General features: G+C 29.3%; 16 protein-coding genes, 1 non-coding gene and 1 pseudogene across 24 annotated transcripts in view; 7 read left to right on the top strand and 11 right to left on the bottom strand.

The window, feature by feature from the left end:
• LOC111680085 (rh5-interacting protein) overlaps positions 1–9,275 on the top strand; it is a 53,937-nt gene extending 44,662 nt beyond the window's left edge. For all 4 annotated transcript variants that reach the window (XM_046950180.1, XM_046950181.1, XM_046950179.1 and 1 more), the window contains 9 exons: positions 2,801–3,217; positions 3,798–4,508; positions 4,574–4,693; positions 5,859–5,978; positions 6,180–6,443; positions 6,558–6,710; positions 6,774–6,902; positions 6,990–7,136; positions 9,074–9,275. In XM_046950180.1, the coding sequence (XP_046806136.1) occupies positions 2,989–3,217; positions 3,798–4,508; positions 4,574–4,693; positions 5,859–5,978; positions 6,180–6,443; positions 6,558–6,710; positions 6,774–6,902; positions 6,990–7,136; positions 9,074–9,174 (1,974 nt within the window). In that variant the 5' untranslated portion in view covers positions 2,801–2,988 and the 3' untranslated portion in view covers positions 9,175–9,275. The remainder of the gene's footprint in view (positions 1–2,800; positions 3,218–3,797; positions 4,509–4,573; positions 4,694–5,858; positions 5,979–6,179; positions 6,444–6,557; positions 6,711–6,773; positions 6,903–6,989; positions 7,137–9,073) is intronic.
• Positions 9,276–11,721: 2,446 nt separating this feature from the next.
• Positions 11,722–14,195, bottom strand: LOC111680083. Its single transcript, XM_023441704.2, has 3 exons — positions 14,026–14,195; positions 13,663–13,969; positions 11,722–11,965 (listed from the first exon to the last, which is right to left on the bottom strand). Exons 1-3 carry the CDS (start codon positions 14,142–14,144, stop codon positions 11,795–11,797), a joined length of 597 nt encoding a protein of 198 aa, XP_023297472.1. The 5' UTR covers positions 14,145–14,195; the 3' UTR covers positions 11,722–11,794.
• Positions 14,196–21,116: 6,921 nt separating this feature from the next.
• LOC111680091 lies at positions 21,117–34,564 on the bottom strand. The gene is made up of 4 exons (XM_023441712.2): positions 34,228–34,564; positions 25,621–25,767; positions 21,388–21,564; positions 21,117–21,306 (listed from the first exon to the last, which is right to left on the bottom strand). The coding sequence occupies exons 1-4, from the start codon at positions 34,370–34,372 to the stop codon at positions 21,230–21,232; spliced, it is 546 nt and encodes a 181-aa protein (XP_023297480.1). The 5' UTR covers positions 34,373–34,564; the 3' UTR covers positions 21,117–21,229.
• On the bottom strand, positions 31,251–31,322 carry Trnap-ugg. Its single transcript has one exon. It is a non-coding gene; the product is annotated as a tRNA-Pro (tRNA).
• A 22,601-nt stretch (positions 34,565–57,165) lies between the features above and the next one.
• On the bottom strand, positions 57,166–58,656 carry LOC111680087 (protein SEC13 homolog). The gene is made up of 2 exons (XM_023441708.2): positions 58,223–58,656; positions 57,166–58,157 (listed from the first exon to the last, which is right to left on the bottom strand). The coding sequence occupies exons 1-2, from the start codon at positions 58,510–58,512 to the stop codon at positions 57,494–57,496; spliced, it is 954 nt and encodes a 317-aa protein (XP_023297476.1). The 5' UTR covers positions 58,513–58,656; the 3' UTR covers positions 57,166–57,493.
• Positions 58,657–59,180: 524 nt separating this feature from the next.
• On the top strand, positions 59,181–61,035 carry LOC111680088 (phosphatidylglycerophosphatase and protein-tyrosine phosphatase 1). The gene is made up of 4 exons (XM_023441709.2): positions 59,181–59,507; positions 59,857–60,000; positions 60,073–60,390; positions 60,671–61,035. Exons 1-4 carry the CDS (start codon positions 59,496–59,498, stop codon positions 60,794–60,796), a joined length of 600 nt encoding a protein of 199 aa, XP_023297477.2. The 5' UTR covers positions 59,181–59,495; the 3' UTR covers positions 60,797–61,035.
• Positions 60,919–61,770, bottom strand: LOC111680082 (succinate dehydrogenase [ubiquinone] cytochrome b small subunit, mitochondrial-like). Its single transcript, XM_046950862.1, has 3 exons — positions 61,719–61,770; positions 61,354–61,648; positions 60,919–61,275 (listed from the first exon to the last, which is right to left on the bottom strand). Exons 1-3 carry the CDS (start codon positions 61,759–61,761, stop codon positions 61,068–61,070), a joined length of 546 nt encoding a protein of 181 aa, XP_046806818.1. The 5' UTR covers positions 61,762–61,770; the 3' UTR covers positions 60,919–61,067.
• Positions 61,771–61,974: 204 nt separating this feature from the next.
• LOC111680089 (succinate dehydrogenase [ubiquinone] cytochrome b small subunit, mitochondrial-like) lies at positions 61,975–63,100 on the bottom strand. The gene is made up of 4 exons (XM_023441710.2): positions 62,937–63,100; positions 62,689–62,804; positions 62,448–62,635; positions 61,975–62,383 (listed from the first exon to the last, which is right to left on the bottom strand). The coding sequence occupies exons 1-4, from the start codon at positions 62,977–62,979 to the stop codon at positions 62,197–62,199; spliced, it is 534 nt and encodes a 177-aa protein (XP_023297478.2). The 5' UTR covers positions 62,980–63,100; the 3' UTR covers positions 61,975–62,196.
• A 318-nt stretch (positions 63,101–63,418) lies between these two features.
• Positions 63,419–68,250, top strand: LOC111680081 (helicase SKI2W). Its single transcript, XM_023441702.2, has 7 exons — positions 63,419–65,101; positions 65,165–65,884; positions 65,976–66,155; positions 66,217–66,793; positions 66,856–67,034; positions 67,094–67,225; positions 67,918–68,250. Exons 1-7 carry the CDS (start codon positions 63,494–63,496, stop codon positions 68,119–68,121), a joined length of 3,600 nt encoding a protein of 1,199 aa, XP_023297470.2. The 5' UTR covers positions 63,419–63,493; the 3' UTR covers positions 68,122–68,250.
• LOC111680086 (dnaJ homolog subfamily C member 8) lies at positions 68,131–70,309 on the bottom strand. Its single transcript, XM_023441707.2, has 3 exons — positions 69,982–70,309; positions 69,464–69,784; positions 68,131–69,260 (listed from the first exon to the last, which is right to left on the bottom strand). The coding sequence occupies exons 1-3, from the start codon at positions 70,036–70,038 to the stop codon at positions 68,889–68,891; spliced, it is 750 nt and encodes a 249-aa protein (XP_023297475.1). The 5' UTR covers positions 70,039–70,309; the 3' UTR covers positions 68,131–68,888.
• A 779-nt stretch (positions 70,310–71,088) lies between these two features.
• On the top strand, positions 71,089–74,594 carry LOC111680090 (probable oligoribonuclease). Its single transcript, XM_023441711.2, has 2 exons — positions 71,089–71,620; positions 74,330–74,594. The coding sequence occupies exons 1-2, from the start codon at positions 71,163–71,165 to the stop codon at positions 74,541–74,543; spliced, it is 672 nt and encodes a 223-aa protein (XP_023297479.1). The 5' UTR covers positions 71,089–71,162; the 3' UTR covers positions 74,544–74,594.
• A 4,718-nt stretch (positions 74,595–79,312) lies between these two features.
• LOC111680084 (lipid storage droplets surface-binding protein 1) lies at positions 79,313–84,280 on the top strand. Of its 2 annotated transcripts, none has more exons than XM_046949547.1 (7): positions 79,313–79,497; positions 79,592–79,887; positions 79,939–80,161; positions 82,255–82,442; positions 82,528–82,718; positions 82,788–82,965; positions 84,004–84,280. In XM_046949547.1, exons 1-7 carry the CDS (start codon positions 79,494–79,496, stop codon positions 84,163–84,165), a joined length of 1,242 nt encoding a protein of 413 aa, XP_046805503.1. In that variant the 5' UTR covers positions 79,313–79,493; the 3' UTR covers positions 84,166–84,280. The 2 variants fall into 2 exon arrangements, with proteins under 2 accessions (XP_046805503.1, XP_023297473.1); XM_023441705.2 differs by having other exon boundaries at positions 79,322–79,497; positions 79,960–80,161.
• Positions 84,281–86,063: 1,783 nt separating this feature from the next.
• Positions 86,064–88,903, top strand: LOC111680092. The gene is made up of 6 exons (XM_023441713.2): positions 86,064–86,244; positions 86,384–86,644; positions 86,702–87,671; positions 87,819–87,976; positions 88,035–88,184; positions 88,252–88,903. Exons 1-6 carry the CDS (start codon positions 86,199–86,201, stop codon positions 88,539–88,541), a joined length of 1,875 nt encoding a protein of 624 aa, XP_023297481.1. The 5' UTR covers positions 86,064–86,198; the 3' UTR covers positions 88,542–88,903.
• On the bottom strand, positions 88,891–90,355 carry LOC111680093 (transcription factor A, mitochondrial). Of its 3 annotated transcripts, XM_023441715.2 has the most exons (4): positions 90,264–90,345; positions 90,057–90,163; positions 89,343–89,924; positions 88,891–89,266 (listed from the first exon to the last, which is right to left on the bottom strand). In XM_023441715.2, the coding sequence occupies exons 2-4, from the start codon at positions 90,119–90,121 to the stop codon at positions 89,158–89,160; spliced, it is 756 nt and encodes a 251-aa protein (XP_023297483.1). In that variant the 5' UTR covers positions 90,122–90,163; positions 90,264–90,345; the 3' UTR covers positions 88,891–89,157. The 3 variants fall into 3 exon arrangements, with proteins under 3 accessions (XP_023297483.1, XP_023297482.1, XP_046804491.1); XM_023441714.2 differs by having other exon boundaries at positions 89,343–90,163; positions 90,264–90,355; XM_046948535.1 differs by lacking the exon at positions 90,264–90,345 and having other exon boundaries at positions 90,057–90,228.
• A 203-nt stretch (positions 90,356–90,558) lies between these two features.
• LOC111680095 (esterase CG5412) lies at positions 90,559–91,929 on the top strand. The gene is made up of 2 exons (XM_023441716.2): positions 90,559–91,084; positions 91,399–91,929. Exons 1-2 carry the CDS (start codon positions 90,646–90,648, stop codon positions 91,791–91,793), a joined length of 834 nt encoding a protein of 277 aa, XP_023297484.1. The 5' UTR covers positions 90,559–90,645; the 3' UTR covers positions 91,794–91,929.
• A 901-nt stretch (positions 91,930–92,830) lies between these two features.
• LOC111680096 (elongin-B) lies at positions 92,831–97,294 on the bottom strand. Its single transcript, XM_023441717.2, has 4 exons — positions 96,960–97,294; positions 96,551–96,644; positions 96,242–96,386; positions 92,831–93,227 (listed from the first exon to the last, which is right to left on the bottom strand). Exons 1-4 carry the CDS (start codon positions 96,960–96,962, stop codon positions 93,113–93,115), a joined length of 357 nt encoding a protein of 118 aa, XP_023297485.1. The 5' UTR covers positions 96,963–97,294; the 3' UTR covers positions 92,831–93,112.
• A 1,666-nt stretch (positions 97,295–98,960) lies between these two features.
• Positions 98,961–100,161, bottom strand: LOC124419762 (annotated as a pseudogene).
• Positions 100,162–121,101: 20,940 nt separating this feature from the next.
• LOC111680098 (salivary glue protein Sgs-3-like) lies at positions 121,102–122,489 on the bottom strand. Of its 2 annotated transcripts, none has more exons than XM_023441720.2 (3): positions 122,339–122,489; positions 121,667–122,132; positions 121,102–121,478 (listed from the first exon to the last, which is right to left on the bottom strand). In XM_023441720.2, the coding sequence occupies exons 1-3, from the start codon at positions 122,339–122,341 to the stop codon at positions 121,336–121,338; spliced, it is 612 nt and encodes a 203-aa protein (XP_023297488.2). In that variant the 5' UTR covers positions 122,342–122,489; the 3' UTR covers positions 121,102–121,335. The 2 variants fall into 2 exon arrangements, with proteins under 2 accessions (XP_023297488.2, XP_046805200.1); XM_046949244.1 differs by having other exon boundaries at positions 121,667–122,101; positions 122,339–122,457.
• Between the last annotated feature and the right edge of the window lie 11 nt (positions 122,490–122,500).

Raw genomic sequence — 122,500 nt, forward strand, 5'->3', positions numbered from 1 at the left:
ATCAATTAATTTAATTTGAAAACGAATTTTACAGTATGTGGAACGTATTTGACAAATGTGTTGTGGGACGTATCTGGCCGACGAATTTAACTTCACACCCTTAAAAAAAGAAATACAGCTAAAAAAAATAATAATAAAAATAAAGTTCAAATTGTAGTACAATAATAACAAGGATAATAAGACATTTTTTTTGGTCTTTTTCAACAAATTGTTGTTGTATCAAGGTCAAGTCCTTTAATTTTTTCCATTTGTTATTTTTATGTATTACATTTTTTTTTGACCAATGGCGTCTTTGAGTATTTTCTTATTACTTTAATTTTAGTTTTAAATGTTTGCTGTAGTTTTCAAAAATTTAAATTTATTTCTATTATTTTTTTTTTGAATTTAAAATCCATTGGTTTAAGTAGAGTGTTTGTTTTCGTGATTTGCTAGTAGAGTCCTTATTTTTGGATAGGTTTTCTGTATTTACTTTTAATCACGCTGTGTACAAAATGATTATGTTTAAGTGTCGTGTTCTACTTTTAATGGTTGTAAATAGTAAATTCAGTTTTTTTCTTTCAGTTTCTTTTCATTAAAAGTGCTTTTACTCTGTCACAAAATATAAAATTTAAATTATTTATATTTAATTTATTAACGGAAATTTTTTTCGAAAAAGCCAGCAAAATAATGGCATTAAATAATCATCAGTAGCGAAATTTTATTATTTTCTTTTATTACTTGAATGGCTAAATTTAATGACTTAGTTTTTTTTTGGAAAAAATAAAACTGATGTATTTGGAAATTTTACTGTAAGGAAAATAGTTTTTTTTAAGGTTAAATGTAAATTTTAGGTAGAATATTTACAATCTTTATACCAATTTTATTTAATATCTTAAAGGGAAACATATCCCAGCAAAAACTTGGTACTTAATTTTCAATAAATACAACTTAACGTCTGCATTACTTTCAAACATTTTAGTAATAACTTTCTTTTATTACGATAAAGAAGTACTTCATTTTCGGCTTTGTCATTTTGTTTAATTGTTAAGAATTGTGTTTTACAAAAAAGAAATCAAAATTAAAATTTGCGCAATATGTAAATGTTTTACTAATAAACCGAAGTACCTGGATCGTATTCTAACTTGCTTTTTTATTTTTATTTGTATTCCAAATCACTTCTTTAACTCCGTATCTGTAAACAAGCGTAGAAGTACTTTTCTTCAATGACATTACCGTATTAAAATAATGAGTTAAAATGCTAATGAAAAAGTAGTGGTAATAGGTTTTAATAGCATTTTGAATCATTACTTTTCAATGTAAAAAAAAAACAATTCGATATACCATTAGATCAGAGAGAGAATGAAAACAGCTGTTGTCTTTATACTTTGTTTCCATTTCAAGAACAGAGAATTCACTTTTAATGATTTTTATTTTTTCAGGATTCTTTGTATCTGATATTATGATATTAAGTTCAATAATTCATAAAATCAAGAAGTACCATTTGAATGACGAAAAAGTACCACAATAGTGGGGAGGATATTATGCGTTTATGCTGATGTTTGTAACACCGAAAAATATTGGCCGTACACCCACCTTAAAATATACCAATCGGCTCAGAATCTTTCTGAGTCAATTTAGCTTTGACCATCCGTTTGTGTGTCCTTGTAAACTTTGTGTCCACGGTACAGGTCGCAGTTTTCAAGATAATTTGATGAAATTTGCAACATCCAAGAACGAACGCTATTGAAAATGTTTCAAATCGGTTCATTATTCCGCTTAGTTGTTGTTGTTTTTTCACATTAAACATAATGATCTTCTCGCATACATGTCTGATAGAATTCTTAAAGTCGTGGGTTCTAAAGATATATGAGTTCTTCAGAAACGTGATTTCAACAAACAGCTTCTTCGCTATATATAGGGATGTTTAATATAAAACAATAATTCAGAAATTACAAAAGAAATGACAAACCTTTATATACCATTCACATAAAGATGATACCTTGATCAGATGGAAAAAATCGATGTGAATTATATCATAATTCTAAAAAATTATCAATAACAATAAATCTATCTTTTTAAAAGGCTTATCTTCTGGAATGTTTCTCATGAAACTATAGAGATTTTGTATCTTATTTTGGCGACAGTGTTCTATAAAATATATTAATAAAAATGTCAGTTTTAAATACGGATACAAGTTAATCATTTAAAAACTAAAACTAAGACAAACTAGATTCTATTTATATGCATCAAAACATATTTATTACAAAAAGTATTTGTTACAATTTGCTCAAATTTAGATAAAGAAAATATAATAATATTTCCCCCTTAATCTACATGCGAAACATGTTCGTGTAGAGGTTAAAATAAAATTGTTATCGCTCATAGTTGATAATCGCGTTTAATTTCGTATAATAAACAATTAAACACCTGGCAAAATACAAAAAGCTTAACAAAAAAAAATACTACCAAAAAACTATAATACTTACGTATAAAAAAGTTACATTTTAACTTAATCCAAAAAAAGAACTGATAAGTGATACGAACCTGCATGGCATAAATAAATAACGCAACCAGACAGCGCCCCCTAAAAGGCAGGGACAATTAACTAAAACCTAAATACATAAAAAGAAAGAAAATAAAGCAAACGTGTTTGGAAATATTTAATTAACTAATAATGATTAATCACTGCAAATAAAACACGAAATAATTATTAAGTAAATAATTTTGAAACAATAACTTCTTAGCCCCAACCATTAACAACCTACTTTCGCTTTATTCAAATACCGATTCAAAAAAAATTGTTTTATTTTTTCACTTTCAGGCACAGGAGCTGTCTATTGGCCATGTGATACACATGACGATTGTACGGCCAAATACTCATCGTGCTCGTCGGCGACTAGTCAATGTAAATGCACCGATTTCGATATTGTGTTTTCCAGTGATTTTTCGACATGTTTGAAGACGTCACTGATTGGTGACAAATGCGAAGAAAGTGTTCAATGCAATCTTATGCCAACGGGAGCCAAGTGTAAATCGGGGGTCTGTGATTGTGCCGATGGCGAAACATATGTACGTGGACGTTGTCGGAAATTAAATGGTCTCAATCAGCATTGTGATACAGATTTAGATTGTTATTTTGGTTATGATCGAGAATCGGTCCAGTGTAAGGAAAATATTTGTACATGTGCCAATGGATATTATCATAGACATGGCAACATATGCCGACGTAAATCAATGGGTGAGTTTGAAATTTATGTTGAAAATAAAATAATGCTTAAATATAGTTTATGGTATAGTCTGTAGTCTAGCCTAGTTTATAGTCTAGTCCATTCTATTATAGTCTATTTAAGTCTATATTCTAATCTATATTCTAATCTACAGTCTAATTAATAGTCTAATCTATAGCATAATCTTTAGTCGAATCTAAAGTCTAGTCTATAGTCTAGTCTATAGTCTAGTCTATAGTCTAGTCTATAGTCTAGTCTATAGTCTAGTCTATAGTCTAGTCTATAGTCTAGTCTATAGTCTAGTCTATAGTCTAGTTTATAGTCTAGTCTATAGTCTAGTCTATAGTCTAGTCTATAGTCTAATCTATAGTCTAGTCTATAGTCTAGTCTATAGTATAGTCTATAGTCTAGTCTATAGTCCAGTCTATAGTCTAGTCTATAGTCTAGTCTATAGCCCAGTCTATAGTCTAGTCTATAGTTTAATCTATAGTCTGGCCTATAGCCTACTCTTTCTGAGTCAATATTCTAGAATCTAGATACAGATTTATTTTATGGAATTCATCATAATTGGTTATATCTCTATATTTCCAGAAATTGATGATGTTTGTGTTGTTCACACTGACTGTGATGATTTGGGTGAAAATGTAAAATGTAAAAGTTTGAAATGTCAATATGTTAATGAAATAAAATCTAAAGTTAATAACAATAATAATCATACAAATGTTAATAACAACATAAATACAAGAAATAACAACAACAATAATAATAACAATAATAACAACAACAATTATATAAATACTAGAGCAAAAAGACAAACTTCCACACCAACCGAAACCAATTCGAATCTTTCAAAATCATCACCCAGTGAAAGTGAATTTAATGTTGTTACCAAATTGGTTAATGGTCTGAGTACTACATCAAGTATTAACAATAATAACAACAACAGCAATACAAATAATAACAACAACAATAATATCTTAAGTGATACAGATGCTGAAGATTTAAATACGGAATCGAAACAAGAATCAATTTCACCAACCGCCGCTAACAATAAAGAAGCACAAAAGAGTCGTGAAATAGCGATACAAACTAGTATCGATGCGTTCGAATTGAAAGTATTGACACCGAAAGTTAAAAATGTTGGTACAATTACAACCACCGCATCGACCAGTTCCAGCAGTCGTAGACCCTCCAGACAACAACAGAGACAAAAACGTCGTCCAACCTTATTTCATTTTATTGATGATGAAAAAACTATATCAACTGTGTCGAACACTGATGACGATGTTGAGAATCAAGAATGTATGTTGCCAAATAAGAGTATGATTGAAATTATTTGCTATATACATATATGTTCAATTTTTCAGATGGTTTTCAATGTACTTATCACGGATTACCCTGCAATGGCCTTCCTCATTCCATATGTTCCAATAATGTTTGTTTGTGCCGCCCCGGTTACTATAACAGAAATGGAAAATGTTTCGCTGGTAAGTAAATAGTAGATTGATAGAAAATAAAAATCCAATCACATTGGCTCTAAGATTGGCAGTATGGATAGACTAAGGAGTTAAAATTTCCTTTCAATTTGAAATTTCTTGATATTTTAGAATCCTATTTATAACTAGTGTTATATTCAAAAACTCATTGCCATAGGTCGATCATTAATTTTTCATTCTCAAGGTTTCAAAAGCAATTAAAATGTTGGAACATTAGGTCAAAGCAAGTTCGATAGAGTTGCTGTCTGTGCTATGTCAGTTCAGCAGCATTTTGTTATCCTGGAAAGTAATTTGTTTTAATTTAAACAGTTTTTGAGTTAACACTTTTTGAATATAGTGTCTCGGTATAACTTTATAGTATATAACAATATTTATACCCTACACCACTTTAGTGGGGAGGGTATATTGGGTTTGTGCTGAAGTTTGTAACATACACAAATATTCGTCCTATACCCACCTTAAAGTATACCAATCGGCTTAGAATCATCCATCCGTCTGGCTGGCTGTCCATGTAAACTTTGTGCGCAAGGTACAGGCCGCAATTTTCAAGATAATTGGATGAAATTTGGCACACACACACGCTTCTTTTGTCCCAAGGACGAAGCCTATTGAAAATGATTAAAATCGGTCCATTATTTCGACTAGCCCCCATACAACCGTACCCCCCAATTAGGACCTTTTGGCTTATAATTAATTTAAATGATCTATTATGTTAACAAAAGTCGACCAAACTAAGTTTTATAGAACTTTAAATGACACTACCGATTTTTGTAATGATCGGGCTTCATTTGACCCTATCCCCCATACAAACTCCCCTTCAGAAAATGACTTAAAGGTCAAAATTCACTTACAAACACTAATTACACTTTTAAATTCTATATAAATAATATTGAAGAAGACTTAACTCCCCCTACAAACATTTTTAAGGATAGGGCCATATTTTGCCCTGCTCCCCTTTAAGCCCTTTAAAAAAAAATCTCTTTTTTTGACAAAAAAAAAGTAAAAATATTCCGAAATAAAGTTAAAAAAACAAACCAAATGCTTTATTTTTTTAATTAATCCCCATTTTTAACATACATACTGACTGGTGTAGGGTATCATATGGTCGGTTACGCCCGACTATACATTCACACTTGTTTTCTTTTATTTTTTTCAGAACTGGGCGAGATAGCAGAAAGTTCGGATGAATGTGAAAATGAATTTGATGCTGAAACTAAAAAATGTATTTGCCAAAAGAATTACTTTTATGATGTCAATCTAAGAGAATGTCGTAAACGTAAGTATTGGAAAATTTTAATTCTTACTGTTCTAAAGTTATCACTTTAGAACGACTTCATTTTTACATTATATACATGTATGATTACAACATAACGTTTAAGTTAAATGTTTGAAAGGTGTAAACCTTTGTAAATAAATTTATTACTATTTTTATTATATTTTTGAACCAAGGTATATTAATCTATTCTTTACATTACAGCCATACAATATCATTTATCCTGTAGCAGAGATAATCAATGTAGTCCATTTGGTGCTGCTTATTGTTATCCTGAAGTACCGAGACGTTGTACGTGCAAAGAATATGCCGAATACGATGAACTCTTACAGATGTGTGTATATAAGCAAGGCTTAGGTTCCGAATGTGAAATCGATGAAAATTGTCCTGTTGAACATGCAATGTGTTCAAATCGTACTTGTGTTTGTAAAACGCCCTACATTAGGAAAGGAGATAAATGTTTGCCAGGTGAGAAAAACAAAACCCAACTTTAAATACAAATATTTCATAGTCTTTGGGTAATTAAATCCCATTCATTACTAAATATTGAATACATAAATAAATCAAAACTATTATTTACAGGCATTGGTGCGGAATGTTTCGAAACCGATGAGTGCATGGTGGATAATTCAGTGTGTGCCACAACTTCAGCTTCCAATGCTACTCAGGATGATTCGAAATCCTGTCAATGTCGCAAAGGTTTTGTACATTTCAAAGATGAGTGTGTTAAAGAAGGTATTTAAATCAATTAACTAAATAATTCATTAATTTTTAACACTTTTTTTTTGAATTACTTAGCCGAAGACATTGACGAGGAATGCGTTGAAAATGAACAATGTAAACCTTTATTGGCCACTTGTGTTGACAATAAATGTTCCTGTAGCGATAAACAACATTTTCAAAATGGTCATTGTGAAACTCGTAAAGGTTTGTGATTGTTTCCTTTCGTTTTTATTTTTTTTGAGATTTTTGTAGATTTTCTTTAAATTAATTCATGTTTGTTTAATTCAAAAGCTCTTAACGAAATTTGCTCGACCGCCAGTGAGTGTTATGTAGAAAAGGGTGCTGAAAATGTCGAGTGCCGTAATTCTGTGTGCCAGTGTAAATTTGGTTATAGAACTGATAACGAACATCGATCTTGTGTTGCGTCCAATAAGAAAAGTGAGTATTTTTTTCGAATAATATTTTTTTAATTATTTAAAACATACATAGAAATAGAAACATATGTCCAATTCACAATCGATGTTGTACGGTTGTATCGTAGTATGTCGTATTTTTTTATTGATTTGTTTTTGTTTTCAAAAATTTTATTTACAAATTTTTTTATGACTTACAACGCTACAACTATAAGACATCAATTGTTAATTGTACAATAGTTTTGAAATAAAAACTTCTTCGAAAATTTTTTTTATTAAAAATTCTATAAAATGTTTCCTTTAGAAAACTATGAAACGATTTTTAATCAAATCTCTTTGAAATGTTTTCATTAGACATTCCTGAACAGCTATTTTAAAGTTTAAAAAAGTATTATAAAGAAACTTTTCCTTCTCCTTTCTATAGAAAATTCATTGTAACGTTTTCTATAAAAGAACTGTTCGTAGCGTTTTTTATAGTGAACCCTTTTGCGTTTTTTTTCCAAAGACAACTGTTTGCATCGTTTTCAATAAAAAACGGTTTGAATCTTTTACACAGAAAATTTTTATATCGTTATCCATAGAAAATCGTTTGCATCGTCTTCTATTTGGCAGATTCTTAGAAAGTTTTTTTTATTAAAAATTCTTTTAAATGTTTTCTTTGAAAAACTATGAAACTATTTCTAAACAAAACTTTTTGAAATGTTTTCATTAGACATTTCAGATCAGTTTTCTATGTAAAACTATTTGAAATCCTTTTTGAGGCTTAAAAAAATTAAAAAAAAAAACTTCTCATTCTGTTTTCTAGAGAAAACTCATTGTAACTTTTCTGTAAAAAAAAAAATATTTGTATTAGTTCTATAGAAAATTTTTTGTATCGTTTTTTATAAAGAATTGTTTTGTATCGTTTTGTTGGCAGCTTCTTCGAAAGCTTTTTATTGAAAATTCTTTAAAATATTTTTATAGAAAAATGTGAAACGATTTATAATCAAAACTCTTGGAAATGTTTTCATTAGACATTCCAGAACAGTTTTTTATGTCAAACTATTTCCTTTTTATGTTTTATTTTAAAGAAACATCTCTCTACTTTCATTTTCAGTAATAAAAACTGTTTGTCTCGTTTTCTATAGAAAACTCTATTAATCTATAGAGAACTATTTGCATCGTTTTCCAGAGAAAACTGTTTTACTTCGTTTTCCATAGAAAACTGTTTTGCTTCGTTTTCCATAGAAAACTGTTTGAATCTTTTTATATAGAAATCTCTTTGTATCGTTATCCATAGAAAAACGTTTATAAAGTTTTCTATGGAATATTCTTTACCACGTTTTCTGTATAGAACTCTCTAAAGAAACATTTCAAAAAGTCTCTAAAAAATATTTAATAGAAACTTCTTTTTGTATATGGAAAGTTTTATTTATCGTTTTCTATATAAAACTCTATAGAAAATCCTCTATAAAAAGTATTTGATAGAACCAAAGCTTATATAGAAAACCCTTTGTAGTATTCTATGGAAAACTCTTTGTAATGTTTTCTATAGAAAATACTTTATAACGTTTTATGTGCACAAATTTCTAAAGATTAATCTCTATATAAAACCTACTCTCTTTATAAAAACTTCTCTTTTAAAAGTTTTATATAGAAAATTTTCTGTAAATGTTTTATAGATAACTCTTTGTATCGTATAGAAAACTCTTTGTAAAGTTTTCTATAGAATAATCTTTACAACATTTTCTGTATAAAACTCTCTAGAGAAACTTTACTGAAAAGTCTTTAGACACTTTATACAAAGCTCTTTTTTTAAAGGTTTATGTGGAAAATACTGAACTGTTCTATATATAATAATATTCTTTAATATTTTTTTTTTTTTTGGAAAAAAATATGTATCTCTTCATTCCCTTAAAATTAAATTGTATTTCTCATTTTGGTATTTCTAAATCTCTATTGCAATATTCTATATATTTTCAGATTCTTCCGGAAGGCCAAGTGCTCTTAAAATAATAACATTCATGTTAATTGGTTCAGCATTTCTCATCACTAGTGCCGCTATAAAACAAGCCTACTATTAATTTTTTAAATTAAATTCTTTAGAAAAATACACACAAATATACGAGTGACAAAGCAGCAAAAAATAAAACAATTGATTACATTAACAAAATCTATGCTAAAATACAAAAAATTACTAAAATTAAAAAAAAAATATTACTTACAATCATTTAAAAAGAAAAACCCCAGCAATAATAAAAACAAATAAATTGTAATTATTAAAACTAATAAATTAAAATAAATTCCTTTACTAAATTATTAAAGCACTCAAAAAATATTTATTACAAAAAAAAAAAAATAATTACTTAACACTCTGCTACACTTAAAGAAAAAAACTTATTAATGTTACAAAAATGTAGAAAAAGTACAAGTTTGATTTTATTTTATTTTAATAAAAAAAAAAACTTCAAAACAACATTTCAATTAAAGCAATATTTATTGTAACTAAAGATAATTATTAGTATTTATATATAATACTAAACATAATTAAGTGTATAAAAATATAACAAATTAAATACAATTACAATTGAGAAAAAAAAAAACAACAAAAAATTAATTGTTAAACTAAATAAGAAAATTAAAAACAAAAATAGTTCAAAATTTCTAGTTTTTAGTTTTAAAATCTTTAAAGCAAAATTACAAAAACAAAGTTAATTAGTGTATTAGTTTGATAGTTTTTTTTAAGCCTAAGTATTTAGTTATTTAATATATAAATTATTACATTTTTTCAAAGTTACGAAAATATAAATACTTTTGAAAAAAAAACTTAAATTGCTAAATTATTATATTAAATTGAATTATCCATAAGGATCCGTTTACAAATAGCCTTAAAGACTTCAAATAGAAATACTTTTTATATGGGATTAAAAAGTACATATTGTCAAAAAGGCGAAAAATAATTTATTGCAATAAATTACAGATACAAAGAGATAGAAGCCATGATTTCAACAAAGAATTTGTTTGATTTGATATTTGTAACACCCCGAATAATAATAATACTAATGTACAAAACTCGGCTGGCCATACGTCCGTCTGTGTGACCATGTGAAATTATCAATATACATAATTCTTTAGAAGATTTAAACCCCAACTCTTTGGCCATAACAAAAAGGATGTTTTTAATACTTAAGGACATAATATCTAGGAATTCTGTTGAGAGAAGAAAACATATATGTTCTCGGGCAAAACACTATATCACTGTAGAAAACTTGGAAAATTATTTGATTTAATCCAGAAGCATTAAAGCTTTATATGTTTTATCTGTGTTCATAGCGTTGGCAGCCATCTCGAGGGTTATTTGGACAACCTTAATAATGGTCATCCATTTAATTGTCTTCCATCGAGTTGGGTTCCACCTCCTCGCTCTTTGGATTTGACTCCTCCGGGTAACCTGAATTGGCTATTTATGCAGTGGGTTTGTTTTCTTATCTGGAATAGGAATAGAAGTATTTTTAATCGACACCCTCCCAATTTATTAATGCACTGCTGTTCTCTTCCTTTTTAGAATTTGGCTTCTCAACATTACCAGTACTTTCTAATGATTTTTTGTATACCATCGTTTTGCTAGCGCCTTCCCAATTTTGGAAAGGGCAGCTGCACTTTCTTCTAGCGAGTTAGTGGTAACTTCCTTGCATTTAGGATTTGACGTTATCAGTAGTGGCCTTTTCGAGGCTTGTTGTATCAGCCCTTCTAATCGCACCTTTCCAATTTTTAATATGACAGCTTTAGATGCAAAGTAAGCCTTACTTTTAATATTGATAAAACTAGCCATGGAATTCTTGTCGATACCTATCACAAGTGTAGTTTCCTCAGGTTCTTATTCACTCTAAAAGACATTCTATTTTTCCACGGCTCAGCTCAACATTTCATTAGCCAGTTTACTGCAATCCTTTTATAAAACTCGCTTAGCGCCGTCCCAGAAAGGTGAGATATTTTCCATCAAGTTCTTTAGAGTACTAACACATATCAATCTCATCAACATCACGCCCATCCTGAACTCACAGCTCACGCTTTTAATTGGTTGTATACCCTTCGAAACTGTTGCGTGCGTCCACTATCTTATTGTTAACCAGATCTTCTACCTTACTCTGCTGGTCTATTGGAATTTTGCATAGCAGAGATCGTCCCAGTGTCTTTTTCTGGCAACTTTGGTGAAAGATGAAGGCTCTTTTCCACCGTCTAGCTTCTCTTTCCTCGTTTATCTGGGCTTTTTTGAGATACCCTTATCTTCGAGTTTGGTTTCGCCAACGTGTTCGTCTTCGAAATATCTGGCTTGTCGTTTTAAACCTTACTCGATGATTGTCTACCAGGGAGATGATAGATGGTCCATCAACACCTCCTATCCGCTACCCGGGAACGTGATCGGTAGGAAAAAGAGAAAAAATCTAAAAAAAAAATTATATTTAACTGTCTTCAATTCTTTGTTAGAAAATCGGAAGGATTCTTAAAATATTAAAAATATTTCTGCTAAAATTTTGAATTTATATAGAAAACTGTAAAAATAATGTATGTTAATCGTGAGGACTAAAGTAATCTACTAACGACTAAGTCCAAGATAATATAAATTCAGCTCTATTTTACGTAAGTATTTTATTTTAAAATAAATATCTAAATATATAAGTATAGAAGTAAAAAAAAAATCTGCTACTCCGTTTGCTCTTCATCCGATGATCCTTCAATAGTATCAGATTGCTCAGACGATTGATAAGAACATGCTTCTTTTAATCGTATATATTTGATGTCCATCAAGTAGAACTTCTCATTGGCCTCTTGGACAGCACTCTCTAACTCGGTGTTCTTTTGTAGACTTTCATCCTATACATTAATTAATTAAAACAGTTTTAATATTAAGTTAAACCAAAATATAGTTGTTTGAAAAGTTTAGATAGATAGAGGTTAAAAAGTTTGTTTAAGTAATTTAGAAATTCATATCAACTATATCAATATAATGGTATAAAAAATTATCCGTTTTGAAATTTATATAAGCCCACCATTAAAGCAAATACCGTAAATTTGTAATTACTTTTGAAATAAGGCCTAATAGATCATTTGGAAACGATGCAAGTCAATTTCTAATGGTGACCTATAAGGTTAGAGCTTTTCATCTTTATTTAAGTGCTGTATAATAAACGTATTTGCGATTTTAAACAGTAATCCGTGAAGACAGTTGCAAGTAGTTTAATCGTGGCCGGTTATTATCCTTTTTCTTTAATAAGAATTTTTGATTAACAAAAATTAAGGCCCTTTTTGAAGATGTTATGATTATACTCATAATAATGGTCACCGCCCTTACGACATCATATTTTTTATTATAAAAGATTACAACTGGCCAGTAGACCACAAATAGATGACGTCTTGAAGAGAGAAACACAAACACATTGTTAAGTTGCTGCTGAGAATCAATAGAGTGAGAGCAATATAGTCTGACTCTAATATGAGAGTTGCAACATGATTTGTTTAGACGCAACATTCAATGTTAAGAGTATTGAAGTCGAATCTATTCCCAAGTCCCCATTCAGAGATTGTATTTAGATATCGGGTAGGAGAATGTATAAAAGATATATTAGAAATCAATTACAAAAAAGTACAGAGCCTTATAGTATGGATTAATTATATTCAATTCGTGGATGAGATCCCAACTATAACAACTCGTTTAGAGCGATCTATGAGAATGGTCTGAGAACAACAATTAGTAGTTTTTTTCATCACATTACCTAGTACTCGTATGTATTGTAATGTAATATATTTGTATATATGTAAATAACTGTCTTCTATAGATTCTATAAAAAACAAGTATGAAAGTATATTCGGGCGTGACCGACCATATGATCCCCTACACCAGCTATGAATATTCATTGTTCCGATACATTTAAGCAATTTATCGATGAAAATCTAATATTCTAAAAGAGGCTTTTTATGGGGCCTAGGGGCAAATATAGACCAAGTCCGATATAGTTTTATTATATTTATATAATATTTATTTCTGCTGAATTTCATCGCGATATTTGTGTTTATAAGTTAATTTGGGGCATTCAAGTAATTTTCTGAAAGGGACTTTGTATGAGAGCTAGGGTCAAATGAGGACCGATCTTTATTAAATTTGACGAGGTCATCAAGGCTTGTATAAAACTTAGTTGTGCCACTTTTTATCGATATACATTTATATTTAACATAATTATGAGCTCAGAAGCCTCGGGAGGTTCTGTTGTATGGGGGGTAGGTGAAATAATGGACCGATTTTATTCATTTTCAATAGGCTTCGTCCAAATTTTATCCAATTATCTTGATAACTGCCACATGTACCTTGCGCATGGACAGCCAGACGGACGGACGGACATAGCTAAATCGACTCAGAAAACGATTCTTAGCCGATTGGTATACTTTAAGGTGGGTATATGACGAATATTTTTGTATGTTACAAACATCAGCACAAACCCAATATACCCCTCCCACTAAAGTGGTGTAGGATATAAAGAGATTCAAAGATTTTCCATATTAACTTATGAGTCTACCAATAGCTTTGAGCGTTTCTGCAATAACTCCTTAACATCATGTAATTCCCGAATCATTGCATTACGTTCCATCGCATGATAGTCACGTTGTAAACGACATTCTTCTTCCAACTTTTGATTCAAACGTTTCAAATGATACATTTCCGTTAGCATTGTATTCTGTTTGTCCATGATTGTTTTAACCAAACTCTCAAGATTTTCAATAGTGATACGAGCATCTATTAGATTTTTATTTAAAAGCCAATTTTCTGCACGTGCAGCAACCAATTCAGTGGCGGATATGGGTGTGTTAATGGACGGTTCATTGCTGTAAAGAGAATTTCTTGAATAATATCTCATTATAGGTTTGTATCTTTAGTTTACTTGTTTTCAGTATTTTCTGAAGATATACAATCTTTTGGAATAGTTGGAGTATCAGTATAAGAACCTCCTTGGTCGGGTCTTTGTTTGGTATGAACAAAATATTGACAAATACACGACATGGTCGGTTTTAAAATAAAATAATAATAATAATAATATAAATTTGAAAAAAATGTTACCAATTGTTTCGATGATAGTTTTTTCTAAAAATTCATAATACTAACTTGATAATATAGACAAGACCCATGAACCCATTATATGTAGAGAAAATTTTCGAAAATTATGAGATAAAATTCAATTTCGTAGGAAAATCGTTTTGAATTTTCATTCGGAAATTCACATGCTAAATCTGAAAATTAACTTAGAATAGACCTATGTCCATTGCTTCATCCAAATTACCGATTCTTTTTTTTAAATTGTGAACAATTTGTGTTCACAATTTAACAATTTTAATTAAGATTTAAATCTATGTTGAATCCGAAAAAAGTTTCAGAATCAAATAGGTCCAATTCTGGTAAATTTCCATGATGAATCCGAAAATTGCCTCAAAATTAACCTATGTTCATTGTTTCATCCTAATTCTCCATTCTTTTTTTTTAAATTGTGAACAATTTATTTTGTATTTTCGAGATCTTGAAACCGAGGACAACTGTACTTTAGATTTAAATCTACTTTGAATTCGAAAATAGTCTCAGGATGTCCTATATTTCATAAAAATTTCAGCACAAATTTCATTTCACATCAAAATTTGTCTAATACTTATATGATTTGTCTTGGCTAATCAACACAAGAACCCCAAATTCAAAGGAAACTTTGAGATGACATAAAATTTTGTATAAAATTGGTCTAAATTTTTGATAAAATTTCGGTCTCAGACCGACATTTATGGATAACGTTTAAGTACTAATCTTGAATGTCAAGATGAGAATCAAGATGGAAAATTCTGATTCGATTGTTTTAAATTTAAACATAATTACTCCCTGGAAGAAAAACTATAGGTCTGACAAATTTCTTCACATTATATTTGGTAGATTCTGAAAAAAAGTCTTCGAGAATTAGGAAAAAACGTTTTTTCCAAGGTAGTCCGACATTTTTATTCATAACCTTTTACGTTGTGAACCAATTTGCTGATTTTTAATGCCAAACTGCTTAGATGAATATTTAGGCTGAATTCGGCAGACTTTTTTAATTAGTTTTAACGTGAGGGAGTTTTAGGCAGACAGAAAGACAGGACATAGCTAACTTGACTAGGAATTTCATAAGGACGTGGAATATATATATATATATACTTAGTTGGGACTCAAATGAATATTTCTTGGTGTTATGCATAGAAGGACAAACTTATTTATACTCTCTAACACAACTGATGGTTTGGGCGGAGTTCACAAAATGTACATTTTAACACAGGTCTAATATGAGCATCTGATATGTACAATATGTTACAGAAAAACATTTATAACCTTTTATTCATTTCAAGCTAACTGAAACACCTTAATATTATTTACTTACTTTTATGTTGTAATAAATTTCCAACAAAAGTGTTTCCTTTCTGTCCATATCAAAAAAGAAAAAAACTACAATTTTCTAAAGTTCAACAGAAACTAAAACAAGAACAATACAATTATTATTAATCACTACACCAGACGTCTGTAAACTGATGATTAATAAAAATGATTGTTAACTCAAACTCACAGTCAGCTCCACATATCACACCACCCTCTTGTCCCTTTAAACTTTAATGACGCCATCAACTACTTGAGAGGGCGCCATAACGGTGACGTCAAAAGTACATACATACATACTTTCAAAATTCTTGAAAATCTTTTTGTGTATGTATTTTCTTTAACTTCAATGACCAATATCTGACATTTAAGAGTTTACTGGACTCATGAACATGTAAGTAGAATTGTGTCTTGTTTGTTTGTCTTAACATGCAATCCACTACTAGCATTGTCCACGTACTCATCCTTCAAAATAGTTTCGTGATTTTATTGTTATTTTTGTAATTTTATCATTTTTTACTTTGTTTTTTTTTTTTTTTCTCTGACGTCGTTAAATTTAAATCAGTGATTATTTTATGGAACAATAATGAAAATACTTAATCGTTTTGAGTGAATATTTGTCGTGACATTTATTCCTGTTAAGTCGCGTGCTGTGCTGTGAAAGAATGTTATTATTTTATTCCTCACATCAGGTGTGGAAAATTGAGATTTTTTTAAAAGAAAAGTGAGTGAACTGTTATTAAGAATAATGTAAGTTTTATAATTAATATAATTCATCAAAAATAGCGAAACAGAGAAAACTTAGAGATTTTTTCAATCTAGAGAACCTTTAAACCTTCGACGAAGAATTTATGAAATTTAAAATACTGGATATTCCAGCTCTGTTTCTTATTACAAAAATAAGTTATATTGATATATAAATAAAATACATAGATTTTCATTATACTTGTAATGTATTTTTATTAAAACACATGTAACGAAAAAGTGAATTTTAAATAATTGTAGGTTTCAAATATTTTCAAAAATTTTACATAAACAATAGCTCTGTTCAATAACTTATAGTTGTGACTAGTTAGTAACAATTGTTACTAAAAAAGGTTTTATTAGCTCAAAAAACTTGCAAAAAAATACAAAAAAAAAACAAGAGTGTAAACATTTTGCAAAATATTGCAACCTAGAAAAAATAAATAAAAATTTGGTAATGAGTAGTTATTTCATACATTAGTGGGTAATGAGAGGTAGTTACCAATAACATTTATTTGTTTCTTATAGGATTTGTAGTCAATTGTCTATAGCGCACTTCTAATTAGAAATTTGTTAGTGATTCTTACCCTAGTCGATATTAGAAGTTTTTTTTAAAGAAATATTGATTTTTAAATTTGTGTAAAAACTATTTCAGATTGCATGATTAAATAACTTGTTAATGAAGCATTAAGTAAGTAAACAGACTAATAAACAGAGAAAATAACTGTAAAGCTTGGTTAAAATCCAAAAAGTCGGCTAAGCATATTTGTAACCAATTATTTTTTAGTCATCGTCGAACAAGTAGTTATTCATCAAAAAGTAAGTATTTACACTTTGCTGCAATATTGCTTGTCTACTTATGCCGGCCTTACACTATCAAAATTTTGTGTAGAAAAGTACGGATGGGTAGACGATCCCATCCGTACTCTTCATTACGCAATATGTAATGAAACCATTACATATTGAGAGAAAATACGAATGGAAAATTTGACAGTCGTATGGCTCTCTTCATTTATTGAAATGATTCAAAAAACTATCAGGTCGCATTAAATCAGGGATGTATTTTTATGTAAACACATACAATAAAGTAAAACAGCTGTTTCCATCATACTTTGTTATTGTTTTGTACAAATCGTGTAAACACAAAACCACAAAAATTTCAATACAAAATTGAACAACTGACTTTTGTTTACTTTATTGCCATCCAACTCTTTTGTGTTTTTTCTGAAAGAAAAATGTTTGCAAAGGTAATTATTTCGATATTACGTAAAATGCATGTGATTTTAACCATATTGGTTAAAGCCCTCTTCACACATGCACACAAGTTATACGATCTGTCATAAGTAAGGATGATATAGTCTAACACAATATGTAATGAAACCATCATATTTTAAGAGAAAATATAGATGGAAAATTTAAAAGTCGTATGACTGTCTTAATTTTTTAAAATGTTTCACAAGCAAGTTAAAGATCAAGGATATATTTTTACAAAATAAGTAAAACAGCTGTTTTCATTTTTGTTTGTTTTTGTTTTATACAAATAGTGTAAATACAAAAAATATAAATAATTTGACTATTATTTTTGTTATACATATGGAATTTCATTGTATTTTTTTTTTCATTAGAGTCTAAGTACGTACATAAAGTGTGATCGCGTAAAGGCCCCCCTGAAGGCGCATTTTAACATACACAGTAATCGGTGCCGAAAGCGAAATTTCATACATTTGTACCGAAAAAAGTAAGTTTTTTCGTCGCAAATGTATTTCGTTTGCGTTGCATGCGGAAACATGTCTTAAGCGTTAATAATATAATATTACGTTATATTTTTGAGGATTTGGATTTAATCTCTCTCGTTGCAAGTATTTCATGTGAACAGACCTAATACGATAAAATTAACAACAAACTCTTTCCTTAAAAGTCTCTTAAAAAATAACAAAATTTTCAACAATTTTTTAGAGTTTGTTTTCTTTTATTTTATTGGACTTTTTATTAAAAATTTTAAAGGTATGAAATTTGTTTACAATATATATATTTGTTTATACTATGTAGATATTGTATATAGATTTTTTAACGCTAATAAATGTCTGTGTATTCTGTGTAAACAATTTAAATTATTTCTTCTTTTTTTCTCACTAACAATAATAATACATTTCATATAATTTTTATAGTGATATTTATTATTATAAAGGCAATAAAAATATTTAAATATATCTTGTGTATTTGTATGCTTTTGACAAATTAAAATAACGACATTTTAAAGCATATTAATTGATAAAACTTAAACTTAAAATGCATTCAATTATTATTACATATTATTCGTGTTAGTTGTTAATTTTGATTTAAAAAGATAAAAAAAATATTTTTAGCTACTTCAATATATTTATTACTTATTTTGCGTTTTTGTTAGAATATTTTTATTATTATTAATTTAAAACAATTAAATTTTATTATAATTATTTAACAAGCTTTTTGTATATTTAAAGTTAATAATTCCAATTCAATTAATATTATATTAGAAATTTATTTTATCGATTATTGCAAGTTGTTTTTTATTTAAAAAAAATTGCTTCAATTTATTAGACTACTCTAAATTTTCATTATATTTACTGAATATTAGCCATGTTTCATATTTTCAAGTATTTATTTTAAATATATTTATTTAACTTTTTTAAAATTAATTAGTTTCCTTAAGTGCCACAGTATTTTTTTTTTATATTTCATGGATCTGATATGTTTGTTTTTTTATTTCTGAAAATTGTATTGATTGTTCTGTTTTTCTATTAATTATACAGAGTTTTTTTTTTAATTTAATATAAGGATTGATGAGAATTCTTTTAGAACTTTTGAAAATTTTAAAATGTATTTAAAACTTTAAAACCTTCTCCTGAAAAATATCAAATAAAGAACTTATGTACTTTTGATTTTTTTACCACAGATTTGCAAAAAAAAAATCAGATTACAATTATCCTTTTACAAAATATAGTTTCTGTCGGGACGAGTCTGTCCCGGAAAAGTCGTGTTAGGAAAGAAAAGTCGAGCATGGCTGATCATATTATACCATAGACTATTTATGAATATTAAATGTAATTTATTTTTTATAATAAATAATTTATCTTCAACATTTTCTAAATTGTTTATAAATGAGCTTTGAACATTCAAGTAATTTTCTGAAGGGGACTTTGTGTGGGAGCTAAATGCTTGTATAAAAGTTAATCAATATACAAGTCTATTGAACATAATTACGAGCTCAAAAGTCCTCTTCGGGAGGTTCTTTTGTACGGGTGCTTAAGACCTTTTTAAATAGGATTCGATCTTGGGTCAAAAAATTTCATTAATTATCAAGCTTTTTATAGACAGCCAGCTTTATATAGACAGCCAGACGGACGGACATTGCTTAATCGATTCAGAAACGATTCTATGCCGATTCTGTTTATACCTTACAAGCACTTTAGTGGTTGTAGGGTATAAACGCTGTAACCCTTTATCTTAGATTGCCAAATTATCGTGTTGGGAGCGATTTTGTTTTAGATATTTCTCCAGAACAATCAATATCTCAGGAAAAGTTTTAAAGAATTCAGGAAAACCAATTTTCGATTCTACGCCGATTCATATACGTTATACCCTGCACCATTTTAGTGAGGGTTTATATTCAGACGAATGTAGAACTTGCGAAGATGATGATGAAACGATGTAATACTTTGTCAGAGATTACCAGTACATCGTCTTGGGAGCGATTTTGTTTTAGATATTTCTCCGGAACAATAAAAAATATCTCAGAAAAGTTGTAAGGAATTCTGAAAAACTGATTTCTGATAATTTTTTTTTTTAATGGAAATGAATGATCTGGCGTTATTGAATTGAACTTTGAAATCGGTAAATGTTTTAGAAGGTTCGTAGTTCGTTCCTGAAAAAGGCAATTGTGTGGCCTAAGTTAATCTTCTTCAATTGTGGTCTTTAGTAGGTTAGTGTTCTAATCTAGTAGACCGGAGGTGTGGGTTCGATTCCCGATATATGCATGACCGATATATGCATATATATCCTCCACTGAATACTAACTAAAAACTAACAAATTAATCTTAATGTTCATGGAATGCAACTTTCAGAATTCGAACGGAATCAGCTCATATTTTACTTAATTTTAAAATCTTATCTGTTACTATTGCGAAACAACTAAAATTGTCTGCAAGTGGGCACTGTCAGTGCCAACGCCCAATTGAAACGCCACACCCACTATATCTTATTCTCATTTTTACGTATTATAATCTAAAACAACAGTTTATTTTATAAAAGGTTTATAGAACGAAATTTTCATACAAAAATTGGTTTATAAATCGTTTAGAATTTAAAATTGTGTTTATAAATAAGTGGTAAAACCCTTATTCATAAACATTTATCAAAGTTTTATAGAACGAATTTTGAAAATGGAAATTTGTTTTATAAACCTTTGATAAATGTTTATAAATAAGTCCCTAATACTTTACAACAAAATTCATTAAAATTAAATATTTTATATAAAAAATTGGAATTTTGCTGTTCACAAAATGTAAATATTTATTTTTAATTAATAAATATAATGGAAAGAAAAACATATTTCATTTCTAAGCCAAATAAGACAGACACAAAGCTATGATTTAATTAAAATTGTGTATTAATCTAAATATTTAATTTTAATTTTACAAGCTAATAAAAAAATGTTTTTATTTATTAAGTTTTTTTTTTATTTTATTGCTATTTATTTGCTAAAACTTTTGTTTTTCTTTTATGCACTCATGATTGATAATTGACAAAAAATTTCTAAACTAATATTTTTTTTTGTTATAATATTTATGTAACTACAATATTATTTTATTTGTTTGCAATGAAAATTGGAAAAAAATGTGTGCTTTTACTACACTACATTTAAATAAAAAAAAACATAAGATACAATTAAAAGAAAAAAGTAATATTAGCAATTATTTGTTTTAGAAATAACTCTTTAAGCTGGCATAAATAACAAATGGCATCACGATCGATAAAAATGATATAATAAGATTTGCCGCTGAAATTTAATTAAAGAAAAGAAATATTTTTTATAATAGAATAATTTTTTACATTATAATATAATTTCTTTACTACTTACCGCCACTGCAAATATCATGCACTAAATCTTCAAAATAACCGTTTTCATTATCACATAAACAAATTTTAGCTTTTGTTGACATAAACTTGGCCACACCAATGGTACGATTTGAATTTTCATACTGACACACTAGACCATCTTCACAGTCATTGCTACTGACGCATTTGTGGCGTAGACCTGCATGGAAATGAAATAAAACAGGAAATGTGTAAAAGGAAATAATCATAAAGTTATTATGGTAAAAAAAAAATTACCATTTTTTTTTAAATAATCAAACAATAAAAAAAATGTTATGGTTTTATTTAGAATAAATCATTAATAACGATATATTCTGGGACCATTGTGTGCCACTCAATTGAAATTTCAAATTAAACATGTTAAAAAATAGCTTAATTTATCATTTTTAACTTTTGATTTGCATAGCTTGTTAATCGCAAAAAAAGTTGATTATTATTTCCTTATTTTTTGCTGTTAAGACCTCCTCCCGGGTTGTGTTAAGGTTAAGGTTCACAAATGTAGTAATAGAAAGAGAAATCATCAACTTAACGTTTGTTAAAACAAAATACTAATCGTGCTTAAAAAATCTTGTAACAGTTTTTTTTATTAAACATGAAATAATAAAATAACATATAACAAGGACAAACTATTTGTTAGTGTACAGTCCATTGACAAGGTTTTTTTAGTTTGTTTGTTAAAATAAATGCATTAAGCAATAAAATGTACTTGTATGCACATTTCATTTCCGCTTTTCAACAAATCAAAACTAAAAGAAAATTGCAAACACAATTTCAATATTCAAAAACAAATATCAAACACAAGGATATTAAAATAAAGTAATTAGCTACATAAATATGTATATGTATTAACGTATACGCACTTTTTATTCGAATATCATATTGCGTATACGCCTTGGTTATCTTTATTAAATACATTAGCTGCATATATATGTATATGTTCATGTATAACGTATACGCACTTTTTTATTTGAATATCATATTGCGTATACGCATTGGTTATCTTTATAAGTACATAATTGAGTACATATTGAGAGATAAACATTTGCAACTTTGTATGCAGGTAAATTTTAAAGAAGCAACATAATAGTTAATAAGTTTTATTCAGAGCAGATACAGAAATCCTCCATAGGCTAACAAACATCGCAAATGTACTCATAAATTTAGAATTTCTTTAGGATCCTACTTACATTTATCGTTTTATGTTTTCATAAAACTAAACCGCTGATTTTCTTATGGATATGACTTCACCACACACTTTATTTTGACGTATATTGATAATTTTTGAAGAAAAGTGTTATCCTTCGATAACAGGATATTAAACTTTTTAGTTATTTACAAAAATAACTTATTTTTCTTTGGAAATAACCATTTACTGTAGCCATGTACTCAAAATTACGCTAAAAATTTAGAAAAATTAAAAAAAAATCTTGGGACACCGGAGTCCCGTATACGTGTAAGAGTTAATATGTATTATTTCAAAAACAATGATTCATTTCATCAGTATCATATAGGCAATTCCATACGATTGTATGTGATATTCGCACGCCTTCAGAGTGGTATAGATTTTGTAAAATTAGGAGTACTTGGAAAACAATTTTGTCATTCTGTTCCATTTAAAGAATACTATATTGAAAATAGAAAATAGTATATACGAAAATCTGCAAATTCTGTAGGTGTATCTTTTTTGTTTTAATTTCTTACATATGGGGCATATTTTACATTAGTAATCCATAATTTTTAAATAAAAAAAAATTAATTTTATAATGAAAATTTTTTAATATCGTACGTGACAGATTTTTCTCCCGATTTGTTTAAGGTTATAAAATATATATTTTAAAAATATATAAAGTAATCGATTAATATCTTCATAAATACGGGGGTAAATGTTTAATTTTATATTTCTATGTTCAATATTATAGATAATTTGAAAAGTAATTTTTAAAGAGGGATAATTTTGAGGCCATTCAGCCTATGTTCACTAGCAACTTTAAATCAACACGTAAACAGCTCAGTTCAAACCATATGAAATTTTCTTATGATATCTTTAATAGTTTCAGAGATACTGTTTCACAAATGACAACCGACTTAAAAATGCTCATTTAGAGCGGAGTTTTGAGTTGGCGATCGAATGCAAATTACTGATCATATTAGTTAAACTAAAAATAAATTTAATCTTAAGTGAAACCCTTTTGAAGGCCTTGAGTACTAGTTTAAATCTCTCAGTATGGCAACACAAAACGACAGAAAATGTCACTTTTTGTTATCAATGCATGTTTTTTTAAAAAAAAAACAAAAAGAAATACTAAACGTTGTTGTTGTTTCCAGCGGTTTACTGTTTCTTATTAACAAGCAAACATAAAGTACACACACAAGCACAACCTGAATGTTATTGTTGTTATCATGCTTCTGTATGTAAAAACAAGTATGAATTTATATTCGGACATGGCCGACCATATGATACCTTACACGAGTCAGTATGTTATAAAATGTGAATTATTTTTTAAAAAATAAAGCATTTAATTTTTTACTTACTGTTGACAAAAAAATAGATTTTCCATAAGAGGATTTATGGGGAAGTATTAGTAAATATTAGGCCCATATTTACCCCTTACTCCTTATAAATGTTGGTAGAGGAATTTACGTCTACTTCAAATTTGTGTGGAATTTAATCGTGTTATTAGTGTTTATAAATGAATTTTGACCTTAAAGACATTTTCTGAAGTCGTTTTTGTATTGGGGCCAAATTGGGGTCAAATTAGGTCCGATCATTACAAAAAACGGTAGTGTCATTTAGAGTTCTATAAAACTAAGTTTTGCTGATTTTTGTTGATGTATTCGGAGGGTATGGTTGTATGGGAGCTAGGAGATTTAATGAACCAATTTCAACCATTTTGATAGCGTCCTTGCCTCAAAAAAAGAGTATTTGCCAAATTTTATCAATTTAAGATGGGTTTGGGACCAATATTTTTGGGTGTTACAAATATCAGTACAAACATATAATACCCTTCCCATTATACTAGCTGTAGGGTATAAAAACTAATTTTTCGACGAAATTTTCAGAGGTTGTCATAGATTTTTGTCCATATCTCCTTTACTATGAACTTATTTTGCACATTTTTTATAGAAACCTACTAAATAAATCTGAGGTCATCAGAAAATTGATTTCACAATCTAGACAGACAGACGTACATGGCATAATCGACTTCGCTGTAAGTATTCAGAATAGGATCGGAAAAATTATATTGTTAAAATAACAATTGAAATGACAAATTTATATATTTTAAAGGGTTCATGCGTTTTAGCTAACAGTTTCCCAATTAAGAAGTTATTTGCGAATTTATAGCTTATTTTAGGAGTTTTAAATAAAAATCTATTTTTAAAAATCATCATCACATCTCAACAGCCAACGTGTAAGTTTACACTTTTACTGAAATGAAACATATTTGGGCATTTTTAATTTGATACAAACTAAAATTAGAACTACTTAAAACTGCAACCCTCTTTGACAAAACAAAATTTTTGTTTTCTTTATTAAATATAGAGATATATACACGTAGTATAAATAATAGGTAAAAAACAAATATACGTCATGTCAATGTGTTGCAGTGTTTAATTATCATTTACAACAATTTAAACCTTTTTCATTACACTTAGAGAAATAAGATGTTACACTAAATGAATTCTAATATTTAGTCTACGTTCACAATGATAGAATACTTCAGCTAATTGTATTTCTTTGTTTTTTTTTTTTTTTGTCAACCATATTTTAAATTTTACTAACTCGTTTTAATTCACCCCAGAGTCTAACGTATATAACTATAACTATAATTTTCCGTTCCGCCAAAAACAAAACCTCAAGCAATAAGGATTTAGAACCGAGTAGTCACTAGACATAATAACTTCTTCAAGAATTACTGCTAAATTTTAATTGCCTTATTCACAAGCGTTTATCAAAGGTTTATTTTCAGTGTACATAAAATTTAAAACATTTTCAAAATGTTTTTTTATGTATTTAACTATGATGCTGCAACACATAATTAGAACATTTCTCAAGAACATAATAAACATAATCATTATACATTTTAAAACTTGAAGCAATTAAAGTGATGCAACCAACTATCTACATATGTATGTAGTTTTTTCAAAGTCTTCTTTTTATTTGTACATAAAGTAAATAAAAATTTATGAACAACGATTCTGCGTATTATGGACTTACCCTTTAAAACATCTGCACATAGACCATTATTAGGTGGTGTATCATCTCCGCACAAACAACGCAACTTTAAATCATCCGGATCTTTTACACAACTTGATCTTTCTATCGCTGCACAGTCGTCATGTGTATTGCATTCACGGCCTTTGACTGAAAATAAAGAAGGAGAGAAAATTAATTTGTTTAATGTTATAAAATCAAGAAGAAATAGGGGTTTCTAGATAACGTGTGTTTAGTTTAAGTTAAAATTTGTGCCCTAGAAACAACACATTGAAATATTGATACACCACATCACAAAAACACGCACTTTTGTCTATTGAGATTTGTTCGTCTGTCAGTTTGTTCGTCGTGTCCATGTTAATTTTGTGCACTCGTTATAGGTCAAAATTTTTAGTATAATGAAACTTGACACATACTTTTCTCTTGACCTAAAACCGATTAAAAATTGATGAAATCGGACTAATACCAAAAAACCTCACATTAACTCGTGGGTTAATAATAAAGTAGTTGATTTTGTATTAGACTAAATGTTACTGTCACTATTAACCCTTTATTACTGGAGCCTGATTCACGGTTGTGCAAGACTTAAACCTATACGACGATATAACGGAAGTAAAATATACACTCTTTGACATTGTAAAATATCTTGACATTGATGTGGATTTAAAAGAGTAGCAAAAGCTATTATATGTGTGTAGAAAAGACATATGCAGTCCAAACTCTTCGAAATGGTATTTTGTTTGGTTTGGTAGTATGCACCTGATGTGAAGTCAAAATGCTTTATGTCAACACCTGCATTGACGGCCTGTTTCACTATAGTCTTTTTCATCCACTGAGTGAGTAAAAATTAACAACTCAGCACTGCCCCTTTGTGTATCTTACACACAGATTGCCCCGTGGGTGAAGGACATATGTCATGAACAAATTCAATCTAACCTCGACAAATTCAATCAATTGCCCAACTACACTGTTGATACAGCAACAGCTCCTAGGGCACATAATGGGTAGTTCGAAACATGGATTATTTTAATTGACAAGACTTTATTTCAGTGGTCACTGTGATTAGTTGAGCATGTTTTGGAGTAAACTCCAATGAAGCACATGAAATAAACATCAGTAATAAATATCAAATAAACTCCACCTCGTATACCCAATCTTAGCATTATTAGCTTAAATCCAATATTTTATTAATCCACTGTCATGCTCCGTAATTGTACCGCTTCTAGAATCTAGGAAATCGTGAAAATTATATTTCACCGTGTATCAATCTTTCAATCAAGCACCCCATCCTGTTGTTTAGGTTTAAACCACATCTATTAACCAACTGACCAGCCAATACATAGTCCTGTGGGTAACTGGCCACCCGTAATATCAGATTGTGTGGTGCTCTGGTCAGACCCCGTTTTCCAAATCATCCAAGGACAAGCATGTAAACACCAGTGTTTAAGTTCTGTCAGACTAGATGTACTGGTAGCAGCTTTTTACTCTAGGATTACAATACACAATGATGTGGATTTCACATCAGGGAAACATGCCCCGGGGGGCATCAGTCTAAACTCTACGAAATGGCATTTTGTCATAAAAACTAAGTTGATTATAAAATATTTTGCAATGTTTTAGTAGTATGCTCTTGATATATCGACTTTTCGCAGTATTATCGAGAAAACTAGGCGAACTTACGATATCTGAATACCTACGGAGTATCCCATCGTGCAGTAAACTAGACCAGATACTATAGAATATACTGGTCAAATATTTGAATTTAAACTGACAGTTAACCTGCGATTATATTTCTCTCTAGTGTGCTCAGGATATCTAGATTGGTCCGCAAATGTTCTATATTTAGAACAAGGTAACGCAAAGGTATATATAATAGGGCTTTTACGTATGCGAAAGGTTATTGAGGTCTAACAATTTTTGTGCCAGAGACTTGCATTATCTCACTTTATAATGGCCACTATAAGCCGTGCTTATTTCCATCTCTCAGAAGTTGATGTTCGAAAGATAGATTTCTTTTATTTGTGTCACAGATGGGGGACTAGACTTCCCTCTGACTGCCTAAAAATAACCTTCTCCTTTTAAGCTTATATATAGCGGGGTTTTGAGTTAGCAATCAAATACCAATTTATAATCAGATTAGTTATTCTAAAATAAAACTGTAGACATTTAAGTCAAATTTTGAAGGGTTTGATAGGGGCTAGGGTCGAATGAGGCCCTATTATTATGGAATTCATGAAGATCGTCCAGGCTAAATATAGAACTTGGTTGTGCAGCTACCTATAGTTTGATTACAAGTTTAACAAGCCCTATTGGGAGTTCAGTTATATGAGTGCTAGGCGAAAAAATTGGACCGATCTTAATAATTTTCAATAGACTTTGTTCCTGGGACAAAAGAAGATCATGTACAAATTTCATTGAATTAACTTCAAAATTGCGATTACAAGGTTTAGATGGACGGATGAACAGACGGACGGAAAATGATTCTGAGCCGATAGGTATACTTTAAGGTGTGTAAATGACCAATGTTATTGTGCGTTACAAACATCAGCACAAACCCAATATACCCTCCCCACTAAAGTAGTGTAGGGTATAACAAAATAATGTATTTGAAGTCTCCATAATTTATACAAATCAATAAATCAAACATTTTAATGTTTATTTTTATAAAAGTTGTATAAATTTTTTGCATCAGCTGTTTACACTTTTGAATTTTTACACTCTTCACCTTCGTGAGAAGGGTATATATAAGTTTGTCATTCACTTTGTAATTTCTATAATATAATTTTTCGACCCTATAAAGTATATATATTCTGGATCCTTATAGATAGCGGAGTCGATTAAGCCATGTCCGTCCGTCTGTCTGTCTGTTGAAATCAGTTTTTAGAGGTCCCAGATATCGGCGAGATTCGAATCTTCAATAATTCAGTTAGACATGCTTTCGAGAAGATGGCTATTTAAAATAAGCAAAATCGGTCTATAAATAACGGAGATATGACCAAAAATCCGAGACAACCTCTGAAAATTTCATCAAAAAAGCCACATTTTTTTCATGCTTTGTTAAAAAAGCAACAACAACACTGTGAATTGGATTAAGATGTACATGTGCGTGTGGAGATGTATTTAGTTTTATTCAGCTGTGTATTTTTTGTATGATTACATGCTGTTCTGTTCTCACGAAGGTAATTGGGTATAACAAGAACAAGGAGATAAAGCAGTAATATGTTGGTAATACAGCTCTGATATTTCTTCGAGGGTGGTAGTACAGTTTAACGGTGGTATTACAGTACAACGGTTAATATTTCTTTCTGCTACAGTTTATATTTGTTTGTGTGTATGTTATGTGTGACATATGTGCAGAGATACAAAATAAATAAAAAACTGTTTTTTAAAACATACTTGGTGAAGGGTATATAAGATTCGGCACAGCCCAATATAGAAATATTACTTGTTTTTTTATATGTTTTATCACTGCAAAACTTGAGTCATTGGGTCAGTATTAATTTACATATTGTGACAGCATATTGGGGATTTAAACCAATCATGGTATTCAACATATACAATTAATTTCATTTATAAATAAAACTGATAATGAGAATGTTTAAATGTAAACAATTTTTTTAATTGTTTTAATAATATTGCACAGTGGCACTTGAAATAAAATTATTTCAATACAGAATTAAGCTCTCTGTTAATTACATCTTAAGTGGCTAATAATACCAATTACAAAAAAGTATGTACATTGTACATAAATACATGTGTATCTAATTACTTACTATGTATTTAACTTGACAAGCTTTTTTTTCAAATTATGTACAAATACCTGTCGTTTTTAAAATCGTTATTGGTATGTACATATTGTTCCTTTTTTTAGAAAAGGCGATAACGAGTTATAAATTAAAGGTTACAAGTGTCAAAACTGTAAATAATAGAAAACCAGCACCTGTCGAAATTTAATTTCTATTTGTCGCATATATATATATATGTTTGTAAGTTTTATACAAATATTCTTAGGTTACCTAAAGTTCAGACAATGTATATCGTATGACACTTTATTGACATACAATTATTGATAATGGCAATATTTACATTGTAATCAAATATAAATCAAATGAACATGAATGGTACTAATATGTGGACGTTAACTGTTCAAATTTATTTGTAGGCCTATAATTTTAATCTAATTAAATCATATGAGAAAATATTTATTTAAATTACATTTTATTAATATGTCTAATAAAGCAATCAGTTGTTAATAGAATTTCATTATTTTTTTATGATTTTGTAATTTTGAAACACAACAGTGTTTTTTCCAAAACCTCTGACCTTTGTCTTTGTTTTTTATAAGGCTTCAATTTCAAACAAGCACGAATGTAAAATCGGGCATGTCCGACCATATGATACCCTACACCAGTCACATTGTGGATAAAGAGAGGGATTTTCTGCAAGAGGGCTCATATGGGAGTAGGGTTAATATGGGCCTATCCTTGTAAATGGAATTTACGTTTACTTTAAGCTTATTCATGTAGAATTTAATCGTGTTATTAGTGTTTATAAGTGCATTTTAACCTCGAAGGTCAAAAGGTCATTTTCTGAAGGGAAGTTTAACATAAGAGAACTTTTAACGTAGTTATGAGAACAAAGGCTCTAGTCGGGGATACGGTTGTATGTGGGCTAGGCAGAATAATTGACCGATTGCAATTTTTAATAAGGTTCGTCCCTGGACTAAAAGAAACGTATGTGCCAAATTTCATCAAATTATATCGAAAATTGAGATCTGTAGCGTGCACACAAGGTTTACATCAGTGGTGCTCAATAACATACTACCATAGACCACCATAATCTTATTTGTGTTGGTAAAGCAGCAGAAAACAAAATTCAATTCATAATAAAAGTATACTAATAAAATGACTACAAACTATAAAGTATATGCTAAATGTCAAATATTTATTATGGATTTTGACAGATTTTAAAACTATCAACTGTTCTCTCGTGTTCTCCAACATTAATTCGGATTTCTTTTGTGGTTGTATTTCTGTTTGTATTTTAAAAACGTCGCACACAGACCTTGCTTCGAGAAGTGCTGACCAGCAACCAACTGATATTGCTCATTATAAAAATAAGAAGAATTTAACCTTTAGTGTATGTGTATCAACTTAGCACCAGCAGAATCTTCTTACCCTACCACGCGTGTTATGAAATGGCAATTTTGAGCTCCTCTGGTTTACATGGTCACAAAGACAAACGGACGGATGAACATATGTAGCTAAATCACCTCAGAATTGGTATTCTGAGCCGATTGGTATACTTTAGGTTGGGTGTAGGACCAATATTTTTGGGTCTTACAAACATCAGCTCAAACGCATAATATCCCTCCCCACAATAGTGGTGTAAGGTATAAAAGTTAAGCGAAATGTTCTCTGATGGTGGGTAATCCAAGAATCAGCCAGGCCCCTATTCTTATATAAAATGTCTATGAGAACATTAGTTTCACCAATAAATTGTTTAAATGTATCAAAATTAAAGCCAATTTTGGCCATGCACGACTATACCTTCCCACTTGTTTTTGATATTTAATAATATTTGAATAAACTGTCTATTTGTTCAGATATGAAAAAAAATATATATAAAAAGTTGGGCTCAACCGGGATTTGAACCCGGGACCTCTCGCACCCAAAGCGAGAATCATACCCCTAGACCATTGAGCCTCTTGAGAGATGCCAAACATTCATGAGGTTTTATTACTTATCTCTGTAACTCAAAAATTTCAAATCAAGATCTATCAATATTTTATCGTTTACTAAAGATAGTAGATATTAAACATCGTTTTTGTGTTTTAAACAATAACTAGTTTTTATATACATATTTACTATCTATTGTTTGCAAACGATGAATAGTTTTTGTTGCCTTTAACATTAGTGATGATAGAGAAGGTCCTACAATTAAAAAATGTATCGATTTTTTAATATAAATATGCTAAATTTTATTAACATATTAATGTCATTTTAAACATAAGAACCATTTTCGAAAAATGGATTGGATATAGATTGAACTCTAAATATCTTTATATATTTAATAAAGACTAATATATGCTTTAAAATTAACAGATCCCGACCAGATTTGATAATAGTTATTGTTATGAGCAGGGAAACCACAAGTGTGCACTAAAAAGAGTTTTAAGCGCTTGAAATATGCAGTTAAAAAATTTAAAAATATGCCCTAAAAACTATTTTTTTTATTTTTTTAACATTGAAAAACTCAACATTTAATGTAATATTTCATGCTACAAGATTTTGATAATTGATTTAATGGACTATTTTTATTTTTTTTTTAATTTAAAAAAAAATAGAAATATAAAAAACTAAAGCGAAAAACATCAAAATATACACTAAAAAGTAAAATATGCTATAAAAACTCGAAAATATGCCTTTAATATGCTACAAAGGTCAAATTATGCTCAATTATGCTTTTATGAGTAAAATGTACTGTAAATTTTTAAATTGAACTGAAATATGTAAATATATTATCCATGAGTCCATACGACGCTCCACAAAAAACCTGCTTTATCATATTTTGGTTTCCCGGTTATAAGTCTTCATTTTAATGCCGATGCTAATACAAAATAAATAAATAAATGAACTAATTTCTAGAAGATTACCCTATATAGACAAGAACTCTTTTTCAAAGAAGATTACATAGGCAAACGAATTTTTAACCCAGAAACCGAAGTATACTTTCCGCATATGGAATATCACATCAGGTTTACTAGATATCATGTCATGAAGTTTAAAAAAAATGTTTTTGGCCAAGAAACCTTTGTTTCTAAAAATTTGTTATGTTATCTGAAAGTCCAATCCGTCGACATAAAAATAAAGATATAAGACTTTATTATATTTTCTTTCTTTCCTCTACAAGATATCACAACCTAAAGCAAAATTGACTAAAATATTTTTTTTTTTTTTTTTTTTGAAAAATACTGAATTGTTTAAAAATCTTTTGTATTTGTTGAGATATCGACCGTTGAAGATTTTGCTGTAAAATAATTTAAAATTTATAGAGGTTAAAAAATTATGTTAAGATATCTCGAAGAAAGAAGAAGATATAAAAGTGATTTAAACTTTATTTAAAGGTTGAGAGATTCGACTTTAAGATGATTCAGATTTTATAAATAATGGTAATATATAGCGTCTCAATTATTGCTAAAAACGGGATTTTTTTTTTTAATTTCATGACACGATATATGAATAACCTGATGTGACAGATTCAAATTCATATTGAGCTCTGCTTAATACTTTAGCAGTTATTAGATAGGTGCAGATAATTTTAAAATTTAGGGAAAGAGTTTGATAAAACTTATTTATTGTTTTGTTTTAACTACACGCAGAGAAAAAAACAAAGTTCGACATTGTTACTATAACTAAACTATGTTCACTGCAACAATATTTTGTTATCAAAAACATATACTTGTTAAACAATATTGTTGTTACTCTAATAATTTTTTTTTTCATTTTTTTTTTCATGGTAATTATAAATTTTAGTATGATTCTCAGAAAAATAATATTTTTTTCAATAACATAATAATGGTAACAATGAAAACATATTATGTTATTAACAACCATTTAAACTTAACAATAAGCATTATATGACATGTTGCTATATGTTTTATAACCATTGTATTTTATGTTGTTATAAATAACCATTATATGTTATGTTGTTTTATGTCTGTTGGTACAAAAACAAAACAATTTTAGCCACAAAACAACTTTTGCGTCTGTGTTGTGTTACGCATCAATAAAATTAGTTCAAATAATTCTCATTTGGTTTATAACATTATATGTTTAAGTATTTCACTTTGTATATAATAATAATATAGTTATGTTTTTGTGAATCAAATTGAAATTTGTGAATTGTGTCATATATTGTAAGTTTTTACTTTTTTAAGAAACAGTATTAGTAATCAAAATAAATTTGATTTCGATATATATTTTTAACGACATTTTGATCATAATATAGTAATGTATAACAAACAATATTATGGTATATAAAAAATATTATGATAATATATTTCAACTGCATTTAATCATAATATGATATTTTTAAATTGTTACAATAATTATAAAATATTTAGGCTACAATCATAATTTTGACCATAATTTATTGCTCTTAGAACATGGTTACCACAACCATATTTTTGAAGTGTGTAATAACTGTCAAATGGTTTAACTAACTATTAGATTAAAAATTTGAAATTTTAGCCCACTGTTTATAGGATTAAAATAAATAATGATCAGACACAACTTGGTAATATTTTTATAAACAAACAATGACATAGAAAAAAGTTCAAAGAATAAATAGCTTTTTTTACACATTTAAAATGAGAATGAATTAAACGCGTTCAATTAATATTAATGATTTTGTTCTAAAAAAAAATAATAATTTTATATATTTCGCCAGTCATGTTTGTTCCTAAAGAAAACGCCTAATTTTTAAGCGTTAAAATCTCTGCCCTTAAAAAAAACAAAAATAAAGAAAACATCAATAATGTTGAAGGTAAACTACACAGAATTAATTTCTTTCCACGGCAAATACACTGGAAGTTAGACTTAAACTTACCAATTGGACCGGGTGTGGGTGGTGGATTATTGCTGGATTTGCCAAATGTAGTTAAAGCTGTTGAACTGACACCAAATAAAATAATGAAAACGCCAAATAGCATGGTCAAACTGCCACATTGTGTAAAACGTTTAAGGGGTTGCATTTTAAAATGGGAAAATTTTTTAACAGACCCACACTTTAACTCTTAAATGGTTTTGAAATTTTTAAACAGTTTTTAAAATAGTTACGTTCTTTTTATTCAACACTTTGTGTGTGTTTTTTATTTTTTAATTTTGGTTTTTAAATGTTTTAAAACTTCTTTTGGGTAAATTAGAAGGAAAATATTTTTTTTATTTAAAACTTTAACAACTGTTTATTTTTCTTTATTTTTTGTGGATTTATTTTAAATTTTATTAGATTTATTTTTTTGCCTGAGTGTAAAGCGGATTAATTTTGTTTTATTGTAATTTTTATTGTTGTATTTTTTTATTTAATGAATTAAAGCAAAAAAAAATTAACTACGACAATGACGACCTTCTTGCTTGAACGCTCTAATAGTAAGTGAATAATATTCCAATCATTTCAAAGCTTAAGTTTAGTTTTTCTTTAGGTTTTATTTGCTGCGCGAGTACTTTCAACTGTTTCCATTTGTTTTTAATGATGGGTCCTCTTAGAAGAGGCCTTCTTTAGTCAAATATACAATATTAACAGAAACAACAATAATAACAACAACAACTAAACTTAGTCCTTAAAGCCAAAAAAGTATGCAAAATATAAACACTAAGTATAATTAGTAAGGCTAATTTAGAGGATTTTTTACAAAAAAAAAAAAAAAAAAACAAAACAAAAAATATTTTTTTTAAATTTTTGACGTTTTTTTGCTTCTGAAATTAAAAAGGGACAATCTTGTTCCTTTTATTACGTTCTTTTTAATTACGTTCTTTTTACGAAAAAGCGAATGTTTTGTCAACAATCTGAAATGTCTTTTAAGCTCCTTTCACACGAGCACAGATGTAATATGATCTGTCATAATTTTGTGTAGAAGTAAACGAATTCTAAACGAATGAAACCATTACACACTGAGAGAAAATACGAATGGAAATTTGGCATTCTTCATTTTTCAAAATAATTATAAAACAAGTAATATTTCTATATTCGGCTATGCCGAATCTTTTATATCCTTCACCAAGTGTGTTTTAAAAAAAGTTTTTATTTATTTTGTATCTCTGCACACATGTCACACATAACATACACACAAACAAATATAAACTGTAGCAGAAAGAAATATTAACCGTTGTATTGTAATACCATCGTCAAACTGTATTTCCACCCTCAAACAAATATGAGCTGTATTACCAACATATTACTGCTTTATCTCCTTGTTCTTGTTATAACCTTCACCTTCGTGAGAACAGAACAGCATCCAAACATACAAAAAAAAAAAAAAAATACACAGCTGAATAAAACCAAATACATCTCCACACGCTCATGTACATCTTTATCTAATTCACAGTGTTGTTGTTGCTTTTTTAACACAGCATGAAAAAAATTTGGCTTTTTTATGAAATTTTCTGAGGTTGTCTCGGATTTTTGCTCATATCTACGTTATTTATAGACCGATTTTGCTGATTTTAAATAGCGATCTTCTCGAAAGCATGTCTAACTGAATTATTGAAGATTCAGATCTCGCCGATATCTGGGGACCTAAAAACTGATTTCAACAGACAGATAGACAGACAGACGGACATGTCTTAATCGACTCCGCTATCTATAAGGATCCAGAATATATATACTTTATAGGGTCGGAAAATTATATTAAAGAAATTACAAACGGAATGGCAAACTTATATATACCCTTCTCACGAAGGTGAAGGGTATAAAAACAAGCAAGTCGCGTTAGATCATACAAAAAAGTGAAACAGCTGTTTCCATCTTACGTTTACTATTGCTTTAAACCAAACATGTAAACACAGAAAATATAAATCATACGACTATTATTCTGTTACTAGTGTTGCACTGCTGCGTTGCTGGGACTTGATGAACATGTTGACTTTTCACATAAGAATCTATGCAGTCTAGGTGTAACTGACTGATATTTAAACTTCGACGCCATTGTCGAACAAATATAAAGTTTTACAGAAACACTTCTCACTACTAGTCAATCAAACAGGACTCTGGAAGTTTAGTTTTGTTACTAGTTTCAATTTAATAGAAAACTACCTATTGAAGTGCGAAAAAGTCCTGTTTATATGTTCTTATTTACTCTCGGCTGCACAGGCTTAACTTCATATTTCTAGGCTCAATATTAAGAAAACTCAAAAGGTACCAGTTAAAGAAGAAAAAAGTATCAAAAAATAGTGCTTGGTAACAAAGGTTTTTCCATCCCTATTTAATTTGAATGTTCCATCTCTGATTTTGGCAATAAGAAAACATTAAAAATACACAACGCATTGCTTTTGCTCTGCTTTGATTTTATACACAATCCGTACATGTGCTGTATGTTGTTTCGTTTTGTCAAAGCACGCATTTTATATGAAATTTTCAGAGGTATATCCGAGTTCTTTGAAAATTTTAGACAGACAGACATAACATAATCAATCCGCTATCCATAAAGCTGGAGGTCCACACCACGCGTTCTACGTTTTCTAGCATTCTACGCGTCTGTCAAAAAAGTAAAATCAATGTATTTGTATGTTGAAAGTTACAAATACAAAAGCGTAGAATGCCTTGACGCGTAGAATGCTTAAGGTAGATCTACTTTCTACTTTTATAAGCGTCACAAGCGGCGCACGACATGTTGCATGGAAAGCGCGTAATGCTTTGACTCGAAAATGCTTAGTGTGGACCTCCAGCTTAAGGATTCGAAATATATGTATCGCTGAATGGCTGAGGTCATGTAGGCAATAACGCTAGAGTATCCCACGTTGGATAGATTAGAGAAAATTCTATATATAGGAAGGAGGGAACCTTCAAACACATCGTGTTTTATTGTTACTCTACCAGTAAAGTTCAAGAATTTAAATGATATCAACCAGGGTAAAAACACTCCGTGAATTTAATGGTCTCCACCAGGATATAAAGGGTTTGATTATTTTATGGTCTCCAACGGTCAAAACATAACCTCACTTTGAGGTAAAACGACAGCAAATGACTGTTACAGACAATATATAACTGCACAGTTATGCAAAGTAATGGATCAAACAATTGCGAGTGAGATACAATTCCATCAAAAGACAGATAACAATCACAAGCCTGACCGTTCTTAAAAAATGAGACCCGAATTGAGAATGAAAATATATGCACTGTATGATATACAATCATTAAAAGATCGATTTGTATACGTGCTACTTTCTTTTAACAAAATTAACAACACTGTTCTGCAGAACAAGTCAAAAGTGAGAGTTAGTGTGAGAGAAAAGCAAATAGTATAAGAAATGAACACAAGAGTAAAATCAAACACTCAAAATAAACACCTTAAGATTTAGTTGCTTAACAACAACAACAACTACTACTACAGCTACAACAACAATACAGAACTAAAGCTAAATTGTTAGCATGTTTCAAAATTAAAACGTCCACGACCATTCTAAAGGCGATTTTTCTTCTTGGACACACAAAACTTGTAATTTTACACTGCGTACTAAATATTAGTTTAACATACATAAAAGTCCTTAACTACGTCCTCGTTTTATTGTTATTTTTTTTCTTCTTTGTATTGCCTTCCAAAAGAAACTCTATAATTTTAAGGTTGAAACGTAAACTATGACGAAAGCAAAGAGTCCATGAATCTCAGTAAAATCTTTAACTTAACTTTTAGATTTTCTCCAAATAACATGCATTTCTATTTGCATATTGACTGGCTGAGTGGCCTACTAACTGACTCTCTTTTATGTTATGGGTAACAGTAAAGTGAAATTAAAGAAAGAAGCCAAATATTTAGGCTAATTTTAGGAGTAATATTTTAAAGACTATGCTAACATTACGAAAAAAACAACAACAGCCATTACTAAAGTGTACAGAATGTAGCAGCAGAAATAGCAACAACAACAGCAGCAGCAGTAAATAGCGAAATGTAAACAAAACAATAACAACAACGCCAACTTAAGTAGCATGATGTTTTATGAATGTTACTAAATATTAGTTTATATTTCTTGTTGTTTTATTTATTATACCTTCTCTTTTTCATAACAAAGAATTACAAACAAACAATTGAGCAAAAAATAAATAAAAAAGAAAATTGCAAAATAACGTTAAATTGTATGCCTATTTTTTTTTTTGGTAATTACATGTGTTGTATATGTATAAATATTTCACATACACAAACTTACATTTGTATTTTAGTATGTGTATGTGTTCTTATTGTATATGTATTTGTTAAATAGCAGCTAATCAACATGCAATTTCAAAATCATTCATTTAATCTTAAACAAAATTAATTTTCTTTGATGAAAATCTTTGTTGTTTTTTTTTTCTACTTTTATTTTCTTCAGCAATTTGTTTGAAATTAGATGTTATTTTAAAATAATTTCAAAAGTGTGACAATTAAAAATCGTCCATAATTATTTAATGTTATGAAAATGTTATTGGTAATTATACTCTTGTTTCTGAATTATAGTATGGAGCGAAATAAAAAAAAAATCGAAAAATTGGGTAATGTGACAAAATTACAAAAAATTACACGTGCAAGTGCAATTTGTTCACAACACTGCATCTAAAATCCTTAATAATACCCGAAAATATGGATTCTATATACGTACTGTGCACGTGCAGTTTGTAGAGTAAATCCTTAAAATGACCCGTAAATCTAAAGTTTTCGCAAGTTTGTTGTCGAACTTAAATATTTTTATCTCAAATATCTTTAATACGATTTATTTTTTTTTTTTTAACAAATTTAAAGATTGATACTGTTAAAAAAAACCTTTCAATACGTATTTTATTAATAAAAAAGTATGAATTTATAGTCGAACATTGCCGACCATATGATACCCTACACCAGTCAGTATGTTAAAATTGTGGATTTTTTTTAATAAAGCATTTAATTAGTTTTATTGTGAAATATTTTTACTTATTGTTGACAAAAAAAGAGATTTTCTGCAAGAGGGCTCATAGGGGAGAAGGGGTAAATATGGGCCTATCCTTATAAATTTTGGTGGATGAATTAACATCTACTTTAAAGTCATTTATGTAGATTTTTATCGTTTTATTAGTAATTATAAGTTAATTTTGACCTACAAGTCATTATCTGAAGGGGAATTTGTATGGGGGCTAGGGTCAAATGAGACCCGATCACTATAAAAAATAGTATTATTATTTAATGATCTATAAAACTAATTTTTGTTGATTTTTGTTGACATTATAGTACATTTAACGTAATTAAGTATGAGCCTAAAGGCCCGATTAGGGGGGTACGGTTGTATGGGGTCTAGGAAAAATAATGGACCGATTTCAACCATTTTCAAAGCGTTCGTCCTTGAACCAAAAAAAGAGTATTTGCAAATTTCATCAAATTATCTTTAAAATTGCGACCTGTAGCGTGCGCACAAGGTTTACATGGACACTCTGACAGACGGACGGACATAGCTAAATCGACTCAGAAAGTGATTCTGAGGCGATTGGTATACTTTAAGGTAGGTCTAGGACCAATATTTTTTGGGTGTTACAAACTTCAGCACAAACGCATAATACCCTCCCCACTATAGTGGTGTAGGGTATAAATACTAGTTGGAAAACTTTTATAGATTTTCATTTAACCCTTTCACACACAATACTAAACCACAGGACTTTTAATGGATTTGCCTTAACTACATTCTTTATTTTGACATATATTGATAATTTTTGATGAAAGGATATAGCAGGATATTATTCTTTTTGGCATGTAGTGACATCAAACCTTTTACTGTAGATGTGAATAATATTGGGACACCGGGGTCACGTATACGTGAAAGAGTTAAGGAGGGTGCTACGTATTTCATCATCAATTTCTAGGTCAGCTTTAAAAAACATTAAAAAAAGCACCAGTTGAAGAACGATAAAGTACCAACAAGTCTGCTCTAATAAAATTAATTCCCATCATAACTCTAATGTCTAATTAAAAATTGGAGTTGTACGATTGTATTGTAGTATGTCGTAAATTTTGTTACTATTGATTTGCTTTTGTTTTAAAAAAATTTATTAAAAAAATTTTTATGACATACAACGATACAATGTCGATTGTGAATTGCACATATGGTTTTATGTTACAAGAATTGCGAAAATGTACCAGAAACCCCTGCTTAATAAATTTCGAGTTTCTAGGTTTATTTTATAAACGATTGAAAAAGTACCAATTGAAGAACGAAAAAGTACCAACAAATTCAAATTTTGATTCCATTAGGATCCCATATCACTACATGATATACATATGTAGGTTAAGTAATACCAGTTCAAGATCAAAAATCACCGAAAATTCAATCTTAAAAATCTTTTTATTTGCTTATAACTGAGAATTTTAAATTTTATGTTTTCACAAGAAATCTAGAGAGTTTCAACCAAGGCCACTATTGGGCCTGTTGTGTGACCTTTTCATGAAAAGAAAAATAAAATTCTTAACTAAATGTATTATTTTTCAATGTTGAGAAACTCAGTTTCCACAATCAGTGTTACTGAGGAATATTATTTGCGGAATAACATCACTTCCAAGATACTTGCATCTAACTTCGACGAAAGCTTGACAGTGGCTTAGAAAGTGCTCTCCACATACACTACAGTCCACTAAATAAGCACGTTTGTATATATGTGCTCGTAATCCTGTGTGCCCACTCAGAAAACGTACCATCATACTATCCTCAGATTTCTTAATTTTGAAGATATTTTTTGTCTTGATCTCATCAGGATCTCACCCATAGGATCTTTGTGGTTCTACCCACCATTTCATTATTCCTATAGGCCTTATGAGATTCTCTCACCTATATTTATAATTCAGCTTTAATTGCGTCAAATGGTTTTGCGTTCCCCAGATTAACTACCTCAAGCTTTCCTATTTTTATAAACAAGCACGCAAAATTACGGAATAGATAAAACCCATTTTGAAAAGATTGAAGGCAACGTTTTATAAACATGTTGTAAGGAGAGAAGACCCCTTTAAAAAAAAAAAATATTTTTTATTTTTCTCATGTTCAGTACATAAATACTCTTTATTTAAATGGTATTCTTACAAAGAGAATAACATGTCCTTAATTTCTTCAAAATCAATCATTTTTGAAGAAAACAAAAATATTGTCACAAATAACACATTTAAAACATATAACTATTTATCGTTTATTTCAATCCAAACTCATTGCCTAAAATGTTGCATGTAACACTTACAACAAGCAATAGTTTAATGTTCCCAACAAAACAAATTGATAAATTACCAAAGTTTTTTGACGGCAAGACAATAATTTATGCAACATTTCCGCAAACTTTTTTTATTCTACACTAGACTTTATAGTTTACAGACTAATATGTTCGAGAAAAAAACAACAAGGGGCCATCTATATATGTATATTTAAGTAAGAAAATAAATGTCGAAATTTTTGACCTTAAATATTAACAATGAACATGTAATTTGGACATTTTGGCAATCGTATAAACAAATAGAAAAAAATCACAGGTCTTGTTTCGATTTTAACTTTAAGTTAAAAGTGGCAAAATTTTTGTAATTTTTTTTTTAAATTTTTAGTTTATAAATATCAAATAGAAAAAGAAATAAGTTATAGTTTTTAATACATATACTTAAAGAAAAAATAATATTTGGTACTTGTTGTACGGCATGAGAAGGTTAAACATTAGGGCGAAACCGTTTGCATGGCGAAGAAAATAAATACCGAAAATTATCACTTGTTTCATACTAAGATAGCATCATTGCCATCAGTTTGCTGTATGTTTGAATAAGTACCAATTAACGAACGAAAAAGTACCAAAAATCCTTTCCCACAGAATGTCATTATTTTCCCTTTCATTTTAAAAGTTTTATTTTATGTTTCTATTTTAGATATATTAGAGAATTAAAAAAGTTTTGAAAAACGAAAAAATACCTCTTAAAAACCTACATTTGCCCTGGACTTTATATGTTTGATTTCATGTTTCTAGTTTTAATATTATAGAATACTCAAAGAGTACCAATTAAAGAACGAAAAAGTACAAAAAACATACTAGATAGATATCAGACCTCATTAACATATTTTTTAAATTTTCAAAATATTTTTCTTTAAAATTTTCCCATCCCTGTTTAATTTTACACACACACAATTTGTTATCAATGATTTTGTCTATAACAACATAAGTAAAGGGAATTTCACACAATCACACTTTTTACGTACGTAAAGTCTAATGAAAAAGTATAATAAAATTCCATCCGTATAACAAAACAGAAAATAAAAGTCGAATGATTTATATTTTTTTGTATTTACACGATTGGTGTAAAACAATAACAAAGTAGGATGGAAACAGCTGTTTCACTTTTTTTGTATGTGTTTACATAAAAATACATCTCTGATCAGAATCATATCAAAAAATAAAGAGAGCCATACGTATTTTCTCTCAATGTGGGGAGTGTATTATGCGTTTGTGCTGAAGTTTGTAACACCCAAAAATATTGGTCCTAGACTCGCCTTAAAGTATACCAATCGCCTCAGAATCACTTTCTGAGTCGATTTAGTCAGTCTGCCCGTCCGTCTTTAGAAAATTGATTTCAACAAACGGATAGACAGACGGACATTGCTTAACCTTTTTTTAATTGTATCCAATTCCCTAAAAATCAATATCTTAGCAAATAACTTGAGAAATGGCATCATACAATCAAATAAATATAAATCAATAATACTGGAATAGATTACGACCAGACATCATTTAACAAAGAGAGTACTTTTTAGTCTTTTCCGATGACTTTTCTATTCCTTGAATGGACTAGACTATTAGCAGTCTTTTTTATAGTTAGACCTGGTTCACACTAGGAAACTTTTGTTGAGAAACTTTTGATTTTGTGTGTGAGAGAAAGAAATGGTTGATATTTCTTTCTCTTTCTCTCACACACAAAAATCAAAAGTTTCCCAAAAAAGTTTCCTAGTGTGAACCAGGTCTTATAGACTATCAAGTCCATTGAGAGACAATTGACCAGTCTACTGACTTCCCTAATGTCTAATCTAAAGATTTTAAGTACTTTTAACTATTCGTTTTAAGTATTTCTGAATTAGTCTTTGGACTAGTATACCAGTTTGTGTTACAGACTAGTCCCCCGTCTATTATATAGATTAGCTTATTGCCTTGTCAATGGGCTACAACATTGACTAATGTCCTACAAATATCGATTAGTTTACTCAGCGAAAAAGTCGCCTTGAAATGCTTTTTATGTACATTAATATAATTTTGCAAAAATATATATTTGGTACAATCTGACACAAAACACAATCTAACAGCAAGTTAAGCCAAGTTTAACTGAGTAGTAAGAAACCTGCCCTAAGTCGATCTTTGATCTAACAAAAAATGTTAAGAGGTAAGTTATAAAAAGTTTAAAATCATTCTATGCTAACAGCTGCTACACTGAGAGAAAAACATTATACACACCTGGTACTAAATTGAAAACAAAGTATTTACAATTTAGCAATAACATCCGTAATCGAAGTATATACACTATTGACAACAATCCGTTAGTTTACCACATCTGTTAATATTTAGACAATAAATGTGTATAAAATTTCGACAAAGAATTGTTGCAATATTGACAACGTTGCGTTGTCAACATATATATTTTTCTCCTCTGTGTATACAAAACATACATATTTAAAGGGAAAATTCCGTATACAAGGGAGTAGTGTATTTCTCTTTCTCGAAAAAATATCTATTTACATAAATATATTTAATGATACATTCCTTTAAGAAATAATTACATAGAACTTAAATAACTATGATTAAAAATAAGGTATTTATAGAGAAGAAAAAAAAAACAAACTTCAAGAATAGTCCAACTAATATGAGTCTAAAGTACAAAACTATTTATATTATTATTTATATTTTCATTTCATGTTTTGTTTTTGTTGAAATGTAACTAAAAACTATAAAAATATCTTCAGCTTCAATTCGCACTGAATCATTCATACAATTCAACACTCATAGTCAAGACATAGACTATTTCTTTTATTAAGTATTTGCATAGTATTCATTTTATATTATTTTATTTAATTTTTTTCTCGCGCATTTCTTTTGTAATTAATTGTTTTCACGCACACAATTCATGCATAAATATTCATTATTTTCGGTCACTTTTTATTTTGCATTTACTTTTTTGTCCTCATTTTACACGAGAATTTTTTTCTTTCAACAATTACCCGAGTTAAAATCGTTTTGTTTCGATTTCATAATTTAATTTTGAATGGAATGCGTAGGTAGTTTGTAATTATTGATTGAGAATTTTTGGCGAGAAAAGGGAAAAATAAAATCTAAATCATAAATTAATTGGAATTTAACAAATTAATAATTTTTGCAAAATTATTGTATGATCAATCGATTGGATTGAAATTTTATGTTATCTAAAGACTTCGACAAAATGATATTCATCTTAGTGTTATTTACCCATTAATAATCGCAAACAATAGTTTCGAAACTTAATTAAAAATCTCAAAATTCCTTGTCAAAAGAATTTATGATTTCACGATTTTAATTATTATCAATCTCCTGATTAAACTAACCTTTATTACTTAAAGAATTTTCTTTATTTTTATCTTTCCATAAAATGAACAACACAAATACATAAATCAAAGATGTCGTTAACCTTTCTATGTTTTCTCTCAACCAAAAAAAAACATACTTCCTTTCGTAAGCTGAAATTTAAATCTTTATTACACACACACACACTTAGCAAATTAGCTAAATCATTCGTCTGACCTGAATATGTGTACACGTTTTGCCATTTTTTCATATCCACTTACTAAAGCAATATTCATTGCATTTGTAAATAATCCACGTCTTGGACTATATAGTCTTTATTATTACATATTTTTCTTGTTGTGTTTTTTTTAATAAAAATTGTTTAATACTACCAAATGCGTAATTAAGTATTATTTGTATAACTCCAGTTTATTTAATTACCCGTTTAGGATTTTTTTAGCCAAAATTCCTTAATAAAATAAATTCTTTGAAAAGAAACTAATTTATAATTATTACCTGCAATCGTATACTTTCCTTTAACTAGACGTATTTCTGGAAAATTAAACAAGTTTTAGAGAAAATATTCGTTGAAATTAAGCAAGATTATTATTGGTGGAATAAATTCGATTATATGGTAAAACCCTACATTAGGTATAAGTGGTTGCGTAAAATTTACTGCATTAATGAACAAATGACAAATAAGACATAGTAGTGTAGCATAGACTAGTCTATAGTCTAGTCTATAGTCTAGTCTATAGTCTAGTCTATAGTCTAGTCTATAGTCTAGTCTATAGTCTAGTCTATAGTCTAGTCTATAGTCTAGTCTATAGTCTAGTCTATAGTCTAGTCTATAGTCTAGTCTATAGTCTAGTCTATAGTCTAGTCTATAGTCTAGTCTATAGTCTAGTCTAAAGTCTAGTCTAAAGTCAAGTCTATAGTGTAGGTTATACTCTAGTCTATTGTCTTTTCTAAAGTCCAGTCTATAGTAAAGTCAATAGTCTAATCTATAGTCTAGTATGTGTCTTCAATCTGGTTAATGGTAAACTAGAAGTAGAATGTATGTAAGCATTCGAATTTTTAGACAATTTTATTCCTTTACATTCAGTTTATTTTAAAGGCAATATTTTTTCCTTGGAGTGCAGTTCCACTTGGATATCAGAACTATTGTTTGTAAAATGTTGCCTAACCTTCAGAAATACGTCCTTGATTTTTCTAATCTTTCTTGTTGGTGTTTTTTAAAGTTCAATGAAATTAGATAAATTAAATTACATTCAATTATATGATTGCAGCTCATGCTAGTTGCTATAAAAAGAATTTTGCCATTGATTTAATACGATTATAAAATAATCATTTTCGTAAATATATTAAAATCACATTTTAATATAATTTTAAGTTTTTGTTACAGAATAATCTTAGTTTTAGCGAAAAGTGTCTTTTATAAAATAAAAATCATATTAATGGTGTATGGTTAATTTGTATGCATATTCTTTTACACAAAATTTTATTGAAAAGAAAAATGGATATATAAGTTACTTTGAACTAATAAATGAACTTTTTATGTAATACAATATTCTTAAACTCTATTAAAACAAATTTATAAAGTTATTGATTGCACGCAAAAACCAAAAAATTAGCTAAAACATAGTTGACCAAAAAAAAGTTGTGAAAATACATATTTTGTGTATGTAAAAGGAGAAATTCCAACAATTTAGGCACAACAATGATTATGGTGGATTCATTCGTTAAACTACATTTAAGAAAAGGCTACAATACCAAAAAAAATATACTCCTACCTACACATATTATAATTTCCAGTCTAATATTGACCAACAATACATTTAACCAAAATATAAAGAAGAATTTCTTTTATTTGCCTTTTACCACCCATTTAATGGGGTTAGTTTTTAAAAGAGGTTAGAGGTCAGAGTTTTGGAAAACCATGAATTTGCAAATGAATTTAAATGTTGCAAGAAATGAAGAGAGAGGAATAATAAAAACAACAACTGTTTGGAAAATTCATGACGGTATATTAACACGCAATCTATGACTTCATCAACATCAATGATTTGTTTGTTTGTTTGTTTTTATTTTTAAATTTTTTTACTTTCTCTTCTTACTTTACTGATGTGTGTAACAGTATTAATACTGTGGTTTTATGAGTAAACTTTTACTTCTTTTTGGCGCTAAATGTATAACATAAAGAAAATAGAACAAATACATACATATGTATATACATATTTATACATAAACACACAACACCCCTTACAATTAAAGTAAAATAAATAACACTAAAATTGAGAATGTTTATAATGTACTTTAGGTCAATTTCTCTCACTTCCTTTGCAAAAACAAAAAAAGAAAAACAAAACATAAATGCTAAGACAACATCAACTATACTTCATTTGAACTAAAGTTAAACCTCGTTCTTACAACAACAACAACAAATAACTGTGATAATGTGTTGTTGTTGTTATTTTCATCAAATATTTACTATCGTAAGTGTAAATGCTTTAGATAAACGTTGTATAACACAGTAAAACGAAGGGTTTAATACGATAAAAATATGTATCGAAATCAAATTTATTTTGATTACTGAATCAGTAAAATTACAGTTTCTAGAAAAATAAAAATTAAAAACTTTCAATACAAGACACGATTTCAATTTGATTCACAAAAACATAACTACATTCTATACAAAGTAAAATACTTATACATATATTGCCGGATTCTCTAAAAGCGAAAGAACATTTTCATTCATACAAATATATTGAAAACAACAAATAAATTTAAAATTTTGTTTTCAAGAAAGAAAATGTTATCTCGATATTGTGAAACAGGCAAATAATGTCATAAACCAAATGAGAATTATTTCAACTCACTTTATTGTCGCGTAACACAACACACACACACAAAATAATATGTGTGGGGTATGTGGCTAAAGTTGTTTTGTTGTTGTACCAACAGACATAGAACAACGTAAGATATATAATGGTTATTTATAACAACATAACATATAATGGTTATTTGAAAGTTTAAATAGTTGTTAATATGTTTTCATTGTTACCAATAATCCTAATATATATTACTAGCATTCGCTACCCTAAATGTTCAATATCGTAAAAATATCAAAAAGTACCATCGGAAAAACGAAAAAGTACAAAGATCTCTCTCAATAAATTCTCATTTAATAAGGTTTCGGTTAACCATTATAAAGAATCCAAGAAAAGTACCAAATAGTTCTCACTTACAGAATATTATTCAGTCAGGACTATGTATGTTAAAATTAATGTTCCTAGGTTGAATATTCTAAAAAATTAAAAAAAGTACAATTTATGAGATAAAAAGTACTAAAAAGTTGTCTCTTAAAGGATCTTATTCAATGAGGACCGTGTATGTTTAATAATCATGTTTTTTCAGTTCATATTAAAGAACATACATAGAGTATCATTTGAAGTAAGAAAAAGTACCAAAAGTGGAATAAAGTTTACATAAGTGGAAAGTACTAATAAAAAGTGTACAATGTTTCCCCTTTTCGCTTAGAAGTATACTTTTTCGAGAATTAAGTTTACAAAATGTTCCGTATTTAAATCTACATATATATCACAGATAAAACTAAAACGATTCAAATCTGCATTTATTCCAGAAAAATTGTGCTTTAAAAAAGGTACCAAAAAATTTACTCGAATTTGGTCCTATATAGGATTTAGTATACAAATTCCAAAATAATAATGCCAATAGCTTATTTTGTGTGAGTAAATAAACTACTTTTTAAAATTTTATAAAAATTGGCTCAATGAGTTTGAATAGAATTAAATTTCCCGTTTTTTCCCTTTTTGGTACTTTTTACCCAGTGAAATAGCAAAAATTTTATTACATTAAATATTACACAGTTAATACATAATTTAATAGGAATAATTCAATAAACCGAAAAAGTTTTCTTAATGTGCTAAAAAAGTACCATAAATACAGTTTTGTCCCTTTTACATCCAAAAAGGACTGAATTTTAAAAAGTACGAAACAGGTGTCTCATAATTTTGAGAGATGTATCCAAAATATTTAGAAAAAATTGATTATGTTAATTATTTTAAAAGTTATAAAGGGCTGAAAATACCAAAATCACCTTTGTTACACATTTTTACCCCTTAAAAGTACGAATTTCAAAAAAGTACCAGACACCCATCTGCTCATTTTAAGAGTAGATACAGGTGCATTTAAAATTTTTCTTGTATTACTAATATTATGTAAGATATTTAAAAAAACCTGTTTTACCGTTTTTTTTTCTTTTTTACCCGTAAATGTGCAAATTTCCAAAAATGCCTCCTTAGTGGATCTACATAACCAAAAGCACATCTACTGTCAAAATTTCATGATTGTAAGTTCAGCCGTTTGGGCTGTGCGATGATGAATCAGTCAGTCAGTATCGCTACTCTTTTGTATATATATAGATAAATCTCTTAGGGCTGAACCGATTTTCTTGAAATTCGGAACATTGGTAAAACTTGGACTAGGAGGGCTCAAGTTTTACCAAATGGAATATATTTTGGCTTTAGTATAATTTCAGAAAAATTACTTAGCATAGTACTGTTGCGAAAGTTGGACCAAAAGGGACAAAAAATAGGACAAAAGGGGAAAAACTACTTTTATGCTTAAAGACCAAATTTTCTGCTCTAACGCAATTACGCCTTTTTATAGTATCGGAAATATTCCCGTATAAAAATACCAATGAGATTGGCAATGTTAACGGATTACTGAAATACAAACTTAATAACTCGATTTCTGGCCTTCAAGATAAAATAGGAATACGTTGTTAAAATTGTTGATGCAACTTTCAAGCTACGTAGTTAAAAAAATCACTTACAAAAAAAGCAAAGTTTTTTAAAACCACCCTAATTTTGTCATTTATATACATACAATGTATGTACATTAGGCTGGTCCTGCTTGTATATGGCTTCAATGTTAGTGATTAAAAATTTAATTTTTGTTTTAAATTTTATTTCTATGAACAACTAACTTAAGTTATTTTAAAAGATTATGGCAATCATTTGAAAAAAATAACTATTTAGAGGTTAATGAAAAATGCAATATTTATAAACACATTGTAAAATGTGTTGGTGTGTTTTCTTGAAATCTTTCGCACTTGACATTCTAGTGGACGTATGAGTGACATTGTTTTAAATTGAAAATTAATTGAAAAAATATTGCAAATGAAGGATTTTTTTCTATTTTAAATATTAATGGTATAAGTTTAATAGATTATGGGCAAAATTAAATAGTCAAGAAACTTCTTTGTATAGTTAACAGGATTTATCATTGTTTCTTGGAGTTAATTGTAATTATAAACAAGTAAGATTCTATAGTCGAGCCGACTGTACAATATATTTTTCTCTGTTAAATTAAAGTTTTAAGTTGTGCTAGTTTTGATAGAGATACTAGAACATTAAACATAATTATGGACTTAAAAATCATATTTTGAAGAGTACGGTTCTATGTGAAATAATGAACCGATTTCAGCCGTTTTCAATAGACTTTGTCCTTGAACCAAAAGAAACATCACTAGTGGGGTTTGTGACGCACAATGATATTGATCCTATTCCCACCTTAAAGTATACCAATTGGCTTTTAAGTCAATTAAGCTATGTCTGTCTATCCGTCCTTGTAAACCTTGTAATGAAACTACGGGTCACATTTTTGTAAATAAATCAATGAAATTTGGTACATGGTCCTCTATTGTCCTAATAATAAAGCCTATTTAAAATGGTTATGATCGGTCCCATACAACTGAACCCCACGAATAGGGCTTTTAAGTTCATAATTATGCTCAATATACTCATATATCGACAAAAAGCTTCAAAACTAAGGACTATACTAGGCCTCATGACCCTGATTAATTTTTTGATGATAGAGCCTCATTTAACCCTAGCCCCAAGATAAAGCCCCCTTCGAAATGTGACTTAAATATACATAATTTTATTTAACAAAAAGATTGCTAAAATATATCTAAAACAAGGCACAATTCAATTTAAATGCTTTATAATGAACACAAAATCAAATTTTATTTTTATAAATGGTGTAGGGTATTATATGGTCGACCACGTCCGACTATAAATTCTTGCTTGTTCTTTTATGTAATTAAATTATAAAATATATGTTTTGGATCATAATCATACGTATGAGTTATATATTTTCTTTGAATTAATTAAATATTCCTCATACGTATTCGTATTAAAAAAGAGGATGTTTTTAAAAAATTATTTTAAAACTACTGATTCATATTATCTTAGTCTATGAAAAACGTGCATGTAGTAGAATAATACTTGGATTTTGTTAAATTTTTATTTTTCCGCAAAAAAAATAACAAAAAAAAATAAATTATTTCATTTGCCTGCAAAGAAGCAACAAACAAAAATAAAAATTACACATAGTTAACCTAATTTTATTGTGATTTAATACAATCGAATTGATTGTAATGACCATAGTAATGACTTTTTGTGGTGAAATCGGAAATTTCATACTTAAATAGCAACACAATCAACACCACTACAAAAACATTTGCACTCACACACACACACACACATTTGCAAATTAGGCATCAACAATAGCACGTGTTTGTCATAACGGAAATTAATATTAAACAAAAAAGAATTTTTTGTTTAAAAAGAACTTGATTAAAATGTTTTCTATTCATATTTAAAACGATATCAAATCTTATCGTTAATCCATTATAGCTTTCTGCCAAATGCTTGTCAAAAAAAAAACATGCACTCCAGGAGTTTTTAATTTTTATAATACACAGCAGGTATAATAGAGTTGCAGTAGTGCACTTTCTTAATAATTTTAAAAGTAAAATTTTGACAACATGACATTTCTGTTATGCCGCCATTAAGTACTTTTATAATAAATATTAACGTAATGTAAAAGCATGCAGATTGCTTTCCATAAAATTTCTAAAACATTTTTATAATTAAGTCATATTTATAGTAATATTCATAATACATACTTTGGTTTAATAGAATATGGTCGACTAGAAGTAGAGCTAAAAAAAATTTTAAAGAAAAATATTAAAATAACATATATATTTAAATGTTTATTGTAACTTTTTATAATTTATAATATTTTGCTTGTTGAATAAAGGATCTTTATTTAGTGTGTTTTTCAAAAATTACAAATTAACATTTTCTATTTTTCCTATGAATAAATGCTGATTATAGTGTCTACCAATTAAAATATTATATACTAGCATACCCTGGGTGCTTCGCTACCCTAACTATGTTCAATATCGTAAAAATATTAAAAAGTACCATCGGAAAAATGAAAATGTACATAGATCTCTTTCAATAAATTCTCGTTTAATAAGGACCGTGTGTTCCGGTTAACCATTATAAAGAATCCATTTGAATAATAGAAAAGTACCAAATAGTTCCCACTTCCAGAATATTATTCAGTCAAGACTATGTATGTTAAAATTAATTTTCCTAAGTTGAATATTTTAGAAAATTAAAAAAGTACAATTTATGAGATAAAAAGTACTAAAAAGTTGTCTTTTAAAGGATCATATAATCATGTGTTTTCAGTTCATATTAAAGAAAATACATAGAGTATCATTTGAAGGAAAAAATAGTACCAAAAGTGGAATAAAGTGGAAAGTACTAATAAAAAGAGTACAATGTTTCCCCTTTTCGCTTAGAAGTATACTTTTTCGAAAATTAAGTTTACAAAATGTTCCGTATTTAATCTACATATATATCACAGATAAAACTCAAACGATTGAAATCTGTATTCATTTATTCCAGAAAAATTGTGCTTTAAAAAAGGTACCAAACAATTTACTCGAATTTGGTCCTATATACCCTTAGTACTCGAATTTCGAATTTTAAAAAAGTACGAAACAGGTGTCTCATAATTTTGAGAGATGTATCCAAAATATTTAGAAAAATTTGATTATGTTAATTAGTTTAAAAGTTATAAGGGGCTGAAAAAGGTACCAAAATCACCTTTGTTACATATTTTTACCCCTTAAATGTACGAATTTCAAAAAAGTACCAGACACCCATCTGCTCATTTTAAGAGTAGATACAGGTGCATTTAAAATTTTTCTTGTATCACTAATATTATGTAAGATATTTAAGAAAACCTGTTTTACCCGTTTTCCCCATTTTACCCGTAAATGCAAATTTCCAAAAATCCCTCCGTAGTGGATCTACATGACCAAAAACACATCTACTGTCAAAATTTCATGATTCTAGGTTCAGCCGTTTGGGCTGTGCGATGATGAATCAGTCAGTCAGTAACGCTACTCTTATATAGATTAAGTTGTTGTACCTTAATTGCCCACATGTTCAGTTGTGTAAAATTTCACTATATGCACTTTTTTTAAACAACATAACTGTTGTTAGCAATAATAATGTTACAACAATAATTTTTTTTAATAAAAACTTAATTAAGTTTTGTGTATTTACACAATTTGTAAACATCAAAAAAAACTGTGTAAAACAAGAAAATTTTGCATGACTGTCACAATTACTTGTTTATTATATCCGGGTTTAAGGAATCTTAAAGAAAATAATAACACACCAGCAAAATTAGTCGAAACAATAGTTTGAATATAATTTTTAAGGCTGACTACATTTTTATATGTCTTTAGTTGTGCAGCCCTACCCTTAATTAGTGTTCCAGCTATTTAAGTTTTAAATATGTAGATTTTATAATTTCTACATAAACTAATTTTATTATCATATTCCTATGGGATATGTCACTCCCATTATATATGATATTTTCATGTCCTAAATATTTATATTCATACGAATATAATCACACAAAATTTGGTGAGTCTAGTTGTTATAATATCCTAGATATAAAAATTTTCATATTGATAGTTCTCCCATTTTCCCCCAATTGTTCATATCAATGTTATAGTTGTCTGAGCATTTGAAGACAATAGCTGTTATAGTTTAACAGATATACAAATTTTTGCTTTTAAATAATAAGGGCGGGGTTTTCTGATAAAGATAATCTTCATTCTTTGGTTAAACCTGGTTTAATATATGTTTTGTGTGTTTCAGTTTTCAGTAAAGTTACTTAGGGCGGGTTTTTCAGTTAATGTTAATCTACATTCTTTGTTTAAACCTAGTTTAATATATGTTTTGTGTTTTTCAGTAAACAGTAACGTTACTTATTATCTTAGTTTAACTGAGTGTTATTGGCCAATTAAACTGAAGTTATAAGTGAGAAAACAAAATTAACGAAAACAATAAAACAATGATTTCGGAAGAACAAAAACTTAATAGTTTAAGTAAATTGCAATTTTCTGATTTGTTTTGTTTTATTTATTATTGTTTTAAATGTTTATTTAACAATTTTCCAAAATTTTTCATTTTAGAAAAGTATTATTTGCAAAAAACAGCTGTTCATTGTTTATGTTTTTGGCTAAAAAGTTGGCAATGCTGAAAAAGTTAACTGAACTTAAATCCATAACTGAAAAACACAATCATCGGTTAAAGTCCTCATAAATTTGTTCCGAGTTTAATCAAACAGCAAATTATGTTTAGTTTAAGTGAGTTGTAAGAAACCCGCCTTGAGTGTTATCGGCCAATTATAACTAAGTTATAAGTGAGAAAACACAGTCAACAAATACAATAAAACAATGAATTCGGAAGAAGAAAAACTTAATATTTTAAGGAAGTAGAAATTATCTGATTTATCAATATCTGTTTTATCAATATTATTATTATTGTTTTAAATGTTTATTTTATATTTTTTCTCAAAATTTTTATTTTACAAAAGTAATGTTTGCAAAAAACAGCTGTTCATTGTTTACGTTTTTGAGTGAAAAGTTGACAATACTAATAAAGTTAATTTATCTTAGATCCTATAATTCAATGGTACATGATCTGCTATTGTCGCAGGGACGAAGCCTATTGAAAAGGGTTAAGATCGGTTCATTATCTCAACTGAACCCCCGAATAGGGCTCGTGAAACTTCTAATCAAACTACAGGCCGAAATTTTGAAGATAATTCAATCAATTTGACACATGATCTTCTATGGTACCGTAGACGAAGCCTATTGAAAATGGTCCATTATTTCACCTAGCCCCTATACAACTAAACCCGCAAATAGGGCACATAATTCTCGACAAAAAGCTGAAAACCCCATTTGCACCTAGCCCCTATACAACTAAACCCGCAAATAGGGCACATAATTCTCGACAAAAAGCTAAAAATCCCATTTGCACATTTACGGATAAAAGGGGAAAAAACGGGTAAAACAGGTTTTCTTAAATATCTTACATAATATTAGTGATACAAGAAAAATTTTTAATGCACGTATAGCTACACTTAAAATGAGCAGATGGGTGTCTGATTCTTTTTTGAAATTCGTACTTTTAAGGGGTAAAAATGTGTAACAAAGGTGATTTTGGTACCTTTTTCAGCCCTTTATAACTTTTGAAATAATTAACATAATCAAATTTTTCTAAATATTTTGGATACATCTCTCAAAATTATGAGACACCTGTTTCGTACTTTTTTAAAATTCAGTCCTTTTTGGGTGTAAAAGGGACAAAACTGTATTCATGGTACTTTTTTTAGCACATTAAGAAAACTTTTTTCGGTTTATTGAATTATTCACATTAAATTACGGACTAACTCTGTAATATTTATTGTAATAAAATTTTTGCTATTTCACTGGGTAAAAAAGTACCAAAAAGCGGAAAAACGGCAATTTTAATTTTATTCAAACTCATTGAGCCAACTTTTATAAAATTTCAAAAAGTACTTTATTTACTCACACAAAATAAGCTTTTGGTATATTATTTTGGAATTCGAGTACTAAGGCCTATATAGGACCAAATTCGAGTAAATTGTTTGGTACCTTTTTTAAAGCACAATTTTTCTGGAATAAATGAATGCAGATTTGAATCGTTTGAGTTTTATCTTTGATATATATGTAGATTTAAATACGGAACATTTTGTTAACTTAATTCTCGAAAAAGTATACTTCTAAGCGAAAAGGGGAAACATTGTACTCTTTTTATTAGTACTTTCCACTTAGGTAAACTTTATTCCACTTTTGGTACTTTTTCTTCCTTCAAATGATACTCTATGTATGTTCTTTAATATGAACTGAAAACATGTGATTATTAAACATACACGGTCCTCATTGAATAAGATCCTTTCAGAGACAACTTTTTAGTACCTTTTATCTCATAAATTGTAGTTTTTTTAATTTTCTAAAATATTCAGCCTTCAGTACTTTTCTATTATTCAAATGGATTCTTTATAATGGTTAACCGGAACACATGGTTCTTATTAAATGAGAATTTATTGAAAGAGATGTTTGTACTTTTTCGTTTTTCCGATGGTACTTTTTGATATTTTTACTTTATTGAACATAGTTTGGGTAGCGAAGCACCCAGGGTATGCTAGTACTCTATATTTCCGAACTTTGAATATGTGTTTACTTGTGCGTAATAATCGCATCAAATCGTTTGTGGCGTTGGGATCTGAAAGATCAGTAATCGATATTTACAGAAATACTGGTAATATTTCACAAAGTCGCTGTGATTCCGATTGACAGACAGCTTTGGAAAATAACATATAAGATGCATAGTATGAGAAGCCACAAAAAACATTCCTTTATCTTCCCAAAACGTGAACTATTAACAAATTTTTAATTTACATGTATGTCCAAAACTAACTACATCGATTTGAACATATTTATGATTGTCTTCTAATTCTTTTAACATATTTTCATTAAACTTACCGAATTTATATAAAGAACAAGAAAACAAGTTGCATGCTCGTCAATGGTTTATCGCAAAACATGCAAATCATTTACGTACTGCATCCATTTTTTGACAGTTTGGATACTTTTTCATACTGATACATACATATTCTCTTTATAACTCATATCTCTTATCTCTAAATAAATGCTTTTATTTATTGAATTATTTACTTTTTATAACAATTTTTGCGATTACACAAAAAATTAACACAAACTTTCACTAGACTAAAAAAAAACACAAATAACTTTTGTTATTTCCGCCTTCTAAAAGTAAACAAACACACGAATGCTTTCTACCGCCTTTTTGGTACAGAGTTGATTATTTTTGTATTTGTCAAACTTTTTAATTCAAATGGAATATATTGTATATCCGAATTTATTTAAATTACCTTTTTAAATTATAAAATATTAAAATTAACATTTTTGTTGTCAATTTCAAGATTTGTATATTAACATTTTGTAGTTTTATTAATATTGGTTGCCTGACCACAGTTTTATTTGAAAAAAAATATAAGTATACTTTAATGTAACATTTATTAATAATATAGTTGAATGCTTTAAAAAAAAGAATGATAAACAGATTTCCTTCTTTTTGTTTTTTAATTATTTTAAACTAAATGTAGAACTAGACAAAACGTTCTCGAACGCTGGTAGAACAATTTCTTATCTACAATTTTACTTTTTGTTTTCGTAATAAAAATAATAATAAAAAACTCATGCCGCTTATTCTTGAGATGTTTGCTTCAGAATGCTGCATAGATGTTTTACAAACATGACAACTTAACATAGTTGGAATATCAAATGAGAGATAAGAAATGCGGGAGAATCAAAAAAAAAAGATATTCAAAGTGTTCTCTGTTCTGATTGTTGAGCACCACCCCCTGTTGAAGCATCGTCATTTATGCAAGTCCATTGATTCTCATTATTTTCCTTCCACAAAGTAACTTTATTATCTCCTCCAGTTACAGCCAGAATATTACCGGTCATTGACCAACTAACCGACCACACTACATCATCGAATGTGTGTAAGATAGTGGGTGACCATGTGGTAAAATCGGTGCTATTCCAAATGATAACATGACGATCCTGCGAAGCAGAAGCAATTTGAGAACGAGGCAAACCAATGGAGGGGGCCCAAGCAACATCGCGCACCCAGTCAGAATGAGCTTCTAGACGATTTTCCTCTACCCAACGATCATTATCTTCACGCCAAATCTTAACACAATTGTCACAACCACCACTAGCCAAACGTTTTATACCAGAAGTACGTGTTGATGACTTCTGGTCAAATGCTGGCTCTGGCACAGTCGAGGGACACCAAGATACCGCATTACAGCCAATAGTATGAGCATTAGGGATTTTCTTGCAATCCCATACACCATACTCCGTGTTACAGCTTAATACCGATATTGAACCATCCGAACTGCCACAGGCTAACATTAAACCATACTCTGCCGGAGCAAAGGCCACGGAATTAACTGAAGAATCATGATTACTGTATTCATAGCTAAATAATATATAAAGAAAAATAATTAATGACATCATTCACTTATGTTTATATTGTTTACTTACATTTTAGTCCAATCATTGGCACTACCTTCCTTCCATACAATTACTTTGCGATCGTACGAACATGATGCCAACATATTGCCAAATTTGGGATGAGCCCATGCTACTTGCCACACTGGTCCCTGATGACCTTTAAGATCGGCCACTAACACTTGATTACCATTCTTAACATCGAATATTTTCACAGAACCATCCGATGAACAAGTTGCCAAATGTAGACCATAATAATCTAGTATGGCATTATGTATCATATCTTCGTGACCGGTGTCAATAGTATTAATTAAACTGACCATTTTTAATCACTTTTTTTAAACAAATTAATTTATAATTAATAAAATTTATTAATAAGATTTATTAGCGGCTTAAAAATTCCCCAGTCGATTAATGTTTTTCCTTTAATTTATTTGACGTGGAGCTACAGAACTGTCAACGAAACTAATGATACAGTGCTGACAACATTTTAAGTGTAGTTTTTCAGCAACAGGGATGGAAAATACAGTAGTATTTTATAGAAAAACCACTTAAAAAAATTAAAAAAAAAATCAAATCAAATACTTTACTATTATTTTAAAAATTTTAGAAAAAAGGAAACAAATTTTTATTTATTTTTTATATATAAAATGTTTATCAAAAATATTCAACAAATATAAAAATATATATTTTACAACCATGATACAACCATTTTTTTATATATAAATTTTAATCAAATAAGTAAAAAAATTAAACATTTTCTATCAACAAAATTTCTGAATATTTTTTATAAAAACAAAATTATAAAATACTTATAAAATTTAAATTTATCGAAGATATTTGTTAAAGTGAAAAAAAATTAATATTTTTTTTTTATTAATTTAAAAATCTCCTAAATATGTAACAACTAAATAAGCGTTTTACAATAGCTGAAAAAATCATATTGTCATTACTGCTTATTACATGACGTAGCAGATAACAATTAAACAAAACAGCTGGTTAGCGGTACTCTGTTCCCCAATTATCTGCTCCCCTTTTGTGTTTTTATCAGATTTACGCCACATGTCTGTTTCCAATACAAATTTTGTTTGTTTCTTTATTATTTTAATAAGAAATTCATAAAGCACAACAATAAGCAGCGTATGAGTGACGCGATTATGTAAATTATAAGAAAATAACAAAGTATATAATCATTAAAATTCTAAAGGAAATCTTCGTCAAACTCAACAAAATTTTAAATAAAAAGAATTTATTTGTAATTTGTGCTTGTGCAATTACTGCTTTGCTAATAAACAATTACAAAGGCATGGAAATGAGTGTAAGTAATAGAACAACAACAACAATAACATTAGGTCTACTGTTGACAAGTGTTTGTGTAGTTGTTGTTTGTTAGGTTTGTTTTGGTTTTGATTTTTTGAGCTGTGCAGCAGACTTCTTCAGTGATTTAAAGCTCCCGTAAAAACTTTGAAACCAGTTTTAACATAAAAATTCGAGAGTTAACACGGCTCGTGTGCGTTTTTTACCAAAAACAGCTAAAAAAGATCATTTCAATAGACTTGTAGTAAAGCGCGTACTAAAGTGAAAGTTTCGTTAATTTATAAAAATACTTTGCTGGATTATTTATGCACTAAAACGTTTTAATTTTTATTTTATTAACATTTTTAAAGGCTGCTATGTTTGCCCGTGTTTCCTTCTATCCCACACTCCTTTATAATGTGTTAATGGAGAAAGCTACCTCACGCAATTGGTATGATCGTATCGATGAGAATGTTATATTGGGTGCTTTACCTTTCCGTTCACAGGCCAATGATGTAAGTTTTGTTAAAATTTGAATTTATTCTCAAAAGCTTTAACTGGTTTTGTTGTGGTTATTGTTTAAACAGCTTATTAAAAATGAGAATATGAAAGCTGTTGTCTCCATGAACGAAGATTACGAATTGACGATGTTTTCCAATAATGCTCCCAAATGGCAATTGTTGGGAGTAGAATTTCTTCAGTTAGCCACCACAGATATTTTCGAATCGCCTTGTCAGGATAAACTGTATAAAGGAGTAGAATTTATGAATAAATTTCTTCCTGCAAATAATCGTATTAAGGGTTTGACTACCACATCAAGTCCGGAAAATGTTGGCACTGTTTACGTTCACTGTAAGGCTGGACGTACTCGCAGTGCTACGCTGGTCGGTTGTTACTTAATGATGGTGAGTAATTTAAATTTTTTTATTATTATTTGCCCAAAAAAAATTGTTCAAATATTTGAGTTGCTTTTTATACCCTATAACACTTTAATTGGTATTTTGTGTTAAGTTTGGTGTTGGCAGCAACATCTCTAAAACTCACTCTTGATTAGCTCAAGCTTTATCATGGTGTAGGGTGTTATTTAATCGACCTCTACCGACTATAAATTACTGCTTCACTTATTATCTATATATTTGTTTTTTAAATATTTACTTTAAAAATAAAATCTTGTTTTATTTTTAGAAAAATGGTTGGACTCCAGAACAAGCTGTTGATCATATGCGTAGCTGTAGACCTCATATCTTACTGCACACCAAACAATGGGATGCCCTTAGATTATTCCATCAAAATCACTTACAAAAGTCGTGACCTAAAAACAACAATTAACAGGAAATATAATTATTTTAAGTGTGTTTTTCTTATGCAGAAAGTTGTGAATATATGTTGTAATTTTTTGTTGATTTTGTTAAATATTTTGAACGTTATCTAAATAACGATATGCATATTTATGTACGTATATGCTGAGTAAATATAAGTACATATTTTCTTTATTCGAACAACATAATAAAAAGTATTTTTATACTATTTTTTGAAAAGCAAAAGTAAAATATTTTGTTTTTCTTCGTGTTCACACATTCTGCTATTGTTTGGGTGGTACATAGTCCTGGCCCCTTATAGACCACAATTTTTTAATCATACTAATAAGACCGACATCTTCATAAATCAATTGATAATAACCGGCCAACGAGGCAAATGTCAGCACAACTACCGCGAAACGCACTATAATCGGCAGGACTTTACCTACGTTGGAAGAACGTAGATAATCACTGCACATGGATTGACAGCCCCTAGGCAAAGGAAATATTGTAATATATGCATATGTTTAAGATTATTAAATGCAATCCTTAAAATATTTTTATATTTACCAATAAGTATGCATTAACCCTGCCGAGGCCAATAACATTTCTAATTCTTTAGATTCTATAGCAAAAGCCATTGGTATTATAATTGCTAAAGTCCAGCCCATCAAACGTTCAAGTTTCCAGTTCCATGTATATTTACGACTGGTTTCATATTCCTTTATAGTAATAGTCTTGGATGTTTGGAAACGTTTAAACTGTTTATTTATAGCTATTTGTGGTTTTATTTTGAAGTTTTTGTTTATTGGGTTTTGAATCAAGATTTTGGAATTTTTGCTAAATTGATAATAGCACGATTTAACTTTAGAGAACAGGTTTTTTTCGTGTTAATTAAAGTATGTTATTTTTGAAACCATTAAAGAAAAACTTACAATATATTTTGTTTAAACAATTTCTTAAAAGAATTGAAGACATATTTTTATTAGAAATATAAACAAATTATTGTAAACCTTTATTTAATTGGAAAAATATTTAAAACTTATTGACTTATGTCAGACATTTGTCAATTATTATTAAAAATACATGTACATGGTAATTTTGTGAATCCTTTTGTCTTTATGTTCTTTAAAGATACCTATTCTTTAAAATTAAATGTTGAATTAATCTCAATAATAAATCTTTGTTTCATTCGCTTTATTTATTTATTTATTTTTAAATATATATTTTTCAAATTGAATATCATATTGAAATTCTACACGTTTTTTAACTTAAAATCAAACATTTTATTTAGTACTTTCACCATTATATTCAGCTGCAAAAGAAGCCAAATTTCTAGTTGTTTTAACTAAAAATGTATAACAAAGGAAAATTTCACAATAGATGGCATCTGGAGGTGGAATCTAAATGTGCTTAAACGCCTTTAACGGCCCACAATTTCTTAACCGACTTGGCAATACCAATATCATTGTAAATCATATAGAAAAGACCACCCAAAGTGGCCATAGAAATCAACAACAAAGAACCATGAGCAACTTTAGGTAAAACATTGCCTACTACAGCGGGACGCACATAATCGGTAACCATGGCTTCAATACCCCTACAAAATAAAGAAATGTTTAAGAATAATTATATACAAAAAATTAACACAAACTGTAGTTTACCAGTGGGTGTGCAAAACCAAGGATACAGCCAACAGAGCATCCATGGATTGGGAAGGCAATAAAAAGGCTGCGGGAATAACTGCCAAAAGGGCTACGGAAACACCACGTTCAATGGTCCACAAAGCAGTGTGATTACCACCCTCAGCTGACAGACGTGGAGCACTCAATGCAATGTTACGGCTTATGGGCTAAAAACGTATCTCTTATATTAGAGAAATTGTATTACTAATCCAGTACTTACGGTAGCATTTTTGACCAAGCTCAAGGGTTTAACCAAGGCATTACGTTGAGCGGCTACTACTGTGGCATAGGTCTTCAAGGGGGTCAAACGTGCGGATTTCATTAAACCAGCAGCACCTTTTAAAGATATTTTTGTATAACATATTAAATAGCATAGGATTTTTTCAGTAATATCCATTCTCAAGTTATATAATTTACATAATTAAAATTTTCAAATTCTCTGTTTTTTTGCTGTACCCCCCTACTTACTGTTGATTTTGGTAGCATTACGTAGCAACATATTAAGAGCCATGTCTGTTATTTATTGTTTATTGAAATTTTCCTTTAAAAAGTTATGATTTTTAGGAAAATAATCACTTTATAAATATTCAGCCACAGAATGTGTTGAAATGGGCAGTAAAATGAAACGAATGAAAAATTAAAAGAGAACTGTCAAAATGTATAATATAAAGTTGCCACATGAAGAAAATTGATTTTTAATAGAGTTTCCAATGCTATTTATACTAGGTTCAGTGTTGTATTAAATACTTACCAAACCAGTTAAAAAGCTAAATACAGTAAATATGTTTTATTTGTATATTATGCATTTGTTTACCTAATTGCGCTCATAAAATGTTAAAAACATGATTAATTTGAAAAAAATCGTTATCATCTACGGTTAAAAATCGCCAAAACTTTTAAATAAATCGTTACAGTTTGGCAACGCCCCTGCAAATTGTTGTGAATAAATACGAATTTGCTGAAATTGCAATAAACAAAGTGAGGAGTACGAAAGCAAAAACAATTGTTGATGGAATTTTGGAAAAATGGCCACTGTTGATGATGAAAATATTAAAAAATTACAAAACTATATACTCTCACCAGAGTTATCAATACACGATCCGCTGCCGGATATAATACCTCGAAAATTCAATGAAATGCGTTTGTTGAATTTGCCGCGAGGACCGGCGAGCACAAAATTGGTACCCAAACGAGATTTGATTACCGGTCAAATTAGCGCATTTGTTGAAGTAGATTTGGAAGATGTGGGAGCAAATGCCAATAATTCGACGTCAATGAAACGTGAACCGGGTTTGTTAGATGAAGTAACTAGAGGATCGGCCATGAATTATCCTTTCTGGCCGGGCGGTTTAGATGAGCCGGCTAAGGAAATTATACGTTTAGAAACACAAGGTTTCGAAATTGAGGGAGAGTTATTAACTACTCCTCCGGGTTTTAAGACTGGTTATGATTTTAAACTTAATCCCAAGTACAAGGAAGAGCTTTACATCCCCATCAAAGCAGAGGAAAATGTTAATTTGCTTAGAAATCTAGAAGATGATTTAGATGTCCAGGAATGGCTGAAAATGACCCAAAATGAAGATGCGGAACACAAGTCGGAATCAAACTGTTTAAATAGTCAGCCAGCGGAAGAATTTAAAGATGTAGATGAGCATATAATGGCTTCAGAACTGAAACCTGTATTGGAAATTTCCAACACCAAAGAAACGAATTTACGTACAGAATGGGCCGAAATGTTGGATATTTCACAGCCGATTACCGATTTTAAGGAGAAAATACCCTGTCCTGCCATGAGCTATCCCTTTGAGTTGGATACTTTCCAAAAACAAGCCATATTAAAACTAGAGGAAAGGCAATACGTATTCGTGGCGGCACATACTTCGGCTGGCAAAACAGTGGTGGCAGAATATGCCATTGCTTTATCACAAAGAGATTTGACACGCACTATCTACACTTCACCCATTAAGGCTTTATCTAATCAAAAATATCGAGACTTCAAAAAGACTTTTAAAGATGTTGGTCTTATTACCGGCGATCTACAAATTGATCCCACTGCCACCTGTTTGATCATGACCACAGAAATCCTGAGATCTCTACTTTATTGTGGTAGTGATATTACACGTGATTTAGAATATGTCATCTTTGATGAGGTACACTATATTAATGATCCAGATCGTGGTCACGTTTGGGAAGAAGTTATTATTCTATTACCCGATCATGTTAATATCATAATGTTATCGGCCACTGTGCCAAATACTATGGAACTGGCTGATTGGGTAGGCAGTACTAAAAAACGTAAAGTATATGTGATAAGTACTCTGAAGCGTCCGGTTCCTTTAATGCATTATCTGTATACCGGATCTGGTGGCAAGAGTAAAGATGATATTTTTCTGTTGGTCGACGAACATGGTCGTTTCTTACAGGATGGCTATGATAAGGCGGTCGAGAGGAGAGAGGCAATGCAAAGTAAAACGAAAAGAATGGGCGGTGGTACGGGAGCTAAAAATCAATCAACCACACCGAAACAGGATCAGAATACATGGATTGGTTTAATAGATTTTCTAAAGAGGAATGATAAAATGCCAGTGGTGGCATTTACATTGTCGAGAAATCGTTGTGATAGAAATGCTTTGGTAAGAAAGAGCTTATTATTTTTTTAAACAATGTTTTTTATTATATGTTTACTTTCATGCTAGGCTCTCCAATCTATTGACTTAAATACTGCACGTGAGAGAGGTTCTGTAGAAATGTTCTTCCAACAGTGTTTGTCGAAGCTAAAACCACCAGATCGCGTCTTGCCCCAGGTTTTAACCATGAAAGACTCTCTTGGTCGGGGTATTGGTGTACATCACAGTGGCATTTTACCTATACTAAAAGAGATTGTGGAAATGCTCTTTCAATCTGGTCTGGTGAAACTTCTCTTTGCCACAGAAACATTTGCTATGGGCGTTAATATGCCAGCACGAACTGTCATATTTGATTCTCATCGTAAATTTGATGGCTTAGAAGTTCGTAATCTTAAACCGGGCGAATATATACAAATGGCAGGCCGTGCTGGACGCAGAGGTCACGATAAGAATGGTTGCGTTATTTTATTGTGCAAAACGAACGTACCCCCGGTACAGGATTTGCGTTCTATGATTTTGGGAAAACCAGAAAAACTAGAATCACAATTTATCTTACGTTATGCTGTTATATTGACCTGTCTACGTATTGAAAGCATTAAGGTAGAGGATATAATGAAGTATTCATTCAAGGAGTTCAATCAAAAGTTGCAGTTGCCAGCTCAACAAAAACAATTGGAAGTGGCCCAAAATAAGTTCTCACAAATGCCCGAACTGGGTGAGCATTTACAGCCTTTATCAAAGTTTTATGATTTGGCCTGGGAGTACATAACGGAAAAACAAAGACTTATGGTAGGATTTTAAACACATTCAATAACTAGATTTATCACGGCTTTAAAGTTAATTAAAGGATAATTTAAGATTTTTATTTCACTTTTTTCAGAAATTTTTAATAGCTCAACCAAAAATTGTGAAAGAACTTAAAGTAGGCCGCATTGTAGTGGTAACTAAAGGAAACCACTACAATAAAGTAGGAGTGGTTTTGTCCATTAAAGCTGTTGTTGGTAAGGATGCAGTTTATCGTGTATTAGTATTGGATCATCAATTTAAAACGGATAACAAGGTAATTTCATTATATAATTAGGAAACACAGGATATAAAACGATTTTCATACCCATTTAAAGGACGAATTCCAGCGCGGTGAGATGTATTATAAAATGGTTGCTCTTACTCCTCAGCATAAATTCTTTCACCCAGAAGGTATTGGAGGTCACATAATACTTGATTTAAAGGCACCCGATTTTGTAGAAATTACCAAATATTCTATGAAAATTGAAGCAGATATAATTATTCGCAATTGGGAACAAAGACAAATTGAACGCTTTAAAGATTCGCCTCCCGCTAGTACAGTGGTTAAAGTTGTTTCCGAATTACATCAAATAAATGAAAACTACATACAAAATCCTGATACTTTGAAATTTATCAATATGTCGAAGGAAATCAATGTGAATGCCGATACGGAAATGGCTCAAATACGTTATTTGGAACATGTATGGCGTCAACTGCAAGAGATCTTACCGCATACTAACATTGCAGGCTTCGAACAAGAATTTGCCACTGTCTACGAGCGTAAAATACTCGAACAACGTATTGAAGAACTGAAATTTAAAAATTCAACGAAAAATCTTTCTTTATATCCCGACTACTGTAACAAATTGGAGGTTTTAAGAGCTTTAAAGTATATCGATGAATTGGATGAAGGTAAATTTGATAAATAAATAATTTAGTTTGTTTCATTTAGTTTTTCGAAAACATGTATTTAGTTACTCTCAAGGGTAAAGTTGCCTGTGAAATGGGACAAAATGAATTGCTGATCACAGAGTTAATACTTTGTAATATGTTTAATGATCTGGAGCCAGCCGAAATAGCTGCCTTATTGTCTGGTTTAGTGTTTCAAGCTAAAATTCAGGGTGAACCCGTCATACCTGAAAAACTGAAAAAGGTTGACTTTTTTTTAATTGACTTATACAATTTAAAAATATCATATATTGGTAATTTTAGTGTGTCAAAGAATTCGAAGAAATCAATGATAATATATTGGCTGAAGAGTTGAGACATCATGCTGTGGCCGAATCGGAAGATCGTTTAAACTTCGGTTTACTTGAGGTAGTTTATGAATGGGCTCGCAATAAGGTACGTTTTTTTAATTATGAAAAAAGCTTTGTTAAGCTAAGTTTAAGCAGTTTTTTTTTAACTTTTACTGTCCATATAAAAAACAGGTTTTAATAATCATTGTTACCTTAATAATCGTTCTTGCGTAAGGCAGTTATTTGTAAAAAATAAATTATTTACATAAATAAATTAAATTGACTTGAGCGGGTTTTTGAGTTGGCAATCAAATGCCAATTAATAATCAGATTAGTTAATCTAAAAATCTGATGTTTATTCCTTTTGATGTTTTTGAGTACAAGATTAATGTGCTGTTTCTAGATACCGAGCGAGTAGTTTGAGCACAAATTTTACTTGTATTTTGCTATTGTAACAAAAACAAAATACAAGTAAAATTTTAACTCAAACTACTCACACGTTATCTAGAAAAAACATATAAAACTCGCACTGTTGCAGTGTTGTTTATTTTTATAAAACTTTTGCATTTGTTGCTCAAGTTTAAACCACCTCCATTGGGCGCTTAAACTTGCAAACAAAATTAACTAATTGAGTACACAAAAACAACTTTGGAGGATTAATTTTATTTTAATCCCTAATCCTTCACCTAAAGATCTGCCCTTAAGGTTAAAAAAATAAATTGTTTTCTAAACTAAATTAAACCAACATAACAAAAACTAGGCCTTTATGTAATTTAAATAATTCCTCTTCTTTTTAAGCCGTTTGCTGAAATAATGAAACTTACTGAAGTGCAAGAGGGTATTATTGTTCGTTGCATTCAACAATTGGATGAGACATTACGCGATGTCAAAACAGCCGCTATACGCATTGGTAATCCCGATTTACAATCTAAAATGGAAGAGGCCTCGAATGCCATTAAACGTGACATTGTATTTACGGCCAGTTTGTATACAACATTTTAAAACTCGTTGTTTGCAAATGGTGGGTAAGTTTATGTATTTTTTATTCATAAATATAATTAAAAATTGTAATTAGAAATTTCTACACAAATTGCTCAAAGCAATAAATTGTAATAATGTTTTTATATAAAACTGAAAGTTTGTTTTTACAAGTAAATGGAAATTTTTTAAACAAAAAGTTATAGATTTGTTGACCCGTAGTAAGATCTATGTATAGATGTCTGTGTTCTGATCGTAGAATTGTTAAAGTACAGATTTCAGAACTTGAAAAAATTAAAAACACACCTGTTTCGCTTTAAAACTATTTTTGATGCATTTTGTTCTTTTTTAATGTATAATTAAAAATATCAAAATTAATTACTTTATTACGAACATAAATTATATTTAACCTATGTACTCATACTACATTTAAAAGAAACATCATTTGTTAGATTCACAGTTTCAATATTTAGAATGTTAGCATAAAATGTAAATGCCAACTAAGGGTATTCTAAAATTTTGATTGTAATTTATCTTTGCATCAACATATATCAATTTAAAGATTTTTTTAAATTGTGAATTTTTTTAGTTGTTACGTTTCTTTTGTTTAAAACTATTATTAAAAATCTAAAGATTACAAAAAATAATGTATATATGAAAAGAAATATGTAAATGTTTGTAAAAAGAACACGTTGATTATTTTGAAACAACGTATGGTAGTTTAAAAAAAAATTATATAGGTGGACTTAAGACTTAAATGATTTTTAAAATTTAATACCACCAAACAAAATTTAGCGTGTTTCCGGTTTAAATTTCGGTGGCATCATCATGCCATGCATGCGTTTTTGTTTTTTAGCCTTTTTGGCCGATTTACCCGATTGAAAATCATGCCAACTGTTAACGCGACTTTGGCGGGATTCTTCGAAATTTTTTTGCCATTCTTTGTCGGCTTTACGTTTTTCCTCCTCTTCGATTTCGGCCTCTCTTTTACGTTTACGTTCCTCTTGATCACGTTGATCCAACTGTTGACGTCTTCGTTCCATATCAGCAAATAATTTCATTACCATAACATAAATGGCATGTTTATATTTGACAGGATCATCCTCGGGTATGGTCTCAAAACAACGATTTTCTTTTTTAATCTTTTTGCGTTTTTCAGCAATCTGCAAGATGTGAATAACAGAATAGTTAGAAGAGAAAAGTTTTATATAAAATATTTTATAGGTCTAGAAGAAATAATAAAAACATTTTATAAAGTTTAAATGGGATTCTTCTTTTGCACAATCATGTTCAAATTTAATTTAGATACATCGTTAAGTTTACCATTATTAAATACATTACTTAGGTCTATTTCTAAATAGCTTACCATGTGATCTGTTCTCTCTTTGGCTTCCTCATAAACATCTAAGCATTTTTTGCGTCCTAAATCATTCTCCAATGTCTTCCATGCACGATTTATAATATCAAACGCTTTTTGAGCGCGATCCTTATCATCCTGATTCTTATCCGGATGCACTAGTATGGACAATTGACGATAACGTTTCTTGATTTGTTCAACTGTGGCTTCCGGTTCAATTTGTAACACCTCGAAGGGGTTGAGATTAAAGTACGTTGAACCTGGACGAAGTAAACGATCAATTTGTTGAGTAGATGTTAGTACGGAATCACGTTTTTCAATTTCTTTAACCTGTGAATATGGCAAAATATCTTTTAATTTAACAACATATTCAAATCTAAACCTAATAATGGTCACACAATGCAAAGGTTGTGTCTTTTCTTATTTTTCATCTGTTTGTTTACATATGAATTTAGGGCTCTTTACATAAACAACGACATTGAAAAAGAGCTGCGTTGATTGACTACATCCAGTAATATTTTACTTACTTCTGTGTAGAAAACATCAAAGGATTCTTTCGATGTACTAGGTTGTTCCGAACTCATTTTTTTAGTTTGTCTGTGGCAAAATAATGGGAAAATAGTTTATTAAAAGTATTTATTGTTTACAAAAGTTTTTTTTTCTTTTTTCAGGAGTAGGTTTCTGGAGATGTTGGCGATGCTTCTCCAATTTTCAGTTTTTGATTTAGTAAAAAAATAAGAATATTTCTATTATTCTTATTTATTCTTTTTATAACTTATTTAGTTTTTCTTTCAATTTTGCTAAAATTTAGCAAAATTTGCTATTATTTCGTATTTTTTAACCAAAATGCAGAAAATTTTTGTTAAACATCAGGAAGCTAAGACACACAGTTGTATTAATGGGTATTTAAAACAATAGAGTTGCCAAACTTTAATATATATATTATATATATATATATTATATATATATATATATATATATATATATATATATATATATATATATATATATATATATATATATATATATATATATATATATATATATATATATATATATATATATATATATATATATATATATTATATATATATATATATATATTATCTTTAGATTGAATCTTTAGATTGAAATTGTTGGTGGCGTTTTATGCCTTTAGACCAGCCAAATAAATCTTCCATCCCTGGAATTTTTTAAGGGGACATATATAAAACATAACATGACAAACATCATAAATGGTTGTTATCACTGTAGGGATCACAATTTTGTCAATTTTTGTTGTCAAAATATTTTGAACCCCCTGGAACCAACGTGGATTTTATATAACTATTTTTCTGACGTGGTGTCTGCTATACACCGTTTTTTGAAAGCTTATATATTCTAGAATCTGTTTTTGAAACCTATTAAAACTGTTTCTGTTTATGGTTTAAGAGCCTAGGTGGTTATTTTTATAATATTTTTTTTAACTTCGACAATACAATACATGTTAAACAGTGTTTATTGACAAGGTACAAATTAAAAAATCAAATTTTCCTAATTTTTTTGATGTCAGTCAGACTACCGCGTCAGTCCTAGAGGGTTAAGTATAATTAATCACTTATAACGAATGATGGTAACCCTATTGAAAACACACATGATTTGTTTATTTTAGTTAATGACCATATATTTTAATATTATGTTTAACGTGTTACTAAAAAGAGCATTATAAATGATTTCTGTATTAAACAATTTACTAACTGCCAACAAAATATTACCACAAATCCTTCACAAAATATTGGTCACAAGAACTTTAACAAACTCTTCGCGGGAAACACAAAAAATGACCTCAAATCAAGACTTTTGCACCGACATTGTATGGATGGATTTAGAAATGACTGGCCTAGATATAATTAAAGACAAAATATTAGAAGTATCATGTCTTATAACGGACAAACATTTAAATGTTTTAGCCGAAGGACCCTGTTTTGCCATCAATCATCCAGAAAATGTTTTTAGGGAAATGAATGATTGGTGTATTAAGCATCACAATGAATCGGGTTTGGTAGAGAAATGCTTGAAATCGTCAATAACAAATGAAAAAGGTGAACAATTGATAATTGACTTTTTAAAACAGCATATACCTAAAGGCAAATGTCCTTTGGCGGGTAATTCGGTTTATATGGATAGGTAAGCAAATATACTTTTCGTTAAATTTTTGGAGCAAATTAAGTGTTCTAATCCAGCTGATTTTTAGAGTTTTTTTTTTACTACCTTGTAGCATTTTACGTTCTGAGTGCAGTGATGGAAAAAAAATTATCCGCTCTATTAGGGTCCGGGAGTTACGGGCCTCCAAAGTTTTGATATATAATTGCATATATCTTGATCAATGATAAACGGATATGGTCGATATGGGTATCATTGGAAAGGTCTTTGAAAGAGTTTTCCATTGATATGTAAGATGACAAATATCATTAACCCATTGAGAGCCAGGGTCAATTTTTATGATTTTTTCTTTTGACTTTTTTGAAAAAAGTACCGTTATCTCCAAAATATATCGATATAACGGTACCTCGTCTCACATGAAAGTTTGTAGACAACATTTGGGGCTTTCCATTGATATATGTTTGAAAGCTATAACCCATGAAATGCAGGAGTTATTTAAGTTTAAAATTTCATATTTTAGTAAATTTTATAAACATCAAGTGCTTGTTATTGTATACGGTCGATATGGGTATCAATGAATATGTCTCTGAAATACCTTTCAACTGATGTATGTTATAACTTATATCATTAACTCATTGAGAACCATGGTCAATTTTTATATATTTTTCATTTATTTTTTTTACAAAAGTACCGATATTACAAAAATAAACGACGTAAGGGTAAATCATCTAACATGAAATTGTGTAGATAACATTTGGAGCTTTTTAGGTATAAGTTTAAATTCTGTAAGTTATGAAGTCCAGAAGTTTTTTAAGTTAATTCAGAAAGTAAGCAAAACTAGGTGAAATGAATTAATGGGTTTCACTTTTTAATAAAAAAATGAAATGATGATGAAATGAAAAATGAAATGAAGGTGAAATAATAATTGAGGGAAATAAGTCATCATAGCTCCGTAGGCGAAAGTTTTTCACTTTTTGTTAAAATGATTTAATTGTAAAGAACCCTATAGCGCCGCACGATTGACATTTTTGGTGAAGTTATTGAATTATGGAAGAAAATTAAGTTGCGCCGCAGGCGAAAAATTATTTCAAAAAAATCGCGCGATTTTTTTGAAATAATTTTTCACTTTTTGGTAAAATGATTGAATTATGAATATAGCCGTTTAGCACCGCAGGATAGAAGTTGTTGGTGAAATGATGGAATTGTAATGGAAAGAAGAATTGCGCCGCAGGCGAAAAATTATTTCAAAAAAATCGCGCGATTTTTTTGAAATAATTTTTCATTAAAAAAAAAGGGTTTTCTGTAATTGAAGATATGATATATGAATGTGTTAGAAATATTATTTCATATAGGTACATGTGTACCTACATCATGGATGTATGAATGTATGTAGTATGTATGTATATATGTATGTATGTATGTATGTATGTTTATATGTATGTATGTATGTATGTATGTATGTGTATGTATGTATGTGTATGTATGTATGTATATATGTATATATGTATATATGTATATATGTATATATGTATATATGTATATATGTATATATGTATATATTATATATATGTATATGTATGTATGTATGTATGTATGTATGTATGTATATGTATGTATGTATGTATGTATGATAGGTAGATAGATAGATAGATAGATAGATAGATAGATAGATAGATAGATAGATAGATAGATAGATAGATAGATAGATAGATAGATAGATAGATAGATAGATAGATAGATAGATAGATAGATAGATAGATAGTTAGATAGATGGTTCTCAATGAGTTAATGATATAAGTTATAACATACATCAGTTGAAAGGTATTTCAGAGACATATCCACTGATCCCCATATCGACCGTATACAATAACAAGCACTAGATGTTTATAAAATTTACTAAAATATGAAATTTTAAACTTAAATAACTTCTGCATTTCATGGGTTATAGATTTCGAACATATATCAAAGGAAAGCCCCAAATGTTGTCTACAAACTTTCGTGTGAGACGAAGTACCGTTATATCGATATATTTTGGAGATAACGGTACTTTTTTCAAAAAAGTCAAAAGAAAAAATCATAAAAATTGACCCTGGCTCTCAATGGGTTAATGATATTTGTCATCTTACATATCAATGGAAAGCTCTTTCAAAGACCTTTCCAATGATACCCATATCGACTGTATACAATAACAAGCACTTGATGTTTATAAAATTTAGTAAAATATGAAATTTTAATCTTAAATAAATCCTGCATTTCATGGGTTATAGCTTTCAAACATATATCAATGGAAAGCCCCAAATGTTGTCTACAAGATTTCCTGTGAGACGAGGTACCGTTATATTGATATATTTTAGAGATAACGGTACTTTTTTCAAAAAAGTCAAAAGAAAAAATCATAAAAATTGACCCTGGCTCTCAATGGGTTAATGATATTTGTCATCTTACATATCAATGGAAAGCTCTTTCAAAGACCTTTCCAATGATACCCATATCGACCATATCCGATTATTATTGATCAAGATATATGCAATTATATATCAAAACTTTGGAGGCCCATAACTCCCGGACCCTAATAGAGCGGATAATTTTTTTTCCTTTGTTGAAGTCACAAGAACAAGTACTATCATGTGATATAAACAAAAGTATTAAAATCAGCTGGATCAGAACGCTTAATTTAAGCCAAATTTTTTAATAGTAAATTTAATAATCGAAAAATATATTTTATTTTTTAAGGTTATTTTTACGTCAAGAGATGCCCTTAGTAGATGATTATATGCATTATCGTATTATTGATGTTTCTACCATAAAAGAATTAGCACGACGTTGGCATCCTAAATTATTAGATGCAGCTCCCAAAAAGAAATTTGCCCATAGAAGTTTAGATGATATTTACGAAAGTATTAAGGAGTTAAAATTCTATAGAGAACATTTTTTTAAAGAAAATTAGTTAAATACAATCAATATAATAAATTAGACGCACAGACAAATTTTAAAAAATTTCCTTAATAAAAATTACTAAAATTAAGTAAACAATATTTTATGTTAATTTGTATGTGTGCTGGATCAAAGGAGTAGGTTCTTTTTGTACCCTTCACCTTCGTGAAGGGTACAAAATATATAAGTTTGTCATTCCGTTTGTAATTTTTATAACATAATTTTCCGACCCTATAAAGTATATATATTCTGGATCATTATAGATAGCGGAGTCGATGAAGCCATGTCCGTCTGTCTGTCTGTTGAAATCAGTTTTTAGAGGTCCCCAGATATCGGCGAGATCCGAATCTTCAATAATTCAGTTTGACATGCTTTCGAGAAGATCGCTATTTAAAATCAGCAAAATCGGTTTATAAATAACGGAGATATGAGCAAAAATCCGAGACAACCTCTGAAAATTTCATCAAAAAAGACACATTTTTTTCATGCTTTGTTAAAAAAGCAACAACAACACTGTGAATTGGATAAAGATGTACATGTGCGTGTGGAGATGTATTTGGTTTTATTCAGCTGTGTATTTTTTTGTATGTTTGCATGCTGTTCTGTTCTCACGAAGGTAAGTGGGGGTAATACAGCTGATATTTGTTTGAGGGTGGTAATACAGTTTGACGGTGGTATTACAGTACAACGGTTAATATTTCTTTCTGCTACAGTTTATATTTGTTTGTGTGTATGTTATGTGTGACATGTGTGCAGAGATACAAAATAAATAAAACATACTTGGTGAAGGGTATATAAGATTATAGAAATATTATCATGTCATTGTAGGGATGATCATATTTGAAAATATTTACCCACTTCTTTTTTTAACTCTGTAGTTTGTTGGCGGTGTATTAAAGCCAGGTTATCCCACGTTGGTTCGGAGAGAGCCCCCCAATTGACCTATACCTGTATGTAGGAAGATGGAGCCCCGATCAATTAATTGATCAAAAGTATTACTTGCTCTCCACCAATTTAATCAAACATAACCTCAATCGAGGTAAGGTAAACGAAAACAAACATCGCATAACTTAGAAACAGTTGAATTAAGAGTATTTCCAATTGGTGCTAATGAGACTCAATTCTATCGAAAGCTTGGCAACAAGCCTGATCGTCCTTAAGAAATAAAGGCAATGACTCGAGAGTTTTTACCCAACTCAGACCTAAATTTCGACTGTTTAACTACTTCTAATCTTATTTTAAGAAACAGTAAAAATTTCATATATTTGGATGTCAATGAAAAGCTTATATAAATTTCATTGATTTCTCACCAATATTTAATTCATTTCGAATATGTTATAAAGTATGATTTGCATTATTTTTTGGTGGGATATCATATGCTCTAAAAAGTGTTTAAGTTCATTAAATATGCAGTAGAATCGATAAAAAAATCATTTAATTTTTGTAAACATATTATTATTTTTTTTTTTTTGCATCAGCTGTTTACACTTTAGCATTTCTTGCTCAAGTTTAAACCACCTCTATTGGGCACTTAATCCCTAATCCTTCCTCTAAAGATTGGCCCTAAGAGTTTTTTTGTGGAATTTTTGATAGCCAAATAAAAATTGCCACAAAGCTAATTCTCAGCATAGAAAGGGATTAAAAGTCATCGAAAGTATCGTGTGCGCTAAGCGACCACACAGATTTTCTTACTGACGTGACTAATTTGCTATTACGCCGCTTCGAATTTCGTTTTAATTAATACGGTGTTTTTTTGACAATAAAGTCCTAAAAAATTGCATCATATTTTTTCTTTTAATCTTTTAAATAAGGCATCACGTTTGTTGTTGATCGATATTAAAGCTTATAGTACTGCTACACTGAAAAAAATCCATGCCTAATATATACGAAAAATGTCGTACATTGTACGAATCGTTCGTTGTTTCGCACCACGAAATTCTTTCGTAATATATACGAAATTGTACGAAATATTTTAATATAATGCAAAATATTCTTTATGGTAAATTATGGTAAAATTTACGAAATATTAATTTATTCAAACATTTTTGTTCATTTTAAAATAAATTTTCTAATTTTAGTTCAAAATTATTCTCCACACGAATTTTCAATTTTTTTTATGAAAATAATTTGTGAATAATACTATACTTTTTCTTAAATTTTATAAATATGTTGTAGTTTTATTCAATCATAATATAATTAATATCATTATGTTTAATTTCGCTAAAATTTAAGAAAAAAATATTACGTAAGGTTTTCGTATTTTCGTAAAATTAGAAAAGGGTTTTATTAAATAATATTTCGTATTATACACGAAATTTTTGTAAATATTACGAAAATAGAAGTTACGAAATTTTTTTTCGTAAAGTTGAGCATGGATTATTTTCAGTGTACTTTACTAACATTATATACTCAACAACATTATTGTTTGATAAAAACTGCGGTTCGATAACTGTCTAGTTTTTTTTTCAGATGTGGTTTTATGACCTCTGCATATAATATCAAAACTTAAAACTATGATTTTCGTGTGTCAAGCAATTCAAATAAAAATTGTATAGCTAATTAAACACAAATTATGTTATTGACTTCTACCAATTACTCTACATTAACAAAATAATCTTGCATCAGAAATTCTAGACTGTGATCAGACAGAAATTTGTTCCACCATCTTTTTTTTTAATTTTATGATAACGTTTACATATTGAACTATTAATTCTTCTTTAATATTCATCTCCTTTTTAATTAAAACAAATATTAATAATAAAATATGTCTATAGCAGATTAAAAATTGGAAAAAAGAATAATTAAAAGAATGGTGTTACAATATTATAAAAAAATGACCACGTACTTAGCAACGATCGAAAAATATGAAAAAATATTAAATATAAGGATTAAAAAAAGTATTTACTTATGTATGTACATACATATACATATATCTGGACTTACAATCTTCGATTCAAGTTATTAACTGTCACTGATTTTAATCTTTTTGGAAATCATTGTCCGAAGTGATCATAGGAAAATTACGTGTTTTTTCACATGCAATCAAAGTACAAATTTCAAGAAGATAGATAAGGCTTATAAATGGTTCGAATGTAACGGTCTCTGCATAAAAAAAATATTAAAGGTGACCAGTTTTTTTTTAACGTTATGTAGATTCAAAATATTTTATTTCTCAATGAAAATATTTATGTTTTTACTCCTAAAATCACTGATTCATTTCACACCTAATGCTGACCATATAGTACTGATATTCATTGAATTTTTATTTTGAAAATTAAAACACACAAAAAAAAACTGAACTTTGATATGTGTATGAGTTTAGATTATAGTTTTAAATAAGATTAATACAGTTTCATTTAAACTTTTACTATTTCTATAATTTTTTTGTATTAATCTGAATAAAAAATACACACAGTTTACTTGTCATTTTTGCATTTTAGCTATAGCCGGCATGTGGCTTATCTCTAGGAGACTCTCAAAGGTCAAGCTTTCTATTTTTTTTATTGTTTATAATTAAATATATATTATTATATGTATGTACTATATTAATCATATAATTTGATACAATACCTAATTTATAAAACATAAAGTTAATTTTATAATGGCCTTACCTGGTAATATGTTTTAACTTGTTTAATAAGACAACTTTTATAAAAACTCTAAAAACCCTACCATATACGGAATTTTTGATATACTCTGAAAATCTTGAGTTATTCCAAATTATTGTCGAACCAGAAAAGTTGATTTTTTCTTTAAGTACGACAACAATTAAAATTCATTTTTATTGAAAAACACCCGATTTTTGTATATATTAAAAAGACAAAATGCATATGCTGTTGTGAACTATTGATAACTTACAAACTACACTAGGTCACGTGGAGAGTAGGGTTTTATAAATCGACTTTCGAATAATCGAACAATCGACTTTTTGTTGAAAAAAGTCGAAAAGTCGAAGTCGACTATTTTGTTCCAAAAAAGTCGATAACTTGACTATCGTCGAAAAGTCGGAAAGAGTCGAAAAAAGTCGAAAAGTCGGAAAAAGTCAAAAAAAAGTCGGAAAAAGTCGAAAAATTCGGAAAAAGTCGAAAATAGTCGAAAAGTCGAAAATAGAAAGAAGTCGAAAAAACTCAAAAAATTGCAACAAATAGAAAAAATATAAATAAAATTTTTTATTATTAATAATAATATAATGTTAAATGGCAACATTATAAATTTACGCTTCTGGTAACTTTATAAATTTTTAACTATGGTCGGAAAAAGTGAAAAAAAGTCGAAAATAGTCGAAAAAAGTCAAAAGTCGAAAATAGTCGAAAAGTCGGAAAAAGTCGAAAAGTCGGAAAAAGTAGAAAAGTCGACTATTTATAAAACATTAAAAGTCGAAAAATCGACTTTTAATCAAATGAAAAAAGTCGAAAAGTAGACTTTTCATAAAATGCAAAAAGTCGAAATGTCGACTTTTCATAAAATGCAAAAAGTCGAAAAGTCTACTTTTCGTTTCAACTATAGAACCCTAGTGGAGAGTATATTCACTTTTTGTAATTTTGTCACATCGTGTAATTAATGCAACATTATAATGTGTGAGCACAACAACATTATCATACAAATTTCAGATAGTGGTTTCATGAAATTAAACATATTTTGAACACAAAGTATTCTACCCATCTATATACATATGTTATCATTTTTATAATTAATATATATTATTGCATAAAGCTAAAACTTGGAGCTCTTAAATGATTATTAAACCGTAAGTCGTGGAGAAACTTTGCACGAATCGAAAATAAATGATTTTAAAAAAGTACGTTTCAAAGTCAATGAGATTTAGTTTTTATATACAGCTTGAACGAGAACATTTACGAAACGGACCGCGTTAAAGCGGATTAATTTGAAAGGTGTTAAAAAAAATATATAAAATTTATAATAAATTTTTCAATAAAATCGACAAAATATAAAATAATTTAAAATGGGTTAGTAGAAAAAAAAAATGTTTTAAAATATTACGAAAATAGTATTCTCAAAATATATATATATTTAAAATTTCTATTGAAATCAAATGTAAAGCCAATACGCCAAGCACAAAATTACATCTGGAGACAATCGATCGCATTGGCAGTATACCATTAATCGAGACCAGTTTAAAACAGGTGGAAAATCTATATGCCAAAGTCAAGAATAGTAATCGTCTATTTAACTGGTATTTTGAAACTGCTGAATATACAATTTTATCAGCTTATGAATCCGTACAGCCAGCGGTAAAACTATTCGAAGCACCTTTAAAACGTCTGGACTCGGTGATGTGTAAGAGTTTAGATATATTGGAGCAACGTGCACCCTTGGTGTATTTACCACCCGAACTGGTAAGTTAAGACAATTTAGTTTTTAGGCTAATTGCATATTATGATTATTAGACTATTATTATGGGTTTAAAGATGTATTGGAATACTAAGGAATACATGACAGATCATTTGGTTAAACCGGTACTCAAACGGGCCGATTCGGTGAAACAGATTGGTAATGCGGTACTTGATAGTCCAATAACCACCTTTGCGGCCGAACGTTTAGAAGGAGCTCTAACGGCTGGTGATAAATTTGTCGATAAATATTTAGTGCCCATTGGCGATCAAACTGATGGTAAGTTAATTGCAATTATTTTAGAAATATTTCATTGTACAGTTTTGTTTATCGGTTTTGTTTTCGGTATTGAACACAATTTAAGTAGTCGAAGGTTATCATTTCCTGCTAAATATTTTCTTTTGCAAAATAAAAAAACAACGACAAAAAAGAAAACAATAAATAATGTCTTTTTTAATCTTTCAATTAAAATATTTATAAATAAATATTAAGACAAAGTCGATTATTGGTTTTCACCTCATCCATCGGTTTTGGTATAGCAAAAAAATTCAAAAGAAATAAAAAATAGACGATTGATAAGGAATAATATTGAAATTCAATTTCATATTTGAAATGTTGAGTTATGTTTAATTACTCATTACCCTACCATATTTTATAATAATCTGATATATTTCATATACAAGATAGCTATAACTCAAAAACTAACGTTATTAGCATGCGGCTTTGAATATTTTATGACATTTAACTACTTTTCAAAACAACTTGTAAATAAATCGAAAGGATTTCAAATTGAAACCAGACTTAGATAATAGGTTAAAAAATACACAAGTATTCTTAAATATTAATATATATGGTTCATATGTACACACATAATTAATGAATAATTATCTAACCTTTTGAACTAAATTGATGACAGGAATTATAATATATTGTTTCCTGATTTGTTTCACTAAAGTAAATTTAAATTATTATTAATCTATACAAAAAACAAAGTTTAAAATAAGATTTAAAATTTTGAAGATAATTTCACATATTAAAGTGAATTGAGTCATAAAAATAAACAAAGAATTGAAAGAACCGAAGGTTTATTAAAAAGAGTATTGTAGCCCCTTTACAAATACTTACATAGTAATGTCTTTTAGTATTTAAACACAAGTTCCCAGCAAAAGGTTACATGACAAAGTGGTTCGATTTAGGTGAAACATGCTTGATTTTAACATTGTGTCATTGCAGATCATGTGTTTATGGGAGAATTTCGAATAATCGAACCAATGCAAATTCGATGTTTCGAAAACGATGTTTCATTGGTTCAAGCTATTTGTTTAGTATTTAGTATTTTCTGAATATATTAAAAAAATATTTTTAAGGAACATTTTTTTATTCAAAGCATAGCTGTAAAATAATGATTAATAATCGTAATCATTATTAATTAGATTATTTTTATTAAATAGGTAAAATTAATGATTAATTAACGATTATTTTCAATTTTTTTAATTAATTGTTGATTACGATTAAAAATAATCTAAAAATAATCAGGGATTAATTGGAATTAATGAAAATAATCAAAATTAATCAAAAAATTAGTTGATTATTTTTAAGGATTAATTTTGATTATTTTCCATATATTTAGTATAATTTCCTACCAGAAAAAAGCTCTAAGAAAAATTTTATTATTTTTCCGGCAATCCGCTAAAAATTACGTATTTTTGAAACCCATTCCTAAAAGATTGCAGTAATTTTTTTCTAATATCTTGTACTGAGATCAAGATTTTCAATCTAAATAAACTTGATAAATATATTATTTTCAATAAAAAAGTCATATAATCGAATAGTGAGTAACTTGAAAAACAATTTGCCATTACACGTAATGTAAAAAGTTAGAAAATTGTACCAAATATTTTGAAATTAATCAAAAATAATCCAAATAAATCCTTGAAAATAATCAAATTAATTATTTGATTAATTCTGATTATTTTTGATTATTTTCATTAATTTTAATTAATCCTGATTATTTTTAGATTAATTTTAATCGTAATCAATTAATAATCAGAAATTTTATACCAGAAAATAAAATAATTATTACGATTATTTTTGAAAAATAATTTAATTGATTATTAATCGTAAACGAAATTTTACAGCTATGATTCAAAGATACCATTTCTCAAATGTTTGTCTCGATGTCACTCGATTAATGGAGTTTTTAGGTTTTTATAATTTTTTTCATGTTTTTTTATGTAATTTTGATTGACCCAGCTTAGAAAATATATACCTTATGGAAAATTTTATTTCGGAATACCAGAATCTTTTTTTTCCATAAAAACCAAGCCGCCCTTTTATAATTATGTGTTAATATAATTGTTTTTATATTTAAGCACCAAATGATGAAGATAACAATGTAGATGCACCGGATGAAAAAGGCGCCATCAAGGCAATTCATCACGGCCAACGTTTTTCTCGTAAGCTTAAACGTCGCTTGACCCAAAGAACTATAGCGGAAGCTAGAGCCCTTAAAAAACAAAGTAAAGAAGCCATACATGTATGCTTATATGCTGCTGAATTGGTAAATTTGTTTATATTCTACAATAATGTTAAATTAAATCCCCATTGAAATATTACGATAACTTTTCTTTTAAAAACAAATTTAGATTGCTACCGATCCAAAATTGGCCCTACAAAAAGCCAAAGAACTTTGGGCTTATTTAAGTCTTGACGAACCAGAGAATCAAGCTAGACCTGTAACATTGGAACAATTAATTGTTCTTTTAACACGGGAATCGGTCAGACGTCTGGTACATGTAGTTAATTTTGGTGCTAATGTTGCAGCCAATATACCCAAGTAAGTTTTTTATCCATTAAATAAAAAAATAAAAAAAAACATTTAAACAATTTTCTTTACACTTTCTAGAACTGTATCACATACCACAACAGAAGTTGTACATCACATTATATATTTCAATAATCGTTTGATAAACATAACCAAATTGGATAAAGTTAAAAATTTATCGAAAGAAGAAGCCGAGACATTAATAAAACGCATGGTCACCTTTTATGGCAACTTACAAAATCTATCTAATGCCTATTTGGTAAATATTAATAACAATATTATTATTAAGAAAGAGAAATGTATGAAAATAACACAGTTTGAAAAAAGTTTTTGGACCCCTGATTTAATATATAACTTTATTTGCTTTTATTAAATATTATAATTATAAATATAAATAAAACTAGAGATATATTAAAAATTTAATTTTTTTATAATTTTTGAAAACTAAATTTCCCTCACCATACTAAATCATAGCTGTAAAATTTCGATTACGATTAATAATCAATTAAATTATTTTTCAAAAATAATCATAATGATTATTTAATTTTCTGGTATAAAATTTCTGATTATTAATTGATTACGATTAAAATTAATCTAAAAATAATCAGGATTAATTAAAATTAATGAAAATAATCAAAAATAATCAGAATTAATCAAATAATTTGATTATTTTCAAGGATTAATTTTGATTATTTTTGATGAATTATATATATTTGGTACAATTCTCTTTCTTTTTACATTACGTGTAATGGAAAACTGTTTTTCAAGTTACTCACTATTCGATTATATGACTCTTTTATTGAAAATAATATATTTATTGAATTTATTTGGATTGAAAATCTTGATCTCAGTATAAGATATTAGAAAAAAATAACTGCAATCTTTTCGAAATGGGTCTCAAAAATACGTAATTTTTAGCGGATTGCCGGAAAAATAATTTTCTTTGAGCTTTTTTGGGAGTAAATTATACTATATATGAAAAATAATCAAAATTAATCCTTAAAAATAATCAACTAATTTTTGATTAATTTTGATTCTTTTTTTTTTGATTATTTTTATTAATTCCAATTAATCCCTGATTATTTTTAGATTATTTTTATTCGTAATCAACAATTAATTAAAAAAAATTGAAAATAATCGTTAATTAATCATAAATTTTACTTATTTAATACAAAATAATCTAATTAATAATGATTACGATTATTAATCATTATTTTACAGCTATGTACTAAATAAGAGTGTGTACTTTTCGTACAAAATTAAAAAAGCTAAAATTTAAATTTTCAATTTAATTCAGGAACGTTTGGCTACCTTTTTATCCGGCCGCATTGAAGCCGAAAAAGTTAGTGGAAGTCGCAGTTCTGGTGCCTCCTCTACAGCATCGTCAACAAGAAGACTTTTGGAAGAACAGGATAATAATACTCCTTCGTCTCACAATAATATAAATGGCGTCTACTGAGAAATAGAGTTTTTTATTGCAGTCGTATTTTTGTTTCTAATTATCGAATTTTATTTTTGCTTTCATATTCGTACTAACTGAAAAAAATATTTAAATAATATTTTGCTTTTAAATATTAGTTTTTTTTACTTATCACATATAACGTTTATTTTATAATATTTAAAATATATATAAATATATATTGAATAGACGTAGAGACGGCACTGCGTAGTAAAAGATTTGAAGGATTTGAGGTCGCGACTTTTGTAGCGAATGCTCTTTTTTGATTTTAATGCCTTATATTTTAAACATTTATTTTTATTTGTATTTGTTTATCTTATGTAAGAACACTGTTGTGATTTTTTTATAACTATGATGATATTAATATATATAAATAAAATACATCAAATAAAATATTTTTAAAAATATATATAAAATACAGACAGAAAATAATTATTATACATGTTAAAAAACAAATTCGAGTTACATTAACGAGTTTTTGAACTTAAGTTTGAGTTTTTTGAATTTTTTTATTTATAAGCACATAAAAACTTTTTCGAGCATAATTTTAAATTTAATTCAAATTATTCAAATATAATATAAAATTGTTATCGGATGTAGGTACTTTCTAATTTTCTAATTACTTAATTTTAATATCGATATTTTTAATTTGTTTTTAACATAAAAATCTTCTAATGATTTTTATAATTAATTTCAGAATTTAAAAAACACTGCTGAACATCAGAATTAAGGAAAAAGTCGATTTTGATTTGTTCATTAGTTTAGGCCGTTTACTTATGAAAAAGTCAAGAAGTCGAAAATTTAAAATAGTCGAACAGTCGGAAAAAGTCGAAAATAGTGGAAAAGTCGAAAAAATCAAAAGTAGTCAAAAAGTCGAAAATAGTCAAAAGTCCACGTGCAGAAACACATATTTGTAAACAAAAATAACTCACCACACCAAAAAAAATGTTTATTTTGATAAAACAGCTGTTACGGTTTGTTTTTCGTCGGGTTGTTTTCTTTATGTGCGTTGAAAAATCGACTTTTCAACTTTTTGCATTTTATGCAAAGTCAATTTTTCGACTTTTTTTCCTAAATGCAAAAAGTCGAAAAGTCAACTTTTTATTTTTCGACTTTTTGCATTTTTTCATTTAATTAAAAGTTGACTTTTAGACTTTTCTTTTAAGTATATTATAAATAGTCGACTTTTCAACTTTTTTCGACTTATCGATTTTTACGACTTTTCGACTTACTGACTTTTTTCGACTTATCGACTTTTCGACTTTTTTCGACAAAGAGTCGATTGTTCGATTATTCGCAAGTCGATTTATAGAATCCTAACCAGTATTTTACGATTGTGCAAGCCTGATGTGTAGTGTATGAGGGTGTTTCGACTTTTTTCGACAAAGTCGATTGTTCGATAATTCGAAAGTCGATTTATAGAATCCTAACCAGTATTTTACGTTTGTGCAAGCCTGTTGTGTGTGTATGAAGGTATTTCGTGTTTGCACAAATGCTTGCGTGTTGTTTTTTACTAAATTACCATTTTGAAGTTAAATTTACATCAGTATCTTTGCAAGTCCACAAAAACGTGAAAAAATCGGTGATTGTACGAGCAATGTTTGTGTAGTGTGTGTTGGAATAAATAAAGTATGTTTAGCTTGTTTAGTCTATTTGGACATTTAGTTTTCTATAAATAATTTTTTGAATTTAAGTTTTCGATAAAATGCCATTTTCTAAAACGAATTAAAAATTTGTATTATTTCTTTTTTTAATTTTAATGAAATAGGTTTTTAACAAATTTTCTTATTTTGGAAATTAATAACGCTAATTTGTAGAGCAATTTCTTTTGTTTTAATCTGGCATCTCAAAATTAACAAACAAACACTTTCCATTCCACAAGTTGGCAACTCAAGTAAGCATAGTTTTTTTTACATTGTACTTCTAGTGTTTTGTTAATTTCGTTCAAAAGTTCTTTTTAAGAAAATAATATAAAAGAAGATTTAAAAAAGTTATGTTAAAGTATTAAAACACTAGTATAGTGTTAAATTATAATGAAATTATACGAATTACTTACCCTAATGGGTATTTTTTGGACAGGTAAATATTTGCGTATTGAAAACAAGAATGACTGATGTCTTAAGCCACACCCCTGGCTTAAGACAAGCAAATAGATTGTTGATTCATTTGTGAGTTTAATTGATTGAGTCTTAATTGTTCCTCCTTAAATATTATATAGCACATGGTCAATACAATCAGTTGGAGGAACAATATTGTACTATACCTAAAATCCTGCAGGGATCATGGTTTTCTTGGGAATCTGGTTTACCCACACAAACGGTAATAGATGCCAGACAAATGAGTAAACGAGGCTACTGCATAACAATGGAAAAACATCACGGCGATGAGTATTCGTTTGTATTTGAAGAACGCGGCAAGGGTTGCTATCATTGTGTGAAAACCTTCATAAGGACCTTAAATGTTTTTGAGAAATTTGAAAGTATGTATTCGAAACAAGTTATAGGACAAACATGTTAACGATTTTGATATTTTTTAGGTCCCTGTGTTACCATACCCGATGGTTCTAAGCCCTCGGTACAAAATGTTTGCCGTGGCATAAAGGATGATCAACAATTGATAACGTTGTTTAATGAAAACTTTGTACCCATCAATTGTCGCAGTTCGTTGGAAGGTGTCTGGCATTTTACCTATCAAAATCGTTTCCGTTTTACGGGTGTCTGCAATAAGCCCGATGCCAGAATACAGTCCTGCCAAACAGCCGGTACTCAGTTCTTGATACAAAATCAAAAGTTTAATATCACTTATCAACAGTGTGAGGGTATGGAAGGCACCTTTAGTGGTTTAGTAGAATACAGTTGTTTGGGTGATTGGTTTGTGGGTAAAAATCATTACTTTGCTGTGGCCAATACGAAAGAATCTCGAAAAGATGAAAAATATCGTTGTTTCCTAAAGAATCGAGATGATGACTTGTATGTGGGTGTATCCATTACAGCCGAGTGTAATACTCTAAAAACTCCTGAAAATTCTCCTGAACGTCTAAAACTTACACCTGTCAAAGCAGAATATGTAGAACCTGGTTGTACATTACCGCAGAATTTCTCTGGTGAATGGGTTAATACAGCCAATATTGATGCCGATGTCATTATTAGTGAGACACACATCAATGAAACCTATTATCCAGATAAGGCTCGTTATAGGCGTACGATTTATGTTTGTCGAGAACGTCGTGGCAATCGTATTATGATGGCTCGCCTCACAGTCGATGGTTGTCAAAAGGATTACGTTTGTTTTGATTTTATGCCCCGACATCATAATGTTATTCGTTATCGTAAAGGTTTGGCGGTTATTAAAGACGACTTTAGTACGGTGTGCTCGTGGGTTCAATTCAAAAATGATGAAGCTTGGAAATACGATTTATTTTTGGCAAAAAATCCTGTACCGGTTAGATGTCCAGTTGCGGGCAAATTTAATTTTACACAACGTGGTGAACATCCGTTTAAAACGAGGTGAGTTAGCTAAACACGCACTTCAATATGTAATTTATTTTTTTAATACAAAAATTTTGGAAAATTATTGATGTTTCTAAAATGGGCGATGAATTTTGAATTAAGAAAAACCTTTAATAAATTCTGCATTTCAATATTTCATTTTAGAATTTTGGGTGGTGTTACTTTGAGTCCTCGTCCCGATATACGTTGCAAGCAAAATATATCCGATTTATCAGTGTGTGATACAGATCAAAAGGAAATGGCAGTCGATGAAAACTATTGTTTATCTGTAGATCACTTGGGTCGACCAGTAGATATTTACAGTAAGTAAAAAAATAAAACAACATTAACTAGAAATGTATATAAATACTTATAATTAAGGTGATCCCGATTATCGCATGAAATGTATTGGTTTCTGGAAGGAAAATTTAAAATCATACTTGATAACCTATGACGATTTGGATCCTTTGTCTAAATACAGATGTTGGGTCTATCAAAGGGCCGATTTAAACAGAGTTTTAATGTCACAAGGTAATTATTCTTAAGAAAATTCATATACATATGTGGTATTTCAATTTCCTCATCTGTGAATTTTTAGCTGTTGGAGCTTTTTGTAAACTTAATCAGGATGTGACTTCTTGGAACCATAGCGAGGGCGCTGCTGTCGCTATTGATGCCATAGAATACGAACGTGAACGCGATGATTGTCCCATGTATTTTGATGATGGTGAAAATCCATGGCGTCAATCTGATGCCTCCAATATTATTTTCGATTGGGACTTTTATAAGGCTGGTGCAAGTCGTCTCGAGACGTTAGTAAATATCGAAATTGTATTATCTTTAACATTGGGTTTCATTATCATCAAATTATTACGTTTTTATATATAACCTATAATATTAATTAGGTTGTTTTTCTAAAAGTACGATTTATAGTTACAATTTTTACCAAACAATATTTTTATAGAAATTCAAATATCTGAGAATCTCTTAGTAAAAAATGTGTCTTATTAGTTGTAAGTTTACATACAAAATTGTACAATTTTATACTTTCCGTCCATTCCAATGTATTTTTTTTATAATTATGTCATATTATTTTAAGTCTACATTCCGTCCCTAGTTGTAGAGTGGATTAAACATATCACCAATTATTACAACTATTTTATACAAATTATTAATAGTATATATACACAAATAAACTGTGTTAAATGACGATTTTTTTTAAATAAAACAAGTTTGATAATTTAAGTAGATTTTTAATGTGTTTTCTTTACCCATCGACATGAACTTCTTCTAAAGCTAAAGAAAATGAATACAATTACCAAAACTTTTATTACACTCAAAGTTGTGGCATAAAACTTAACAACAAAAATATATTTCGTATGTAGAACCAAAAGAAAAAAATCTTGAAACTCAACTTATTCTATGAAATTGTAGTGATAAACGAAAATGAAATATGTGTATGTATGGAAGAATTATTAAGAATCTTCTTTTATACTGGAACAAGTTAATGTTTCTTTGGCTTGGGCTCTGGGGGGTCAATTAGATTACCATGGCGTATGACATCAATGTGGCCTAAACGTATCATCTTTTCTTCCCATAACGAAATTTCAACTCTGCAAAAAAAAAAAAAACATTTTTAATTTCCAATATTTTTTAATAAACCCCTTGTTTAAATTTTCAACCACTTACTTGTACTTTTCCAATTCTTTACGGGATTCCATAATGTAAACATGTTTCTGTTCATCTGTTAGAGTACCCCATTTGGCGGTGGCCTTTTGATGCCACTCCCGGAAAGTTTGATTTGTTGTTTGAGGCGTTAGCATACGTTCCTTGGCTATGAAACGTAAAAAGGCCGAGGCCGGTTTTTTGGGGCGTCCCAATTCCTTAATACGTTTACGCATCATACGTCTTTCTTTAGCATCAATTAGTTCCTGTTTCAGTTCTTTCAATTGTGAACGCTGTTCATCGGTGATTTTGGCATCGTATTTTGTACGTGCTTCCACATATTTCTGTTGTTCTTTTTTATATTCCTCTTGCAGGCGCTGCTTTAATGAGCTGTCGGCGGTTACCCATTCTTTTGAGACTTTCCTTACTATATCAACAATAGAGAGATTTGGATTCGCTGCCTGTATTTTAGGTCTTTGCTCTTTCATAAAACGAAAGTAGGGTGTTAATGGTTTTTTGGGTTTAGGAGGTAGACCGGCTTTTTCTTCCAAAGTTTTAGCCACATGCGAGGGACTACTTAAACTAAGGTTGGCCACAGCAGCAGGTCTGTCAGATGGTTGGTCCCCAGTTAACGCAGTTGTAGTTGGAAATGTGGAAGTTGTTGATGTTAGAGAAGTAGATATGTTGGGTTTTATATTAGTTTCTAATTTGTTAACTGGTTTAATTCGTACAACTTGCCTGCATTTGTTAATCAAAGAACCCAAAAAGGATCCTTTGTTTAGAAGCGAAACGGTTAATAACATTTCTTAAAGCGTAATAAAATGTTCTTTATGTTGTATAAAAAACTAAACAAATGAAATAGAAAAATAGATAAATGCAATATTAGGAAATGAATTAAAAAAAGAAAATGTTAGCAAGAAACAAAAAATTTACAATAAACTTTACATAAGAAAACGCGGAACCGGCTGAGATGAGTAAATGTCAGAAGAGAAAAAAAACAATTTTATACAGAGTGGTATGTTCAGTGAAAGAATACAACATATAGATAAATTAACAAAAAGTCGTATAAACAAGTGGAAACAATTAATTAATAATTTAATTAATAAAAAGGATATAAATGTTTTATTGGTATATAACAAAGTATATACTTTGGTATATAATATCTATATTATTTATTAAACATACTCTTTGTTTGTTTTTATTAACAGACACATACACTGAATATACTCTCCAATTACTAACAGCTGTTTTCTCAACCTAACCTCATTCAAACAAATTATTGTATTGGCAAAAAGTTATTTTGTTCCTACTTTCGATTCATTCCACTATGACCAATAACGAGGCTAATACATCATCAGCATCCTCATCATCGAGCAAACAAAAAACCCAACTGGAAATAAAAGACAAAGTGCGTGTTTTATGTCTTCATGGCTATCGGCAAAACGCCGATAGCTTCAAAAACAAGTTGGGCTCATTTCGTAAACATGTCAATAAATATGCAGAATTTGTGTTTATAGATGCTCCCCATAAAGCTAAGCCCTTAGAAGAAGGCGGTGAAATTCAGCCTGATCAATTGAGTTGGTGGTTTAATAAGGATGACGGTTCATTTAAGGGAACGAATAAGAATGGACCAGCATTTGGTTTTCAAGAAAGTTTAAAACTGGTAGAAGAAACTTGGAAGACTCAGGGACCATTTCAGGGTCTATTGGGTTTCTCGCAAGGAGCCTGTTTTGTAGGCTTAATATGCGGATTGGCGAAAAAGAAATGTAAGTATAAAGTAATACATTTTCAAAAAAAAGTGTAGGAATTTCGTAATTTTGGTCATATATAAGTTAAATGATTGTGAACTAAGTTAGAAGTTCATAGAAGGTAGTTAGACTTTCTGCATCACAATCACCCAATATGTGTGTAAGTTTCCACAAATCGATGAGTATTTAAAAAAGGCAAATGTCGGTACTACTTAATAAGGTAGAAATTTGCAACCGCTTCTGGCCTATAACCTAAGTTATAAAATGTATTTAAATTACTATATACAGTTGTATATGTATCAAATCATTAACATTGTTTTCTTCTTTTCCAGTAACATCTATACGCCCGGAATTTGCTATACTCTCCTCTGGCTTCCTATCCGGCAGTTTAGTTCACAAAAGTGCTTACGAAGAATTCATTACAATTCCCACCCTACACACCTATGGTTTATCCGATGAAATTATACCCAAAGAAATGAGTAAAGATTTGGCTTATCATTTTAAAAATATCGAAATTTTAGAACACAATGGCGGTCATTATTTCCCCGCAACATCACAGCAAAAACAAACCTATATTAACTTCTTTCAAGATCGTTTACAGGAATATCTAGAAAATTTAGAATTACAACAAACCTCGAATGCAACCTTTGTAGAGGAGCAACAGGAAGAGGAAGTGGGGGAGGGAGAAGTACAAACAATATCCGACGACTCAGAGGACAGTGCATAAAGACAACGTAATAAATCATTTATAAGTTTATAAAAATTAATTTTATTATTTTTTTGTAGTATTTTTATTTTTTTTTTAATTTTCAATTAATAAAATCAAACCGAAACATAATTATAATTTAAATTAAATAGAGAAAAATAATAAAAATTAAAAAAAAGAAAATAATATTTTTAAAATTAATATTTATGTGTTGTAATTATTATTATTATTTGTATTATTAATAATGCCTTTATAGAGAAAATTAAGGATATTTTTTCACTTTGCTTTCTTTAACTTGTATTATTTTGTTTAAATAATTATAAACTAAAGATCGTAATATGTTTTTGTTGTTTTATTATATTTTTTTTCGTTTCGTTAATTCTAATGATTTCTTACAAATTGGTTTTCTTTTTTTAACGAGTTTTTAACAAGGCTTTTATATAATTATTAATTTTTAAATCTTTATTAAGAGTTATTTAAAAAAATCTTAATAATTTAAATTAAAAACAAAAAATGTATAAAAAAATAAGGAAAATTAAACAATATTTTCAGATGTTATAGAACTTGTAGATTTTATTTATGTAAATAATTTTATTTGCGTTCTTCTATTAAGCTTAGAATTTTTATATTTGTTTTCGAAATTTTTTTTAAATTTATTTTTTTTTTTTTATTTGTTGAAATTTAGTTTTACCAGAAAAATAGCAAAAAATTTAACAGTATAAAAGTTAAACCATAAGAAGGAACAAAAAAAGGAAAATAAACTTAAAAATCAAAAACATTGAGCCCCCCCTTTAAATATTTTTTAAATAAATTTTCTTAAAAAAAAACTAAACTCACTTTAAAGAGAGTTTTCTTTTGCATGTTTCTCTTTAAAAACAACAGCAGTTATTCTTAACATTTGCTACAACACTTTGATGCTTAAAAAAAATTTAATTAAATTTGTTAGTTTTGGATTTGTGTCTAAAACAATTTGCTTTATATGAAATGCGGTTCCATTAAGCATTGTCTGGTCTATTCGTTTGTTTATCAATCGATATCTTAAATAATGTGTATTTGTGTTTTTTTTCTGTTTAGGTTTATTTATTATTTTTGTTTTATATTTTAGCAATTACCTGTATTTGCATTCGACTTAAATATTTGTTTTATGTTATTTTGTAGTGTTATTTAAATAAAAAAAATAGAAAGAAAGTGTAATGTTAAATGATTGATTGAAATTTTGTTGGTTGTAAGAAAGAAAGTGTTGTTTAAAATTTTGTTGCTTTGCATTTTGCTATTATTGTTGTAGTTGTTCTTATTCTTTTGCTGTGTAGTAATAGTAGTGTCTCTCAATTGACTGTCGTCTATGCCACTTGTTCTTTACCATTTGCTGCCTCTTGATTCTTCATGACTTCGGGTAAATCGGGTGGTGATGAATATGATGTAATTTCGAGTGCTTCTATATCGCCGCTTTCCTTTCTGTAAAACAAACAAAATATACATACATATATTATAAAATCAGATTATTGACTCAAAGTTTTATCGTATTATCGATTAATATTTATATAGTGCAAAGTTCTTCCTTAATTGTTATTGGAATTTTACGGTTATTACTGTTTTCTTTTGGTGTTTTTACACCCTGTAAAAAGTCCATTTTTACAACCGTTCTAGCTGACGAGCGGCCATTGATAGATTTTTTTTGAAAAACAAAAAGATTTTTTGAGGTGAGACTAATATAACTTCAGATCTGTTAATTTTTCTATTAAATTGCAATGTGTAGTTTTATAAACTACGGTTATTGCTATTCAAAACGTCATCGACAGATATTACATATATTTTAGCGTTCCCACGACAATTGGATCTCCGCTCCGGAACGACCTGATTCTCAATCGGTCAAAGATTGTCAACACAGCAACAGCTGTATCAACCGGAAGTTTTTTCCCCAGGGAAGAACATCCAGTTACAGCCAAGCTGTTACAACAACAACAACAATATATATTTTAGTGGCATCCGGTAGGTGAGTGGTTAGTGTCCTAGTCTGGTAGATCGGAGGTGGTGGATTCGATTCCCGCCTGTGACACTGGTAAGGAGCGCACAACAGGTCCTATAGAGGACTAGGTGTATTTCTTCGTATTTGATTGACATACTCCTTTCAAACTAACTAACTATATATTTTAGAATTAGGGGATTCACACGGTCGTCATAAAGTCATATATCATAAAATAATAACACGAAAAAATATGAAATTTATTTGAAAATTTTTTATGACATACAACGCTACAATGGTACGACATCGATTGTGAATTGGACAATTAATAAAATCATGTAATTAATTTGGAAATTTTGCACAAATTTATGTCATGTTTATATACATATTACATATGTTCAATTGTGGCAACTTCAAAATACTATCACCCGCTCGATAAAGAATTTTTACCTTTCGACTTTACACTGTTTAGTTTTGACAAAACTATAAACTATCATAAAACTTTAGTATTTTATGACAATACGACTTTATAGTACACCGTGTGAATACCCTAAGTGTGAAAATAAATAAATATTGTTGCAATGTTTTGAAACTTTGTATTCGTAAGTTTTGGAAGTCAGCCATACATATTTATGCATATGTATGCATACATTTTAAGAATAACTTCCTAACAAACAGTAAGCTAAATACAGAAAAAGATAATATTAATTTCATTTTAATATTAAATGCATTTTATTAAACAACTTAACCTTAACATTAAACAAAATGCATGAATAAAATTATGAAGAAACCACAAAAAAAAATTATTAGACTTTCAACCAGACTATCAACATTCAACGTGTTACTCAGCGATTCGAATTAAAGATAAGAAATCAGAACGTTTGGGAGAAAGACTTTGAATTGAAATTATTTAAAAAAAATAAACTTTTCGTTTTTTGTTTAAACAAATAAACTTTATCAGTAATGGCAGTAGCCAGACAAGGAACTTTATTTTTTTTGTATGTTTAAAACATAAAGTATTTGATTAATAATTATTTTAAACAAGATTATCTATCTTATGAGTTCATCTATCTTTAATCTTTAACACTTAAATTATTGAGTGAAATTAAAGCATTTAGTATTAAAGTTTTTTTTGAGTTAATATTAGTTATGACAGAGGTGCTATGGTACTTGATAAGTTTGTTATTTTTAAATTTTGTTAAAATATGTGTCACAGACTAAAAAAATAGTTTTAGTTAGGTTTTAGTAATAGATTTTTAATGTTAAAAAAATTTAGTATTATGGAAAATATTTAATAAAATTTACATATATCTATTTGGATATATTTTTGATAACTTCCTTCCATTACATGTTTTACTCTACACTGAAAATAATCCATGCTCAACTTTACGAAAAAAATTTCGTAACTTCTATTTTCGTAATATTTACAAAAATTTCGTGTATAATAGGAAATATTATTTAATAAAACCCTTTTCTATTTTTACGAAAGTACGAAAACTTTTCGTAATATTTTTCTTAAATTTTAGCGAAATTAAACATAATGATATTAATTATATTATGATTAAATAAAACTACAACATTTTTATAAATTTTAAGAAAAAGTATAATATTATTCTCGAATTATTTTCATAAAAAAAAATTTAAAATTCGTTTGGAGAATAATTTTGAACTAAAATTAGAAAAATTAATTTAAAATGAACAAAAATGTTTGAATAAATTAATATTTCGTAAAATTTACCATATTTATTCAAAATTCCCTTTTTTCAATTTATGTAAATAAATTTTTTCAAGAATATTTTGCATTATACTAAAATATTTCGTACAATTTCGTATATATTACGAAAGATTTTCGTGGTGCGAAACAACGAACGATTCGTACAATGTACGACATTTTTTGTATATATTAGGCATGCATTTTTTTCAGTGTAAGACTTCTATGGAAATTTTTATTATTAAAAATTATTGCTTTAAAGAGAATTTAATACAATTTCTTTAGAGAAAATTTCAGCTGTTAAAGCACATTTATTCAAGATATTTAGATTAACTTTGATAAATTTTCATTTATCGATTAATTTCAAAAACAATTTCAATATACAAATATAACGAAATCGCCAGATTCAATGGATTTGCTTTGGACAATAAACGTTCAAATATGATTGAAATAAAATTGATAATGTTAGAAAATACCAAGAGCCAATGTGCCCTTTCAGAATAACTTAACAAGTACCATGCCTAAAGAATAAGTCAAGTGATAAAAAGGGTTTATTTACAAAATAAACTCCACTGTTCTATTTATTCATTTAAAGTTAGAATACACGCTAAGGAAATTACTGTCTAACCAAACTAATAATTTGTTGATTGCCAAGCGATAATATATTTTTCATGGACTTAATCAAATTAAATAAACGTTGATATATGTACATTATTGAAAATAACAACTTTGTTTTTACATAATTTCTAACACATAGATATTTGAGTAAATAGTTTTTATTAAATTAAAACTCACCTTAAAGCCAAACCTAATTGAGCAGGTGCTTGCGCCTTTGCTGTTGACATTGTGATGCCATAATCTTGCAAAGTATTGTCATCTTCCATAATATCATTATCTTGATTGTATAAACGTTGATCCGCAGGTTTGACTTTTAAAATGCCTAAAAATAGAATTGACGTTTTGTTTTTGTTTTTTTTCTTTCTTTGTACAAATTTCATTTTAAACATTTTTAGGTGAAAATTTGTCTTATATGCAATACATATATGTACATATGTATGTATGTATGTATGTACGTATATCATATACATTTATAGATTTACATACCTTCCAGCATACGCTTTAATTCGGCCACTGAAGTATTTTCTTTGGCATCCGTAAAGATGGTTGTTTTGTGTCTTCTGATCATCAAGAATACATCCTGTAATAAATAAAAGAAATTAACTCAATGTCAACTACTACTGATTTATAATAAATTATTTAAGTAATTTTATAATTTTGGTCAAAGTTCACTTTAGACAGCCAGCATTAAAATTGAAAAATTGAAAAGGGGGAATATAAAAAGCGGTATAACTTTTTTAATGTGAAATTTCATAAACGATTCTCATTGTTGTACCATAGTTGAGATGACAATAATTGGTTTATTTGTAAAGTCAATTATTATTAAACACTATGATTTTGTTAAAATTATGAATCCTTTTTTCTTATTTTTTTCGATTATTTTTACTAAACTTACCATGTTGCTTGTGTGTTGATCTTTTTTCTTTTCTTGATGACAACGATGACGACCTTGCCTGTTTTTACTTCACTTCCCTTTTTCGTTCTTTCGAGCAAAAGATTCACTAGAGTTTTTCAGCTGAAGTAGTTTCTCCTTTTGCTCCAAGTCCTTTCTTTCTATTGCTTGTGCACACTTTTTAATTAAACTATTAATTTTTTTCTTTTAAATTTGATTTTGTTGTTGTATAAAAATATATAAGCAAAAACTTTTTCTTATGGCCTATTCTTTTTCTTCTCTTTTATGTAGTTTTTTTTTCATTTGCTATTTTCCCTTTGCAGCGCCGCAATTCTGTTAAATGCCGAAAATGACAAAATGCTAATTGACAATTTCATTGTATGGTATGTTCAGTGTCTACATTTCAAGTGAAATGTCAAATTTGGTAAGGTGTGCAAAGTAACAGGGTGTCACAAAACCTAATTAATATCGATAAAAAGGTACCGTTATATTAAATTGGAATAGGGAATCAAAACAAACGAGAGTAAACCATGCTTAAAAATAATGGCGTTGTTTGTTGTTCATACAAGTTGTGTTGTTCGTAATTAAATTGATAAATATAGTGATTAAAAGTGCATTATTTTTATTTAAGTGATAAATTTTTAGTGTTACTGTTATAAAATTAAAGTTGTATGAGTAAAATCTGAAATAACAGATAATGGTAAGTTATATTTGTAATTTTAGAATTATTCATGATGATTAACATTTTACTTCAATTACAGTTCTAACATCAAGGTAAGTTTCATTTCCACGATTTTATTGAATTGTTCCAAGAATTGTACGGTTGCTAGTAGGAGCTTTTGTATAATGTAATATTGAATGGAGTTATGGTCAGCAAAGACGAAAGTCTCGCGTATTTGTACACTGTATATCCATTGCGTGTACCTGAACTCATTTTAAATCAACTTGTTACAAAAATATCAATTCAAAAGGTTGAGTTTCATTATTTCGCTAGAGATTTCAACACATTGCAAATCGGAAGAATATGTAGGCGCCTTAGACTCTTTAGAAATGTAAAAATTAAAAAATTCAATAAATTTCAATTCCGTAGTCGATTTAGCAGCATCTAAATTGAAAGATATGTAAGTTTCTTGAAATGCAGAATAAGGGAAAAGCATTAAATTAAAATTGCTTTATTATACCATTATTATCTTTTCGGAAACGTAATCGAAATGCACAGTAAGTGTTAACACAATTTTTTAGGTTGTATCAAAAAAGGAAGTTGCTGATGTTGTTCCATTTAAGTTTTTCAAGCTGTTTGAAAAGCTGCATTCAATTAAGTGAATTTCATACAACTGTGTGAAGAATTTCTCCGAGATCTAAATCGAAACAAATACAAACCAATAATAAACAATATTTTTTATTCTATTTAAAACTTTCTTTACAATCAATACTCAACTTTATCTTTATTGAAAATGTTCATTATTCATGCCATTGTTTTTCTTTTCACACTTCGTAGGACGTTCTCTAGTTAAAATTCTTTGTTCTTGTTTTTGTTGTAACAGCTAAAACTATACAATAATCTAGTTGAGGGGTTCTACATCAATGTCCAGGCCTGAAAATTGGGCTACTTCGACTGTATGCGTCCATAAATCCATTGGACAGAGTGAAGTAGGGTTGGCTGAGCAGGAGAATATGTGATGGGTATCATGAGCACCCAGACCACATGCAGGACATTCGTTGGGGACGGCACGGTCTATACGTGACCAGTAGGCATTAAGCCTGTTGCTCCACCCCGATCTTAGTTGTGCCAGAACTACTCTTGTTTTCCGCGGCAGGTTTTCTTCCGTGTCTGCTATGGGCGACCTCCAAGTACGACATTCATGCGGAATTTATGGCGTCTCTATGAATGTCGTTCAAAGTTGCCGAATACGAGGACTGATCCAGTGGATGCCGCACATATCTGCATATGTGTTCCTCGTATATACGAAGATCCTTCCTGACATGCCTCGGGGGAGTATCCAATTATGTGATATACAAATTTGGATGACTTCTCCGATGACATCCCAGGAGGAACTGTTTGGTCAACTTGACATTGTGTTCCTTGACTGGAAGGACCTTCGTTTCCTCGTGCAGGTGATGTTCCGAGGTAATTTGCAAGCAGCCCATTACAGTCCTTAGGGCGACATTTTGGCAGCTTTGGATGTTTCTCCACTGGGTATCACTGAGCGAAGGAGACCATACTGGAGCAGCATAGTTAACCACTGACCGACCAATCGTTTTATATGTATCCAACAAGCTTTCTTTATCCATACCCCAAGTGCTGCCGGCTAGCGCTTTGAGGACCTTGTTTCTATTTCGCAATTTGTGCGTGATTGCAGTGGCATGAGCTGAGGAAGTAAAGAGGCTATCAAATGTGACCCCACAATTTTTGGGTGCACGGTCGGAATTTGGACTCCATCGACCACGATGCCAAGGTTTAGGTTTACTTCCTTCGTCCAGGTGGTAAAAAGTGTTGTTGACGACTTCGCTGGTGAAAATTGCAGGTTACGCGCAGTGAAGAACTGATGTATTTCGTGGAGATAACCATTCACCAGAACGCATAATTCATCAACGCTGTGGCCCATCGCCATGATTGTACAGTCATCACTTCCACGCCTTGTGGAGGTATGGGGAGCTTAGAGAGGTAGAAGTTAAACAAAAGTGGCGATAGTACTCCACCTTGAGGTAGGCCTTGTTTTTTTACGGGGTTTGGAGCGTCTGTCTCTAAACTCCACGAACGACTGACGGCCACTCAGTTAATTTACGATCCATCTCTTCGTGTTGTTGGGCATTGTGGATTGCAGGATATCCTCAAAGAGTGTGGCGTGACTGACAGTATCGAAGGCCTTCGACAGGTCAAGATCCACTAGGACCATCTTTTCACAGAGCCTCTGGTGATTTAAGCCTTGTGAGATCTGAGTGGCAATGGCGGTTAATGCTGTGGTGGTGCTGTGCATTTTACGGAAGCCATGCTGGTGACGAGCTGCTGTTAGGTGGCTGGGCAGCTGGGGGAGGAGAAGCGTCTCAAGAGTCTTCGCGACTGGTGATAGGAAGGAAATTGGCCTGTATGATTGTTCCTCTGTCGCGTCTTTCCCAGGTTTTAAAAATGGGAATAACTCTACCCTTTTACCAGGCTTCGGGTATTACGAGGCTGCTTGCTGACTTGTTGAAAACCATAGTCAGGTACTAAACTCCCCGCTCGCCGAGGTGTTTTAACATCAGCATGGATATTCCGTCTGGGCCAATCGCCTTAGATGGTTTGGTGTTGTTGATGACGTCTGCAACTTCAGCTGGGGTGAAGGGTTGTGGTATGTCCGTGACTGGAAGGTTGTGAAGTTTGCGAACAACACTTTGTTTCGCCTTGTCTCTCTCAGGGTGCTCAATGAACTGGCGACAAGAAGCGCGCAAGCACCCTTCAGGGTCGGAAATGGGGATGTCTGCAAACTTAATAGCGACCCTGTCATCCTTCTTCGTCGGGTTAAAAAGAGTTCGAACTGTAGAAGTGCGGCCGCACTATGGATATACGACCAGCAGCTATAAAGCGAGCAGCTGCTGAGATGACAGTTTCACGGAACTTCCTCTCTGAAGGGTGTACGTTGGAGGGAAAATTTAGATCACTGATCTGCTTTCTTTTGGTTTACGTATTGACGGTTCAGAGACGATAAAATCGTTAGGTCGATCCAGACAAACGATTATGGGTAAGTGGTCTGATCCCAGAGAAACAACGTCTCACCAAGTTGCGTAGTTGATCAAACCAGCACTCGCTATGGTGATGTCGGGCGAGCTAGCGCAAGTACCCACAATCCGCGTGGGGGTATCATCATTCAAGGTGCAAAAGGTGGATTCGTCAATCTGTTCCGCCAGCAACGCACCTCTCTGGTCTTCCCCTAAAGAAGAGTGCCAGAGCTGATGGTGGGCGTTGAAGTCCCCTAGGACAAGACCCATATCGCCGTCTAACAAAGTCCTGATGTCGGGACGGTAGCCTGTTGGACAGCTGGCTACTGGCGGAATATAGACATTATAGAGCTTTGGAGTTAGAATTGAGAGAAAGAGCTATATACTGCACGGTGTTGCGAATGATGAAAGCAATGCCTCCACCGTTACTTCTGGTGCGGTCTTTTCTGAGAATGTTGTATCCGTTACAACTTAGCAGACTGGAATTGTTCGTCAGTTTAGTCTCCTGGACCGCAGCGTCCACGATGTTGTTGTGCTGCATATATAGGGTTATCACTGAAATTTTGTTTTGGAGGCCATTGCCTCCAAATATAAATTAGAAATATTTAAATTTTTTTTCTATTAATTAATGAATAAATTAATTTTTAAAAAATTTTACTCGAATTTTTAAAAAATTTTACTCGAATTTTTAAAAAATTTTACTCGAAATTTTTTTATATTTTTTTAAATATTTTGCAAAATTATTATATCCATATGTTTGTTTGAATTGTTTCATTCATTATATTTTAAGTTTAAAATTGAAATTTAACATTTAATAAAAAATATTAATTAATTTAAATAAAAATTAATTAAATTATGAATTGTAAAACTATTCATACGACCATCATAAATTTCTGTACTAATTCAAAAATATTGAAAATTATAGAATTTTTCGAAAAAAAAAATATATATACATTTGAGTAATTCCATTCCAACAATAACCCTAAATAGGTTCTGTTGACTATTTTGCTTTTAAAGTTTACTTTTTGGCTGTGGAACTCTCCTTGACCTTTACCGTTAAGGCTTGGTCCGCAGAGGTTGCCAAAGGAGGGTCAGAGCACTTAAACTGAGCCAGTAGGGCTTTTGCCTAATATAAGATGATTTTTCGTCCGCAGTCCGACCAAATCGGGGACGCAGGGTTCACTGTTTATTTCGCAACATCCAAGGTTTGGGTTTCAACTACTGGGTTTTCGCGGTTTGTTTGTTCATGTGATTTCCTCTGGTGAGCGCCTAAGAGATTGGACGAGCCACGCAGGGACGGCATCCTAGGGCTATTTTAAGTAATACAACTGATGCGTACCCTGGCAACAAATTTTTATAAAATTATTTACATTAAATAATCATTTTGTAAAGTTACATATAAGAAAATTTTTATTAGTGATCACTTTGATTTTCTAATCTTCTTTTTTTATTTTAGATTATTTAGATTCCTACTAATTTCCAAAGTTTGTGCAAAAATTATATGTTAAAATGAACTTAATGCTTTACGGTATAAATACAATTACACATAGTCCAATTCTGTTAAATCTATCCATCGATCTTAACGTATACATAATATTTTGAAAAAAATACTCTCAACTCATATAACTCATACGACTTGCAACAAATAAATCTTTTTATCTTTTTTAGTTTCTTCGAGTTTAATTCTTTGCTATTTTTGTTTTATATATTTCTTAAAAATTTTAGAAAATATTAAATTTTATGTAAATCCTCTTCGATATCGACGCCTCCTAACCAAAAAGTATTAATTGGTTTAGAACGCTTTTAATGTCATAATTTGGTTAAAATTATAAATAAAATACGGCGCGCTGGAGGCAAATACATATATTCTCAGTCTTTCCTTAAAATGATTTTACTCCGGTTATTAGAGACCCAGCAAAAATAAAACGAAGTACCTCCAAAAGAATAACATTTATAAACACTTCAAAAGTAGCATTAAAAGGACATGAAAATTACTTCCTGAGAATCACTTCAGTGTAGTGAGTTTGGAATCAAATAAAAAAGAAATCCCTCCTATGACAAGCTTATTTTAAAATCATAATTTCTTTAGGTCTTTTTTAGTACTTCCATGGAGTAAATTCTATTACTTTTTCGCTTTTGCTGGGGAGAGACATGTGTCTTAAAACTAAATTTAAGATAGAAATGTAGGTTAAAAGACTAATTTAAGGTAAACTATATAATTCTGGATAAGTTCAATGCTGATGCCGAGAAACAGAGTAACGACGGTGTGACTTTGTTTTGGAAATGAGTTAATGTCAAGAGTATATAATATAGGATAGTTGTAGGAGTATACGTTTTTTTTCATCCGTATAAGGCCTGGTACATACTAGGAAACTTTTTCTTAATTCTCTTTTTTTTAATGAAATCTTTTTAACAACCGAGCTCATAGAGCCATATATGGTTTGAAGTTTCCTTAATGTCTACACATAGAAACTTTTGTTTCAGGAACTACATGTTAACAAAACAAGTTTCCGAGTACGAGAAACTCGGTACCGCAAAGAGATGAATTATATTTCCTTCACTTTCTCTCTCACGCAAAATCAAAAGTTTTCCAAAGAAAAAGTTTCCTAGTGTGCTCCGGCACTAATTAGTGTGAGTGTGTCGGATTGAATGGTGATTATTGTATGGTATTTATCTTATTTAGGACTTACTCTGTTTTATCCATAGATGTCATGCAAATGGCAACGTGGCAGCAATGGTCAGATCAAAGTGATTGTATATTGGCCAAGTGCCCTATTGATGAAAAAGACCACAGTGAAATGTAGCCTTCAAAGCAGGTTTATACGTTGAGCATTAACACGTTTTGTGTAAGTTACAAGCGAATTAACAATATACAATATTCAATATTTATAAAAACCTTTGGTAATGGGGAAATAATTTAGCTTATAAAAAGCGATTATGTAAAATTTCATCGCTATATAAGTACATATTTTTAATTATTTAAGAATTTTCCCTAACCTACTCAATGTAGTTGCTCCAACGTAGACTATAACACAATAAAGTTTTTTTTTTTAACAGTTGCAACTTTTAGTCGATGGACTTAATCTCCCCTTTATATTGTGCAATATTATATGTGCGGTATTTGTTAAACTTTTTTGTTAGTTTTTTTGCTTGTAGGGTTCATATTTCAGTTGGTGTTGTTTTTTTTGTCTATTGTATTCTGCAACAAATAATTTTGTTAATAATAAGTTACTATCTTTTATTGTTGTTGTTGTTGCTTATCATATGATATAATAAGTATGCAGCATGTGGGTTGTTGGGTTGATGCTAAATATACATAAATGTATGTATGTGTGGGAGAGAGTGTTTCTGTGGTGTGATAAGTGGTTTGTGGCATGTCATTTTTATAGTTATTTTTTTTTCTTAACACACTTGTCCACCATCACCTTCAACTATTACAACAAAATTTGTCTGCGTACAGAATTTGAAAAAAATACGAACTTTGCAAGTGTAGTAGAAAAAAAAGTTTATCAGTTACTCAAGAGTTGAAAGTACTTTGGTAGTAAATTGGTTTTTATGGTTTTATACTATAATTTTGTAATAATACTACCATTCCCATAGTAGCAACTACTGCCATAACCACTGAACCACTAGCACTATTAGTTTCACTATTTAGCCACTTCATGTATACGAAATTTTCTTTTCTCATCTCTAAACAGATGTATGTGTGTTTTGCATTTAGTTGAAATATTTATATTTTACACTCGAAAAATTAATGTACTTTAGGCTGTTTATTTAAATACAGAAAAATTATAATAAATTGTATATATATTAGGTAAAAACCATTTGAAATTTCCAAAAATTTAGTATGAAAATTTTGTTTTATAAACCTTTTATAAAATAAAATGCTGTTTATGAATAAGGGGTTTAATATACAAATAATAAAATAAAATGAAATAACTGTTTAAAGTTTTAAGAAATTTTTTAAAAACTACTCTTCGAGTGTATATTGTTTAAACATTGTCCTTAAAAAAGTTGTATGTGCCACTGTTACTCCTACTAATAGTAACTTGTTGTTGTTCGGTGTTGCTTTTTTATTTCCTAATTTTATGAGATTATTATCACAAAATTGTATAGTTTGTGGTAGATTTTCTTTTTGTTTTTAATCATTATTCTTTTTATTCACATTATCAGTTGTAAACATTCTTTAACTTTTTTTGTATAGTAAATATGTAATAACCCACAGATTTATTTTAAAAGAATTTTTCTTTAGGAAATCCATTATTAAAAAAGTGACATTATACACCACACGCCACGACGTAATGTTTTATAATGTAATCTGTTAGATGAAATTTTTAATATTTTTTTATAATTAAAAAAACGGAAAATGCTTATTTATCTTGTTGTAACAGCTCGACTGTGGCCGATAGTTCTTTCCTGGGGAATAAACTTTCGGTTGATACAGCTGTCGCTGGGTTGTCAATCTTTGGCAGAGTATGACTCGGGTCGTTCCGGAGCGAAGATCCAATTGTCGTGGGAACGTACATAGAGGGTACTTCTTGTTGTTATTACGTTCTGTATTTGGATTAAGACATTTAAAAAGTATTTAATACAACTTTATCCATCTGTTTATTCTTTGTTAAGGTTGTTTTATAGGGTTGTTATTCTATGTAAATGTAACGTCCAAAATGCACTGTGTATAGGAATTACCGATGATTATAGATTATAGATAATTCGTCATGTGTCATTTAAAGAATAATTTTAGATCAATAAAATAGGTACTACTTGATAGATTAAAAAGTACCGGAATGTTCTCTCATTAAGAGATTTACTTAGCAGGGTGACGATGCCGTTGTAGTAAAACTGATCAGCATCTAAATACACAACCTCTAAACTGATAAGCTAGTACACTACCAAACAAGCCTACCGTATATGTATATGTATATGTATATAAAAGAGTAGCGCTATTGTCTGACTGTTTCATCATCGCACATCCCAAATGGTTAATCCTAGAACCAGGAAGCCACCACTATAGTGACACATTTAAATATTATTACTAAACCCACCTTAAAGTATACCGATCGAATCAGAATCACTTTCTGGGTCGATTTAACGATGTCCGTCCGTCCGTTCGACCGTCCGTGTGTCCATGTAAACATTGTTATCAAAGTACAGGTTGAAATTTTCAAAATAATTTGATCTTGAAAATTATTAAAATCGGTCCATTATTTCACATAGACCCTATCAAATGAAACTTTTTAAATATAGAAACTAAAAACTAAACATACACAGTGCTTAATAAATAATTATAAATATGGAAGACATGTTGGTACTTTTTTATTTGTATTTTGACTTTTCCTTTTGTTTGTAAAAAAGTAACATAAATAACTACGATCTTTATTCCTTAAACGACCCAATTTCCCAAATTTATACATCGCAATTTTTTCAATAAAGTACTCAGTTAAAAATTAGTATGAAAGAAGTATGTTATACATTAAATCTGAAGAAAAACACCAAGGCCTCTATCCTTAACGTACTAAGTTACAAGTAGTTAAGTTATTGTGAAAAAAGTTCATGTATGTTTAACATTTAAATCTGACCTATCGGAGCACTTGTGCGCTTCTTCACCAGTGCCTCATGTAAGAATCGAACCCAATACCTTCGGTCTATCAGACCACAACACAAACTAAATACCTACCGCAGTCCATATACGGTACTAAAGTGTAAGTTTTACTTTATATTGAGATTTAAAAGATACATGAGGTCCAGAGAAGTACAAAAAAACAGTTTTTACCCATTTCCTACCAAAACGAACCGATGTTCGATTTGATTTTTATAAAAAAAGTATTACATTTTCATATATGTATTTGTTTTATTTTGGGTAGAGGCTCCTTAGTGGCTTTACATGACCGAAATATCAAATAGTATCAGCTGTCAAAAGATCAATCTATCAGTAAGTAACAAGGCTCTTTTGTATATGTAGATGTCAAAAGTTAACAGCTGCAGCATCATGGCGAGACATTTTATATTTACTTGTAGAAACTATAGACTTCGTATATTAAGTTGGGTTACAAAATAACTCACTACAATTCAAAATTAAATATTTCAGTTGTTAACAACCCACCCCCCTTAAACAACATATTAAATTCCCCACATGATTTACATCACATTCTCATATTCTAGTATAAAAAAAGAAACGAACTCACAACAAAATAATAATATAAATAATAAAAATAAAAATAAGGGAAACAAACACTAAAGGATTAATATAACTAATATAACTTTACATTTTGTTTACTTAGGATGTTTATAAATATATTATTTTCTTCATCTAGTATTCGTATTAGTATTTTTGTTTGTTTACAGCACGACCACAATTTATATTCTCAGCCTCAAATCTTCTAAACGAAATCTAATGATTTTTTCCTAAAACTGACATGTTTATCCTCAACAGATAAGTAAATACCACAAAAAAATATAATATTATGAAAAAAACTGAATAGTAAAAAACTTAAACGATGACAGTAAGAGAAGCAAAGATGCTTTATTAAAAAATAGTTTTGACATTTACAATAGATTATTTATTTGATATTGTTGTCCTCTAGAGTGGAATATTAGGACTTCAATTTTTTTATTTATTCGCTTCTAATGTATAATGTACATATACAAATAGCTACAAAAATACTTTTCCTTTTTTTTTGCACATTTTACTTTTTGAAGGATACAAAATCCAAAAATAGCAGAAATATTTTTAATAAAATTCGTATGCAAAGTATTTATAAAAGTTTTTCTTCCTTGTTATAAGTAAAAGTCAAAGTATTATTACTTTTTTTAATATTTTCCCAACAAGGACACACTGTCAAAAGACACTGAGGTTTTTATATGGGGTACTCGAACTTGTCTTGAAACATGTGTGTAAAGGGTGAAAATTGTTTAAGTTGACAAAAAAAGGGCCTTTCAATTAATTGAATATTAATCTGAAATTCAGATTGCATGTAATTCTTTTTGAAATTCTTTGAAAAATACTAATTAAAATAAAATTATAATAAAGACATTAAAATAATTATTGTGAAAATCATTCACAATTTTATTATTTATAAAATATACAATAATTATAATTATTTATACTTTAAGAACATTTACAAATAATTGTAATTTATAAATAATTAATTACACTTAATGTAATGGAAAATTTAATTGACATCGCCCTAGTGTGCTTTACAGGGCCTGCAAAACTCTGCAATCCTTTTTACTCTTTTTGAACGTTTTTTTTGTGGTATAATTTTTATTTTCTCTTATCCCAACATGGCTTTGGTGTTAATCTATTTGGAAGTAAAGTGAAACCGTATGATTGTATGTATAGATGTGTAAAAACCATAAATAAAAATATTTGTTACTTCCTTTTTAGCAAAATTGTACATTCGTTTTATATTTTGTTATATTTTTTACTGATATTTACTATAAATAAAGTGGTATAATTATATTTTCGTTCGGTCTGTAACACATCGTAGTATTAGTTAGTTATTTAGTTTGAAAGGAGGATGTACATACATCAAATCCGAAGAAAGGCACATACTCCGCTATTGGGCCTGTTGTGCGTTCCTTTACCTGCGGCTGTGGTGGGAATCGAACCCACCACCCACGATCTACCAGACTACAACACTAGCTACTAACCTATCGGTGATCACATCGATGTATTAAAGTTTGTTGTTATTGTAACAGCGTATACTATCAAAATTTAAAAATAACCATGGTTCAGCGTCCTTGAGATCATGACTAATTTGTTGTGCATCCTTAACTGGTCTTGAGGACTAAGTGTGATTGTATTGACCCCGCTGTGCATATGTTGAGAATAGTGTGGTCTGTACAAGACCAATAACTATTAAGTCTATTGCTTCATCCAGATCTCAGTTGTGCTAGAATTACTCTTGTTTTCTGTGGCAGTATGTGATCTTCTTTTACAATAAGTTATGAGAGATTTATTACGATAATCGGCGACTACTATGATTACCGTACTTCTATAAATATCGTTGAGTTTATAAAGCGGATTATGTATACAGTACTATATGTAGTTGTTGTAGTACATTCGAAATTCTTTTCTGACATACCTTGGGGCAGACTCCAACTACTATGTTGTATTGTAGTTAGGATAATTCGTTTGATGTTATTCCAGAAAAAACTATTTGCTGATAATAGAGCTGTATAGATTGATATGTCTTCATTGGGTATCACTCAGTTATGAAAATCACGATGGAACCGCATAATCGATCACTGATCTAACAAACGTTTTAGATCGTGCTTTAAGTTTAGAACCTTGTTTCTATATTGCGATTTGTTCGCCATTATAGTGGCATGAGCGCAAGCAGTGAAGAGACTGTTAACGTTACACCAAAATTTTAGGGTGGCACCATCGACTTCAACGCTTAGCTTAAGCATGAAGCATGTGTGTAAAAACTCGACAAACGACTGGCGATCGCTCAATTAGTTTACTGAGGACTGGTATATGTCCTCAATGAGTGTGGCATGGCTAACAGTGTTAAAGGCTTTTAATAGATTCAATGCCACAAAGAATTTTTAAAGGATTTTTCTTCTTCAGATCTCAATAGTATATTAGATCTGAAATAGTATATATAATATAAATCGGTCAGGATCATATATAAATTTCTAACTTAAATTCTATGGTTCATATAAATACATATATGATTTGCTTACTTATTTTGGTTAGTGAAAAAACTTAGTACAAAAAAATTGATGTGGAAGGAATGGAAAAATACATTTTTGGTTATATAAATCGTATACTTTTATATTCATGGCCAGGATAGAAATTATATGAATGTATGCTTAACTGTTTGTGTGTAAATTTTTTGACAAGGGTTGATAATTCATTGTCATGACAGATTTTACTTTCTATAAATCAACATTTAGTAATATTTTGATAATAATATTTCTATTTTTTCGACCAAACCATACCATTTTGTATTCCACATACTAATGGATGATGGTTGGTTGGTTGGATGGTTACATATTTTCCATTTATTTTTCTCACATAGATTTTTTTATTCTATAACTGTTGTTTTCAGCTTTATTTTATTTTGTTTAGTTTTGGTTGAGGTTGGATTGGATTGGGTCGGGTTCATGTTTATGGTGATAAATATTTGCCAAAACAACAGATTAAATAATGACTTCTCAAAATGCCATGCAAAACATACATACAAGAAAGAAGGGTAAGTGGATAGAACCTACCCAAAATCAACATAACATCTACTTTAGGAATTTTTATGAAATAGCGCACCATACGTTTGTTTGTGTCATTCCACAACATACTTTCATAACCCATATTTAACTTTGAGTTGATTAATTGTTGTCCTTCTTTTGGTTTTTCTAGTAAATTTTTTTTGTTACTAAATACGACAAACCAATGAATGGAATTTGACTGCCCTGTTGAAATGTTTAAATAAATTTCAAAAAGATTGAGTTGTTGTTTTTGTTGTTATTTTGGGCTGTATCATTTCATTTATTTAACTTTATGAATTTTATAGACTGTTGAGTGATTATAAAGGATTTTAATCTTATTTAAATGTGAATAGAATTTTCTACATTTCATAAGGAGTGAGATCGAAAAATTCTTAACATACATATATGTTTATAAAAAAGAAACTACTAAACTTACAGCTTTATTTTTTTTTATTTGATTCAAATTATTATTACAATTTACAAAAAAAAAAATATTTTTATAGTTTTAATCACTAGTGATGAAATTTTGAACCCTTTTCGGAAACCCTTCCATTAACGTTTTTATAGAGCTTTCTGTCACTTTGCTCGAACATGTAGTCCATCTCCGTTTAAAATCTACCACACTTTTGGACACCTTTTTTTTACTCTTCAATTCTCTTTTAACAAGAGCCCAATATCTCTCCACTGGCCTTAGCTCCGGGCAGTTTGGAGGATTTGCCTCTCTTGGTACAAATACCACATTATTGTTCCTGTACCACTCAAGGGCCATAGTGACAGGATGCCAAGTCAGGCCAAAAATAAGTGGACACATTATGAAGTCTTATGAATGGAAGCAGCCTTTTTTGTAAACATTCCTTGATGTAAATTTCGGTATTTATAGAGCCCGTTGTAACAAATGATTGGCTTCTTTTGCCGCAACTGCATATTGCTTGCCATACCAGAACTTTCTGGGAAATTTTGCCTGCTTTTGGGTCCTAAACTTTTCTTCAACATTCCCTCGAGCATCAGCATCATAAAACTTTTGACCTGGAAGTTGCGAAAAATCTGCCAGAACATACGTTTCGTCATCCATTATGCAGCAAGAATATTTTTTTATAAAACTTGACTTCAATTTCCGTGCTCTGTTTTTGGCCTCTAAATTTTTAGCAGCGTTCCTGTCAGGAACTTTTTGAGCCTTGTATGTTTTTAAACCTGCATTAGCTTTAACTTTTCGTACCAAATAGTCGGAGCACTGAGCTAACCGAGCTGCTTTCCTACCGGATGTGTTGGGAGCTCTTTTGAAAATGCGTTCTATTTTTTTGGCTTTAGAAACATCATGTGGACCATTCCTTCTACCTGAACCAGGTTTTCTATAAACTGACAAGTTCTCCCGGTACTGTTTAATAACATTGGAAACAGTTTGACGGCAGACCTTTGTATGCTTGGCCAACTTCTTGTAAGACCAAGTTGGCATTAGTTGAAAATATTTAATAATTTCAGTACGCACTTTTTTCTGGTCACTCGTTTTAATCAGATTAACAAAAAAATTAATATAATTGACATTACACATAATAACTGACATGTTTTTCAAAGGTAACTTGATCAAAAAAAAAAAAAAACAAATAATACTTTGGTTGAAAAATGTAATGAAAAACGTGTGTTAAGAATTTTTCGATCTCACTCCTTATTATCTTAAAAAAGGATTTGGCGGGATTTTTTTAGTTGGGGGTTTGTTGGTAAATAAGCTTAGTATTGGTTTTTGATTTTATTTTAAATAAATTTTTTTTAAATGGTTGATGTGATTAGGTTAAAGGGGGAATCTTTCTAACTATTATGAAAAAAATTGAGCGGAGTTTGTAACAAATGTAAAGTTTTGCATGTATACTGGCCACTTATTAGCTTTTCAAAGTCTTTTTTCTTTTATTGAAAGCGATTGAGCAATATCATTCAATGATTAGTCTATATATACAATCAGTGAATCTCGATATATTCCTCGAGACTTTACGTATATTTTTGTAATAAATATTTGTTTTAATACTCAGTTTACTCGGTGTATAACGGCTTACAACGGTCTATAAATATAATATAAAATAATCTATCACTTACACGAGTTTTAAATTTTAAGTTCCGGTTAAAAGAAAAAACTGTTAGCCAGTAAAAACTGGATAAAAACCACATAAACACACACATAGAAAAAACCTGATTATGGTAACCATGTTCTAAGAGCATCACATTATAGTTAAAATTATGATTGTAGTCTAAATATATTATGGTTATTGTAACAATTTAAAAATATATATTATGATTAAATACAGTTGAAATATTTCATCATAATATATTTTATTTACTATAATATTGTTTGTTATACGTGACTATATTATGATCCAATATGATCATAATTTACAAATTTTAATTTGGCTAATCAAATTGAAATTTCACATTTAATGCTATAAACCAAATGAGAATTATTTCAACACATTTTATTGTAAACGTAAAACGCCACACACAAAAAAAACTAATCTGTCTGAGGTGTGTGGCTAAAGTTTTTTGTTGTTTTATCAGCCGCTAAAGAATTGTTATATAAAATATAACAAGATATATCATATGTTCTTAATAACAACATAACATATAATGGTTAAATGGAAGTTTAAATGGTTGTACATAACATCATATTTTTTCATTATTAATTTTAGTTATTGAGAAAATAGTTATTTTTCAGTAAATTATACTCAAAATTATAATTGCCATGAAGATGAAAATGATTACAGTAACAAAAATATTGTTCAAATCAAATGAAAATAACCATTATATGTTTTTGATAAAAATATATTATTACAGTGAAGATGGTTTAGTTATAGTAACCATGTCGAACCATGTTTTTTCTCTGCGTGTACTTTCTTTTCAATGACTATTATATACCGTCCGCTTTACTTTTAAGTACTCTTATTATGGCTTACATATAATGATATAAGTAAGTACTTTATTTTTAGCTTTGTGTAAGTGAGTGTGGTACTTACTTTCAAATGGTTAGAAATTGATTTTTTATAATTACCCAGCAAAAACATTTTAATGACTTATATTTTGTTAAAAACTTACTAATCAACGACTACTATAGACCGTCTCCATTACTTACAAGAGTATAGTAATAACTTACAAATAATTAGTAGGTACTTAATTTGTAGCCCTGACATATATGTAGTTTTCGAATTTAGTTTAAAAAACAAACGAAAATTTTTCTGTGAAAACGAATAATACATGCAGTGAACGTATCCTCGTAGCCTTAACTCCCTATTTGTAAGCTATCGTACTAAGTGCGATAGCCCTCGTAGAACAAAAAAACGTGCAAAAGGGAAAAGTTATTTAAAATAAAATCTGTTCTCTTAAATTCAACCAACATTTTTACAACTTTATTGTCGTCACAATTGTTTTTCTCACAATATTTGTGGTCTTTTAGCAGAAAAAAATTAAAACAACAAAAAAGAAGTGTCATTATCCCTGGCAATATTAAATAAGTTGCTGAACCACACAAAACGGTTGGAATGAAATATAAAAAGGACATTTTGTTCGTAGATGAATAATGAAAGACAGAAACAAATACAAAATACCACAATGCACATAGGGTCACCAAATGAATGCAGTGGTATTGAAAGCGATTGGTCACCACATATACATACATATGAATGTATGTATCTAGAAAAGGAAACAGTAAATGAAGTACAACAACTGTTTACGTCAGCATCGTCAGTAGTAATGACACAACAAAATGCCATTAAATATTCAACAAACACTCGATTCTGGTTGTTCTTTTTTCAATTTTAAAGATAATCCCACATTTGGCGGTAATAGTTACTCCACTGCATGGAGATAAGCAGAAAAGTTAAAGTAAAGTTTTTTAAATAAAAGTAAATTTGAATAATGAAATTAATTAAAATTTAGTGCTTTTTGTGATTTTATTACTAAAAAATTTAAACTTTTTCAATTTATTTATTACAATAATAGGATTTATATTTATTAATAATTTATTTTCTTATATTTGCTTACAAGTACCTTTTTACTCCTACATTTAAGTGACAAGTCATTTAAAATATTTAACAATCTTTGTCCCTCCGCTCCGAAAGACTTCCTTCTGTCTTTATCCTTAATTAATAGGGATCATCATCTTTATTCATATTTCCTCATACTTGTTAATAGTTCTAAACACAATAAAACAATTAAATACATACACATTTACACACATTTACCCAAATCCATTTACAATTAATTGATGAAAAGGGAATTTGTTGAGGCAATTCATTTTAAAACTTAAATAAATTTAGTCCATTAAGAGCTTGAAAGAGTGATGTAAATGTGGGTATGAGAGGGGGGGCAAATATAAAAACAAAACTTTCGTTTTACCAGAAAAGAGCAGTTTACCATATTAGACGTAAAATAATTTTTTAAAATTGGTAGATTCTTTTCCAATCTTAGTATTGTTTCGATAAAAAAAATTTCAACAAAAATCTCATTGATATTTTAGTCAAGCTCATAGAAGAGGTTGGCTATAGTCGATATTATAAATGAAACTAAAGACAAGTCTACAGCTTATAGAGGTTGCTACGTATTTTGATTCAAAAGAAACAGCTTTTGGAATATAATAGTAAAGACTATAGACGTGGCTATTGTCAAGACTACAAATGAGTCTATAGTTCTGATTATAAACGTTGTTATAGTCCAAACTTCATCTGCAGTTTGAACTATAGACTCTAATCTTATTATTGTCGAGACTATAGTCTATAGATGAGACTGTAGTCCTGACTACAGATGAGACTACAGTTTGAACTATAGACTCTAATCTTATTATTGTCGAGACTATAGTCTATAGACGAGACTGTAGTCCTGACTACAGATGAGACTTTATTTCATACTATAAATGAGACTATAGTCCATCCTATAGACAAAAATTTAGTACATCTTATAGACTATAGTTCATTTTATGGAATAGACTATATAAAAGACTATAAATGAGACTATAGTCAAGACAAACGAAAGTAAAGTTCAGGGAAAAACAAAACTATAGTTCAGACTGTAGACAATGCCGTAGTCCAGAGTACATATATAACTATAGTCCATCTTCTAAATAAAACTATAGCCTTGACTATTGATGAGAATACATTCCAGACTACGAAACTATATTACACAGACCTGGTTCACACTAGGAAACATTTTTTGGGAAACTTTTGATTTTTGTGTGTGAGAGAAAGAGAAAGAAATATGAACCATATCTTTCTCTCACAGACAAAATTAAAAGTTTCTCAACAAAAGCTTCCCAGTGTGAACCAGGTCATACAATACTGTAGATCCGACGATAGAGGAAACTGTAGTTCAGATTATAGAGGAGATTATATATTCCAAACTATAGATGAAAGTGTAGTCCAGACTATAGACGTAACTATTTTCCATTCTATAGAAGATTTCATTGTCCAGACTATAAACGACAGGCAATCGACTGGACTATTACTTTCATAAAATAAATAAGACAATAAATATAGCTTGGACTATTTACAGGACTACAGAATAGAATGTTGAATATAGACATAAAAGAATAACAAATAAATACAGTTATTGAATCCAGATGTATATTCGTTATTTGATTTTGTTTTCTAATATTAAATTATAATTTTCTTTGCTATTGTACAAATTTTAAAGTTGCCTTCCTGGAAATTTCATTATATTCATCATTATATTGTTTTTTTGTATTCTTTCCACTTTGAACAACTTAATCTCCTTTAACATATGTACATCATTTAAAATTCGATTTTAAAATGATTCCTAAGCCTCCACTACAGTTTTCTCCACCCACTAGTAAGACATCAATAGACCTGTTGACATACAAATAGAAAAAAAAAAAACATAAATAAAAAACCTAGAAAATGGAAAAATAATAAACTACACAATATTGGAAATAGCCACAAAGTAAACCACTTGTGAAACAAGTTGTTTCCACTTGAAATCCACTCGAAGAACAAGAATAGAAAAAGAATCCTATTTTTAAAAATGTTCTATGTGTTCAATAACACAGTTTAGATTTAAACAGTAAAAGATGTGTACACCTTGTATATGAAATGAAATAAAAATTAAAAAAATATGGCTGTAGCTACTTCTATATTCTGTACCACAAAATAGCCACAATTTTCTTTATGTGTATTTTCTTAGAGGTAAATAAATGTAGCATATTATACGATGGAGAATAGTATATATATAAATGTATATCCATGCAGGCATTAGATCAAATAAAACAGCAGCAGCAGTCACTTGAACTTACTTTAAGGTGAAAATGTAATTTTCAATTTTAATCTACTTTTAAAGAGAAAATCATGAACATTTCAAGTGCACCTATGGAATACACTTTCAAGTTGATTATTTAAGTAGAAAAAGTAGGTTGTACTTACTATTTGAAATTAGAATCTGAGATTAAAAAAAATATATGATTTTACTTTGTTTTTCTTTAGCTTAAAACGTAGAAAAAAGCCTACATAATTGGTGAGTTTATTGTTAATGTAAAAGTGTTAGTTATTCTTGCCTAGATTGTAATGTACTATATACATATATACTATAGGCTATACATGACACCAGACTTATAGGCATATAGTTCGATAATGATCTAAATTATTGAGTATACGCCGAGAAAAAACTTAGTTCGACATGGTATGTTATTGTTATTGAAAACATATAATTGTTATTTTCATTCTATTTAAACAATATTGTTGTTACTTTAATCATTTTCATATTCATGGCAATTAACAAAAAATAATTATTTTTTTTTAATAACTAAATAATGATAACGATAGAAAAAATTTTATGTTAAGTACTAAAAACCATTCAAACTTACAAATGTTATGTTGTTATAAATAACCATTATATATTATGTTGTTCTATGTCTGTTGGTATAACAACAAAACAACCTCACATATATTTGTGTGTGTCTGTTGTTTTACGCGACAATAAAATTAATTGAAATAATTCTCATTTGGTTTATAACATTGTATGAATAAGTATAAGTAACGTAACGTTTTTGTGAATCAAATTGAAGTTTGTAAAACTGTAATTTTACAGGGCTATAGACTGTTCTATAGTATGTACTATAGACTTGAATATAGATCGAGGTATAAACATGACTATAGACAGTATTATATATTGAAATATATATTAGACTTTAGAATGGACTATAGCATATAGAGTATAATAGACAATATACTGAACTATATACTGAATTATATACTAGACTATAAACTGGACTTGGATATAGACTGAAGTATTGAATGGTCTAGAGATTAAACTAATAGCTACACTATGAACTGTACTAAAGATTTATAGACCTTTTCAAAAATGTTTACTAAATAAAAATCAATAGTAGCGATTTATTTTGTTCTTCTTTTCAGTTTCTCTCAACCACTTATCAAAAAAATCTAACATTAAGGCTTCTCTCAGTAATAAACTGCAAAAACAGAATTATAAATGCAATTAACTATATCAAAACAAAGTGGACCCGTTATATACCGAATTCTAGACTGGTCTATAGCCTGGAATCTAGTAAGGATAGGCCTTTAGATTTCATTATTGACTGTACTGTAGACTGGGATAAGAACTGGTCTATAGGCTGTATTTTTGAATGGATTATTGTAGTCTGGACTATAATATACATTTTAGGTTCTAAAATAGTCAACTCTAAAGGCTAGACTATATTAGAGACTATTGTCTGTGTATTTGTCCAGACTATAGCATTAACTGTATTGAAATAATCTAGGCAAGTTACTAGACCATGTCCCAGCATATATAGTACATTGATCCATACTAGGTTATAGTCCATTATTTAGATTAGAATGTATGTACTAAGATACACTAGTCGAGAGTCTAAACAATTTTTGACTACCTATAGTCACACCAGAATAATGACTAGCTCTGAATTTAAATCTAAATGTACCTGTAGATTTTAAGATTCGAAGTATATTTCTCCTAAGAAAACTTTCTATTTTACTTTAAAAAATCTATCTTTTTAATACGTAAAATATTGACCCTTTTAAATTGTAATAATTAAATTAATATTTTATATACAAATATAACTTTGCCATATAAAAGAAGAAAATAAAATTAAACTACTTGTATTCAATTTACTAAGGGTTCCGAAGAGAAAACACATTAAAAAAGGACACCCCAAGTTTAAGGTTTTAAAATTAACCTTATAATTCTTCAATAAACCCCCCAAAAATATAAAAATGAAAAGTATAAAAGGAGAATAATAATAATAGTAAGAACTCGATTATGTTATTAACAATTATTGTCAAACAGACTCAAAATCCTTTTTTCCCGGAAATAAAATTATAAAGCCAATAAGCCCCCACCTTTCAAACCTTTGAAGGGCAAAAATCTAAAGACCATAAAAAATACAAGTTTATTGAAGCAAACAACTAATGATAATGGTCTAAAAACCAAAAAACAGCCATTATTTGTGAAAGTACTTTATTTCCATTTAACACATGCTACCACCATCAACCGACCTGCTTATATATACATACATCTATGAGACAAATTTTTGCGGAAAAGGAAGGGAAATTCAACTTACACAATAATTTAAACAAAATTTATGATGGTCTTAAGCAGCAACAAACAAAAATCCCCTGCTTAAAGAAAAAAGTTTAAAAAAAATTTATATGAAAATGTCAACTTAATTTAGGAAAGCGCAGGAAGAACAAAAATTATTTGTAAAGAAAAGGAAAGTTTATTTTAATACTTTAACACAAATTAAAAATTATAGTCATCTTTGTTTCTTTATTTCAGTATGTATTTGTTTTTATTTTTTTTTTATTTTACATCTTAGTGTCCTAGAGAAAAATCTTTTTGAAATTTTTTCTTGATTTCTTTTTGTTGCTGTGCGTCGCAAACACACAACAACTTCATATAAGAAACATCAAAACTTAAACCTTTTAAACGACCTTTTTTCTCTTGGATGTTTGTTTGTGATACTGTACTACTGTGGCTTCTAAATGTCTTTTCCTGTGCCAAAAGAAAAGAAGAGATGACGACGATGAAGATGAAGTAAATAAGTTTGTTCCCAAGTGTAATATTAATGTCTCAATATATTTACATTGTTTTGTTGTTATTCTTTCGGTTTGGTTTTTCACTGAAATTCAATGTGACATTTAGTTACGTTTTTTTTTTCTTCTTAAGTGTCGTCCTTCACTTTGTAACGATGTAATAATCAATTTCGGTTTATTGTGATGTTTGAGACACTAGGTGTCCACATTTACCCATTCATACGATTTTATACTTCTTGATTGTTACTCTTATTATTGTTGTAGCACCGTTACTTGTAAAATAGATGTGGTTGGTTGACTATCGTTGATCGTTGAACTCCGAGTCTTTCCGGTGCGAAAACCCGGTTGTCGTGGGAACGATGCTTCTTAAAACTTTATTCCTGCGATTTTTGTACCCTACACCACTTTAGTGGGGAGGGTATATAGGTTTTGTACTGATGTATGTAATGTATTGGAATATTGGCTTTATACACGCATAGAAAAAACATGGTTGTGGTAACCACGTTGTAAGAGCAACATATTATGATTAAAATTCTGATTGTTGTCTAAATATATTATGGTTTTTGTAACAATTTTAAAATATCATATTATGATTGAATACAGTTGAAATAGTTTATCGTTTGTTATACATGATTATATTATGATCCAATGTGATCAAAATTTCGTTAAGAAATATGTATTGAAATCAAATTTATTTTGATAAATGAATCAATAAAATTATAGTTCCTAAAAAAAAACAAAAAAATAAAAACTAAAAAGTAAAGTTGTTTTGTTGTTGTACCAACAGACAGAACAACATAGCATATAAAGGTTATTTATAACAACATAACATACAAGGGTTATATAACATATAGCAACATAACATATAAGGATTATTTGTAAGTTTAAATGGTTTTAACATGTTTTCATTGTCAACCTAACCTACCATTATTTAGTAATTGAAAAACTAATTATTTTTCAATGAATCATAATCAAATTTATAATTGACATGAAAATGAAAATTATAACAGTAATAACAATATTGTTTAAATAGAATTAAAATAACAATTATATGTTTTTGATAATAACATATTGTTACAGTGAGCATAGTTTAGTTATAGTAACAATGTCGAACTCTGTGTCTACCCACCTTAAAATATACCAATCGGCTTAAAATCATTTTCTGAATCTTTTTACCTAAGTCTGTCCGTCCATAATTATCTTATAAAATAAAACTGTGTAGATTTAAGCCAAATTTTGAAGTCGACTTTTTATAGGGGCGGAGGTCAAATGAGGGCCATCAAGGCTAGTATAGAACTTGGTTTTGCAGCTTTTTGTCGAGATTAGAGTATATTTTACAAAATAATTCCAAGTTGTATGAGGGCTAGGTGAAATAGTGGACTGATCTTAACCATTTTCAATAGGCTTTATCACTGGGACAATAGAAGAACATGTACCAAATTTCAATCTTAATTGCGACCTGTAGTTTGAGTACATGGACCGACGGACATGTAATGTTTTAGAAACCTTTATTATTAAATTTTTTTTTACATACAAACATTAAAATATGCAAGTATATAGAGTATAACTTTTTCCACTATCACCGATTTTTTTTAGCACATATTGTTTTATCTTCATTTTTGGTCTGCAGTATGTAGTAAACAGATTTATGTTTTTTATATCTACTTTTTTTCTTTTTGGGTCAAATTTCGAAATAAGTAAGACAAAAGAAGAATTAAATAAATAAGAAAGGAAAAAAAGTATAATACAAATAACAACAATTTCATTTAAAAAGCATAAATGTCATTGCAAAAGAGAAAAGGATACAACTGAACTGTTAACTCCAAACTGAAAGATACAAGTTGAAAGTAGAACTTGAAGGTGTCAGATGTCAGTCACTTAAACTGCAGTTAAACCATTTATAACAATGACAGTAGTTTAACAATTTTTTTTTTTGTACGAATAACTTGAAAAAAATTCAAAAGATGAGATTAATATTGATGGAGAGAATAGTAAGAGAATTTAAAGGGAAATGAAAAATAAATTAAATTTAAAGGGATTATTATAAATAAAGAATTTTTTCATAAAAGACATTTCATTTCTTTTTCATTAAAATTAAATTTTTAAGTAATTTCCAAAAAAAAAAAAAAATAAATTTTGTTAAGAAAATATATTTTCATATTTTTTGCGTAAATAAAATATAATTGTTTAAGTTTTCATTCATTTTAATTTCTGTTAAATAATATAATTATCACAATTTAAAACAAGTTTTTTTGTCGATGCTTTCTAAATAATTGTCTATTTTAGAGAATTTCTTTATAAATCAATACAATTGTATAAACATGCACTTTTTATATAAATATGTATAAAAATTCTTATTAAAATTTATAATTATTAAATAAACAGTTTAAGATTTTCATACAACACCATTATTATCGCTTTTAAAAACCCTGATAATAATGATTATGATAATAATGATTTTTATTTTTGCAGTAATGGCCATGGACTCTATAACAACCAGCAAATGTGTTAAAATCAAAGCTACAACATTTGAAACATTCAACGGGATAGAAATATTTTGGACCTAAATGGGGGAATAGAAAAAATAGAATATAGTTATAAAATTAAGAATAATTTCCAGATCCTTTATAATATAATACAAAAAAAAACTTAAAAAGATTTGCAAGTAAAATTTTGAAAAATTTCATAACTTTAATTAAACTTTTTAATGCATTCAATGAAAAGTTTAATTGGGTTATGGCAATAACTTACCTTTACAAGTCCATCTCAATTGAGCATAGCCATATTGCTTTTTAAAATAACATTTAAAGCCGCCGGAATAATCAGGATAACTGGGATAAAATGGATAATTGGGAATTGAAGTTGTTGTTGTTGTACTTGTTGACAGAGGCGAATCGGTAGCTGGAGAAGTTGGAATATCATTTCGTATCGTAGTAGAAGAAGCTAAAGTGGTTGTGGGCTCGGGAGTTGTAGTTGCTTTAGTTGTTGTTGTGGTGATCGCTTCTGTTGTAGTTGTCGTTGCTTCTGTAGTTGTTGTGGTAGCTTCCGTTGTAGTTAGTTCTTCTGTTGTAGTTGGTACTTCTGTTGTAGTTGGTTCAGGAGTTGTTGATTCTGTAGTGGTTATAGGCGCCTTTGTTGTGATGTCCAAATCTGGTGGTGGCATATCTTGTGTTACTACAGCCACCACTAATAAATTTAGAATTATTAAGTATTTCATCTTAAAGAAAATAATATATCAATGGCTTTTTATTGTTTATTATTTATTTTTTTTTTGATACACGTATTGAAAAACACAAACAGAAACTAAATGTTAACATTTTATATAAAAATCACTGAGTTTTAAAATATATTTTCTTTTAATTTTTCCAATTTTTTTATTACAATTTTTTTTAAGTTTCTGAATGTTTTTCTTAATCTATTTACCATAGTTTATTTAAATATAAATTTACAATTAATTTGCTTTATCAATTTTATAAAGATTTTTCCGCTGTGTTTTCTTTGGCACGTTTCGTTTAAAACTGAAAACAATTCCATTTGTTTATTTCTTGCGAGAAGCCTTTTCGTTTGATATTTTGTTGTTATACT

The sequence above is a fragment of the Lucilia cuprina genome, chromosome 4 (assembly GCF_022045245.1).
Source record: "Lucilia cuprina isolate Lc7/37 chromosome 4, ASM2204524v1, whole genome shotgun sequence".
Classification (NCBI taxonomy): Eukaryota; Metazoa; Arthropoda; class Insecta; order Diptera; family Calliphoridae; genus Lucilia; species Lucilia cuprina.

Bases quoted from the DNA above. Each gene is read 5' to 3' on its own strand.
- LOC111680084 (XM_046949547.1), top strand. The intron at 79,888-79,938 runs GTAAGTTAAGAC...TATGATTATTAG, and splicing joins TGTATTTACCACCCGAACTG to ACTATTATTATGGGTTTAAA. The intron at 82,719-82,787 runs GTAAGTTTTTTA...TACACTTTCTAG, and splicing joins GTTGCAGCCAATATACCCAA to AACTGTATCACATACCACAA.
- LOC111680093 (XM_023441714.2), bottom strand. From the start codon at position 90,121: ATGTTATTAACCGTTTCGCTTCTAAACAAAGGATCCTTTTTGGGTTCT. The intron at 89,267-89,342 runs GTAAGTGGTTGA...TTTTTTTTGCAG, and splicing joins AAAGAATTGGAAAAGTACAA to AGTTGAAATTTCGTTATGGG.
- LOC111680090 (XM_023441711.2), top strand. From the start codon at position 71,163: ATGATTTCTGTATTAAACAATTTACTAACTGCCAACAAAATATTACCA. The intron at 71,621-74,329 runs GTAAGCAAATAT...TTATTTTTTAAG, and splicing joins AATTCGGTTTATATGGATAG to GTTATTTTTACGTCAAGAGA.
- LOC111680089 (XM_023441710.2), bottom strand. From the start codon at position 62,979: ATGGCTCTTAATATGTTGCTACGTAATGCTACCAAAATCAACA. The intron at 62,805-62,936 runs GTAAGTAGGGGG...TATCTTTAAAAG, and splicing joins TAATGCTACCAAAATCAACA to GTGCTGCTGGTTTAATGAAA. The intron at 62,636-62,688 runs GTAAGTACTGGA...ATACGTTTTTAG, and splicing joins GCTTGGTCAAAAATGCTACC to CCCATAAGCCGTAACATTGC.
- LOC111680092 (XM_023441713.2), top strand. From the start codon at position 86,199: ATGAAATTATACGAATTACTTACCCTAATGGGTATTTTTTGGACAG. The intron at 86,245-86,383 runs GTAAATATTTGC...AATATTATATAG, and splicing joins AATGGGTATTTTTTGGACAG to CACATGGTCAATACAATCAG. The intron at 87,977-88,034 runs GTAAGTAAAAAA...CTTATAATTAAG, and splicing joins TCGACCAGTAGATATTTACA to GTGATCCCGATTATCGCATG.
- LOC111680086 (XM_023441707.2), bottom strand. From the start codon at position 70,038: ATGAGTTCGGAACAACCTAGTACATCGAAAGAATCCTTTGATGTTTTC. The intron at 69,785-69,981 runs GTAAGTAAAATA...CCATATTCACAG, and splicing joins TTGATGTTTTCTACACAGAA to GTTAAAGAAATTGAAAAACG. The intron at 69,261-69,463 runs GTAAGCTATTTA...CACATCTTGCAG, and splicing joins AAGAGAGAACAGATCACATG to ATTGCTGAAAAACGCAAAAA.
- LOC111680087 (XM_023441708.2), bottom strand. From the start codon at position 58,512: ATGGTCAGTTTAATTAATACTATTGACACCGGTCACGAAGATATGATA. The intron at 58,158-58,222 runs GTAAGTAAACAA...TATATTATTTAG, and splicing joins GCCAATGATTGGACTAAAAT to CTATGAATACAGTAATCATG.
- LOC111680083 (XM_023441704.2), bottom strand. From the start codon at position 14,144: ATGTCGTGTATTTGTCAATATTTTGTTCATACCAAACAAAGACCCGAC. The intron at 13,970-14,025 runs GTAAACTAAAGA...TTCTCTTTACAG, and splicing joins TCAGAAAATACTGAAAACAA to CAATGAACCGTCCATTAACA. The intron at 11,966-13,662 runs GTAGACTCATAA...ATTAATGTATAG, and splicing joins AGAAACGCTCAAAGCTATTG to GATGAAAGTCTACAAAAGAA.
- LOC111680096 (XM_023441717.2), bottom strand. The intron at 96,387-96,550 runs GTATGTAAATCT...TTCTATTTTTAG, and splicing joins ATTAAAGCGTATGCTGGAAG to GCATTTTAAAAGTCAAACCT. The intron at 93,228-96,241 runs GTGAGTTTTAAT...TTTGTTTTACAG, and splicing joins CAATTAGGTTTGGCTTTAAG to AAAGGAAAGCGGCGATATAG.
- LOC111680082 (XM_046950862.1), bottom strand. From the start codon at position 61,761: ATGTCTTCAATTCTTTTAAGAAATTGTTTAAACAAAATATATT. The intron at 61,649-61,718 runs GTAAGTTTTTCT...TGTTCTCTAAAG, and splicing joins TTGTTTAAACAAAATATATT to TTAAATCGTGCTATTATCAA. The intron at 61,276-61,353 runs GTAAATATAAAA...TCCTTTGCCTAG, and splicing joins GGGTTAATGCATACTTATTG to GGGCTGTCAATCCATGTGCA.
- LOC111680081 (XM_023441702.2), top strand. From the start codon at position 63,494: ATGGCCACTGTTGATGATGAAAATATTAAAAAATTACAAAACTATATA. The intron at 65,102-65,164 runs GTAAGAAAGAGC...CTTTCATGCTAG, and splicing joins GTTGTGATAGAAATGCTTTG to GCTCTCCAATCTATTGACTT. The intron at 67,226-67,917 runs GTACGTTTTTTT...CTTCTTTTTAAG, and splicing joins ATGAATGGGCTCGCAATAAG to CCGTTTGCTGAAATAATGAA.
- LOC111680091 (XM_023441712.2), bottom strand. From the start codon at position 34,372: ATGCAACCCCTTAAACGTTTTACACAATGTGGCAGTTTGACCATGCTA. The intron at 21,565-25,620 runs GTAAGTCCATAA...ATTTCCATGCAG, and splicing joins ATGTGCAGATGTTTTAAAGG to GTCTACGCCACAAATGCGTC. The intron at 21,307-21,387 runs GTAAGTAGTAAA...ATTAAATTTCAG, and splicing joins GCATGATATTTGCAGTGGCG to CGGCAAATCTTATTATATCA.
- LOC111680095 (XM_023441716.2), top strand. From the start codon at position 90,646: ATGACCAATAACGAGGCTAATACATCATCAGCATCCTCATCATCGAGC. The intron at 91,085-91,398 runs GTAAGTATAAAG...CTTCTTTTCCAG, and splicing joins CGGATTGGCGAAAAAGAAAT to TAACATCTATACGCCCGGAA.
- LOC111680088 (XM_023441709.2), top strand. The intron at 60,001-60,072 runs GTAAGTTTTGTT...TTGTTTAAACAG, and splicing joins TCCGTTCACAGGCCAATGAT to CTTATTAAAAATGAGAATAT. The intron at 60,391-60,670 runs GTGAGTAATTTA...TTTTATTTTTAG, and splicing joins TCGGTTGTTACTTAATGATG to AAAAATGGTTGGACTCCAGA.
- LOC111680098 (XM_023441720.2), bottom strand. The intron at 121,479-121,666 runs GTAAGTTATTGC...TCCCCCATTTAG, and splicing joins ATTGAGATGGACTTGTAAAG to GTCCAAAATATTTCTATCCC.